The 141,270-nt window shown below is 50.2% G+C and overlaps 2 protein-coding genes, 1 long non-coding RNA gene and 2 pseudogenes across 10 annotated transcripts; 2 read left to right on the forward strand and 3 right to left on the reverse strand.

The window, feature by feature from the left end:
* Positions 1 to 9,166: 9,166 nt before the first annotated feature.
* On the forward strand, positions 9,167 to 9,558 carry LOC140642186 (large ribosomal subunit protein eL31-like; annotated as a pseudogene).
* A 14,862-nt stretch (positions 9,559 to 24,420) lies between these two features.
* On the forward strand, positions 24,421 to 64,305 carry KIAA0930 (KIAA0930 ortholog). Of its 7 annotated transcripts, XM_072843569.1 has the most exons (12): positions 32,184 to 32,257; positions 32,892 to 32,953; positions 47,979 to 48,130; positions 52,509 to 52,634; positions 52,741 to 52,818; positions 53,286 to 53,387; positions 54,270 to 54,410; positions 54,933 to 55,127; positions 57,843 to 58,005; positions 59,159 to 59,317; positions 59,871 to 60,627; positions 60,851 to 64,305. In XM_072843569.1, exons 1-11 carry the CDS (start codon positions 32,199 to 32,201, stop codon positions 59,909 to 59,911), a joined length of 1,278 nt encoding a protein of 425 aa, XP_072699670.1. In that variant the 5' UTR covers positions 32,184 to 32,198; the 3' UTR covers positions 59,912 to 60,627; positions 60,851 to 64,305. The 7 variants fall into 7 exon arrangements, with proteins under 7 accessions (XP_072699668.1, XP_072699674.1, XP_072699670.1 ...); XM_072843567.1 differs by lacking the exons at positions 32,184 to 32,257; positions 32,892 to 32,953 and adding an exon at positions 24,421 to 24,574; XM_072843573.1 differs by lacking the exons at positions 32,184 to 32,257; positions 32,892 to 32,953 and adding an exon at positions 26,281 to 27,978.
* LOC140642673 (uncharacterized) lies at positions 47,871 to 52,123 on the reverse strand. The gene is made up of 3 exons (XR_012039084.1): positions 51,418 to 52,123; positions 51,064 to 51,215; positions 47,871 to 49,811 (listed from the first exon to the last, which is right to left on the reverse strand). It is a non-coding gene; the product is annotated as an uncharacterized lncRNA (long non-coding RNA).
* Positions 64,306 to 67,075: 2,770 nt separating the features above from the next.
* Positions 67,076 to 87,552, reverse strand: NUP50 (nucleoporin 50). 2 transcript variants are annotated; one of them, XM_072843564.1, is made up of 8 exons: positions 87,203 to 87,552; positions 82,956 to 83,034; positions 80,542 to 80,625; positions 76,973 to 77,159; positions 75,097 to 75,738; positions 73,222 to 73,303; positions 71,534 to 71,652; positions 67,076 to 70,532 (listed from the first exon to the last, which is right to left on the reverse strand). In XM_072843564.1, the coding sequence occupies exons 2-8, from the start codon at positions 83,022 to 83,024 to the stop codon at positions 70,330 to 70,332; spliced, it is 1,386 nt and encodes a 461-aa protein (XP_072699665.1). In that variant the 5' UTR covers positions 83,025 to 83,034; positions 87,203 to 87,552; the 3' UTR covers positions 67,076 to 70,329. The 2 variants fall into 2 exon arrangements, with proteins under 2 accessions (XP_072699665.1, XP_072699666.1); XM_072843565.1 differs by lacking the exon at positions 87,203 to 87,552 and adding an exon at positions 85,252 to 85,314.
* Positions 87,553 to 108,561: 21,009 nt separating this feature from the next.
* Positions 108,562 to 109,337, reverse strand: LOC140642187 (MICOS complex subunit MIC19 pseudogene; annotated as a pseudogene).
* Positions 109,338 to 141,270: the final 31,933 nt, after the last annotated feature.

Below are 141,270 nucleotides of genomic sequence, written 5' to 3' on the forward strand. Positions count from 1 at the left end.
GAGCCCCATGCGGACTCGATCCCTGAGCCGAAGGCAGATGGTCCACCACTGAGCCATCCAGGTGCCCACTGCAGAAGGTTCTGTTGGTGCTATTCTGGAGGCCAGGTTGGCTGTCCATGGGGCATCACTCTGGGATTCCATTTATTGGTCAGGACGGGGGCCGGCATAAGAGGCGAGACACCTGAGGACACCTGTGACAGTGGCTGCTTGTAGGACAAGGTGCCTCACGATTCCTTCCTTCGAATGAATATGCATTCAGCAAGCGCTTACTAAGGGCCTATAACCATGTGCTGGGAGCACAGCATCCGACAATTGTGGGAGGAAACAGGCCCCGCGCTCAGGATGCTTTCTATTAGGAAAAGGAGACATTTGTCAAATAATCACACAAAACACATCAAACAAACATACAAACAAAGAAACCCCATAACAGGCTAGGGTGAGGCTAGAATCGGGGCTTGGACTCCTTCCAGGCTGATGGGAGAGGTGCCCCGAGGTAGTGGCACCCCGGCCAGGCTCTGGGGGATGAGGTTTGGCCGGCGGGGGGCTCCCGAGCCAGCGCGAGACAGCGTTGCACATCAGAACAGGAAACTCAGGACTGCACACCAGCTAGGGGTGCTGCGGCCCCTCCTGCCACCCTGGCCCCCCAGGCCGCGGGGGGCAAGAAAAGAATCTGCTAGAAGGCAGGAGACCCAGCTCCTGTCCATGGCCTCCAGAAGAGCCAAACACATGGGAAACCCCGGGTGGCAGGGAGCTTGCAGGCAGCCCTTGGGGGTCGGGAGGCCCAGAGGAGGGTGGAAAGATGAAAAGGGATCAGAAGGGGCATGTGGAGTTGGTCTGGTCCCTGCCCCTTCCAGGTCGGGTGGCTGGAGGCACTGCGGGCAGTGACAGCCTCAAGGGGTCCTCCTTCGCCTTTGAGCTCAGCCTGCGAACCTTGGATTCTAACGAATGACTCTAGCAGATGTGAACACTTAGAAAAAGTGATTTTTGTTATGGAAAATCTAAAACACATGCAGAAGTAGAAGGAATAGAGTAAGTGCCTAGTGCTCAGCCTCACCAATGAGCTTTGCCAATTTTGTTTCACCCATCCTCCTGACTTAAAGTTTTTTTTTTTTTTTTTATCACGGAAAATCATAAATACATACAAGAGTAGAGAATGACTCTCTAGTCCCGATGCCCCAACGTTGACAATTTTGGGCTCTTGCATCAATCTTCTTTTGTCTGTGCTGACACCCCTTGGCCCCTCCCCTGACATTATTATAAATCAAACCCTAATTTACAACTATTGAAGTTACCGAATACTGGATTATTCTAGGAGTCCTCGCCTGAGTAGGCAAATGTCTTCAGACAAATGTATTCTTTAGTGATATGGTAATCGAATGAATGATAAGACGTGAGCACATTCTATGACGGTCGCCTTCGGTAGGACGTGACGGTAACTTATATGTCACTGTCGGCGTGCTTTTTCATAAAATCAGTCTGCCTTAATCAATTACAGTCGATCTCCTTTTGATCTTCAAATTGGTAGAAACTTTGGCCAATGGGAGTCCCTTAAGTAAGCTCTTGCGTCCCCTTGACATGACCCCAATAATCCTTAACAGCTTCCTTGCCCCGTGCTCACCACACTGCTCCGGGCCCAGCAGGTGGCTCCCGCCCCCCACATGGGGAAATGGGTTCATCTATATAGAGAGAATCATCTTTAATGGTTGCTAGTGTAGTTATTTGAAATCATGAGTTTATGTTAATATTTCTAATGTAGTTTAACATTCTTACTTACGTGATTCAATTCTGTAATTGTTACTTTTGTTCTTACCTGCAAACCTGGATGCCTACCTAACCCGGGACCATATATATATATATACATTTAGTTGTTCCTTGTTTACGATATGATAAAAATGTTCCAAAATAACTCTGACAGTGTAAAAAACGAAAGGAAGGAAAGAAGGAAAAGTGCTGAATCAAGTTCAAGATTTTTTTTTAAGATTTTGTTTATTTATTTATGATAGAGAAAGAGAGAGAGAGGCAGAGACGCAGGCAGAGGGAGAAGCAGGCTCCATGCAGGGAGCCTGACGCGGGACTGGATGCCGGGACTCCAGGATCGCGCCCTGGGCCGAAGACAGGCGCCAAACCGCTGAGCCACCCAGGGATCCCCAAGTTCAAGATTTTCTAAGCAATTCCTTTTGTGGGAATAAAGGTAGCCTGCATCCCTTTGTTTTTTTAAAAAATTATTTGTTTTTTTAATAGAGAGAGCCAGAGCCAGTGCAAGCAGGGGAGGAACAGAATGGGAGGGAGAGGGACAAGCAGATCCCACAGTCTGTGTGGAACTCCATGAGGGACCGGATCCCACGATCCTGAGATCACGGCTTGAGCTGAAACCAAGAGTCGGACGCTCAACAGATGGAGCCACCCAGGTGTCCCAGTCTGCATCCTTTTGTAATGGCGCATTTTGTGCATCAAATCGGCTGGGCCACCGCAGCCAGATCCTTGGTCAAATTTTATTCTAGATGTTTCTGTGAAAATGGTTTTTTTTGGTTTTTTTGGACGAGATTATCATTTAAATTGGTAGAGTCTGAATAAAGCAGATTACACTCCCTGATGTGGGCGGGAATCAGCCGATCAGCTGAAGGCTTAAATAGAACCAAAGGCTGACCTGCCCTGAGCAAGAGGGAGTTCCGTCTCCAGAAGGCTCTTGCACTTGAACGGCAGCCTCTCCAGGCCTCCAGCCTGATGGCTCCCCTGCAAATTTGGGAACTTACCAAGTCTTCACAATCACAGGAGCCAATTTATTCAAATCTAGTCCCGCTCCCCCCCACCCCCATCCCCGGCCCACACACACCCCGCTGTGGCCAGGTTCATCTGGAAGGACCCTGATACACCTCCTAAGGATGCTCTATCTGAGGCCTTTGCTCCAGAGCAGAGGTTTTTTTCTTTTTTTTTTTTTATCCTCTCAGTTTTTTCCTTTTTGTTTCAAGATTTCCTCCATACTTTTCTTTTTTAAAAGATTTTATTTATTTATGAGAGACACAGAGAGAGAGAGGCAGAGACACAGGCAGAAGGAGAAGCAGGCTCCATGCAGGGAGCCCGATGTGGGACTCGATCCCGGGTCTCCAGGATCACACCCTGGGTTGAAGGCGGTGCTAAACTGCTGAGCCACCCGGGCTATCCCTTCTTTTTCTTTTTTTTCTTTTTTTTTTTTTTTTCAAAGCAGAGGTTTTCAACAGGGCTCAATTTTGTCCCCAGAAGACACGTGGCACTGTCTGGACACTGGCTTGGTTGTCACAGCAGGGGTGACGAGGAGGGGATGCTGCTGGCATCTGGTGGGTGGAGCTCAGAAATGTTTCTAAATGTCCTACAAGTCACAGGACAACTGCACACAGCGAAGGGCACTTCACCCCGAGTGCCCACAGCGCTGAAGTTGAGAAACTCTGCTCAACTCCGCCTTGCAGGTACCTGTCATCCTCTGGCTCCGTGTGGCTTGTAGTCCCATAGTGAAGAGTGAATTTGTTCCCTCTGGTTTTGGTTTGAGTGAATCATCTAATGGCTCAATTCCAGGTGGCTTCAGCATTGAGCCTTTTCCTGGGGGCGAAATACAGCAGGTGTTGGGGGGGGTCTGCTCTAGGGGTCCACGTGGGGAGGACGCAGAGTCAGGAGTGGGCAGCGTCCTATGGACACAGTGTCCGGTGCTGCCAGAGGCCACATGGCTCAGGCTGAGCAGTGTCTACTGGAGTCAGTGACCCAGGGGCCCGGGGGCTCCGGGACTGGGGGGCTTATGCCAGCACGAGAGGAGATGGTGGAAAGACAAGAAATGAAGGAGAGCTTTCACAAAGGATGGCCGTGGAAGGAGTGAGAAAGTGGGAGTGAGGGTGCTGGAGGGCGTGAGGAGCCAACAGTGCTGGCACCCAAGGGAGACCAGGTCATGGGGTCTGTGCTGGGGCGACGGCAGAAGGGCAGGCGGTGAGTGAGGGATGCAGGAACCGTGTGGGACGGGCTGGAATCGGGGGGCGAGGGAAGGTCTAAGCGTGCGGAGGCCCCCACGCGAGGGGTCACCCGTGTCTTCCAGCTTGCGGGTTCAAGGTCCGAGCTCGGAATGGCAAGGCAACCTCAGCTGCTAACCACCATGGAAACGGAGTAGAACCGTGATCCCAACTCCAGGAAAAACAAGCCACAGCCACGCACCGCCTGAGAAAAGATAAAGCAGGTGGGCTAGATAGCAGTGTCCCAAAGGTCTCTCTTTGTCCTAATCCACAGAACTCACTCATCTAAAGGTCACAATTCGGGGTGCCCGGCTGGCTCAGTCAGTGGAGCACGTGACTCTTGATCTCAGGGTCATGAGTTCAAGCCCCATGTGGAGTGTAGACGTTTCTAAAAAATAAAATAAAATAAATATTTTAAAAATAAAAGATTTTGTTTATTTATTCATGAGAGACACAGAGACACAGGCAAAGGGAGAAGCAGGCTCCCTGTGGGGAGTCTGATGCAGGACTCGATCCCAGGACCCCAGGGTCATACCCTGAGCCGAAGGCAGACACTCAACCCCTGAGCCACCCAAGCGTCCCAAAAAATAAAATCTTAAAAAAAAATAAGTGAGAAATAAAGTGCACAATTCGTGGCCTTCCTTTGCAGGGTGTACAATCCTCAGCACAGCCAGATGTCTTCCTCACGCCAGAAAGGAGTCCCATACCCACTAGCAGGCACTCTCTGCTCCTGCTCTCCCTGGCAACCACTAGTCTCGCTCCCGTTTCTAGGGATTGGCCTATTCTGGGAGTTTCATATCATCGGCATCACATAATATGAGGCTTTTTGTGGCTGTCCTCTCTCACTGAGCACGATGTTTTCAAGATTTATCCATGTCCCTTTCCTTTTATATTTATTTATTTGAGACAGAGAGAGAAAGAGAGAGAGCAAACGAGTGGGGTGAGGAGGGGGGAGAGAGAATCTCAAGCAGACTCTGAGCACAGGGGCCGACACAGGGCTCAATCTCACGACCCTGAGATCACGACCTGAGCTGCAATCAAGAGTCGGACACTCAACCGACTGAGCCACCCGGGTGCCCCAGGATCCATCAATGTCATAGCGTGTATCAGGACTCTGTCCTTTTATCTTATTCCAGTGTGTGGACAGCCCACATTGTCCTTATCCATTCATCCATTTTTTAAAAAGATTTTATTTATTTATTCATGAGACGCACAGAGAGAGAGGCAGAGACACAGGCAGAGGGAAAAGCAGGCTCCATGCACGGAGCCCGATGCGGGACTCCATCCCAGGACCCTGGGATCACACCCTGAGCTGAAAGCAGATGCTCACCCGCTGAGTCCCCCAGGCGCCCCATCCATCCATCCATCCATCCATCCATCCATCCATTGATGGACACTTGGGCTGTTCTCACTTTGGGACCATTACAGATCACGCTGCTGTGACCTTCCATGCATACATTTTTGCGTGGACAGGTGTGCGTCTCTCCGGGGTAGACCCCTGGGGTAGAACTGCTGGGACGTGGGGTAACCCTCTATTCGACCCTTCGAGGAGCTGCGGACTGTTTTCCACGGCAGCTGCACCATTCTCCGTTCCCCGCAGCAGGGTACGAGGGCTCCGCTCTCCCCACGTGTCACTGACACTTGTCCCGTGTCTGTCTTTCCTATTCCCGACACCCTAGTAGACATGAAACAGTATCTCATTACACAGAGAGGTTTTCAAAAATAAAAACTCTGGTGATTGCATTGTTTGCTTTGGAATATTTCAGTGGCTTCCTGTTAATCTCAGGAAAAAGTCCAGAATCCTCCCCTGACTCTCCAAGCCCAGCGCGCACAGGCCCTGCGGCCCAGGACACGGCTCCTGGGAGCCCCTCCTGCACCACCCTGGCCTCGCTGCTGAGTCCCGGCCCTCCTCCTCCTCGGGCCTGCTGTCCTCTGCCTGTGACAGCTCACGGGCTCCCGCCTGGCCCTTCCCCGTTTCCCTGGCCGACTCATCTTCTCCTTTGACAACCCGAGTTGACATGTCCTTCCTGGCACAGGGGACAGGTTCCCAACCCCCATCCACAGGCTCCCAGCATCCCAGGCTGCTGTTCTGCTGCCTTCAGAAGGCTGCATTGGAATCATCACTTGTTCATATCTCTGCTCCCCCCACCCCACCCCTGCCTGCAGCTGAAACCATTTTTATTGGGCTCCCCATGTCCCCAGAGCCCGGGATGGGGCCTTAAACGAAGAAAGTACAGAGTACAGAGAGCTGCTAGTGCAGGATGATGTCACCAGGAGCGGAGGTGCCTCCTAGGGGAAAATCCTCCCCGCCTCTCACCTGCTCCGGCCCTGCAGCCAGGCCTCCCTCAGCCTCTGGCCTCGCTAACCCCAGGTGCTGTTCAAAGAATGTTATACCTCCTATCCGGTCCTGACCGTGTCCTGTGGTAGGAGTTCTTATGATGCCCGTTTTAAAGGTGCTAGTGTTAGTGGTCCTGGGGCTGCTGTTAAAAAAAAAAAAATCACCTCAAATGGGTGGCTTCAAACAACAGAAATTTATTCTCTTGTGGTTCTGGGGCCAATATCTGAAATCCAGGTGTGGGCAGGGCCGTGCTCCCTCTGGAGGCTCCAGTAAGAGTCTGACGGTGGTCTTCTCTCTGTGTTCTCAAACATCCTTTCCTTCATGTGCATCAGAGGGACGCCAGCTCTCTGGTGTCTCCTTTTACGAGGACCCAAATCCTAAGGGATCTTGGCCTGCCCTTATGCCCTAGTGAGAGTCTGTTCCTCACCACTTCCAGGTTCTGGTGGTTGCTTGGCTGGCGGCCCCAGGCCTCCAACCTCTGCTCCGTGGTGGGCCGCGTGGCCTCCTTCCTGGCCTCTGAAATCCATCTTCTTCTCTCTTACAAGGAGACACGTGGTTGCATTTAGGGCTCACTCAGATCACCCCGTATAAACTCCTTCTCATTAATCCTCTTTGTCCACTGAGGTACTGTTCCCAGCTTCTGGAATCAGGACGTGGACATCTCTTTTGGGAGGCCACCCATCCTTCAGCCCGCCATGGGCCACGGTGCTGGGTGGCTGAGTAGGGCCAGGAGTTCTGCAGTGTGGCTCCTAAGCTCATGTCTCCCCGGGGCCCGCTTGCCTCCCAGGAGGCAAGGGACCAACCTCACCCAAGGGAAAGGGCCTATGGCTACTCTGGCCTGGGGGAAAGTGTGTCTGAGCTCAGAGCACCTGCCTCGCTCAGGCCTAGGAACCCCACATCTCGGAGCTAGGCACCCAGATGGATGAATGACCCCAGAGAGCATCACTACACGCCCCTCTCACCCCCGCCGTATGCAGTGCCCTGCTAGAGCTTTCCAGGACTGACCCATTGCGGGTTATTCGAGGCGTCTCTGTTTGTTGCCTGAGTCCTTGTCTCAAACGTAACCTCCCCAAGGGCAGTCTTGGCGTCCCTGAGTGGTGCCTGGCCCACAGGTGCTTGGAGAGCCCTGGTGCAAGTGGCTGACCCTCAGGCCATCTGGGGCAGTGGGTCCCACCATCCGCCCTTCCTAGGTGGGGACTCTTCCCTTGGGAACCCTGACAGGCCAGGAGCGGGCTCCCTCTGCAGGGCCCAGGCAAGCCGGGGGGGGGGGGGGGGGGGGGGGGGGGGGGGGGGGGGGGCGGGGAAGGCGACGGGGAGAAGGCTGGTGCTCTCCCCAGCAGAGATCATGGAGCCGGGACGCCCCACCCAGCTCCGGCTGCCGCAAAAAAGTACCACTGACGCTGAAACAACAGACATTCGTTGTCGTCGTCTCACAGGCCTGGAGGCCAGACGGCCTGTCCACCGTGGAGGACCCAGCTGGTTCCGCCCCCAGGGAGAGCTCTCTTCCTGGCCTGCCGATGGTGGTCTTCTCTCTGTGTTCTTGAACATCCTTTCCTTCTTGGGCATCAGAAGGACAGAAGCTCTCTGGTGTCTCTTCTTACCAGGACCCAAATCCTCAGGGGTCTTGGCCCACCCTTATGCCCCACTCTGACAGATTATCTCCTCAGAGGCCCCCTCCCCAAATACGGCCACACTAGAGGCCTAGGGATTTAGGATTTAGGACTTAGGGGCACAGTTGTTTAGCAGAGAAGCACTCCGTCCCTCCAAGAGGCTGGGCCAGGGCTGGGCAGCTCAGGGCTGCAGCTCAGAGCCCAGGGCCACGCGGCTGGGGGGCCGGCGAGCTGGAATTTGAATCCGAGGCTGCTGGAAGCCAACGCCTCCACGTGGGCAGCAGCTGCTGGCACTGCCCAGACTCACTCACTCACTCATTCATCCCTTCCTTCCTTCCCTCCTTCCTCACTAAGCCCACACACGGAACTCCTGCTTCCTTAAATCAGGGCCACAGGGTGCAGAGTCCTCGCCCAGGAAAAGACAGTAATGCTCCCTGCCCCCCCCCCAGGGATCATTACTCTGCCAACCCCCCCCTTCTCCAGGAGCTGCCAGCTAAGGGCACGGGCGTGTTCCCGTGTGTGGTTGGGGTAGAGGGGGTGCGGGAGGAGAGAGGCTCTTGGGCAAGGCCAGCCTCCGCCTTCCTCTGACAAGGCCCGAGCAGGTAAATCACAGACCCTGAGCTTGCTTGCTTATTTATTTATTTATTTATTAATTATTGGAGTTCAATTTGCCAACATATAGCATAACACCCAGTGCTCATCCCGCCAAGTGCCCCCCTCAGTACCTGTCACCCAGTCACCGCATCCCCCTGCCCAACTCCCCTTCCACTACCCCTTGTTTGTTTCCCAGAGTTAGGTGTGTCTCATGTTTTGTCACTCTCACTGGTATTCTCACTCATTTTCTCTCCTTTCCCCTTTATTCCCTTTCACTATTTTTTATAGACCCTGAGCTTATTAACAGCAGGGCTTATGGGCAGCCCCGGTGGCCCAGCGGTTTAGCGCCGCCTTCAGCCCGGGGCATGATCCTGGAGTCCCAGGATCGAGTCCCACATCGGGCTCCCTGCACGGAGCCTGCTTCTTCTCCCTCTGCCTGTGTCTCTGCCTCTCTCTCTGTGTGTTTCTCTCATGAATAAATAAATAAGAAATCTTAAAAAACAAAAACAGCAGGGCCCTAGGGTCTCCTCTGTGCTGGGCTTTCCCGTGGGCTCTGCAGGCTTTGTCTCATTACTGTTCCCGAGGTCGGGGCGGGGGCTAGCTCTGATACCACCAACCCATCTGACAAATGAAGAAATTCAAGCACAGCTTTCTAACTAGGGCCCGGCAGAATGGCTCCCGCAAAGAAGGGTGGCGAGAAGAAGAAGGGCCGTTCTGCCATCAACGAGGTAGTGACCAGAGAATACACCATCAACATTCACAAACGTATGCATGGAGTGGGTTTCAAGAAGCGTGCCCCTCGGATACTCAAAGAGATCCGGAAATTTGCCATGAAGGAGATGGGAACTCCAGATGTGCGCATTGACACCGGGTTCAACAAGCTGTCTGGGCCAAAGAAATAAGGAATGTTCCATACTGTATCCATGTGCGGTTGTCCAGAAAACGTAACGAGGATGAAGATTCACCAAACAAGCTCTACACGCTGGTTGCCTTCGTACCTGTCACCACTTTCAAAAATAAATTCAAGCACAGAGCAGTTCAGTAGCTCCCCTGAGGTCACACAGCTAGCCAGAGTTGGAGCTGGGGCTTGAGCCCAGGCCACAGCCCTTCAGTTTGTGTCATGCGTCACCTACACGGTGTGTGTGAGCCAGAGGCTAGCAGGGATCCTGGGCAGTGGGGCTCTGAGTGTTCTAGAGCGTTCCACCCCAGCCTTGCTAGAGCCGTGTTGCCTGCCAGGCCGGCCAGCCCTGTAGGGTCAAATCACACAGTGAAACAACAGATCATTACAGAGACAACGGGAAGCCTCCCTAACTTATACGTGGTGAGAAAATAATTTCCAAACATCTGTGAGTCCTTTATTATCACTCACGAATTGGAGGTGAGTCTCACAAACAATCCCCCACCCCAGCTGGACCCTCCTCTCAAGTAGGAGACAGCAGGCAGAGACGCATGGTGGCGGGGAGGGTGGCCTGGAGCTAATGCAAAGGCCAGGGGTTGGGAGCTGGAATGCCCTGTAGAGGTAGGGAAACTGAGGCAGGGATCAGCCTGTAGGTGAGGAGCACACGTGGTCAGGGACTACAGACAGAAGCTGGGACGGGATGGGAGCCAGGGAGCCCATTAGGGAGCATCGTAGCCACTCAGCCCCTAAGCAACAGAGGGGTGGGGGTGGGGGTGGGGAGGGCAGGACTTCCAGCACTGAGCACCCAGGAAGGCTGTGCAGGGCTCCCAGCTCCCAGATTTATTCTCCTGAATATTGCCAGAGTGGCCATCCTGGGTTCCTGGGTGACCCAGGTCCATCCCTGCCCCCGGAGGCTCACTGTCCACTCCCCTGGGAGCCTGGAGCAGTGATTGACAGTGTGGACAGGGCCCCGGGAGCTGGGGTGGGGCAGCCTGGGGGAGCAGCCTGGCCAGGAGGGCTTCCTGGAGGCAGTGGTACCTCAACCGAGTCTTTAAGGGGGAAGAGAGGTGACGAGGTGCACAGTGTGCTTGTGGTGCGGCAGGGACGGCAGGCCGAGGCCGGAGCCCCCCGGAGCCCCCCGCCGCCCCCCAGAGCAGGACTTAGCCTGGGGAAGGTCGGCCTCCTCCTCCTCTGGTGGCGGGCGCCCCCTGGCGGCGGCCCGGCTGGCAGGTCGGACCCGAGGCTCGCAGGTGCTTGCAGGGGGGCGGGGCGAGCGAGACTTGGGCTCGTCCTCCGCTTCCAGGAAGGGGCCCCGAGGGCGGGGGGTAGCCTGGCGGGTGGAAGACCGTGTCTGGCTGCGGGGCGGGGGGCAGGCTGGCCTCACAGTGGAAACAGCGAGCCCAGCCAGCAGGCCCTGCGGCCCCCACCCGGCATGTGCCGCCCCCCTTCTGCTGCTCTCTCCTGGGCTGTCCCATCAACGCCCACAGTCCCCCTGCCTCGGGCCCTGCCTGGGGGAAGGGCTGCGGGCGCCACCACTGCTGAGGGCGCGGGGCCTGCGAGCTCCGTCTGCTGCTCTTGCCCGTTGGGTGCCCGAGAAGGGAGAGGCGTCGGGCTTGAAGGGTTCGTCCGCCCCCCGGGGTTTGGGCAGCTCCCGCAGACTCGGGGGAGCCTCAAGGGCTCGGCACTCTGGGCAGATCCCGGGTGCAGGATGGAACCGGCTTCTAGAGCCTCCAGAGCTAAGCGATCTTGGTAATTAGCAGCTCGGAGGAGGGTCAGGCTGAGGGGCGAGGGAGTATCCGCAGGGAAGCACGCCCGCCTCCCCGCTAGAGGTGGGGCACGGGGAGGGGGGGGCAGGAGGGAAGAGACAAGAGGGGAGAGGCAGGGGCACGGGGGGGGGCGGGGACATGGGGGGAGGGGGAAGGGGGAGAGGCGGGAGCACGGGAGGGGGGAGGTAGGGGCACGGGGAGGGAGGGAAGAGAGGCAGGGGCATGGGGGTAGGGGAGGGGGAGGGGAGAGAGGCAGGGCAGGGGGGAGGGGGGAGGCAGGGCGGGGAGGGGAGAGAGGCAGGGAGGTGCTAATGTCCCGGGGTCAGGCTGTGGATATTTGCAATGGGCTGGGCTGACAGGGGCTGCAGACCTCCTGAAGCCGCTCCTGGGGGGAGACGGGGTGGGGGTGGGGCCTGAGGGCAGAGAGCTCCAGGCCAGCCAGACTCAACCACCCAGCGCAGGAAGAGTGTACAAAGGAGTCCTGGCCCAATTTCTGCGGCCCTCCTCACCCCTCCCCGGCCAGGTGGTCCCCTGGGCTCCTCTGTAGAACAGGACAGTGGCCCTACATCCCACGGTCTCTGCGGTCTCTGTCGTGAATTGACCCAGCTGTCCCTCTTCTCAGATTAAGCCCAAAGCCTGGTGTTTAAAGTTCTTCTTACCCACCCCTGGCAACTCTGGTGAAACCAAACGGAGAGGGGCTTTGTTGGGTCCCCTGACAAGGGTCTGCAGGTCCCATCTGCACCTGTCACACCTGCTCAAAACCCACCCCCCTCTCCCTTGCCCCCCTGGCCACAAACTCAGCCACCTGAGGAGCCAAGAGGCTGATGCCTGAGTGCAGAGAATCCAGGACAGTTGGGCCCAGGCAAGCCGGGGAGCCCGTGCTGGGGCCAGAGGGACCTGGGGCCCTCACTCCCACCACCTGCCTCTTGCCCACGCAGAAAGTGGCATGCAGCCAGTCACGCTTTTCTTTCTTTCTTTTTTAAATTTAAAAACGGATTTTTAAATTTTTTTCTTTCTTTCTTTCTTTCTTTCTTTCTTTCTTTCTTTCTTTCTTTCTTTCTTTCTTTCTTTCTTTCTTTCTTGAGCGTGCATGTACGTGTGAGTGAGCAAGAGGAGCAGAGGGAGAGGGAGACTCTCAAGCAGAGTCCACACTGCACATGGAGCCCGACATGGGCTGGATCCCATGACCCTGCGATCGTGACCTGAGGAGAAGCCAGATTGGATGCTCAACCGACTGAGCCGCCAGGCACCCCAGTTGGTCACAGTTTTCAAGAACAATCAGCAATATAGATTTTTTTAAAAACTGAAATCACCCCATTTTTAGGATTGGCAGCTAATTTACAGAGTTTTGAGAAATAATTAACATAGAATGAACCATATTTGTTTAAAATGTATGATTTGATGAGTTTTGACATATATATGGAGTTTGACATGTATGTTTATAGATCCTTAAACCCATCACTGTAATCAGGATAGTGATTTCCATCATCCCCCCAAGATTTCCTGGTGCTTCTTCTATAAGATTTGCTTGAGTTTTTTAGAATTTCTTTTAAAAAAAATATTATTTATTTATTCATGAGAGACACAAAGAGAGAGGCAGAGACACAGGCAGAGGGAGAAGCAGGCTCCATGCAGGGAGCCCGGTACAGGACTCAATCCCACGACTCTGGGATCACGCCCTGAGCCAAAGGCAGATGCTCAACCCCTGAGCCACCCAGGCATCCCTACATTTTTTAGAATTTCTTATAAATGGAACTATGTAATATGTTCTGACTATTTTCACTCAGTATAATTATTTTGGGTATGTAATATATATATACATGTAATATATATATACATATATATATGTAATTATAAGTATAATGACTTCATCCAAGTGGTTGCCAGTATTAATAGTTCATCCCTTTTTATTGCTGAGTGGTAGTCCATTGTAAGGATGTACAACTTGTTGATCGGTTCACTGGTGGGGGACACTGAGCTGTTTCCACTTTTTCTCTTTTAGCTATTCCCAATGCAGCTACTGCAAATTTCCCAGTACAAGTTTCTATATGACTGTGAACTGTTGTTTCTCTTGGGGGAAATCCTAGGAGGGAAACAGCTGGGTCATGTGGATGGCAAATGCTTAACTTTTAAGAAACTGCTGATGTGGGACCCCTACGTGGCTCAGTGGTTGAGCATCTGCCTTCGGCTCAGGGCATGATCCCAGGGTCCCAGGATCGAGTCCCACATCAGGCTCCTCGCAGGGAGCCTGCTTCTCCCTCTGCCTATGTCTCTGCCTCCCTTTCCGTGTCTCTCATTCTCTTGTGAACAAATGGATAAAATCTTAAAAAAAAAAAAAAAAGAGGGCAGCCCGGGTGGCTCTAGTGGTTTAGCACCGCCTTCAGCCTAGGGCCTGATCCTGGAGTCCCGGGATCGAGTCCCGCATCGGGCTCCCTGCATGGAGCCTGCTTCTCCCTCTGCCTGTATCTCTCTCTCCCTCTCTCTGTGTCTCTCATGAATAAGTAGATAAAAAATAAAATCTTTAAAAAAATATTAAAAAATAAAGAAAGAAACTGCCAAATGTGGATGCACATTTACTCCTAGCAGCAGAGTATGAGAGTCCCGGTTTTGCCCTATCCCCGCTGACGCTTGGAATAGTCCATCTTTTCAATTTGGACCATTCTGATGTGCCTGTAGTGATGTCTCCTATCTGATTCCCTAACGATGAATGACATCACACTTCTTCTCATGGGCTTGTCTGTCATCCCAATCTCTTCTTTGGTGAAAGATTTATTTAAAAAAGAAAGTGGGGTTGGGGGGATGCCTGGCTGACTCAGTTGGTGGAGCATGGGACTCTGGATCTCAGGGCTATGAGTTCAAGCTGTGTTGGGTGTAGGGATTACTTAAAAATAAAAATCTTAAAAAAAAAAAAGTTGGGTTTTTGTCTATGTTTTGTTTCCTTGTCAGAGTTCTTTCTGTGTTCTCGATTACACATTTTCAATGTGTGCCCCCACAGGGGTGAAAATTGCTCCTGGAGGAGGGGAAAATGCATCCTCTTTTCATGTGGAGGGCACAGGCATACATACAGGATGGAAACAGACATCTGTGGGATTAAACATTCATGGGGGCAATTAGGAGAAAAATGTTGAGCAGGGCTCCTCGGGGGACGAAAAAAAGCTGGGAAACACGGTTTCAGATGTAGGTCCTTTGTTAGATATACGTTTCACTAAGAGCAAAATGTAAAATTTGGACCAAGGCCAATGTATCAATCATTCCTTTTATAGACTGTGCTTTCTGGGCACAGCTTCCTGGGCCACCAAGATTTTTCCCCTTATGTGTTCTTGTTTCTCATTTTAATGATTCTATTTAGGTCTATGATCCATTTCATAGATGCAAAAAATTTGTTTTTGGTATGTAGTGGAGGTCAGAGTGAAAATTTGATTTTTGGGTTTTTGTTTTTGTTTTTTTTTGCACCTGGACATTGTTTGCTGAAAAAGCCTTTTCTTTCCCCCACTAAACCATATATGTGTGGGTCTATTTCTGGACTGTCAGTTCTGTTCCAATGAACTCAAGTATTTTTAACGTGCCGTGCGGACCAAAAAGAAACCCATCTTTGAGCCACCTGTTCTGGGTTCTGCCTGTCCCTGACTTTGTCTCCCCGGGATCTCCTGCCTCCAGGCCTCAGCACCAGCTCCAAGCTGGGCCCGAACCCTCTGCCCCGAGACGGCCTCCAGTCAGCACCTCCTCCTCCAGGAGGGCAGCCCCTGCTCTCCGTGGCGTTTGGTTCTGAGAGAGCTGGGTAAGGGAGGCAGGCACTGGATTGCACGCAGGGCCGGGCAGGTGTAGGTGAGGAATTGGACTTTCATTCCGTGGAGATGGAAAGGGGGGGCAGGACTGACAGGGTTTGGAGTGTCCCTCAGGCTGCTGAAGGGGAGAGCAGGGAGGCCCCGGGTCAGCACAGGGACCCTGGCAGCCACTCACCCTGCCTGCACCCCATCATCAAAGCCAACCCTCCCTTCGAGGGCAGCAGCAGAGAGAAGGAGGAGTAGGTCCGGATGGCCTCTCTCCGGGGCCTCGGGCAGGAGGAGTCAGGAAAGGTAGGGGTGAGGGAGGTGAGGTGTCCCGGTGGCCACGCTGGGCAATCTGTGCCTCGTAACGAACCCTGGGGCAACAGCATTTCCACGGCTGGCCCTGTCCTTGGGGGGCCATGTCCCTCTGTCACTGCCTCCCCTCTGGCCAGCAGGGGCTCCCAGGCTCCTGCGAGGACGGCGCAGACCTCACCCACACCCCGGTTCGCTCACTCATTCCCTGACTCAGTGTGTGTTATGAGCACCCGGCTGAGGATCAGGTGGAGGGGGTATAATGATGAGCAAACACATGTGTTTGCTCTCAGGGGTCGCAGGCTGGTTGGGGTAGAAGGAATCGTGCCCAGAGTGGGTTCCCCTGGACCAAGGTGGGTGCTCTGAACAACAGGAGTGGGTTCAGGGCAGAAACAGGGTTCCCAGAGGTCAGAGGAGATAGGAGTTGAACACGTTCAGGGATTCCTGGGCCCTGGGTGGTGTGGGGGTGGGAGGGAAGGACAGCTGGGCTGACCAAGAAGGATAGGGGAAGTTCCAGGTGGAAGGAAGCATGGACAGGGAGGTACGGCCTCTGGGAGGACATGGTCCTGGGAGAAGCAGAAAGGAGACCAGCAGGCAGGGGGCAGGAGGGGACATGGGGGGGGGGGGTGCCACTAGCTTTCTGCTGAGCAAGGGAAACCAGGGGGTGCTAAGTGGGGAAGTGACGCCTTCAGACTGCATATTGGGAGGATCACCGTGATCCTGGCTCAGAGCAGCTGGTGAAGGATGTTTGGGGGACAGGAAGAGAAATGTGAGTGCGACTGGGGTTTAGAAAGGGTTAATTTAATTTTTTTAAAAAAGATTTTTAAAAATGTATTTGAGAACAAGAGAGCAAGCGAGAGAGGAAGAGGACAAGCAGGGGGCGGGAGGGAGAGGGAGAAGCTGACTCCTGGCTCAGCAAGGAGCCCCGCATGGAACTCGATACCAGGACCCTGAGATCATGACCTGACCCGAAGGGCAGACGCTTCACTGATTGAGCCCTCCAAGGCGCCCCAAAGAAAGGTTTAATTTTATGACAGGGATGAGGATATTGTGGTGATGGAGAAAAACATCCATTTAAAAAATTTGATGCACAGAGGACACCCGGGTGGCTCAGCGGTTTGGCACCTGCCTTCAGCCCAGGGTGTGATCCTGGAGTCCTGGGATCGAGTCCCGCATCGGGCTCCGTACATGGAGCCTGCTTCTCCCTCTGCCTGGTCTCTGCCTCTTTCTCTCTGTGTCTCTCCTAAATAAATACATCTTTTTAAAAAAATCTGATGCACATATTGAAGTATTTAGGAGTGGACACTCATCACATCTGAAACTGACTTCCAGATACTCAGGAAAAAAGATAAAGGAAGAGAATAAGGTGAGTATCAACAATTCTTTATTTATTTATTTAAAGATTTTATTTATTTACTCACGAGAGACACAGAAGTACGTCTCTGGGCCTCGGTCCTCCCTCTGTGCAAGAGCAGCCTCCTCAGGCCCTACCACCTGCTTGCTCTCAGCTGACGGCCGGCACCTCATTTTCATCCCTGGCAAAGAGGGTCCTGAGTGCCACCAAAATTCGTCCCTTGGTGAAGTGAAGGCTCGCTCCGGGTGTGCTTCTGTCTCGGTCGCAGCCCGCAGATGAGCAAGGGACAAAACCCCTTTGAGTTGGCTTGAGCGGGAAGGGCAGTGATTTGGCCCCTGTACCTGAAAGCCTGGACATCACATTCCAAATCTCAGCCCCGCTCTCCCCCGTGTGGTCTCCAGGCTCCGCAGAGCCACCCCCTTCTGTCGGGGTGGCTACCAGCACCTGTCCCTGTAACGGTCCCGCCGCAAAGACAACCAGAGTCCCACATGGCCCCGGCTGGACCCGTCCCTGTGCCGTAGAGAGGCTTTGCTCTGACGGGCCAGCACTGGCTCAAGTGCTCACCGCAGGTGCCCTGGAATGGGGGCCGGGGGGGTCCCAGAGGAAAAATTCAGAAGATAGAGTGCATGCTTCCCCTGCAAAGGTAGCGGACCCTACTGCCCCCTGACCCACCCCACCCCCCTCCAGATATGTCTACCTGGGACCTGTGAAGGTGAGCGACCTTATTTAGAAAACATCTTTGCAGATGTAATTAAGTTAAGGCTCTTGAGATGAGAGCATCCTGTGGTTTAAGGTGGATGGAGTCCACGGTCACCTGTCCTCATAAGAGACAGTGGGGGGGGAGCCCCAGAGACAGAGAGGAGAGAGGCCATGTGACGACAGAAGCAGAGACGGGGATGTGGCCCCAAGCCACAGAGCACCAGGAGGTACGGGGGTTGGAGAGGCAGGAAGGGTCCCCCTCGAGAGCCTCTGGAGGGATCTCAGCCCTGCCAACACCTTGATTCCATACTTCTGGCCTCTAGGTAGGTATCAATAAATACATCCGTACGACAGAAGCGAGACCAAAATACGCAGATACAGTCGCAGCATTCTTCTCCACGCTCGTGGGCTCAAAGCCCAGCCATGCCGCACCCTGGCCCTGTGAATAAGCCACTTGGCGTCTCCGAGCCTCAGTTTACTATCCTATAAAACAGGGATGCTGTCAGGACAGGCCCCCCATTAATGTGTGGGTAAGACGAGCTGGATGCAATGAATTCCGCCCGGTGCCGGGCGTCTACAAGTCTGTTCTCCACCGCCCCCCACCCCGCAGCGGACAGTGAGCGGCCAGTGCTCTTTCTTCCACTGAGCATCACCTTCCTTTAGAAAAAAAAAAAAAAAAATTTATTTACTAGAAAGAGAGAGAGAGAGAGAGAGAGAGAGAAAGCATGAGCAAAGGGAGGAGTAGAGGGAGAGGGAGAAGCAGACTCCCTCCTGAGCAGGGAGCCTGATGCAGGACTTGATCCCAGGACCCCGGGGTCAGGGCCTGAGCCGAAGGCAGACCCTTCACCGACGGAGCCCCAGAGGCCCCTGAGCATCACCTTCTGTGTGCAGGCCTCACACTGGGCCTCAGAGGACAGAGCCATCTTCAGGCCTTTGGTGGCCAAGGCACCCTCGCTGTTGGAGGTTCTGCCCACATCATCTCAAACACGAATGTGCCTTTATCAAATGCCCCCCCGCCCCCCCAAAAGTCTGAAAGGATTTTTAGAGTTTTGCTTTTGAATTTACTCGGCTACCTGAATCTTTGACGACTGTGGATGGGTCCCCCAACCTCTCTGTCTCCTGCTGGCTCCTCTGCAAAAAAGGAATAATGATGTCCCCAAGGCACAGAATTCAACTTCCATGTTTGCAAAATCAAAAAACAGTGCCCAGCCCACGGTAGGTGTAGGTCCTGCATTCACGTTTGTTAAATAAGATAAAATATATCAGTATCTTTAATTTCTGATTTCCCATCGACCCCTCGGCATTCTCAGAGTCCTTGTGAGCGGAGAAAAATCTAACCCCCCCACCCTCTAGTGTTCTCAAATGTAGTGGAACTTTTATAAATATCATCAAACCAAACAGAAAGAAGAGGGGCGCCTGGGTGGCTCAGTCAGTTGAGTAACTGACTCTTGATTTCGGCTCAGGTCGTGATCTCGAGGTGGTGAGATCAAGTCCCAGGTCGGGCTCCGCTCTCAGTGTGGAGTCTGCTTGTCAATTCAATCTCCTCCCCCAATAAAGAAAGAAAGAAGGAAAATATTCAGAAAAATAGAGATGATGTGAGGTTATACGTCTCATAGGTATTTAATGAAGCATCTCTTAATTTGCATTTTGCCATTTTATTTTTGTGTTTCCGAATAGTACATAATGTTGGTTGTTAATATAGTTTCCATTGGCCCAAGGGGGCAGGGACCGTGTGTTCACACACGGGGGGAGCAGCTTCTGGGGAGCAGGAGCTCTGGGAGCAGGAACCCGGGGGAATCGGGAAGGGGGGACAGGGTCTCCAGCTCTGCCCCCTGACCCACCCCACCTGGAGAGGCCCAGGAGGGCATCTGGTTCTGCGCGTCCTTATGGACAGACAGGAGGCCCAGGGCGCTGCAGCAGAAGGGACTAGACTAAGTTCAAACTGTCGGTCCCAGGTCTCCCTCCAGATGGTGAAATTTCTTTCCCTATTTCGTCCCTGCCCGCACCGAGCACAGCCTGCCCCCTCGTCCCTGGGTGGCCTGCAATTGTGCAATTGTACTTCCCAGCAGCACCCCATGGCCTTGCACTTCCACGAAGTGGGTCTTCCTTCAAAGCTCATCACCCTGCGTCTGCTCTCCAGTGGGCCTTCCTTCCTGAAACCAGGAAAGGGATGCGTTGATGCTAGACGGTGTGTGTGTAGCTGTCCCCTGTTTTGTGAGGGTTCAAATCTCGCAGACATGCGGGGGGATTTTGAGCATTCCTCAGCCTCTCCAGGTTATGCTTGTCTGAGCTCACACATGAAGGCAACACGATACTTGTCCACAATCGGGAAGCTTCCTGCCTAAAGCAATTCCTCAAGAAATGTGAGGACGGTCCCCACCCCCAGTCCCATCAGGCATGTCCTCTTTCAAACTCTCTGAATCCTTTCTTCCTGCTACAGTGCTGCTGCCTAAAATAACTTTAAGGTTACCCCCTCCAGGGGAATTTTAGCAGGGATCTGTTTTAAAGAAGTGGAGTACTAAAGGTGGAATTTCTGACAACAGCGAGGATGAGAAAATATTTTGTGGGTGTCGGGTGGATGGTGGAAAGAAAGGGAGCGGTGAACCCCTCGAGTGGTGTGCCAACCTCCTAGGGGTGGTGTAGCAGGTGAGAAAAGCTGGGAAGAACCCCACTGTGGCCGGAGATGTTGCAATCTGGATCTGGGAGTGGTTGGGTTTAATTTTCCAGAGAAACAAAAGGCCTAGGACAAGGGATTGCAGCAAAAGGAAAACTGTGAGTGGTTAGGAGGGAGAAGTGGGCCGGGAAGCACATGACTGTGAGAGGTATCTCAACGGGTTCTCTGGAGTGAACCTGCCCCTTGCCAATCTTGTGCTTATCCATCCACGGGGTAGGGGGCTGTGCTGGCCTGACCTAGCCCCAGAGAAAAGATGAGCCATCGAGAGTCCAGCTACAGGTCCATGGAACATTTTTTTCCCCTGATTTTATTTATTTATTCATGAGAGATGCAGGGAGAGAGGCGGAGACACAGGCAAAGGGAGAAGCATGCTCCCTGCGGGGAGCCCGATGGGGGACTCAATCCCAGGACCCTGGGATCATGCCCTGAGCTGAAGGCAGACGCTCAAGCGCTGAGCCCCCCAGGTGTCCCAGGTTCATGGAACATTAAGGGCAGGAGGGAATATATCAGCCATCACCCTGGGCCCATCCACACACCACTACACAGTCAACAGAAGCTTCGAGAAAAGAAGGTTGGTGGTCAGGGGCTCTTGGCCGCATAAGAACCGGGAGAGCAGTCCTCTGGGAGCATTTGTTGTTAGCACCGATCGGCCCTCTGAACCAGCTCAGCCCCAAACACCAGAGCCAGAGACAAGAGTTGTGTTCACGCGCACGGAGCCAGGGACGAAGGAACGTGAGGCAACTGGTCTGTTAAAGCAAATGGGTTGTGGTTGATTTTTCTCCCTTTGCCAACCTCTGCCTTATTGATGCTCCAGCGCTAGACGTCTGCAAAAATGAACTCAGGAAAAGAGGTGCTTTGGTCATGGGCTTTCGGGATTCCCTGCATCTCGGGGTCGCTCATTGTTTTTCCATCGCTGCCATGACTAACGACGTAAGTGCCCCAAATAAAACCGCATAAGAGTCTTATTATCTTACAGTTCCATAGAAGTATGACGGGGGTCTCACTTTGGGCTAAAATCAACATGCAGGCAGGGCTGTCTGTGTTCCTTTTCTGGAGGTTCTATGGGGGGCAATCTGTTTCCTGGACTCTTCCAGCTTCTAGAAGCTTCCTGCATTCCTTGACTTGTCGCCCCTTCCTCCGCCTTCAAGGCTAGGAACAATGTATTTATCTGGTCTTTCTTCTGTCACGTGTCTTTCCGACTGTGGCCAGGAAATCCCCAATTTTAAGCACTTATGTGATTAGATTGAGCCCCTGTGGATCATCCATGAGAATCTCTCCATCTCAAAGTCCATGCCCTTAATCCCATCTGCAAAGTTCATTTTGCTATGTAACATATAGTCACAGGCTCCAGGGATTCGGGTTGGACATCGTTGGGAGACCTTATTTTGCCTACACACATTTTTTTTCTCCCTCAGTGGCCTCTCTGAAAGTGCAGTTCATTTTATTCGCAGAAAAGAACATTTTCATTGTCGTAGGAAATGAGGCTTAAACCAAACATTTTTCAAGGATTTTAAATCTTCTATTTTTAATTCTTATATTCTGAATATTTATATGCAGAAAAGTTTATAACTTGATTTTTTTGTACACTGACCATATAATCTGCACCCAGATCAAGAAACAGAACCTGCCCCATGCCCACTTCAAGTGCAAAATATAATGCTACCTTTGTTGACGTTAAAGAGTTCCCTATGTTGGGGATCTGAGTGGTTCATCACTGGGGGTGGGGGGCAAGTGATGTTCATTTTTTCATTCAACATTTTCTGGCACCTGTCCTGGGCTGGATAGCGGGGAGAATAGCACAAGTTGTTGCGACGGTGGTTCTATGGCACAGAGTCTGCGGAGGCGGCCGTGTGTGCGGGTGGAGATTCTGAAGCGGATGAGAACACAAATGCCCTGGCCAAGCCTAACCAGGAGGCCTCCCGGCAACACGGGCCTGAGCCTGGCAGAGACGAGAGGATTTCAGGCATGGGCAACAGCATGAGCAAAGGGCAGGCAGTGGGGGGCAGGCAGGGGGTTTTGAGGAGTTTGGGGAGACAGACAGGGACATGGCCATTGGACTGGCCAGTCTCCGAGCCCTCAGCAAGTCTCATTTCCCATTTCTGCCAGCCGGAAGCCCCGGTGTCCAGGCTCCAAACTGGAGGCCGGCGACCTCATTTTACAGGTGGGGACACAGGCTCAGAGGAGAGGGAGACAAGCCCATGACCAGCCACTTGCTTCATTACTTCCCCCCACGCCCACCCATCATGCCTAGTGCTGAGGGCACAGAGGGGCCAGACCTGGGCCCTGCTCTGAGATGCTCCACCCTAGTGCACAAAACTGGCGGTGAGGCCTGAAGCCAGGTCCAGACCACCCATTTCCTCCTCTGCGCTCTTCTCCTGCCCTGTGGCCCCAGCTCTCTCATCCATTCCTCTGCTCACCCCACATTCATTTACAGGATGTCCATTGCGCACTTGACTGTGTTCTAGATGCCAGGAACTCAGCTGCGTGTGCAGGAATCAGACCAGACACAATACACAGCTGTGCAGTGTGGGGTCAGAGGAGGGGAGTGCTGTGTGCTGAGGGAAAATTAAGCAGGATAGGTGAGGGAGGGCCGGGGGCAGGTGGGGGGGGGGGCTGCAGGTGAGATGGTCAGAAAGGCCCTGCGAGGAGGTAACACTGGGACCCGCGGGAAATCAGGGAACACGTTTTACAAGGATGGGGGAAAAGAGTACCGTAACCCTCGAACAAGACTCTAGGAGCCCCCGTATAACTTCTGACTCCCCCAAAACTTAACTACTAACAGCCTGCTCTTGGCTTGGAGCCTCATTCATGATGCAGACGATAAACACATATTTTGTGTTGTGTTTGTGTGTGTATCACATGCTGTATTCTTGGTAAGGTAAGCCAGAGGACAGAAAATGTTGTCAAGAAAATCATAAGGAAAATACATTTAGAGTACTGTACTGTATTTCTGGGAAAAAAACCCTGCAGATTGGTGGACCACCACAGTTCCTGCCGGGGATGTTCAAGGGTCAACGGTCCTGGGTGGGGGGGAGGGCTGGAGGCAGGACCTTTCCAGATGGGTCAGAGTTGAGCACCCACCCCCGCAGACACTGACTCTCCATTGCCACCTGCTCCAGAAGTGAACTAGCAGGTGTGGGTCCCAGGAAGGCCTCAGGCTGCTCCTCCCCCCGGGCCTGCCCCTATCAGCTGAGGTGGGCGCAGGAAGGGCGCCCGGCTGGACCTTCGCCTTCCTCAGGACCACATGCCCAGCCGACCTCATAGCTCCCTAACCCTGGGGCGCTCCTAGTAGCCCACACTCAGGGACACACCCCCGCTGCACCGCCGAGGACACTGAGGCTCAGAGCCTTTCTCAACACCCTGTCCTGCGCTGGGTCAAGGACCGCGCGCGGGAGGCAGGCTTTGCATCGCGCCCCCTCTGACACTTCTTTGCGGGGAGGGGGTGAGCTCTCCCTGGGATCTGCGGAGGATGTTCCGCGCGGAAACCGGCCCCTGCCCCCGGACCAGGAGTGTAGCAATGTGGGGAGCAGGTGACAACGTGTTCTCGTGCGGGACCGGAGGGGGCCGGGGGTGTGGGGGGGTGCAGGAGGGCAGAGGGGGCGGGGAATAGGCCCGGAAGGGGCGATGGGAGGGGCTCAGAGCCGCAGAGCCGCTGCACGGTGCTTGCGGGCGGGGATCGGTCTCGGGACGCTGCGGGGCTGGAGCCTCCAGGAGGTAGGGGCGGGGGCCACGGAGGGTCAGGAGGCACCGCGCGGGAGGCCGAGGCGGCGGCCCGACAGCCGTTTGAGGAAGAATGTGGCTGGTGTCGGAGGGGGGCGGAGCCAGAATGGCCCGGTCCGGTGGGGGTGGGGACGGGATCCCGCCCGCCCGACGCTGGAGGGGGAGGGGCGGGGCGGGGCCAGGCGCCTCGGGGCCGACAGGAGGCGGGGCGAGCAGCGTCGGGGGCGGGGCCCGGCGAGCAGGGGGCGGGGCGAGCAGCGTCGGGGGCGGGGCGAGCAGCGTCGGGGGCGGGGCCCGGCGAGCAGGGGGCGGGGCGAGCAGCGTCGGGGGCGGGGCCCCGCGGGCCGGAGCCGGGCGGGGCGGGGCCTGGGGCCGGTGGGCGGGGCCGGGGCCGGGGCCGGGGCCGGGGCGCGCCGGGCGGGGCGGGCGGTGGCCGGGAGGCGGCGGCGGCGGCGCGGAGCTGCGCTTCTCTCGCCGGGCTCGGCAGGCGGCGGCGGCGACGGACGGCGGCGGCGGCGGCGACGCGCACAAAGGCGGATTGTGGCTTCACTGGTGCTCGCGGCGGGCGGCGCCGGGGCGGGGGCGGGGGCGGGGGCGGGGGCGGCGGGGCGCGGGGGCCCCGGCGGGCGCGGCGCGGGCGATGAGCCGGGGCCCGGCATGGCTTCTGCGCGGCCGCCGGGCCGGGCCTGCGCCTCGGCGCCCGCGCCCGCGGGGCTCCGGGCCGGGCCGCCCGCCCTCCCCGCCGCTGCCGCCGCCTCCCCCGAGCCTGCGGGCGGCGCCGAGGCCGAGGAGCGCTCGCTGCAGCGCATGCTGCGCGCCATAGCGGAGGAGCGCGGCCGCCTGAGCCTGCGCCGGGAGGTCTGCGGCCTCGGTGAGTGGGGCGGGCCGGGCCGGGCCGGGCCGCCGGGGGGTCGCGCGCCCCGGGGTCCCTGCGCCGTCTCCCCGTCTCCGTCCCTGCGCGTCTCTCCGTGTGCGTCTCTGCGCGTCTCTCTGCGCGCGTCTGTCTCTGCGTGTCTCTGTGCGCGTCTCTCTCTCTGTCTCTGCGTGCCGTAGCCTCCTCCAGGCGCCCCCAGCTCTCCACGTACAGGTTTTTCCTGTGTCCCTGTGTCCTGGTCTCTGCTTTTGGTCCCAAGAGCGGCTCCGCACACTCATGTTCCTGGGGCTCTTCCTCGCTCCCGGGTCACTCGGCGTCTCCCTCTGTCTGTCCTTTCGAGCACGTCTGCTCATCCTTCACCTTCCCCGCCGTGTTGGTGCCAGGTCCCTCCCGGGGGCTTCAGTGCCGCGGCAGGGAGTGTGCTCGTGGGATCTGGGGAGACCCCGAGCCCGCGGCCGGGGTGGGGGCAGCCCCCCAGGGCGCCCTGGCCAGACCTCCCTGCAAGCGTGCGGTGGCCACGTCCCCGGCTTCCTGAAGCCTTTGTCTTCCCGCACCTCCCCGCATTGCCATTTCCTCCTCCCCGTTAGCTCCAACTGGGGACCTGTTGGGCCTTGGCCCCCTGAATCCACCCACTTAGCACCCGGAGCAAGGCCTGCTGCCTCCCGCCCAGCTGAGGCCCTAAGTCATACCTCTGCTGTGGGGTGAGGTGTGGTGGGGCGGGGTGGGGGTGCCTGGTATTGTTTGGAAAAGCCTGGGACTCTTAGGTGTGGGTGGGGTCTCCCTGCTTGGCTGGGTGTGAGGTAATGGCTGCGGATGCATCCTGCCCAGACTGAAGCCCAGGAGCCCCCTCCCCTGTAGTGTGGGTTTATCATTTTATCCATGGATGGAAGGACCCCTCCCTTCTTGGTGCGGGAATGATTTCATGCCACATTGTCAGCCGCCCCCCACCCCCGCCCCACCCTCACCCCAGTCTGAGCAGGGGATTTCTGAGGGGGTGACAGCATTGTGAAGGAGGGAATGTCAGCTTTAGAGATTCTACTTGTCCCCCCATCATTCACCGTTGGGGAGTCCCCAAGGGCCACCAGATCCCCCTCTGAGGTCACACAACAGCAGGGAAGTGAAGTGGCAGCCCTGGGGTTCCAGGCCCCTGAGCAGGCCACGCCCTGGAGAAAATAACTTTGAATTGTCCTTTTTGTAGGAGGTACACTAACCTTAGCCTAAGACCTTGTGCCCTCAGGGTGCAGATCCCAGCCCCGCCTGCCCCAGGAATTTCCTCCTGAGCAGGCATTGCAGTGAGGGGTGGGGGTGCCTGCCCAGTAAGGATGGACCAGGAAATGTGTTTCTCTGGTGCCTTTTTCTGAAAAGGTGTCAGGGCTTAGTTGTGAGCAGACATTGAAGGATCCTCATTAGTTCATTCAGCAAACGTTCACTGAGCACCTACTGTGTGCCAGGCCGTGTGCCAGCCTGGCAGGCACACCTGCCACCTGGCACAGGATGTCTGAAATGGGAGGGGTCTGAGGGACCATCTGCTCCAGGCCCCTGGGCCCTGCTTGCTCAGGAGCTCCAGGCAGCCCCTCCCCACTTCCCTGGCAGCGTGCTCTCACTGTGCTCTCACTGTTGTCTGATCTCTGAGCACCTTCTCTTCCCTGTTAGGCCCTGTCCCAAGGAGTCTGCAGGGCCATTCCCTAAGGACAGTAATGACCTGACGTTTGCAGAGCGCTTTCTATGTGCCAGGTGCTTTTACGTGTGCTCTGTTAATTTGATTCTGACTTTGCCAGAGAGGACTATCATCCCCATGTCACAGATAAGCTGGAGGTTCAGGGAGCAGAGAGACTTGCCCGGAGCTGGTCAGTGAAGAAGTGGCACAGCTGGCATGGACCCTTGGCCAGTCTGACCCCAGAGCCTGCCCTGTCCCTCCCCTGCCCCACAGATGTCCCCCACTAGGCCTCGCTGTGCCTGTTGTGCTGCATCTGGGGAAGAGAAATGCCCCGTAATTACCGTGTCCTCTCCTGGCTCCCACACAAGGTCTCCTGTCTTACCCCCCACCCCCGTCCCATATCCCCCTGACCTCAGCCCCTGCAGTGCTCTGATGCCCTGTGTTTTGGGCCTCTCATCTTCTCTTCCTGGAAAGCCACCCCTACTACTCTGCTCCACACACATACCTACCTACAGGTGTCCCTTCAAGCCTCAGCTCCAGTGCTGCTACTTCCTGTCCCGCTACCTGGGCTCTTTGCACCCGGTGCATGTCTGCTGGTTGGTCAGGCTGGTCCTGGCATCGTGATGGTCTGTGTGACTGTCTCCCCGGTCAGCAAGTGAGCCCCTCCAGGGCATGGCCAGTCCATGTCTCCCCAGTGCCCAGCACAGTGCCTGTGCAAAGCAGGTGCCCAGGGACCACTTAGCAGACAAATGGGAGAATTTCTGGACTAGTAAATTAAGGGCAAGGGTGTCAATGGAGAGTGAAATCTCAGCCTCTTAGCGGGGCTCACTTGGTCCATCTTGCATTTATCAGGTGAGAAATGTGACCTTATGCCAAAGTAGAGTTAGGGCCCAGTGGTTGGCCCGAGACCCAGAAAAAGCCAGAGCTTTTACATGGGCAGCGGATCCCTTCACCCTTTCTTCTCTGCTTGACAGCTGTGACAACCTGTTAGATTTAGGAATTTAAATCTCTCAGATTGTCGCTGTCATGTAATTAAAGCTGAGGTCATTCAGAAGCATGCCATGTTCTCTGAGGTTGTTTTGAAGGTGTCAGGGAGCCTCTGCTGGAGACGCTTGACCCCAGACACACTGTTGTCACTTCTGAGTCACAGTGTCTAAGATGGGAGAGAGCGACTGGTCCCCCCACACAGGGATTGTCACTCGGCTGTCACGATGAAAGGCACCTTGTAGATCCGAACCTGGCTGTTGAGGCTTTTCTTCAGCAGCGTCTGTGCTGGAAGCATTTTTTGATTGCCAGGGTTGGGGGTGGGGGAAGGAGGGTCGGGCCTCATCCTGCCTTATGGCAGCTGAGTAGGGGAGAGCCGCCAGGTGCACAGGTGACAGCCCAAGTGAAGACCCTGCTGGAAGCAGCCAGGGCCGTGGCAGCTCCGAGCACCATTTGGGGGTTTTATGTGCAAGAGACTGCTTGCGATCCCAGGGAACAGGTGAACCAAGCTGGCTGGCTGAGCTAGCTCTTTGGGGCTCCAGGTTCTCTGAGCTGGGGAGAGTCAGGAGGTCCACTGCCTAGATGTTGTGTGATGCACACATCTGGACCAAAAGTAGATGTAGCCTGACACTTCCTCCCAGGGCTTGGGCTTTCTCATGGGCCCGGATATCAGCTGAAGCTTGCCGAGCAGAAAGACCTCCTATCAGGCCACCGACATTCAGCGACGCCGTGTGGACTTGACCTGGCCCGGAGACCTGATGTGAGTCACGGACAGGCAGGCGCTGGGGGTGTGGGGCCTCCATCATGCCGATGGGCCCTGCGTAGGCTGCACACTTTGTGGAGCTGCCGTTGCCTGGACTCTGGCCGCCTTCTAGGTGGCCTGGGGCATTCTCACTCTGCCTGCAGAGCTGTGGGGCCATAGGAGGGTTTTGTTCACTCTTTGCTTTTATTCTTGAATTAGGCCTGTAAAGTAGGTATTGTTACCTGATGAGCAAATGCAAGTGTAGAGGCGAAGTGACCCGTCCCCAGTCACATGGCTGGGAAGTGGCAGGATATATTTAAGCCTAAGTGCTTAGCAGAGGTGGATGCCACCCACACCTGTCCTCGGGGTGCTGGAAGCTCGGTCATCACAGGCATGCAGAGCTACCTGGCACAGGTGGATTGAGGAAGGGCCCAAGTTGTGGTCTGAGAAGCTCCCTAAGGGGCGCAGAGGAGGGAGCCACCACAGGGATCCGGGGGATTGTGCATGCAGCGTGTGGCCTCTGAGGGGGCCATGGCAGGGCAGGGCTTGCCTGGGCAGAGGACAAGAGGCTGGGCCGGCCAGAAGGGAAGCTGCGTGGCGGTTGAGGCTGCAGAAGTGGCTGGCTCCTTGGCTTGGCCTCGGGGAGTTTTGTCGCTGTTGACTTGTGGGGTGGCTTGCATCAGACCCGGCACGCCTGATGTGCCAGGCGCACGGGAACCACAGCAATGCCTATAGACGGAGCTTCCATTGGCACCCCATTTTGCAGATGAGAAAAGCAAGCTTCAGAAAGCAAATGGATTCACCCAAGGGCACGTAGAGCTCCAGCTGAGACCTGCTGGATGCCGGTAACCATCCTGCAGGGAGTTCATGGAATGAGCCAGAAGGAATGAAGGGGGCAACTGCCTTCCAGTGAGCCTCTCTTCCTGGCTCAACACCTGCCTGTGTCAGGCACCGATACCAGTCTGTGAGCTGGAAACAGGACTGCACCTTGGCCTGGCCCTCCACCATGTTGCTGGGTGCAGTGCAGCTGGGCATCACTGGGGGTGAGGTGGGTGGTGGGGATTTTAGTGGGAGACGTGGCTGGGAGGGAAGACTGGAGCATCTGTGAGGTGGAGATGACAAAGTCCTTAGGGTTATGGGAATTGTGCAAGAAGTGACAGCTTCACGGGGCAGCACGAGGAAGGAGCACATGAGACTCGGCAGGTACAGGCCCGATCCTTGCTGTGGCTCCTATTATGAAGGGCGCAGAGCATCTGGCCCGGGGCCCACACATGGAATTGGGGTTGCATGCACGTTCTGGGGCACAGCCTGCTTTGCACTCTCTGCGGACAGTTTCCCGGGGTTCCCTCCAACCCAACTATGGCAAAGTTGAGCTGCTTTTGGGCCCGTGCCTCGGAGAGGAAGTGTGACTGTTTGGAGTGGAGCGGTGCCTCTTTCGGTTCCTGGGCCTATTTTTAAGGTCTGTGGGTTCCGGCCTCTGTTGCCCCTGGGACTGGAGCAGCCTGCGAGGCTTTGGTGTGGCTCTCCTGAGGGCAGGGCTCTGTGTCCTTTGAGGGAAACCCCAGGATGAGAGATCTGGGGTCACAACTGCAGGGATGTCTCTGCAAGGCCAGAGTGCACCGGGTCGTGTGGCTCCCCCGGGCCTGCACAGGAGGCTGCTGGCCCCACTGTGTCCCCTCCTTGTGGTGTTTGCTGGCCTTCTATATGCTTTTCTCCTACACTGAGCTGGGAAGGCTCAGGGATCCCGGCTGAGCCGTGAGGCCCTGCAGGAGAAGGCCCACACGGGGTCCTCGTTAAAAGTCAGCCTCAGAGGGGATCCCTGGGTGGCTCAGTGGTTTAGCACCTGCCTTTGGCCCAGGGCGCGATCCTGGAGTCTCCGGATCGAGTCCTGCATTGGGCTCCCGGCGTGGAGCCTGCTTCTCCCTCTGTGTCTCTGCCTCTCTCTCTCTCTATCATGAATAAATAAATAAAATCTTAAAAAAAAAAAAAAAGTCAGCCTCAGGGGCAGCCTGGGTGGCTCAGCGGTTTGGTGCCCACCTTCAGCCCAGGGTGTGATCCTGGAGTCCCGGGATCGATCGGGCTCCCTGCATGGAGCCTGCTTCTCCCTCTGCCTGTGTCTCTGCCTCTCTCTCTCTCTCTCTGTGTCTCTCATGAATAAGTAAAATCTTAAAAAACAAATCAGCCTTAGAATCCCCAAACCAAATTTTGTCCTAATTAAAAATGTTCCATGCACATTATAGAAACTGGAAAATTTAAGAGAGTGGGAAAAAATAACTCACAATTCCAATCACGGAGAGACAACTATTAACTTTGCAAGGTCTTATTTTCCAGTCTTTTGAAAGAATGCTTGATGTTCTGTCCATAAAGTTTCTTAGTCACACTTTCTTACTTAAAACTCCTAACGTGCTCTCTGTGCTGTTCAAACTCTAAACGTCATTTAAATGACGACGAGAGAGTGGAGCAGATGTGCCATCATTTCCTGAACTGGTCTTACATCTCGAGGGCGACTTGGGTCTCATTCTGCAGCCCAGCAACTGGCTGGGTCCCCCTGTTGGGGTTCAGGCAGCAGCATGTCTTCTGGGTCACAGCCCATCCTGGGGGAGCTGGGATGGACAGGAAGGCTCCAGAAGTCCACCAGCCTCACCCCGTGGCTGCACAGACAGCTGGGTGAGGCTCAGAGAGGACGCGGACACAGGTGGGTCACAAGGGCCAGAGTGAATGCCTGACTGGGCCCTCCCCGAACAGCCCTGCATGGGTGACAGCTGGAGGCCACCAGTGGGAGGGCCGGGGCGTGTGGAGGGGAGAGGGCTCAAGCACCCCCCTCCCAGGGTCCTGTTGGCCACAGATGGGGGCTGGGACGTTGCTGTTGGACCTGCAGATGCAGGGTTGGCGCATCCAGAGTTGAGCCCCTGAGGGTGGGGGCCGAGGTCAGAGGCACCCAGCCTGGTGAGGAGCCCTTGCCTGGGCCAGACTGGGCAGCAGAAGCCTTGGCTCAGTCTGAGGGGGACCCCTCCTTTGGAAAAGGGAATCCTGTGTCTCATGTGACCTGACACAAGCACCCAGCTAGCTTGTGTTTTTAAAATATCTGTTCTTTACCTCCCCCGAATGACCAGTGAATACAGGAATGTCTGTTGACAAAAGGAGGAAGAGGGGGCTTGGTTTTTGAACTCTTTGTCTTATAGGTTGAGTTGGTTGTTACTGTTTATCTTTGTTTTTTTAAAAGTTTCTATTTATTTATTTATAAAGATTTTATTACTTTATTCATGAGAGAGAGAGAGAGAGAGAGGGGCAGAGACACAGGCAGAGAGAGGGGCAGGCTCCATGCAGGGAGCCCGATCTGGGACTCCATCCCGGATCTCCAGGATCACGCCCTGGGCCAAAGGTAGGCACTAAATCTCTGAGCCATCCAGGGATCCCCCTATCTATTTATTTTAAAGATCTTATTTATTGATTCATGAGAGACACAGAGAGAGGCTGAGGTCCCACAGGCAGAGGGAGAAGCAGGCTCCCTGCGGGGATCCCGATGCGGGACTCGATCCTGGGACCCTGAGACCATGACCTGAGCTGAAGGCAGACGCTTCACCCACTGAGCCACCCGGGGGTCCCCTTGTTACTGTTTATCTTTAAGGCAAAACTCCTTTGCTTTTGGAGGTGCTTTGACTTTTGAAAAAGGCTTTTTATACTAATGATTCTTAAGACAGAGAGAGCGGGGAAAGCCGAGTCCTCTGAGGAAGAGCGTGTTCCCTCGCTAAGTAGGGAGGGCCCCCCCCTTGCCTGGGTTTGCCCTCCAGCCTGTGTGCTGGGGAGCCTCCCCTCTCTGGCCGTGTCCTGAGCCCTTGAAAGAATCGGCGCCCCTACCTTTGCTCCTGACGGCTCCAATGCACGTTTCTGCCCCAGTCCTGTGACGCTGCATAGGGCCCCACCGTCCTCTCCCTCACCCCCGGGCTCCCCTCCAGGGCCGATGCTGTGCCAGCTCAGGGTGGGCTGAGTCATGAGGGCAGCCTGCCCTGGGGGTCATGCAGGTGATGGGTCACTGGACAGGCATCCACGTGCTGAAGAGGTGATCATTTTGGGGGGTGGCCCTTAAGTGGGGCAGTCCTCACGGAGGGTCCTGCCAGCAGACACAGCGGGGGAGAGGGCAGAGAAGGTTCAGAATCTAATTTTCCCCGCTTGCTGCGCTGCTTTGGGGAAATCACTGCAGCTCTCTGTGTGTCTGCTCTCCTGGCAGGGTAAGACCGATGACTGGTCCGCCTCCACGCAGGGCAGGGGAGCGTGTCACGGAGGCTGCCCGGGACAGGTGACAGGGCCCGGGGTCGAATCCAGGGGGCCTGTGGGGGTGACCGCGGGCAAGGCCCTTCCCTCTGGCTCTGTTTCCTCCTGTATAAAATGAGGGAAGGCAGGTGGACCTGGAGCACAGCTGTCAGCGTGGTGCTGGGACGCGTTCGCCAGTCCACACTGTGCTGCCTAAACCGAACCACTGGTGCCAAGCAGGGCCGATGACCCCACAGCCACTCGTGTGTGTCAGCCCAGGATGACAAGCAAAACATGAAGAGACAGAAATAGGAAGAATCGTACATCCCACCCCCCACGAGGGGGAACCGAGAACCGTCATCCCACCACCCTGAGCTGCAGCCTCACGTCCGGGCTGCAGCCTTCACGGCCACCAAGCCCCCAGTCCCCCACCTCCTCGGGTGACGCCAGGACGGTGCCACCTGCCCAATTCCAGATTCCTCCTACCTGGGGGCGAGGGGGGGCAGGTGGGGAGTGGTCGTGGTCCTGAGCGATTGCTGTGCTCCCTGCGGCAGGGCTCGGGGATGCGGTCCTCCCTGGCGGGAGGCGCTGCACCCAGGAGCCTTCCCTGGAGGCCTGTGAGGTCGGGTGGCCCTGAGCAAGGTGGGAGCCAGAGCAGCCGCGTTGCATCCTTTCCGTAGGGACCCTGTGGCCAAGGAGGTGTTTGCCCCATTGATGGATGGACCCAGTGAGGCCCAGAGAGGTGAGGCACTTTGTGTAGAGTCCCAGGGCTGGCATTCTGGTTTTGGGGCCCAGTCCTCAGGGATGCGAGGCTGTGGCCTCAGGCACGCCCGTCTCCCCAGGGAGAGGCATTTAGCACCTCCTCCCCAAGTGGCCTCCCCTCGGTCTGGCACCAGCAGCAGCAGCAGCACCCTGGCGCCTGCTTTCCATGGTGAAGGAGGGGAGCCGGGAGAGGAGAGGGGGATCAGGAAGCGGGGACATCTGCGGGAGTGGGCCCCTCTGCGGAGGCAGCTGCGTTGCACGGGGCTGTGACCCCACCACGAGGGAAGGAGAGCGGGCCCCCGGGGGCTGGGGTGGGGGTGTTGGTGTTCCTGGTTTCCAGAGGGGGCACGGTTGTCTGAGGCGCCCCCGTGAACCCCTGCTCCGTGCAGCGTGTCAGCGGCTACGTCTTGGCACCTCAGCGGCCTTGGTGAGCTCTGCGAGCCTGTGGGGGCAGGGGCGGGGGCCAGCTGTGGGGAGGACAGACAGTCCCTCCTGCCCCAGTGCATGGTGTTGGGGGTGGCCTGTCAGGCTGCGTATCCAGTTCCCAGCTCTGAGCCTGGCCCAGTGAGCAAGGAGTGAAGCGAGCGAGTGGATGCCCTCATGTGTCCTCCAGTCCTCTTGCCAGGTCGTAGTGTCCACACGGACTTTGTGGTCGGAGCGGGTGGGCCGTGAGCATCTATCTGGAGGGGCTGACCTAGGCCACTAGGGCCTGCTGACCTGCCTCGGCCTGTGTAGCATATTGGGGTGAGGCAGGAGGAGGGGGAACCCTGTGCGGTGACCAAGAGAAGGCCAGCCCAGGCAGCAGGGGAGGGGTGGGGCGAGCTGGGAGCCAGGGTGGCCAGTCCCAGCTCGGTCTGGGATGGGGCATCTGGTGTGGGTGTCTGTGGGACCCTGGGAGGTTCCTCAGAAGAACCGCAGCTCGTCTTACAGGCCTTGTTTTAATGTGTCAGCAAAGCAGTGAGTCAGGAGTTTGAATAAGGCCACAGCCCCCGGGAGTTGGGGCTTGGTGTGGAGCTCCTCCTTGGGCCCCTGTCCCACCCCCCGCCCCAGGCTGGGTCGAAGCTGGAGGGGTCTGCAGGTAGCGGGGTGGGGTGTTGAGTAGTGTCGGCTGTGGGGCCCCAGGGGCGCTGCAGGCATCGCCGTTTGGGAGAGTCCAGAGGATGGCTTCTGGAAACTTAGGGCCAAGGACCACTCTGGAAGATGCCCCGTCCCACAAGGACAACATCGAGGTCAGGGTCTGTCACTGCACCCCAGGAGCTCACACAGAGCGGCTCTGGGAGCCGGTGCTGATCCACCCTGGCATGGATTGCAGTCCCAAGGCCTTCGTGGTTCTCCTGGGTAAGCTGAGTCAGGGTGCTCGGTTCCCTCCCTGGGAAGCGGGTTAGTAGGGAGATCCCAGCTGTGACCCGAGGGTTGTAAAAGCACTTGAAGGATTTCACAACACTGTGCGCATGAAGGGAGGGAGGAGTCAAGTCTTTGCGTGGGAGGCTTCGGGTGAGGCTCAAAGCACCAGGGTGTTCTCTGAGCTGAAGACCAGAGGCTTGTCATCGTCAAGCATTTATTTGTTTGACCTTTGCCTCCCTGCTGTCATGGGTCCTGCCCCACGCTGGGTACTAAGTCACCCTGCCAGCACGATGTCCTGTCTTGATGGGGAGGGACACTTAGGTGTTTGGAACCAGCGTGCTGAGGCTGCGGCATGGGGCTGGGAGCCATGGGGTTAGGGAGCTATGGGGCCAAGGAGCCTTCGGGTTAGGGAGCTATGGGGCCAGGGGCCATGGGGTTAGAGGGCTGGGGAGCCATGGGGTTAAGGAGCCGTGGGGCCAGGGAGCCGGGGAGCCATGGGGTTAGGGAGCCAGGGGGTGAGGGAGCCATGGGGCCAGGGAGCTGTGGGGCTGAGGAATGGTGGGGCTGGGGAGCTGAGGGGTTAGGGAGCCATGGGGTTAGGGAGCTGTGGGGCTGGGCAGCCGTGGGGCTATGAGCACAGCCTGGAAGGCAGCAGGAATGGCTCTGCTGCAGACTTGCAGGTTGACATCAGACTAGTGACTCAAGGCGTGAGCCTCAAGTTCCTCATCAGCTGAGTGAAAACTGGCTTTACCACACAGCATGTTCGGGAAGGTGGAATGAGGTTAAGTAGCACCGGGTGGGTGGGATCAAGTGTTTGGGAGCAGGTGGCAAGGGGGTCAGGCATGGTGTAGGGGTGGTTGGGGGGGAGGTGACAGCTGAGGTGACACACAGGTAGGGTTGAGATGGGCACGGCAGAGACCTGACAGTGGGGGGGAGTGGCAGGCTGAGGGTGCACAGGTGTCTGGTCAGGGAAGAAAGGCCGGGGAACCACACTGCAGACTTTGGGGGCTCTCCGGGGGGCCTGGCTCATCTGGTGAAGGAACCCCGACCTTCAAGAAGACAGGGAAGCAGGCAGGGCCACGGGCTTCTCCTGATCCAGCCACCTCGCCTCACTGAGCCCACATGCTTCCCTTAAGCTGGAGCAGAGCCGTGGCCAGGCCCTGGGAGTGCCCCCTCGGGGACCCGTCTGACCAGTCCTTCCCATCTGAGAGCCTCATCAGGAAGCCAGGGCGCCCCGGGCAGCTGCCTTGTCTTCTGTGCCCCACAGAAGGGTCTTGAGCCAGCGAGGAGCCCTGAGAGGCACGAGGTGGTGAAAGGCCTATTGAGAGCCCCACAGAAGCCTATTCATTGTGCCCTGGCTGCGGGGGTGTGGGGAGTGTCCCGGGGCCAAGGCTGCCTGGGACTCTCCCCAGAGAGGCCAGTTGACCCCCCCACCTTTGGGAGGGGGGCCAGGCGGGGCAGAGGCCACTGCTGAGCCTGGCGTGCTCTTGGGAGGCACCTGCCCGCAGCAGAGAGACCCCCTCTCAGCTCCTCCCCGCCAGACCCTTCAGGGGTCCCCAGGCCTTGGAGGATAAACATGAAACCTCCAACCGTGAGGCCGTCCCGTGAGGTGGGATCCCCTCCAGCTCTGGCTCCCACTGGGCATCCTGGGCCCTGGGCCTTCCCCTAGCCCGGCCACACCGGGCGTCAACCCCCAGCGAGCGGGGCCCTGGAGGCTCTTCCCCTGCCTTCGCCCACTTAACCCATAGGTTTGGGCCCTTACATAAGATCCCCTCCTCAGTGAGGGGGCTTTGCTCGTGCTCCTGCCCAGGGCAGCTCCCCTCGTGTGGACTCGGGGTATGCAGCCTGCACCCCTGGGTGAGTCGGTGATGAATCGGCCCCCCTGACGCTCCAGGGCGGGGGGGCAGGAGCCATCCCACCCCAGCACAGAGCACCCAGCCTCTGAGAGTGGCCCTCGGTCAACGTTTGCTCCCAGTCAGGTGAGGTGTGCACGGGAGGGTGCGAGCACTGGCGACCTTGGGCAGCGGCATCCTCCCTGGTACACACAACACAGCCTGCTGCACGGGGTGTCCACGTGGGGAACGGACGGATTCGCACAGTGCCGGGCACACCGTGCACACCGTTAGTGGTGTCAGAGTTCACGGGGCGTCTGTAGATTTGCTGTAGAGAAAATTTCCTGTTTTTCAGGAAGAGTCATTCCAGTGCCCTGAACACTCACCGCTGTGGGCATTTGCTTTACTTCTTCCACTCTTAGGCCTTGTTTTTTACAGCAATTTCTTTGACATATTTCTGTTCAATTTTGTGGCCTGCTTTTTGGTTTCATTTTTTAAAACTTGCTAGCATACGCGTTTGTCCAAGTAACTGCACTGTTACTAGAAATATTTTCGTGGGCAGTCCGGGTGGCTCAGCGGTTTAGCGCCACCTTCAGCCCCAGGTGTGATCCTGGAGACCAGGGATCGAGTCCCGCGTCGGGCTCCCTGCATGGAGCCTGCTTCTCCCTCTGCCTGTGCCTCTGCCTTTCTCTCTCTGTCTCATGAATAAATAAATTTTTTAAAATCTTAGAAATATTTTTGTGGGGAAAAATACATATTTGGGTTCCTTTTTGAATACGGCAATGTGCTCAAGGGCATCGAATCCACAGGTTGTGAGAAGGGACGCCCGGGTGGCTCAGCAGTTGAGCGCCAGCCTTCAGCCCAGGTCATGATCCTGGAGACCTGGGATCGAGTCCTACATCGGGCTCCCTGCATGGAGCCTGCTTCTCCCTCTGCCTGTGTCTCTGCCTCTCTCTCTCTCTCTCTCTCTCTCTCCCTCTCTCTCTGTCTCTCATGAATGAATAAATAAAATCTTTTAAAAAAAACAAAGGTTGTGAGAAGAGTCATCGCGACAAAGTCTCCTGTCAATGCAGCCTCTGTCGGGAGGCTGTGGGGACACCTTGGTGGCGTGAATGAGGCTTGCTAACCTGGGTGCCCGCTCAAGGCGCACACTGTGCAAAAGGCTTCCCAGGTATTGGCTCATTAACACTCCCAGCGACCTGGAGAGATGGTTTCATTCTTAACTACCCTTTTGCAAATGGGAAACAGGTCCCAGGGTGCCTGGGGCTTGCCCAGCACCCGTGGGAACTGCTGGAGCCGGGATGGGCCCAGCGCCTGCTCCCCCCAGCCAGCGCGCTCATGCCCAGCTGCTCCCTTTAGCACCCAGATCCTCCAGCGCTGTTCTGCACCCTGGTCCACCTTCCTCCCTGGCACAGGTAGGGCCCTTTCAGTTCTTGGTGGACAACCGCAGAGTAGCCCATCCTGCCAGGGATTTCTGATTTCTCTGGCTACTCCCCCGGGAATGGGACCATCTCAGTATTTTGCAAACACTGCTGTAATGATTACAGAATTTTTTGGGGAAAAAAAAAACCCTCGGGGGTGGAGTTGCTGGGTGGCAGGCGTGAGCTTGTGTGGGTCTCATTGCCTGCTGTCTCCCTGGAGATCTTACCGGATCCCCTTCCCACCGCCAGAGAAGTCCTGTTTCTCCACATCCTTTTCTGCCTGGGAGTGTGGTCGGGGGTTCTGATTTTTTTTGCACATCTGACAGGTGAAAGGTGGAATTTGGTGGTTTTCATAGAACATTCCTCCGGCTGTGTGAAGCTGAGCCTGTTTTAATGTTTGCAGAGCTGTGTCTCCCTTTGCTTTCTGTTTGATCTTATTTTGTATGCATTATATGAGGCTTGTTGATTGATTGATTGATTTGAGGCTTGTTATTTATTAGGGAAATCAGACCTCAGTTAAGAGTCCCAGTAGTTTTTCTGACGTACTGTTTGTTTTTTTTTTCTTTGTTTATGATGCATGTGGAATTTTTTTACATTTTGTTTTTATGTGGTTTTGATTCATCTTTTCCTTGAAAGCTTTTGTGTTCGCCTCTTGAGAGAATAAAAAAAATTCTCTCACAGTTTTTTTTTGCCCTCTATGATATTTTAACATTAAACGTTTTGATCTTTTGGAATGTATGTTGGCATGAGCAGGAACCCAGGCGTAGTCTTTTCCCATCGCTTAGTCACTTGTCCCGAGACGAGTGGCTGGAGAATTGTCTTCATCCTGCTGATTTGAAGTGCCACCCTTCTATATGCTAAATTACAGCGTGTCTTCTATTTTGGTACTTTCCATGCTCGTCCACTGATCTGTGTGTTTATGCACCAGTACCGCCGTGGCTTCATCAGTCACTGGGTTCATGTCACTTACTTGCTCAGTTGGCCAATATTTATTGCTTCCTCTAGGCCAGACACTAATGTAGGGCCTGAGTATACAGCAGTGAACAAAATGATCAAAGTGGGAAAAGATTCATACCTTCATGGAGCATACATTCTCATGGGGTGTCTCTGTTTAAGCCCGATCAGCTTTAGTAGGCCAGGTGTTGGCAAACCATGGCCCCAGGCCAATACTGGGCGGCTGCCTGTTTTTGTAAATAAACTTGGGTTGGAACCTAGCCATGCTCATTTCTTTACGCATTGCTCTGGGTGATTTTGTAGTTGAGACAGGACCATATGGTCTGCAGAACCTAAAATATTTTCTGTCTGGACCTTTACCGGAAGAAGTGTGTTGGCTCCTGTCCTAAGAAAAGGCTGAAAGCAAACAAAATAAACAGGTAAAACATAGATGATATGTAGTGACAGGTGCAGGAAGTGGGATAGGGAGTGCAGGGGCGGGGTTTGCAATTTTTTTTTTATGATTTTATTTATTCATGAGAGACACACAGAGGCAGAGACATAGGCAGTGGGAGAGGCTGGCTCCCTGCAGGGAGGCGGATGCGGAACTTGATCCCAGGATCACGGGATCATGCCCTGGGCTGAAAGGTGGTCTCAACCACTCAGCCACTCAGGCGTCCTGGGATTTGCAATTTTAAATAGAGTGGTTTGGAAAGGCCTCCAAGGGAAGGTAGATACTTCAGTAAAGAGCTGGAGGTACGGAAGTCAGCCTCGGAAGTCAGCTTCACGTAGGATTTTGAGCAGGGACGTGATAGGTACTGATTGGAACATGAGGACCGGTTAGAAAGCTGGGCCAGGAAGGCAGGCGGGAGATGGTGGCTTGGCTCTGGATGGAAGAGCAGTTGCTAAGAGCTGGTTGGATTGTCGGTTTGTTAGAAGAGAGAGTCAATCAAATGATACAAAGATAAAGTCACAGTTCTCCAGGGGGAAGAAAAAGCAGTGGTAGAAATTAAGAAATGTGTACAGAAACGAATCTGTCCAAGAACATGATCAAGAGTTTCTCTTGGAGTCAGCTTCCAGTCGAGATGGTAGCTGGAAGGTGATGAGGGTCAAGGGGTGCTTTTTGGTTTGTTTTTTTTAGCGTTGGGTGTTTGCTGGGAGTCTTTGGGTGACAGGTCTGTGCTCCCTCCTTCGGTTCTGCGCGAGGCAGGCCAGAAGTCTCCCACAGCCCTGGGGTTTAGGTCCACACCAAGGGGTGGCAGGTGGTTTGGGCTGGTGGTGGCGGGAGGTTTTAGCTTTCTGTTGTGTTTTTTAAAATACTGATAGGAACCCTGCCCCCACATCGTTCTTTCTGAATTGTCCTGGCTCTTCTCCCTTAATTCTGAAACATATTCTTGGCATTTTGTATTGGCTCATGTTAAATGATCAAATTAGTGGAACTACTCCTTCTATGATTTGGATATTCTAGCTAAGGACTCAGCAAACCTTTAGTCAGTCAAGTCTTCTCCTTTTCTTTCTTAAAAATTCTGAACAGAATATTTCTTCCCATTATACTTTCTAACTGGAATATTGGCTTATCTCAAAGCTGTTGGTTTCTGGATGTGCTGGTGACTTTGTACTTATGACTTCTGTTGTTTTCATTTGAGTTTTTTTGATTTTCCAAGTCAGGTATGATATCATCTGTAAATATGTTAATTTTTACCTTATCCTCACAATTTTTACTCTTAATATCTTCATTATCTAAGTACAATGTGTCTAGTACCTTTAGAACAATGCTAATTGTAGTGAATTGTGATAATATTTAACCTTTTTTTTTTCTACATGAGCTGTAGATCCTGTTTAAGGCAGTACCCTTTATTCTTATTTTATGGAGAATTTTGTTTTGTTTTAAATCAAGAAGAGGTACTGAATTTTACTGAATGTTTTATCAGCATCATGGAAATGATCGTGTGCTATTTCTCTTTTGCTCTGTAAATATTTAGTGAATATATGAATAGATTTCCTAATATTGGACCATTTTTGTATTCCTGAATTAAATCCTGCTTGGACATGGGATATACTTTTAGTGGATTGCTGGGTTCTTTTTAGCATTGTATTTAAGATTTTTATGTTGCTACCCGTGAGTGAGATTAGTCTGTACTTTCCTCCTATGTGTGTGTATGCAGTGCTCTATTTTTGGAATCAACATTATGCTTCCTTGTTAAAAAGATTTCGCAAATCTCTTAGGCTTTAAAAATGTGTGAGTAGCATTGGAGCTGCTTCTTGAGGATCTCATAGACCTGCCCTCTCAAAAACATCTCTTGGCCTATTAGTCCAAAGTACCATTTTTAGAAATGGGTCTTGGGCAGTTTTCCCTATTGTAATACATGGTCCTAATTTTTAATAGCTATAAACTGTTTGTTTGTTTGTTCTTAAGTAGGCTCCCCGTGTGGAGAGGAGACCACCGTGGGGCTTGAACTCAAGGATGCTGAGATCAAAACCTGAGCTGGGATCAAGAGTGAGATGCTTAACAGACTAAGCTCCCCCCTCCCTGCCCCCCCCCCCCCCCCCCCCGTGCCCCTGTAAACTATTTTAATTAGGGTATGACCGTAACTTTGCTTAACTGTGTGCTTTAATCATCTCAAAGAGGACTGGGGTGGTCCTCCCAAATCTAATTCATGATTTTTCAAAGGTCTGGTTAATGGAAAATTATTTGCTCCAGGCAGAGAAGGCGGCTGGTCCTCATGGCCCCTTTGGAGCTGAATACCAGTTTTTCTGATACAGCCCACCCTCATTATTCATGGACTCTGTGTTTGCAAATTCACCTGCTTGCTAAAATTTATTTGTAGCCTCAAATTATGGCGCTTTCATGATTCATTGCAGACATGCACCAAGTGGTGAAAAATTTGAGGGGCTCAGTGAGTGTACATTCCCCCGAGGTCAAACAAGGTGACGCTCTGCCTTGTTTCAGCTCATTACTGTATACAAGTGTCTGTTGGGGACTAGTTAACGCCTATATTTTGCATTTTTGTGCTTTGTGTTGGTGATTTTGCTGTTTAGAATGGCCCCAAGTTGGGGCACCTGGGTGGCCCAGGGGCTTAAGCATCTGTCTTGGGCTCAGGCCATGATCCTGGGGTCCTGGGATTGAGTTTGGGCTCCCTGCTCAGTGGGGAGTCTGCTTCTCCCTCTCCCTCTGCCTACCGCTCCCCCTGCTTGTGTTCTCTCTCTGTCAAATGAATAAATAAAATCTTAAAAAATAAAATAAATAAAATAAGTTTCATTCAGGCACAAGCTATAGTGCTGGCCTTGTGTTAACACACCAGCTGTATATTAGATAAGGTGTCATGAGACAAACACACGTAAAACAAGCTTATGTGCTGATTGGTTGATGGAGAAGTTATGTCCAGAGGCTTTGCAGGAACCTACCCTGGTACTCCCCTAGGAGCACTGGTGTCACACTGCTGATCCCATGTCTGTGGCTACTTTACAGAACATAACCACCACGTATCATGAGAAGGGACCGTACTGCTGCTGCCTTAGGACCCCAGGGCGGTGGCGGGGACGGTGGGCCCCAAGGCGTAGAGCTGTCCGTGGTGTTCCCCAGGTGAGCGGCTCAGCATGGGTCGGGGGGCGCCTCTGCCCCAAAGGTCCATCCCCTGGATTCACGGGTCCTGCAGACCTGTTGCCATGGCAGCCCAATGGCAGGGAGACAGGGACAGAGGTTAGGGAGCTCTGTGCCGGAGCTGCAGCTGCCTGGGCTTGTGACCGCGGCATCTCTTGCTGGGCAGGCCTCGGCAAGGGCCACATGGCAGACAGAGACACACAAAGCAGCAGTGCAGAGGGTCCCCACGAACCCACGCGTGGATAGAACTTTACTGCCCACAAAGGCTGTTCCTGTCGGCCTCTCACCCAGTCCTCACCATCAATTCAGAGGGTGGCAGGTTAGACCCATCTTACGGACGGGTAAGTCACTGAGATTCAGAAAGGTTGCGTGCAGTGGCTGCCTGGCTGGTGCAGAGCAGTCGGGACCTGAACCCAGGTGTGTCTGACTGCAGATCGGCCACTGCTTTGTCCTTCCAGGAGCCTGAATCCTCACCTGGTCTCGACCCTTGACCCTCGCTTTGGATTTGGAATGGGAGGTGTTTCTGAGGACAGGGAGTCCCTTCAGGATCCCCCTCACTCTCTCTTTAATCAGCTTGACGACATAGATTGGACATTCAGGGGACGAGGGGGAGGTATCGTCTGTTCACAGTACTGAGAAGAAGAGAAGAGAATAAGAGAAGAGAAGAGAATAAGAAAAGAGACGAGAACCGATGCCCGGGTGGCTCAGCGGTTTAGCGCCGCCTTCAGCCCAGGGCCTGATCCTGGAGATCTGGGATCAGGTCCTGTGTCCGGCTCCCTGCATGGGGCCTGCTTCTCCCTCTGCCTGCACCTCTGCCTCTCTCTCTGTGTCTCTGTGTCTCTCATGAATAAATAAATTAAAAAAAAGAGAGAGAGAAGAGAGGGAAGCTGTTCCCTTGCTGGCTTGGCGGCTGCTGTCACCCGGGTGTGTCTGTTCCTGGTGTTCCTACGTGGTCCAGGCTGGGTGTCCCCATGTCTGTGTGCATCTGGCCCAAGCTCTCTCTTCCCCGCAGCATCAGCTTACACACAGCCCGCGGGTCCGCTGGTGGGCTTCCTAGGCATCTTTCTAGAAGAGGGATGAAGACTTGGCTTAGCAAACACAGCGTAACTTACTGGATTGAACGTCAGCACAGAGTATTACTTTCTTTTTACCCCTTCCTTATTATTGTTGATGTCAACGTTCCCTGCCCTCATTTTTTTTTTTTTTAAGATTTTTAAATTCATTCATGAGAGACACAGAGAGGGAGGCAGAGACACAGGCAGAGGGAGAAGCAGACAACCTGCGGGGAGCCCGATGTGGGACTCGATCCCAGGACCCTAGGATCACGCCCAGAGCCGAAGGCAGACGCTCGACTGCTGAGCCACCCAGGTGCCCCATCCTTGCCCTCATATAAAACCATAGGGAAGAGATTTGTGCACAAGGCTTTTATTTTTGTTTTTGCTTTTGTTTTTATTTCTCATGCATAAAATAGATTCATAGAAGTAGGAGGATGTCCTTTGGCTTCTCACCAAGGATAGGCTGGCTCTTGTTCTCCAGCAATAAGTGAGAGTTGCCGTGCGGCGTGCCCTAGCCAGCTGTGGCTGTTACAGCTTTTTATCACTGTTAGTTATTAGAGCATAATTCATGTAAGACAAAGTGCGTCCTTGCGAACACTTGGGTGACTCGTGCTGGCTGAGACCACCGGCACAGGAAACAGGATGGGTGCAGGTGACCACCGGTTCGCCTTTCGTCACTGGGGGCAGAAGCCCTCTACGTAGGCTTCTGTGGCTTCAGCAGGTTTGGAGATCTGTCCGTAGTACGTCTGTCTCAGTAGTTAGGTTTTACTGCTAGTAATCGTCTACTGAGTGGCTGTGGCACGTTGGCTCCCTCCTCCTGGTTTCTGGTTTGGGGCTATCATGAATAAAGCTTCTAGAAGTATCCGTGCGCCACCGTTTACAGAGACACATGCTTCGTTTCTCCCAGGCAAGTACCTAGGAGTGGCTGCATCATTGGCAAATGTATATTTATAGGAATCTGCCCATTTTTCCTAAGCAGGATTTTTGCCAATACCAAAGTTGCCCTCTCCAAAACAACAGCTTGCTCTTTGAAACCAATTTTTGACTACTAGTGAGATGAGTGTTTTCGCACATTTTTGTAAACGAGTCACATTTCCTTTTTGGTACTTTACCCATTTGTCTGTTAGGGTCTTTCGGCATTTCCTTGCGTCACTGGCTGTGATCTGAGTTCTTGATACGTTACAGACACCTGTTACTTAACAGACACCTGTTACTTTCTCTCTCCTGGTTTTACGCTCCCTTGGATCTCAGTTATGCTTCTCTTGGGCATGAGGGCACTTTTAAATGTTCAGGAGGGCAGCTCTTGACCTTTGTGATTTCCCTGCCTGCTTTGGACTTTGAGGATCCTTGGTGTGGAGTGGTGTGCCGGCCTGTTCCACCATGGTGATGCCTCCTGCTTCTGGTGGCTGACCCGGGGTTGTCTTTTGTCTTGAACACCTTTCCTGCCTCGGGATGGGGCCTTCCTCACCTTGTCCTAGAGTAATGTGTGCGGGGTTTCCCAGACAGAGTGGTATTCCACAGTGGGTGGTGGGTCTCTAAGCCCCTTTTACTGCTCAGAGCTCCCTAACTCAATGCACCAGGTGCCTGGTGGCAGCAGGTGCTGTGCAGGCTGGGGGAGGGTCGGCCCTGGTTGGACGTCCTCTCCTCTTCCCTCCCATCACATGGGTAGGCCCCCCCACCCCACGCAGCTCCCTGCAGTGCCACCGTGGAGTCAGGGCCCCAGAGAGCCCGGTGAGGGGGCGCTGATGCGGAGGGCTTCTTGGCGAGATCTTTCTTAAGTCAGAGCCTGTGGCTGACGCTAGGTGGCCTGGGCTTCAGGTGGATGGCCCTGGTGGGGCCACCTCGCTGCTATGGGCACCTGGGCAAGCTGCCTCCCTGAGCCGGTTCCATCGGGATGAGCCATGTGCATTTAGCCGGCATTTATGGAGTGCCTGCTGTGTGCCTGGCACTTTCGTGGGCTTTGAGGTCTGGCGGTGGCCAAGACGCAGTCCTGGCTCCTGGGACGCTTTCATGCTGTGCAGCACAGGCAGCAGAGAGCCCTGAAAACACCAGGGGCGAGAAGGTTGTGACAGCAGTAAAACCAGGTGCCGTGACAGACGCCTGGGGCCACGTTCAGTACGGGGTCAGGAGACGTTCCTCGAAGAGGTGACTTTTCAGCTGTGACTGGGAAGCTGTGCGGAGCTGCTTGGGCAGGGGTCCCAGGGCAAGAAGTGTAGGCTGCAGTGCAGTAGGTACAAACGCGCCGGGGAGGGGGCGGCAGGTGCTTGGGTCAGCGCACAGGCCGGGGACCGGTGACCTGGGTGGAGCAGGGACAGGGCTGGCGAGACCTGGGTGGAGCGTTTGCGAGAACTGGGTTTTCTTCTGAATTCCATGGAAAGGTTCTAAGGGAGTGGGGGAGGGCAGGAAAAGGTCCTTAAATAAAGATCCCGGGGCTGTGGTGTGGAAGGTGGGCTGCGGGGTGGGAGTGGAAGGGCTGCTCAGGTGTCCCCACGAAGGGGCACTGGCTTGGGCCCGGGCTGGCAGTGCGGGTGGGGAGGACTTGGCGTGTGGCCCCCCCAGACTTGCTGACAGCCACCCGGCTACTGGGAGATCTGCTGGGGAGCGGTTGTGGAACCAGCCCAGGCCTGGCACCAGCCCCTCTCAGATCTTGTGTGGGTGTCACCCAGAGAGGGTGGGGGACCCTGGGAGGGTGGCCTGGGTCAGGGTCCTGGGCCTGGACATTTTCCTCAGGGACCCGGGTGGATGAACTGTGGGGAAATCCTTCTTAGCACCGTAAAGCAGGGAAATGGGACCTCGAGTGGCCCCTGCTGGGCGCGAAGGATAATAGAGAGCAGTCCGGTGCATATCTTGTGCCACGTCCAGAACTTCACTCCTGAACCCAGGCCCCTTGTTCCCAGGCCGGGAGGCCGTCTCGTCCACTGCACTCCAGGCCAGGGCAGCTGCTCACAGGCAGTTTGTGCTGAGCATCTGGCCCCTTCGTGTCGCCAGGTTGCCGAGCCTGAGTGCGGGGTCTGTCGGGTCTGAGGGCCTCAGCAGGCTCTAACACTGCGAACTTGAGCGCGTCCTTGAACCTCTTGGGGGTCGGTGTGCTCTGTGCAGGAGGCAGTGTGACAGGGCTCCGAGACAGCTGAAGGCAACAACCCGCGTGGCACTCTTGCCCGGGCCGACAGGTGGCAGGCATGTCAACGCATCACCTCCGATGCTCTGCTCATCCTCATCCACGCTGACTGGGCGCCCAGCCAGCACTAGGTTACTAGGGGGTTGCTTCTGTTAGCACAACGAAAGGGATTGCTTGCGGGAGGCAGGGCCTGGCCCCCAGGACGGACACTGATAGCGAACCTCTGTGTCCCTGGGGCAGGTGGCAGGGTGGCCTCTGCTCATCGTAGCCAGAGTTGCTTCTGGGGAGCTTTTCAGGACTCACAGGGCGCCTTTGCTCACTTTGCGGGGGATCCGTCTGTAGCGTGGGCATCGTCTGTCACCCAATGATGTGAGATGACAGGCAGGGGCCTTGGTTCTGCCTGGGACCTGGGAGCCTCGGGCCGGATCAGAAGACCCCCCTCTGTCCTCCTCCCCCTGGGAGCCAAGCAGGGCAAGGGGGTGTGGTGGCCACAGGCCCGGCTGAGGGCAGGGCAGTTTGTTGGAGGTGTGGCTGAGATGAGCAAAGCCTGGGGTTCTCTGTGAGCGACAGTCTTCCAGAGCTGATGGCTGAGCCCCCAGGAGGCAAGTCGGGGGACCTGACGGTCCTGGTTGGGCCACTGACCTGCCCGTGACATGTGGCTGTCAGGTTCCCCGTCTCTAAGTGCGAGGATTAGGCCCTGGCACCCAAGTAGGAGGACCAGGTCACAGTGGTCAAGTATTTTCCGGAGAAGAGAGGGAGAAATCAGCAACAGTGTAACACTTAAAAAATAAATTAATTAATTTAAAACAAAAACAAAAACAAAACAGTGTAACATTTTGAGTTTATAAAGCCATAGCTCTGTCCCCAGTCTTGAAATTTCGTGGGCTCTGCCCAGAAAGGGAGGAAGCCCTTGTTTGTTGACCTGGAGAGCGGGGTGCAGGCTCTGCCCGCCAGTTCCCTGGGGGGCTGTGAGGAGCCTGGGGACCAGAGAGGCCACACTGCTTGCCTGCGGGCACCCAGCAAGGGGCGGGGCTGGAGCAGAAGCCAGGTCTTTGCCACCCAAGCCTGCGGGCTTTCCTTCCTCCTGTGGGGAGAGGTTAGGACAGAGATTTACTGATCCTGAAGACAGTGTTTGTACTAAGGAGGCCCCACGAAGATCGAAGATTGGGGAGAACAAATCTGGCTGATGAAAGGCAGGGGTGAGGGAGGGGGGGCGCCCTCCCCGCTTCCTGCAGTGGCAGCCGGGCTGCTTGGCACTGGCGCGGCTGTTCCTTTAAGTGGGGTTCTCCGTGGGAACTGCCGCAGCCGGGGGTGGGGGTGGGGGTGGGGGATGCTGGCCGAGGGTGGTGCCAGCCTCCAGCTCCCAGCCCAGACAGCGGTGACGCCGCCTCTCGCCCCGGCTCTCCTTCCCCAGAAGCTGCTGATTCATCCACGCCCGAGTCGCCGGGACTCTCGGCTCTGCTGGTGCAGGCGTTGGGCCTGCTGGGCTGTGTCCTTGAGCCCTGTCCCCTGGCTGGCCGTGGGGGCGGGGGGAGGATGGGGTGGGGGCTCTGAACATGCCAGAGCCCCAGCAGACCTCTAACCAGACCTGCGGGTGGGGGGTGGGGGAGGGGAGGGCCGAGCGTGGCCAAGGTCACAGGGGGGGGCGGGGAGCAGGTGACCCGTCCTCCTCTCTCACTTCTCTCTGGCCTCCCTCGGCAGGGTGCTTTAAGGATGACCGCATCGTCTTCTGGACTTGGATGTTCTCTACCTACTTCATGGAGAAATGGGCGCCGCGGCAGGATGACATGCTCTTCTACGTGCGCCGGAAGCTGGCCTACCCGGGCGGCGAGGGCAGCGTGGACGGGAGGAAGGTGAGCAGCCCCCTCCGGCCCCAGCCAGGCGGCCGTGCAGGGTCTGCCCCTAGCCGGCCAGGTGGCCACCCCGCAGTCCTCGTGCACGTCCCAAGGGGAGAATGATGTTCACTGCGCACCTACTGGGCACCAGGAGCCGTGTGGAGACGGTGGCACATGCCAGCCGGGGGTGGGGCATGTACGTTCCTCTTGATCCTCCCCAGGACCTTGAGAGGCTGCGACGACATCACTGTTGTCTCCTTGAGGAGACAGGGCCAGAGGGAGGTGCGTTGGCCAGCCCCCTCCTAATAGTATATTGACGGAGCCCAGAGTGCAGGGTCCTCCGGGCCACGGGCAGGACGCTCGGGGTCAGAGATGAGGAGGAGCCCGGCAGTTCCGAGCCCTTAACCGTGCAGCAGACGCAGTGCTGCAGCTCCACGGGGCAGGTGGGGAGGCCAGGCCCTCGGGGAGGAAGTGACTCACCTGAGCTGTTTTGACCAGTACGTTTCAGTGTGTGGAGGAGTTAATGAAACAACCTTCCCGAGTTTCCTTCTGTTTTTCAGAAAAGCTATTAGTTTGTAAAATGTTCAAGCAACTTGTATGCCAGACAGGGAAACGCGTTGTTTCCCTTTAATCACAGAAGTGGGAACGCTGTGCAGGCAGGTCTGGAGCTCGCAGCCACCTGAGGTCCAAGTCCAGTGCCCTCCGACCCCTGGGTCGCGGCTTGTGAGCTGTGGCCTGTGCCTCAAGTGCGTGGAGCCCTTGCCCTGCTGTATCGCTGTTCTCTGAGCTTGACACGGAGGGCCTAAGTGTTCTGCAAATGGACAGGCCTGGTGCCTGCTGCACAGGAGACACGCTGACTTGCATGCTGGCAGCCAGAGAGCTCCCTGGCTGGCCTGGAGGACACACGGAAGACCCAGGGTTGGCCTGGGTCCTTGGGCATTGAGCTGGTGCTGGGGGACTGTGTGTGGTCACTGGGACCCTAAAGTGCATCGCAGAGCCAGTACGGGAGGGTAGATCCAGCGACGGGAAGGGAGAGATGTGGTCACCAGAGGCCACTTGGGTGAGGTGAGTCTTTAAGGAAGAAAGGGCTTTCCTAGCCGAAGGGACCATGGCCCAGACTGTGGGCCTGAAGCCGTGTAAAAGCCCCATGCCCTGTGCATTCAGGTGGCTGGTGGTGGTACCGTGTGGCCCGGGTGTAGAAAAGAGGGGAGCGGAAACAAGGCAGGCATGGGCCACATCACGTGGATGCTGAAGGTCAGGCCTCGGAGTTTGGATTGATCCCTGAAGCTCTGATAACGTGAGGAAGGAAGGGGAGGTGGCCACCGTTCCATTTAGCAAGCCCTCGGGTGGTCGGTGGAGGAAGGACTGGAGGGGTTAGAGCAGAAGCGAGGCGGCGGGGTGTAGGGGAGTGGTCTGCGCGTGGCACGCAAGGCCGAGGAAGCAGGCTTGCAAGGCCGAGGAAGCAGGCTCGGGTGACTGAGTATGGGCCAGAGGGAAGGCCCGAGCTCGCAGCCGGGTCTCTGACGGGCTGTCACAGGGGGACAGAGTTCAGTGCTGGGCGGGCTGAGACCTAGGTGCCTGTGGGACGGCCAGACGGCGACGTCCTCCACAGTGGAGCTGCTGTCTGAAACTCCGCAGATGAGCCAGGGCCAGAGGCAGAGCTTCAGGACCCTTGTACCCAGGATGGTGCCTGGGGCTCCTGAGGAAGGAGACCAGAGTGTGACAGAGGTCTAGGACAGAACTCTGAGCTAGCCTCACCCTGGAGGGACCAGCAGGAGACACAGCAGCTGGCCCGTTGAGGGTGCCAGGAAGAGGGGGCAGGGCGGGGGTGCCAGGAGGAGGTCCCACGATGTGGGACCTGAGGAGCCAAGTCTGGCAGGATGAGAACGGGGACAGGCCATGGGACCTGTGACTAGAGACTGTGGAGGCTTGGGCGGAGCAGCCTCGGCAGTGGGAAGAGACCCAGGCTGCACTCAGTATAGGCAGGGGGTGCCCTCTGGGAGGGATGAAGACAAGGCCCCACTTGGTGGAATTGGCCAGGGGCAGGTATTGGTGGAGAGATCCCTGAGCTGAGCACCTGGGGAGGCCGGCCCGGAGCTCCTCAGTCCCTGGTCACCATGCCCGCCCTGTCTGGGGTGCAGCTGGGAGTGACCGTGCCCTCCCTGTCTGGGGGTGCAGCTGGGAGTGACCGTGCCCTCCCTGTCTGGGGGTGCAGCTGGGAGTGACCGTGCCCTCCCTGTCTGGGGGTGCAGCTGGGAGTGACCGTGCCCTCCCTGTCTGGGGGTGCAGCTGGGAGTGACCGTGCCCTCCCTGTCTGGGGGTGCAGCTGGGAGTGACCGTGCCCTCCCTGTCTGGGGGTGCAGCTGGGAGTGACCGTGCCCTCCCTGTCTGGGGGTGCAGCTGGGAGTGACCGTGCCCGCCCTGTCTGGGGGTGCAGCTGGGAGTGACCGTGCCCGCCCTGTCTGGGGGTGCAGCTGGGAGTGACCGTGCCCGCCCTGTCTGGGGGTGCAGCTGGGAGTGACCGTGCCCTCCCTGTCTGGGGGTGCAGCTGGGAGTGACCGTGCCCACCCTGTCTGGGGGTGCAGCTGGGAGTGACCGTGCCTTCCCTGTCTGGGGGTGCAGCTGGGAGTGACCGTGCCCACCCTGTCTGGGGATGCAGCTGGGAGTGACCGTGCCCTCCCTGTCTGGGGGTGCAGCTGGGAGACCAGCTTTTCCAACTTTCTCTCCCTCGACTTGCCAGGTGACTCCAGCCAATCAGCCCTTCTCTGGGGTTCAACCTGTCCTGGGAGGGGGCTGGGCAGGTGCTCAGTGAGGTTGAGGTCCTCCCATTGCACACACCCGGGAGACCAGATGTGTGGGATGGTGTGACCACAAGCATCTCCCCACAGAAGGTGGTGGGCACCTAGGGGGCCTCACCGCCAGTGACCCCCACTGTGGGCGCTCTCTCCTACCTCGGCACGGCCCCGGGGCACAGGCTCCTACTGCTACAGCTCGGCTGCCAGAAGACTGGAACTGGGAGCCCTTCTGCCCAGGGGCAGTCGGGGAGGGGGTGCAGGGCTGTGGCTTCTGTCCTGCAGCCTGTACCATGCTGACCTGTCCACATCTGCTGGAGATGACATTGCAGACATTGGGTTCTTTTTTTTGGTGGGGGGGGCAAATTTTTGATCTTTTCCCAAAGGCAGCCTGCTGAGACCAGGGGCTCTAATAAGGATCTGAGACTCAGCTGGACCTTGAGTTTTGGCGCCAGGAGAGCCGGACCCACCCCCGCCCCGGTTAGGGATGGTCTTAGCCCAGCCCAGCCTTACATTCTCTAGGAGGCAGGAGAAGGGAGAGGCCAGGTGAGCAGGTGGGAAGAGAGATTCCCTGGATCCAGAACTGAGCAATTTGGAGCAGGAGTCCTGGGACTGTGTACAGACTTCTGGAAGGTTCCAGGGTGTTGAGGCCAGTCAGGAGAGCCTGAGTCCACAGGAGCATGTGGCAGCCCAGCTATTCACACGCTAGAATGTTCCACTGAACACGGCAGTGAGCTCTGTGCAGACTCCCCTCCTGCAGGAGTGACTCGGGCAGGCCCTGTCCTTGGGGAGCCTGCCCTGTCCTCGGGGAGCCTGCCTTGTTCTGGGGAGCCTGTTGTCTGTGCGGACAGACAGACAGCATAGCCCGTGACACACAGGAGCTCAGTGATGGTCGTGGGGGAGACCCCACAGAGGAAGCTGGGACGCAGGCCTCATACCCTAGGACAGTGGGAGGGCCCCGGGGTGGCAGGACATCCCCGCTGGGGGCGGTGCAGGGCGCCCTGTGATGCGGCCCCTCTGGGAGGACTGTGGGGGTCTGTGTGTCCGGGGGCGGGGGCCGGGCAGCCATGTGGGGAGAGCCCACAGGCCTGATGGGTGCAGGGTACGCAGGCAGGGACACGTCGGGACTGAGGGGACAGCCTTCCGCAGCCTCTGTGCCCAGAGCAGGTGCGGGGGTGGGGGCTGTGGCGCCTGCGCACTGCGGGCTCTCTGCGGCAAGCCAGGGCCGCTTCCGCCCCCTCCCCTGCCCTCCCCTCCCCTGCCCTCCCCTCCCCTGCCTTCCCCTACCCAGCCTGCAGCGCTGGTACCGGTCACCATAGCAACCACGGGGCTTTCTGCGCTGGGCCCCACAGGTGGATGGGCCCCCTGCCTCTGCCTCTGGGTAGGCGGGGTGAAAGGAAGCGGGGTGGGGGGTGTGGGGTGTGGGGGGGTGGGACTGGGGCGGAGGCGGGATCCCCAGGGCCTGCTACAGCCGAGGGACCACCTTGGGGCGCAGCCAGGGATGGAGAGGTGAGGCTGGGGCATGTCTGTGAGCGCCTGCTCATCCTGGAGGAGTGGGGTGGGTCGGGTGCTGGGACTCACCTGTGCCCACGCTGGCCTCCCAGATGGCCGAGGCCGAACCCGAGGTGGAGGTGGAGGTGTACCGGCGGGACTCCAAGAAGCTGCCGGGCCTCGGTGACCCTGACATTGACTGGGAGGAGAGCGTCTGCCTGAATCTCATCCTGCAGAAGGTACAGGGGCGAGGGGGTGGGGGGCAGGGCTCCGGGAGGAGGGCTGTGGGGGGGTCGAGGGACAGCAGACCTCTCCATGCTCCCCCTCCTGTGTGCTCTCTTCCAGCTGGATTACATGGTGACATGTGCCGTGTGCACGCGCACTGATGGCGGGGACATCCACATCCATAAGAAGAAATCCCAGGTAAGCGTGGGTCCTCCTTCCCGCTAGCTCAGCCCAGAAATGCCACCTGTGTGGCTGCTCAGAGTTTTGGTGGGGGAGACAATTGCCCCCTCCCCTCCTGCTTCCTCCACTCCCTCCTCCTCCTCCTCCTCCCTCCCTCCTCCTCCCATCCCTTCCTGCCTCTTCCCCCCCTCCCCTTCCTGCCTCTTCCTCCTCCTCCTTCCCCCTCCTCCTCCCCACCCTCCTCCTCCTCACTTCCCTGCCTTGAGGTGCCAGTCTGAGCAGAAGCCCATCTTACTCGTGGGGTCCTGTGTCGCCTGCAAGGAGCACTGAACCAGGTCATCCCAAGCAGCTCCTTGCTGAGCGGTTCCCTGAGGCTCTGGCCTGGCTCTGAGCAGTGGGAGCACCGTGACCTGTCCCTAGAGTCGCTGTGGGCCTGGGTGCAGGGTAGGGCCTCATTCAGTCTTTCCAATCTATCTTCCTTTCAGCAAGTGTTTGCGTCCCCCAGTAAACACCCCATGGACAGCAAGGGGGAAGAGTCCAAGATCAGCTACCCTAACATCTTCTTCATGATCGACAGCTTTGAGGAGGTGAGCAGCTCGTGCCCAGCTGTGTGTTCCCGAGGCCCTTCCTCGGGGGTGCGAGAACCTGGCCCCCCTCTGGCCTCACACCCTTGCAGACTGGCGAGGGCTGGGGGGAATGGGGTGCTCCCAACTCCTACTCTCATGTCTCCCACTCTTCCTGGCGCTGGGCTGGGGCCAGTGGTGTTCCCTAGCTCTGAGCCTGTTTTCTCATCTGTAAAACGAGCGTCATGATCATGTGTCCTACTTACCCATCCGGGTCGAAGATCACATGAGCTCGTGAACAGGAGAGTGTGTCATAAATTCCTATAAAAAGTGCTGCCTGGGCAGGAGGAGTCATTAGTATGGCCATTAAACTCCAAACAAGTGCCTCCACGCCGTGGGATGCTGGGGTGTCGGGGGTGGGGCTGTGGAAGTTTCTTGGCCAAGCTTCTGTTTTCAGGCTGGGAAAACGGGACTCACGGCAGAAAGTGACTCACCCCAGCAACGTGGGGCACCCTCCCCCCACCCCCCTGCCAGCTCTTGCCCCCGCTGCTCTCTGAGATCCCCCTAGTGGTGCTTGTCCCCACCTAGAGGCTGTCACGACCCCAGGGAAGACTCACAAACAAGGGAGCCTGTGTTTCAGGGTCTCCTCTCGATTTGATGGTGCCTCGAAGCACGTTAGGCTCAGGGGACCGAGTGCCATCCCCAGGCTGGCACAGCCCGATCATGGCAGAGCCGAGATTTGAACCCAAATCTGCGGGACCTTGTGTTTGGGTCTGAACGCCAGGCTCTGGAGTGGTGACTCGGTGACCCTGGCAGGTGGCAGGACATGGAGCCTGGGAGCCCGGCTGCCATTTGGGTGCTGGGCTGCTGACACTTTCCCCGTGTCCCCCTTGTTCCCCTTCCCAGGTGTTCAGTGACATGACGGTGGGGGAAGGAGAGATGGTCTGTGTGGAGCTGGTGGCCAGTGACAAAACCAACATGTTCCAGGGGGTCATTTTTCAGGGCTCCATCCGCTACGAGGCACTGAAGAAGGTGTACGACAACCGAGTAAGCGCAAAGCTGGGCCCCCCACGGCCCCTCTGTCCTTGCCCAGCTCCGTGCTGCAACCGCCCGTCCCCAGATCACCTGCAGCCCCTGGGCCTGCCCTACATGTGATCTCACTCATCTGGGCACACCTGACCTGAGGGACAGGAGGCCCCAGCCCGAGCAAGCACCCCCGAAACTGACCCTGGCGGTGGGAAGGGGGAGGAACCGCTCTCCTGCACCCAGCACCCTCCTGACCCTGGCCCCTCCCAGGAGAGGACGGGTGGGGGTGGCCTTGGGCTCCTCGGGGCCAGGCTCTGTCCCCAGCCTGCTGCTGGGCCTGGAGGCAGGGATCATGGGGCAGTGGGAGGAGGGTCCTCCGGAGCCCTAGGCATCCCAGCACTACCCTGCCTCCTGGGGGTGCCCCTGCCCTGGTCAATGAGGTCCGCTCCCCCTGAGGGACGTGGGCAGCCCTAGCGACTCGTGTACCCAGGCAGAGGCCATCCCTACGTGTGCTGACCTGGGCCATGTGGCACCTGCCCGCAGGTGAGTGTGGCCGCCCGCATGGCACAGAAGATGTCGTTCGGCTTCTACAAGTACAACAACATGGAGTTTGTGCGCATGAAGGGGCCGCAGGGCAAGGGACACGCTGAGATGGCAGTCAGCCGTGTGTCTACTGGTGACACGTCCCCCTGCGGGACTGAAGAGGATTCCAGCCCGGCCTCACCCATGCATGAGCGGGTAAGGGCTGCGCAGCTCGGGGAGGGGCCTCTGTCCCTCGGATCCGCCTCCCACCGCCTCCCTGATCCTTACAGTCCCCCCCGTGAGGTAGGTGTTGTCATCCCCACCCTCTGGGGAGAGGCTAAGGTTCAGAGAGGGCAGTGACTTGCCCAAGGTCACACAGCAGGTCTGCGAGGGCCGGGGCTCTTTCTGCCTCCCAGAGCTGCCGCTGCAGCTGCACGGAGCCCAAGGGGAGCCCAGCTGCACGGAGCCCAAGGGGAGCCCGCGCTGGTCCTGGCACCTTCCTCGGGGGGCCTGCAGGCCGAGCACGGTGCGCACACGACCGGCCTTCCCTGGGCAGTGCCCCGGGGATGACGAGCTAGCCTCCCCTCCTGCCCTGTGAGGTCAGCGAGAGGACACGAGGTCCTTCCTGGCTCTTCCCTCTGCCCGGCCCACTGGTTTACAAGGTGTCCCCGCGGCAGCCCCGTGGGGAGACTAGGGCGTTCCTGTGTGCAGACCTGGAAACCCAGGCTGCCCGGGTTCAGTGGCGCTGCCCCAGGTCCCACGGCTGTCGTGTGACAGCCCCAAGCCTCTGAGCTCTGCTCTTTCTAGGCCACCATCCTTCCCCGGGGTGGGATGCTGAGGTCAGTGGCAGTTTTATTCCCAGGGGAAGAAGTGTCTAGCCCGCTGGCTGCTTTGCCCTGCTTGGCTCGGCCCAGGGGCTGCTCAGACCTGGGGGTCTCAGGAGGGGACAGGTGAGCGGGGACGCCGGGGGCAGGGAAGCAGCCTTGGCCAGGCCGTCCGTCCACAGGAAAGGGCCTGGGGGTGAGGCCGTGCGGGTGGGAGTCTGGGTGCTGCCGCTTGTGTGACCTGGGACAGGCGTCAGCCTGTGTTCTCCAGAGACGGGGAGCACCGTGTTGGGAGGCCCGGGGGGCTGCTAGCACCCAGCACCTGGCGTGGGTGTGCCCCTCAGGGTGCTTCCCTGGCCACTCGCCCCCCTGGGCTGTGATGGGCCGGGGAGAGGCTATGAACGATGTAGCGCGCACGCAGCAGTGCTGATGTGCCCCAGGCGAGGCAGCAGGTGTGTGTTAGACTCAGTTGTGTAAAACTGTGAGCCCCGCCTCCCCACAGGTCCTCCCATAGCACGCTCCTTCCTCTTCTTTATGTCCTTTGTGGTTTTGTTCCTTCTGCAACGAATGCGATTGAGTAAAAGCGATCAGTGCAACCTTTTTGCAGAGACGTGGGCGAGGGTTCCGAGCAGGGGCCTCTCTCTTCCAAGTCGTGTCTGCTTATAGATTTCCAAGGAGGGGAGTCTCCTTCTCCTCCCTGGCCTCAGTTGCTCACCGAGGCCCCGCAAAATGTGCATGTGGAAGTCCCGGTGAAGATGTGGCCTGGGCTCCAGGCTGGAGGGAACGATGTCTGCAGAACGATGGCAGACACATGAGCAGCCCTGCCTGGGCTGGCTCTTCCCATCTGCCCTGCGGGGGTGATCATCCCGCCCTCCCTGGGTGGAGTTGGGGGTGAAGGAGCCGGCGCCCTGCTCAGGGCACAGGGAGGCCCGGGGTCAGGGGAAGGGACCCGCTGGGGTCACGCAGCTGCCAGTGTCGGGGCCTGGCCTCCTGGGGGCTACTCGGGCCCTCGCCACCACCCCCCCTCCATGTTTACTGTCGCTTGTCCCCCCTTTTCCAGAGGGGTCACGTGTCACCAGCTCATGACAAATGCAGACTCTGTGTGTATTGTGGTTTCTGGTGTTTTGTTTTTTTTCTATCTTCTAAAAACCTTCCCTGGCTTGTGGGAGGACCGTCAGGAGCCCAGCGGCCGCCGGGACTCTGGTGGATGTCGGAAGCCGTGACGAGGAGGCTGACGGGGCTCGTGAAGTCCAGTCCCAGCTCGCCTTGTCCTCAGATTCTTGTTTGCATGGGGAGGAGGGAGGAGAGGGGCCAAGTTCCCTCCGCCTGGAACGCCCTTCCCCCCCTTCTTCACCTGGCGAACTCCTACTCGTCCTTCAAGACCCAGCTCAAGCGGCATCTCCTCCAGGAAGCCTTCCCTGATTTCCCAGGCTGTGGACCCCTTTGGCTCTGTGCTCCCCTGTACCCCGTGCTTCCCTTTCTCTGTTTTGGCCACCGGCCTTCAGTCTGTGCTTGTCACTCTGCGCGTCTGTCGCCCCACAGCAGACTGTGAGCTCCTTGAGGGCAGGGTGCGGTGTCGTGTGCCTGTCTGTCCCTCGTGCTGCTCCTGCCTGACCCTGCGTGGCTGTGCAGAACCTTTGGTGAACAGTGTGGTTACGAGAGAGGAGGGGCCGCTTCGCCATTGCACTTCCCTGAGAGGGTGCTGGGTGGGCAGGGGCATCTCAGCCACGGGGGGAGCCTGGGTGAGGAGCATGGCGGGGGAGGCAGAGGACCTGGGCCGAATCCTGGTTTTGCCCCCTCCTGTGGGTGACGACCTTGGGCAGGTCAAGTTTGCGGTCCCAGCTGTGGTTCCTTCCCTGTCGGTCAGATGGGCTTCCCACCAGTTCCCATCTGGTGTGGTGGTTGGGAGGCTTCCGTGGATGCGGGGGCCATGGTGGGGCTGCAGCTGGGGCCCCCGGAGGGCACCTGCTGGCGAGCCCATCACCCCTGCCCCAGGCTGGCACCGGCCCCTGCTGGCCCCCAGCCCCAGGGAGGCTGCCCCCAGTGGGTGGCATCGGGGTCCCGGCGTAGGCGGGCTGTGCTGGTGACTATGGCTACTTGTCCACAGGTGACCTCCTTCAGCACACCGCCCACCCCGGAGCGCAACAACCGGCCCGCCTTCTTCTCCCCTTCCCTCAAGAGGAAGGTGCCCCGCAACCGGATCGCCGAGATGAAGAAGTCTCACTCGGCCAACGACAGCGAGGAGTTCTTCCGCGAGGACAACGGTGGGGGTGAGCCACCGGGTGCCTGGTGCCTGCAGGGCCTGAGGGTGGAGCCGTGGTCGGGCAGACAGACATCCTGGCCTCGAGGGGCTCCGATCTGTAACCTCGGCTATCAGCATAGGAGGCTTGCATATGTCTCCCGGCCTTGACGGTCCGACCGCTCCACACAGAGGGTTCCAGAAATCCTCGCCTGGTGGGAGATGAGCTCTCTGGTTCATTGCTGCCTTTCAGGACATGAGGCTGCTGCTTGGGCTCCTGCTGGGTGCCCTCCGGCTGGCGGTCCCTGGGGCCTCTCGGCCTGGAGCCGGGGTTGGGGGTCCCAAGCTAGCCCACACCTGCCCTGCAGGCCCTCCCAGCAAACCCGCCGCTCCTCCCTGCATGGTGCCCGCCCTGCAGCTGGTGAGGTGGTGAGGGTGGGAGGCACCTGCATCTGAGCGGCAGGAAGCCGTGGGGGAGGGAGGCATCTAAGCAAGGGAGTGACAAAATCAGATCCGGGCATGTAAATACCACTCAGCTGTCCCTGTGGAGAAGGGACTGTAGGAGGGGGGCTGCCGGCAGAGACAAGGTGTGGGCACTGGGCTCTGGGTGCCACGTGTGTGTGCCACGGGGCTGAGGGGACGGCGACAACACGGACAGGCCCTGGCCGGAGCTGGGACTGTGGCCTGGAACGGAGGACACACCTGTCCTTCATCTGAGCACCGGGGCCCAGAGACAGACGGCCCTGGCCCTGACTTGCTCTTCTGTGTGCTTGGGCGAGTGCCTTCCCCACCGGGGCTCCATTCCAGACCAGTAGGAAGGGGCTGAGAACCCCCAGCCTGCCTCCCTGGCCGACCCGTAAGAGGGGGTCATGGTGACAGGTCCTCCCTGCCTTGCCCCGGGCCCTGCTCACTGTGGTGCCCAATGAGAGACGGGGTCACAGGGAGCAGAGAAGTAACTGTGGCAACAACCAGGCCCCACGGAAGAGACCCTCCAGGGCAAGGAAGAGGGGGCAGGGACAGCTGGAGGGGCAGGGCCGGATAGGCAGGAGGGAGGGGGGGTCACAGGCCGGCGACGGGGCAGGGGTGTGGAGGGGCTGCCAGCAGAGGGCCCATGGGGGGTCTGGGGTGGGAGGTGTTCTCGGTCCTCCCAGGAGAGCACCCTGACCCGGCCCCCTCCCCTGCAGCGGATCTGCACAACGCCACCAACCTGCGCTCTCGGTCCCTGTCTGGCACGGGGCGGTCACTCGTCGGGTCCTGGCTGAAGCTGAACAGAGCAGATGGAAATTTCCTTCTCTATGCACACTTGACCTACGTCACTTTGCCGCTGCATCGGATTTTAACAGGTAATGTGGGTGAGGGAGACGAGCCCCTTTCGCCCGGCTGGAGCCTGGCAGACACCCGCGGAGGGCTCTTGGTCCCCACGTTCAGGACCAAGGATGAGGCTCTGGGGAACCAGGGCCCCATCTCGCAGCTCGAGGGGCCCACCTGTCCACGTGAGGGGCTGCAGACCCCTGGCTCGGGCTGGGGGCGTGGAGGCGAAGCTCTCGGGGTTCTCACTGACCCGGGTGTGCACGCAGTGCCAGGCAGCGGCTCCGGAGTCAGGCCAGCCCGCCCTGGAGCCCCACTTCCCCTGGCTTTGGCTGGGCTCTGCAGTGGCCCCGGGGCCACCCCCCGTCTGCAGGTGGGGGTGACAGCAGCGGCAGGGCCTCCCCGTCCGCAGGTGGGGGGACAGCAGCGGAAGGGGTGCCCCGTCCGCAGGTGGGGGTGACAGCAGTGGCAGGGCCGCCCCGTCCACAGGTGGGGGTGACAACGGCGTCAGGGCTTGGTAGAGACACGGGCAGTACTAGGCCCCGTGGGAGCCAGGCCCTCACCTCCACTGCCCTCCCGCCGCCCTAGACATCCTGGAAGTGCGGCAGAAGCCCATCCTGATGACCTAGCCGTGTGCAGAGCCTGCGCAGAGCCCCAGCCCTGCCCGGCCCTGGCGTGCTGCCAAGTGCCTACCCGTCCACCGCTACCGGCGTCTTCTGTGACAGCCCCGCGCCGGAGCCGGAGCCGGAGCCAGGCGGGGCTGCTCCCCTCCCGGGCCAGGGCCGACCCCAGGAACACCAGCCCAAACTGAAGTGCCTCTCTGTCCTCCCCCGCCGGCTCCGCTCCTGCCCACCGCCCGCACCACCCCCCCCGGGCTCCTGTCCCGAGAGCCCCCCGCACCCAGAGGGGCCCCGAGACGCCCAGAGGCTGGAATATGGAGGAGCAGCGGGCGTCCGGGCTGGGCCCAGGCCCACCCGCCTTGCAGACCCGCATGGCTGCGACGCCCCGTGTCCGATTGTCAACCCTTCCCCGAGGCAAGCTGGCTGGAGACTTGGCGACGCTGAACCGAGACCTTCAGCGCCCGCGTCGGTCCCATGAGTCCGCCCTCCCTTGTTTACCACTTGGTTACAAACGGGGCGCCGCGGGGAGACGGAGGGTTGGCCCTGGGCTGGGAATACCTCACCCCCGCCCGGTTCCAGAAGGGCCTCGAGCTGGGCAGACCGGCCCCGATCCCGCCAGAATGGCCTTTGCTTCCAGCCAAAGAGCACCACCGACACACAGCAACCCAGAGACAGCCCGCTCTGCGCCCCGGCGGCCTGAGCCCGGAACTCGGACCCTGCGGCGGGTGGGACGGCTTGGCGGCCACCTGGGACAGGTGGCAGGCGGGGGGGGGGACCCGGCCTCCGCGGGGGAAGATTCGAGGTAGAACTGCCGTCCTCGGCGCGGGGGCTCTGGGGAGGGGACAGGGGTTCCCAGGAGCTGGCTTCCTTTGACTCGGGGGCGCTGGTCCCATTTCTCAGACCAGCTCGCTGAGGCAGAGGCGCTGACCTCCAGGGGCTTCGTTTCAGCCGCAGGGTCCCGCCTGTGACAGAGGACACGTCGTGCTCAGAACCACGAGCCTTCCCGAGAGTGAGAGTGGAGCAGCCCCCCTGCCCCCTGGGAATAAACTGTCAGCTGGGCCTCTGTTGCTACGTTGTTTTGTCGGAAGTCCCACGACTGTCTGAGGGTCTTGTGGTGCACGGAGGTCCTCTCCGCAGGGGACAGGGATTGGAGGGGCTCGCTCTCCCTTCTGTTTTATCCTGCGCGCTCCGAGGGTTTGCGCCAGGCTCTGGGGTCGGGGGCTACTTTGGGGCTTTCTCTAGATTTTGTACGCTGTTATTAAAGCAAGCTATTGCATTTCATTCTGCCTCAGTTGGCCCACCTGTAAAATGGGGCTGATACCACCTACCTCACGACGTTTCCAGGGCTCCAGTGCATGACTGGGTCAGGCAGCCGTTGAGCATAGCTCAGGCCGGGGACGGCCTCTGTGGCTGCATCCCCGGCCCCATCACCCATGTGGCGGGGCTGGGCTGGAGCGTTCTCACGTCCTCTGGCAGCCCCAGCTCGTGCTCGGCTGTACCCCAGCTGTCTGCACAAGGTCATCTTCCAGAGCAGTGTTTTAGGACCGCGCCGAGTCCGACCTCCCTGCAAAGCGCTGGAGCAGAGCCTCAGGTCCCTGAGCATGGCCCCGTGTCCAAGGGTGTCCTCCAGGGCAGCCCAGGGCTGGCGCCCGGCCTGCGTCCAGGGTGGCTAAAATACAGCTGCTGCTTCAGGCATTCTTTCTCTCTGGTCATCTGGGGTCTGAAGACTCTGGAACTCAGGTCTTGGGAGAAATACGGTCCCGGTGTATCTTCCACGGAAGGATGAGGCAGTTGAAACACAGAAGGATGGCGGCCCTCCCTCTGTTCCCAGAGGCTGAGGAGCATGAGAGGGTCCCCCTCGCGCCCCGGGCACGTCACACCCCTCCTCTGTCAAATGACAAGTCACAGGGTAACAGGGCCGGTTGCAGTCTCGTGCGCATGTGCTTTGCAGGTCTTAGAAACGTGTGCAACGGTGGTATTTGAGGGATGAGCCCCGGTTGTAACAGGTGCACACGATGGCGCGGCTGCGGGGCACGCACAGGCAGCAGTGGCGCGCCGGCTCTGCGCTCCCCACGGATGCTGTCCTCCTCCCCGAGCGACCGAGCGACCGACGGCAGGAATCCTGCCTGGGGGGCCACGACCCTGCTGCCCTGCGGTGGAGTCCACCCTTCTCGGTCTTTCTCTCCCGGAGGGCACTCCTGAGACTGAATAGCAAACGTGCTTTTCTGAGAGGTACCTGGTCACTAGGCGGTGAGCTGTCCCCTCCCCCTCCCAGGTTTATTGTTCTAGAGTGACTAGAGTGACAAAGGACGTCAGTAACTAAGAGAAAAACAGCGCCCCGGGCTCCTGGTGGGTCCTGCCTTTGCTACACCATTCTCTTCTCATCGGGCCATCTTCAGTTTTTCTGGAAACGTGCCTGTCTCTCGTGTAATGCAGGGATGGCCAAAGCACGCGCACATTTCTTCAGTGGGAACTGGAATCCAAGTACAATTTTTCTGTCAAGAAACTGCGGTGTCACTTTTTAGGACACAAATAAGAAAGCAAGCTCCCTTTTTACGAAAAACATCACGGTCCCAGCGTCTGATGGGTGGTGTGTGGCCTCTCGTCCACCTCCCAGCGCCTGCAGGCTGATGGGGCATCTGGTCTCATGCACCAATGTCTTGCGGGGACTTCCAGTTGCCTATAGAGACATTGGAGGCCCAGTAGCTCAGAAGAATGGCATCTATGTATCAGTGACAGGGAAGGAGTCAACAGGGAACGAAATACCCCGCCACCCAGTCGACCTGGAGATGGCCGGGCTTTCTTTTTTTTTTTTTTTTAAAGATTTTATTTATTTATTCATAAGAGACACAGAGAAAGAGGCAGACACGGGCAGAGGGAGAAGCAGGCTCCATGCAGGAGTCCGATGTGGGACTCGATCCCAGGACCCACCCCAGGACCATGACCTGAGCCAAAGGAGCCACCTGGGCGGCCCATGGCTGGGCTTTCCAGAGAGTCCCACTCTGCAAGGACTGTGAACAGATCATCAGATCAGGCGTCCATTCTCCACGGAGACGCGGTCAGCGACGCGAAGGCCTGTGCCTGGTGGGAGGGCTTTTTTAAAGAATTGAGCTAGAAGCAAACTGGAAGTTGCTGTTTGAATCACACAGTGTCAGTCAGTAGACTTGAAAAGTCCAGTAAGAACCTTCCTTCCCACTAAGACATCTCAGGAGGCAGGCCGCGTGCGGTTGGTAAGTTCGAACGACTGCCTTGGAGGAATGCATCTGACCCCGTCACCTCGTGGAGGCATGAAGTCGTCAGCCAAGATCCCATAGAGATGTCACATGTGCAAGAGGCCAGGGTTTCCAGGAGCCCGGGTGGGTCTCGCTCTGGCACGCACGCTGGTCGGTTTTGAGATTGAGCTACAGTGTAGTTTCATATCCAGTCTCTAAAGCCAAGTATCGGTTGACATGACACGGATTTCTTCTGTTCGGGCTGCTTCTCACTTTGTAACCAGAAAGCAGGATTGTCTAAAGACACCTCACCACCCCGACAGGACGCAGGCTCCCGGAGGGCAGCGAGCCCGTGCGGCCTTTAGAGGTGGTGGCAGCAGCTCCTGCGGGAGGGGAGGCACGGGCTTCTAGGTCCCAGGACCAGGGGGTGCACCCACGGCCCTTTCCCTAAGCCTCTGCCTCGAAGGGCCTGGAGAACCCCTTGGATGCCCACCCACAGGAGCCAAGTCACCGGACACCGAGTGGGCCCGGTGTTGGATTTGGGGCTCCATCGCCGGTAACCCCCCCCCACCCCCACCCCGCAGCAGAGGAAGCCGCAGATGTGCAGAGAGAGTTTGTGTTTACAGTTTTCTACCGTCCCCAACGCAAGCAGGCACCTTGATTTTTGCGGCCCCAGGCCTTGAGCTCAGGAGAGGAGAGGTCACGGTGGCACTCCAACCCCGCCGAGCAGCTGGAAGCATCCGGTCAGAAGGCCGGGCGGGTGAGGTGTACATAGCGCTCGCTCACGGGTTCCAAGTGGACTCTCCGTGGGAGAACAATCAAACCTGCAAAGAAAGCCTGTTGAGATTTTTCACGACTTTGAGGCTTAACTAAAGTGATTTCTACAAAATATATTTTAGCAGAAACACCACGATGGCATAACTGAACACGTCATGATCTAATTGTCGGTGGTATTTGCATAAACACAAGCAGCTTCTGGGTTCACCGTCTTCCACGTACAGAAACCATTTCTGAGCAGCGTTCGGTTGGCTGTGAGCTGTGCTTTATGGTTTTGCATTTCTGTTGAAAGTTGATTTGCATGTTGGATATTAAATTTATTTTTCCTCCGTGTTTTCCTCTAATGAATCTGTACTTTGTTTTTTCTTTACTGGGTATTTCAGAGCAAATACAGATGTTACAGCAATGCATAAATGTGGTGATTGAACCTTAATTTGCCCCCAAAGATTTCTTCTTCGACTGTTTTTAGAGCTTTTCACACGAGTTCCTTTCTAGAAATGCTGGAGATGGACAGAAACCGCCCCAGGCCCTGGCTCCAGCCACACTAGGAGTCAGGCACGGGGTCGGGGGCCCAAGGCCCAGGGTTTGGTCTGAGGCAGTATTTGCAAAATCCGATCAATATGGACGCATTTCAGGGTTAGCTCCCAGTCCTTGTAAAGCAGTACATGCCTCCTGGTCACACTGTCAGATTTCCCAAGCTTTTTTTGGAAAACCTCTAAAAAGGCCTCATGGCAATGGGAAAATGCCTAGGATCAGAGTCAGGAGTCCTGAGATCAAGTGTAGACAGATGGTTTTGAGACTAGCTAATCCAGCTGATGCGGCTTGCACACATGCACGTTCTTCTAGCTGACTCCACTTTCCCGAGGCAGATGCAGGCCCGTCGCAGCCTCCAGGGCTCGGCAGTGGGCTCGCCCTTCCCACAAGCAAACCAACTCTTAAAAGTTGCGTCTCAGGTGAGGAGCCCGTGTCCGGCCTCTGCTGTGTGGCAGGAAGTGCCAGGAAGTGAAAGCACAGAAGGGGGGGTCTGAGAGGAACATTTATGCAAATTGAGAAATATGGTGAGAATCATCCCATTGATGACACCTCTTCCATTAGAGGTCATTGCATTAGAAGCATCCGAACCAGAAGTTTCTGAAGCGGCATCACCAGGGGCAGACCGCATGAGGGCGTGGTTAGCGAGTGGGCAATCTGGTAGGTTAAAAAAAAGACATCCTTGTTGCCTATCCAGGTCAGACCCCCTTCTCATTAAAGAGGTAGGAGGAGGCCCCTTTAAAACAGTTGCCTGAAAAGTTTTTAATAAAGCTATTTGTTATGAAAGCTGTCCTGGAAGCTGCTGCAAGAACCTCATCCTGTGAGCGGCCTTCTGAAGGCTAACGTTGCTCTTTCGGTCCTTCTTTTCCATCCCAGATGAACTTTTAGGAACTACCGTCACGCCCCAGCTTTAGAAAAACATGTTGACTGGAAGAGAAAACCTTTGGGAATTTTATATTGGGAGGAGGGGAAGATGTGAAATAAACTAATCCGTACACTATCCTCGTTCATTGTATATATACACGCTGAATGGACAAACATGCTCTACTTTGTGCTTGACTGTTAAGATGACAGGAGGACAGCTGGGAAATTCATACGAGAAGGGAAGATGTTTGTTTTGGGGGATGATTCAACAAAAGACGTCCTTTCTTTTGCTCACAGCTTCCCTGAGCCCCTCCTGACTTGGCCTCCACATAAGTCAACAAGTTTAACAAGATATTTCTTTTCCTATGTGTGGATTAAGGGTCTTTCATCTTGGAATCTGACTTTAATAAAACAATTAGATTATGCTGCATTTGAAAGAACCATGGTTTTTTAGTGAACTTCAATGATTCTATTTTGAATAAACCATTTTGCTCGGAAGATTTTTAGACCATTCCAGAAGTCAGTCAAGTTTAGTCCTTTCAGGGGCACACACATCTTCTGGATGGCGCGCTGGGGATAGCCTGGAAGGGTCCACACCTCCCTGGGCACACGGGACCTGGGCTGGGTTTTTACAGCCATAAAGTCAAATCACCACCTTCCCTCCTGGGTGCAGAGTTTGAGGGGAGACACGCGTATACAAAGGCTGGCACAGTGGTTGGCAACACTGAGAGTCACGGCTGTTCCCCTCCTGGAAATGTGCCAGGGGGCATCACCACGGAGCATGGACATGGCCCAGGGAAGGGGGGAGGTTCCTCAGACTCGAGCATTTATCAGAACCCCCAGTTGAAACCTAGACAGCCAGGGATGAAAATATTCTGGAATTAGTGGTGGCTGCACAAGTCTGTGACTATAATAAACAATGAAATTTTCGATCAAAATCAAACCACACCAGGCCCCCACCCTCAGATTACATTTCTAGCAAGTTCTGCACTTGGAGAAGCCTGTTCTCACTGGACCACCCTGCTGAGTACCTACCATAGGGCAGGTGTGTTTTCAGGACGAGCACCCTCTTGTGTCACTTAGATACTTCCGTCAGCTTGGGAACACCACTTCAATGAGTACATTCATGTTCACGGTATCTTGCCAGGAGACACCTGATGCAGCCAGGTGCTGAGTAACTCAGCACTCAACTCCAAAGGAGCATCATAATTATATTAAATATATTGTTTAATCTCTTAATGCCTTACTAGTGATTTTCTGAATCACTGACAATGTAAAGTTCTATAATAACCTCCATGTAGTTTTTTCTTGATCCTCTTGATCCTTAGTTTTCAAGTGTCCGTAAGAGATGTTTAACTGAGACAGACCTGGACACAGATCCCAAAATCCACTTACGTATCTGTAGGAAACACACTGACCTGCCCCAGCACCGTGCTTTGGAAAACACACATCGGAGCCGGTCTGGGAGGCTGGCCAGAGGACCAGACGAGAGCACCAGGGGCAGGGCGCCTGGCACAGTGCCCACCACAGCAGCCCGTGACACCTCTGCCATTCCAATTCTGATTCGTAGGGACAGGAGTCCCCCACGACAGAGTCCTGAATGGCTCTGAAGGGGCCTTACCCCCACGTGCAGGGGCCGACAGTCAGTAGGTCTGTCTGCACGGCCAAGCAGATCCTCTGCTACCTGGGGGTTTCTGGGCTTCTGCGCGGTTCTTCTCCCTCCGGCCTGCTCGACTTGTATCGACACCAGGAATGTCACAGAGGAACACAAAAGTGTCAAACACCGTGATTTTGTTTACTTTCCATTTTATTCACATTTCATGGATTATTACACTTCCTCAAAAACTAATACAAACTGAGATTACATTGTCTGACAATTCAAGTATTTTAGTTTTAGAAAACAATTTCCTATGTAAAATAGAAAGCAAACAACTTATCTGATTGCTAAGAAGTTTTACATCTGTAACGATTGCGTCTGCGTCAAGCAGAGTCTGTAGTCCTAACCATGATTGCCTCTGGCCAAGAACGTCCCGGTGCCGAGAGCGGGACTGGACGGGCTCCTCGCGGTCCCCTACCAGAACCGCGGGACACGCCAGTTTCTACTACAGATTCTCACTTCCAGAATGAGAACGATTACCCAAGGGTTTGGGAGCGAGCCATTCGGTTTGCAAAGCCTTCAAAACGCACTGTGCTTGCATTCTGACTTCAGACATCGAAGAACTGACTGATGCTCAGAAGCAGACATGTTTCACTCTTAAAATGAAACCAAAAAGGCTTTCTCAGTGAGAACTTGTTCTGCACTCGGATAGTAAGATGGGATTTTCTCCCCCTACCCCAGAACAGGTACATTCTTTTTGGCATGCAGCATATCAAAAATATGATTTAGAACTGAAATTGTAAAACTATAATCCTTTTTAAGAAAATCGGCTCATAAATGGTCAGACTTGTCCTTCCATGGAAAACAGAATCTAAAACTGCTTTAAAAACTGGACACACATTTTCCAGCCTATAATTCTAAAAACGAAAAGACCGCATGATGCTCATTTTTGTGCTTCCTGGGGGAGCGCTCGAAAGGAGAAAGACACACGTGTTTGTAAAAGGCCACTGGGATGCTCGGTATTTGTCAAGATGGGACACAACTGATTCAGGATTAAAGGTTAAAAACACCTCCCTTCAGGCCATACAGATGACATACATACTCCAGAGATCCTCCAACTAAACACAAAAATTTCAGTCCACATTAAACATTTTAAAGCCTAATTTCCAAGATTTTGTTAAAAATAAATCTAACTAGACCCGTAGGGTGGAATTTAGCAACTAAATACAGTGGAGGCCGAGGGACCCCTTCCCCCAAGTACATACATAATTAAGATGGAGACCAGCAGGTTCCTAAAGCAGAAGTGACATGAAGGAGATAATCACATTGGGAGTTATGGCACACGCATCACATGTGTCCCTGTAATTGTCACTTTAACAGTGAGTCTTAGCAGCAACAAGTTGCTGGGAATGTCAAGAAAAGAGAAAGCCACACATACCCACTAATTAAAAAAAAATACATGAACTATTTTTCCAGAGGGGTTGAGAGGTGCCCCAGTCCTGATGCATCTGGGCCACGTTTGGCAAACGTCCCACTGGCCACACAGAGGCTGCCCTTGCCCCCTCCCCCAAGTGTGGCACGCTCCCCCGACTGGTGCCCGGAGTGGCCTACCAGTTCCTGGGCCCAGAAACCGCGCCCTGCCTCTCCTCTCCTCCTAGCAGCTGGATGAACCTTCCTCGAGGCCACGTGGGCCGCGACCGCTGTAACAGTACCGACCACTGCTTACTAGAAATCACCTGTAACAAACATTCAAGAATATTCTCGATTCTAAAAAGAAAATGCAACAGTAATTGCCACTCCCTCCCTAATTCTCCCAACGTGGGAGTCTGACCACAGCCCACAGGAGTGTACGCACACATCTCTCTGCATTTATCTAGAGTCACACTCTGGGCCAGATTCTCTCACCAGAAATCAGAAAACAGAAGTGCAAGAATCTCATGATAAATTGTTGGCCAACTACCACACCTCAAGCATTTGAGTTAACATATTGGATCATAAAGTAGTTCCCTGCCCCCTTATAAATCTCTAAAAATTCTAGTTTCTTTAAAAAAAAAAAAAAAAAAAAAAAAAGCAACAGTACTATTTAAAATTACTTTGACTCTTTTCTAAGCCAGAAGACGACATTGCATACTGAAGACCAGAAGATACAAGTGCGAGCCCTAAGGCACGAACCCTGAGGCTTTAGACAAGATCATCTGGTACCAGCATTAAATGATTAATGAGGAATGAAAGTGGACATTTAAGGAATAAAATCTGCATCTAATTCATGTGCCCAGAATTTTCAAAGAACCTGACAGCTACAGAGAAGTGACACGGGTCTTCCCACGTGTAACCACGGCTCCCTTCCAAACAGACAGACTGAGCATCTTACTTGTAAAAAAAGTAAGTGGAAACTTCAGGTATCAAATGTAGAATATACTTCTGTCTAAAGTTAAAGGCAACATCAACACGCACAATTTCAATTCCATTACCTTATTGCAGGTTTCCTGGCTAATTCACATGGCTCATGTGTCGTCCAAGCTCCTAGTACTTTTAGGGAATAAGCAGCTCTTAGATCCGTAGGGTAAGGGTTCATCAGGTACAAAGAGCTGAGTCGTATTCTTCTTCCGTACTACGCTCTAACTCGGACTTCACTTTCATTTTTACAAGAGTTTGCTGTCCATGGTCTATGAACTAGAAGCTACCAAAGTTGTGCTTTGAAACCTCATTCCTGGCAATCCCCCATCTGGTCACCTTGTCCGTAGGGGGACACAGAACTAACAGCACCTCATGAATCAAACTATGAAGCCAATCAACAAGCTACTAATTTCCTTTTAAAATGAACAAGCAGATCCTCCATCAGGTAAAGCAGCCCAAGGGCTCAACGGCCCGGATCTGCAAATAAAAAGCAAAAGCCTCTGCCGCTGAGGAGGACCATCTGGTGCTAGTGGTTCAGCTCTAAGAACACCACGAGAAAGCAAAGGAAAAATCCCTCTGTCACAGCGTGGTAGCATGATTTGTTTGGAAAGAGCGCTGTTCTCCCCAGTCAGCCAAGCCCACCGGAGAGAAGGCACCCGGCGAGCTCCCTCCCGGCCCCAGGGGCTGCTGGAAACCGCGCCGGCAGCAGACCCAGAGACCTGGGGGTCGAGCAGCCTTGGGAAGTCTAATCGATACCCTGATTTCAGCCTATTAAGAAATCACTTGTGGTCAGTTTAATAAATGAACATTAAAAATCTTCCAAAAAATTTCATTCAAACATATTTTACACATTAGACAGTTCTTAAGAAGGGAGAATACAGGTTCTTGACACTTAACATTTAAAGGTTTTATTGGCCATATTAATCTTCCTCACACAGTTTTCAGTTATCTCTAAGTTCTCAGAATGTCAAAGTAAGAAGAGAAGAAGAGCTGACTACGTCTAAGGGGCTGGGGCGGGGGGGGGGGGGGGTCCTGCGGGCTGAGTGCGCTCAGGCATCCTTTTTCTCCAGTAAAATTTTGTGCAACTCGTCCGCATCCTCGCCCGTTTTTACCCGGATTAACATGGTGACTGGGGCGGCGGCATTCTTCTCATCGATGGGCGGATTTGGAACGCACACGATGAGGACGTTGTTCTTCCCTGTCCGGGTACATGGCATGTTGGGTGGAATCAGGACATTCAGCAGTATGTTGCCTACATCCAAACAAAGGGGAAAGTACATGAGAATCACGTAAACCGCACGAAAGGTCCACGACCGCAGCTTCACGTGCTCCACATAAAATCCAGAAACCTACGCTGAATGGACCCAGGACCAGAGCCATCAGCAGGGTGGTGAAGAGGGGGATGGGTGCCCTGCCGCACACGCCAGCACTATGTCCCTCAGAGAGGGCCAAGGCCTCACCCTGGAGCCACCGTCCTCTCCCACCCTCCCGTGTGCCGTCGCAGCAGCCAGCCCTGTCTGAGGTGTCCATTCTCGCAGTAAAGGAGGAACACGTTAGCACGACCTGGAGCCTCACCAGGTCATTGGAACAAATGCAGAGTGGTTAGTGACAAAACCTCTCTGTTGCAGAGCCAGCATGGCTGACTGGGTAAGAGCGCCATCACGGTGACAGCATCACCCACGAGTCAAGCCCACAGGTAAGAAAAGCGCTGCCCAGAAGTTTCTGCAACCCTGCCAGCAGGACCTAGTGTCACCCATCACTTCCTCTTCAACCCACCCTGGCCCCCAGCCCCAGCTCCTCCAGGCACCCCGACCCTGCTTCCAGTGGGTTGTTCTCAGGGTGAGGCTGGGGCGAAGGGGAGCCCGCAATGTGTTCATGGTCATTTCCTACACAAAGCAGATTCCTTTAAATGGTTAATTCCCCTTCTGTGTTTATTAAACCATCCAATTTACCTATAGCTTCCTAGTCACATTTCTAACACAAAGTAAAACAAAAACCTGGTTACAAAGTAAAACAAAAACCATCCTGGTTACTTCTTTTAACACATCTACATTTTCTTACACACTGTTACGCTGGCACTCAATTAAGTCGTAAATAATCAGTAAATACAGGATGGATTTGATCTGAATGACTGCTATTCTATCCCCCAAAGCACATCAATATCTGAAAATCCCAATGACCAGAATCAGCAAGGGCTTTTACATACCATGTAGTTAGCGTTATCTTGTGCCACCTGAGAAACAAGATACCCACCTAAATTGGTGTCCGCCCGCACTAACAGTTGTGTCTTCTGATTCGCTGTAGGTTTTAAATGCAAAGTACCCACACCTTTCTCTTTAAATTCGTTGTCTTTCTTGTAAAAGAGTTTACACCTACGGAGAAAAAGAAGAGAGGCCATCAGATACTCAACAGACAAGTTTTCTAAGAATCGCTGTTCACATTGAGAGGAAATCTTTGATTCAGACTGAGTCTGGGTACAAACCAGAAGAAGAAAGTCTGGTTATATATTCTAGGACCCCTGCCTATTTCTCCCAACTTAAAAAAAAAAAACACTTTCTGAAGCCACCTATTCTCAATTCAGTCACAACCACAGCTGAACACCCTAACCTTTCTGATGTGCCCCTTTGGCCCTGAGCTCAAGAGGCTGACCTGAACAAACACAGGACCCTCTGCCCCGTATCTCTCTTCCCCTTTTTCCTATTTATTTTTGAATTTTCTTTAGGACTCCTCCAATTTTTGATCTACCAAAATACTGAAAATTTTGGAAAACTCTCATGGGCAAGGCCTGACAATAATATTATCAAAAATCTCCCCAGCTGTGTCGCGCATCCCCTTAGGTTGTTAATACACCAAGTAAAACCACTGTCTGCTCCTTTAATTTATTCTAATTAGGAAAAAAATCTTAAGTCAGAGTCACTCCTTTATGTCACCTGCATAATTAAATTTAAAGAGCAAAAGGAGGGCAGCCCGGGTGGCTCAGCAGTTTATCACCACCTTCAGCCCAGGGTGTGATCCTGGGCTGAAGGTGGTGAACCCGGGGTTGAGTCCCACGTCGGGCTCCCTGCATGGAGCCTGCTTCTCCCTCTGCCTGTGTCTCTGCCTCTCTCTCTCTGTCTCCCTCATGAATAAAATCTTAAAAAAAAAAAACAAAAAAAAAACAAAAAAAACAAAAACAACACCAAAGGAACTGTTGGATTCCTAGAAGTTCTCAGAAAGAATTACACTTGGGAATTCCATAGGCTATGGTGATTGTTATGAACACTGCTGACTCTGAAATTTCTGTATTTAGGAAAATACATTCAGGGAAGCTTCTAAAATGACACAATTGACTCTTTAAATACGTTTGTTAAAAAGTACTAATTTCATTTCAATGGGATGAGATAATTCAAAATTTCTCCTTAGCTTTCTTCTGAAAGCGACAGCTCTCATATAAGAACAAGAATAAACACAGAACCAAAACCACTCTCATCACGGGGTTGTGGGGGGGACAAAGGGCCTATCAGTATGCAGAACTTTTTGGCTGAGAAAACCCACAAAAGCCAAACAGACCTCCAAGAGGGAGATGATGCCTCCCGAGGAGGAGCAGTAAAAGTAAAAAAGCAAAGGTGAAGCCAACGACGAGGAGACTTTGTACAGGAAGGAGATGGGGTTGGATGGTCAAAGAAAAGCCTGTCTCTAAAGGACTGTAGAAGCCAAGAAAAAACAGAAATACTAGAAAAGAGTAGAAATGCCTAGCAGAAAACTTCTAGAATCTGTTTGTTTTCAAATGAAGGGTCAAGATTTCTCCCTCGGTCCTATCCCAAGAGCAGGCACAGGCTGATCCCTGGAGCCCCTGGGACAGGATGCTCAGCAATTTCTGTGGGGATGAGGTCACCCTGGAAGCCACCTTCCCCATCTCTGAACACACGCTCACCACGTAAGTCCCCAGGACTCTTACTCACTTTTTGGAGTAAAAAGCATCTTCTTCTTTTACTTCAGTAACTACTACTTTAGGTGGCTCATCATTCTCTTCTTCATCTCCGCCTTTTATAAAAACGACACTAATTCAGTAAAATTCAAATCAACATCTTTAAAATGCTAACAAAAGAAGTCATCCATCCCCCAACGCCTCAACCTAAATTTTCCCTATAAGCAGGTACAGAAATTGAACACACACACATCTAATGGGGGTGGGAGGAAGGGGGCTCACTGGATTTTATTTTGTGAAAAATCAAAATGACTTTTAATGGGAACATACTTCTCTCTCCTACATGTTAATTTGTAGAAAGCCCTGGAATAAAATATTGTCGATGCTCATGATTCAGTGCACAAATTTTAACAGAAAAATCAACACCCACATATACTCAAGATCTCCCACAGAAAATGAAAATCTCAGGCTTCTAATACCTTTGTCCCCAAATTCTCACATGACCCTGTGTGTGTCATACTAAGGAATGATCAGTATCAGCAATGGCCAAACAAGAGGAAGACAATAAAACTGTTAATGGGGCAGGTTGTCAGAGAAACCAGCCCCAAGAGTGAGCAAACTGCCTCTGCGTGGCCCCACCTTGAGAGGCTCGGTACTGGGTGCCCTCCCTGACGGAGTCCCAGCCCCAGCCCGAGCCCCAGCCCAGGGGAGATCCAAGACATTGATGCAAACTAGCCTCCAGAGAGACGGTCTCAGGACACACACTAGATCAAACAGCAAATCTCAGAAAAACAATTCTGGTGCTTGAACAGGCCAAAGTGAGGAGATTTAAATTCTGAGGCGGCAGTGGCGAGGCTCTCCAGGGCGGGCGAGACTTTCACAAGCTCACAAGTCTCTCGCGCGCGGGGAGCGGCCCGGCCACAAGACAAGCAGTGAGGGCATTACTGCGGCATCAGGCATTGCATGGGGCCCAAGCGTCCTCCCACATCCCTCCCATGGGCAGCTCTGCTGTTCCTGGGACCGCCCTAGGAGCAGGGGGACTCTTCATCGGTCTTATTTAGGGTAGAGGAATAAAAGGGGAGATCTTTATTCTAGGCTTTGTGCTGGAGGACCCTGGCCTGAGGATATGCTCGAAGGAGTGGAAGTTTCGCTCCCAGGAGAAAAACATGATATTCAGTGGCAAACAGGCAACCTCAGTTTTCTTTTGGCCTCAAGTATCAAAAAGGGAACACCTCCCGTGAGACACACTTTTTAAACTTACAACTAAGTGTCTTCGTGCACAGTATTTGTTCACAACCACCATGGGAAGAGCAGAGATAAGGAGTAAGAACAGGGGTGAAGGGCCTGTGACTCAGTCTTGGTCTGGGGCACTGATGCCCCCCAAGGCAGACACTTCTGGAAAGGTGGCTGTGGTCCAGACACATGGAGGGAAACCCCGTCCATTTGTTCCCCAGAGATGCACAAAGTCTACCTTTTTTATTCACAGTACAGTACTACTTTGCCATGAGACTTCACCTAGATTCAATCTCCCCAATACAAGACACACCATGGACACTGATGACCACCTCTTCCAGTAAAACACAATTTTCAAACACTATTAACTCAATGTTATGTGCAAAACCATGCATCTAATACTTTTCAAAGTCGCTGTGCCAGATACTGTTATATCCTTCATTTTTATTTTGATATTCTTAATCCTTACAGTAACCCTACAAAACAGGTCTTACTCCGTTTTACAAGAGGCAAATAATAGACTCAAAAGCAGGTGATCAACTTTGTCCGAGATCACATCCAGGAAACGTCGGAGTCACAGCGTGAATCCAGATCCACCTGAATCACAAATCTACGTTCGTGCCGCTAAACACGAAACTCAGATCTGAAACAGACTTAGGAGGATAAACTTTATTACCTTTGCATTCGCTACTGCCGCCTTCAGGTTGTACCTCCAATGTTTTCGTGTAAAATGGTGAAGACATTGATTTATTCTGGGTAAGATCTCTGCCAAATAAACTGGAGTTTCCAGAAGAAAACGAAAATCCAGTTAGTGGGCCAGAGTTTAAGGACCCCAAGACAGAACTATCGATCTTCTTGCCAAAGTTAAACGAGGCACTTGCTGCTCCTACAGAAAGGTCTGTCTTCTTTTCAGATGCGTCCTCTGCCTTGTGGCCAGGAAAGAGAAATGTTGACTCTTGCTGCAGTTTTGTTGACCCGAATAGGGAAGGGGACTGTGTTGCAAGTGGCATTTTGTTAGTTTCACTTTCAGAACTCCTGCCGCCACCGCCCCCGTGCTGCTGTTCGATTCCCGCTAGGTATTTCTCATAGTCTTTAAAGATAGGCGTCAAGTCGCACAGTGGGTTTGTGTTCACGTGCTTCACGATCCAGTCCCGAACAGAACAGTTCAAGGCAGCCAGCTGCTTGTGATAGGCATTGCGGGGGCAGGCTGCACTAGAGGTAAGGCCAGAGGAGGAGGGCTGCTGACTGTCACCATTAGTTTTGGGAGTTAAAATCTTTTTATCAACCAAGGAGGTAGGACCATTTGCAGCAATAGATCCTATAGGAAATTAAAGTTTGAAGAGTTTACTGAAAAGTTGATTGGATTTTATCAAACGGATTTTTATGCTGCTCTGTCTTCGTATTTTCTTTTATGGTATCCTAGTTTTGTAACAGTTCAAGAAGTAGGGTGCACATCTAATATTTAGGAACCGGTGATCACAAAAACCAAACTTTCTACAAGAACATGGTCTATGATGTGCTTACATTAACTTCTACAATTTTAAAATAATCTTTTCTTTGAAAAGGATGTCTGCTTACCCCAGAACTGTCACAATAGTTGCCATAAAACTTAATCCCCAAGGCTGCAGGGATAAACATGTATTAACGTAGTTAAAATCTTAACAGATCAGGGCAACCGGGTGGCTTAGTTGGTTAAGCATATTCCTTGGACTGAGGTTATGATACCAGAGTCCTGGGATTGAGCCCCGGGACTGAGCCCCTCAATGCCTCCCTGCTCAGCGGGGAGTGTGCTTCTCTGACCCTCCCCCCCCTCGTGCTCTCTTTCTCTCTTAATAAGCTAAACAAAACAAAATAAAACAAAAACAAAAACAAAAAAACTTAAAGTGCTGGTTTAGTCACACTAAACATTCTGCCTCATTAAAACAAAACAGTAGACATCTAGAATAACTAGCTAAGTACAATCCAACTAGCCAGGATCACTTCTGCTAACTGAAGGTTGTAGCCCAAGATTCCGTTCTCTGTTGCTAATCCCAAGAGTTCTTGAGCAATTCTCTCAAAACAGCATCAGGCAGTCAATACATCCTGAGTAAAATAAATCTAGACTGGAGGACCCATAAGTTCCTAGTAGCCATGTGCCACACAAAGTCCTTGGGACACACAGGATGAATGAGAATATGGGAAGGCAGGTCTTTACTGAGGGTCCACTAAGAGCTTCCTCTTCTCCTCTGACCCCTTAGGTCAATTCTGAGGGTCATTCTCATTTCACAGTTGAAGCCTGGAGGCTCAGAGGCTAAGGGACTTTACCAGGGTCACAGAGCCAGTGACTGGCAGAGCTGAGGACAGAACCTGGGTCTATTTTGGCTTTAAAGCCTGTGCTGTACTCTCTCGACAAACAGCCAACATCTCTCTAATTTCCATCCCTTTCATTATTACCCTGTTTCTGCTTATGTAGTCCCAGGACCCAGGATAAAGTATGAGAAAACATCTCTGCAAAGTTATTTTTCAGAGTGTCTTTACACATATGTGACCGGAGTGGGGGAGCACCTACTCACCAAAGGCTGCCTTGCTCTCTGTTGCTGTCCTTGCACTGGAGAAGGGAGAGGCGCTAGTTATGCTGCTTCCATTAGACAGTCCTTCCAAAGGCTTTCCTCCAGCGCCATTACCAAATCCAGAAAACCCTCCTCCTCCAGAAGGTACAACCAAACCTTTAAAACCTTTAAAGGCCCCTCCACTATCAGACTGAAACACAAAGAAAGGACACACATTAGATGACTAAATTTCATACTAAGTGAGTGACAATACCATGTTGGCTGAGTAATACCCAGAACCCTCAGGCGACCATCATTGGAGGGAAACGAGCAGCATGTTGCAGAGACAGGACATGAGACCGACTTTATTCTTAATGATAGCTCTGTAATCCAAAGCTGCCTTCCTGAAACAGCCATGAAGGATAGTGATTTACAGCGCGAACTTGTTTTTAGAAATATATTTAAGATACAGAAGATAAAAAAAGGTAATGAAATATATTTGTGCACACAGCCTCAGAACTATAACTAAAAACATTCTAAGACAAATAAATCCCAAATAAAACATTTTTGTGCACTACTCAAAGACCATTAGCCTAAGTAAGGAAGCTGGTAGAAACGTCAAGTCAGGTTCAATGAAGGTATCTCACCCACTTTCCTATGACTTCCTAAAGCATTTCTGTAGCTGATGGCCTACGGTAACGTGAGCAGTTGACTCTCAAATCTAGACCTTCCCTTGGTGGAGAAACACAGAAGCAACATTTTACTCTCAATTTTCCTGCTACTTCCATAGCAAGGTCCTTCTAATAGACCCTTCCCACTGTCGCCAGTTTGTTCATATCTCCTGATGTTCTGGAAATAGCTAGCACTCCTTATGAGTTTCTAAACCTGTTCTCTGCCCCTGCAAACTCTCAGAGAAACGTTCCTCAGTTTACACTGCTCTGCTAGAGTTACCTTACTTTTTTCATTCAAAAATTGTGGCTACACCTCAGTGGGCATGATCTGCTTCCCAGATTCAAGATGCAAAGGAGGCTCTAGGACATATTCTCAAAAACACATCATGGAATACATGCTTCCAAATTTCCAAGGGAGTGCACAAACCTTAGGTTTTCACACAAATGAATTATAATCATGATCTAGAATGATTAGATCATGATCTAAAACATTTTCTTGGGGGATCCCTGGGTGGCTCAGCAGTTTAGTGCCTGCCTCTGGCCCAGGGTGTGATCCTGGAGTCCCAGGATCAAGTCCCATATCCGGCTCCCAGTGCGGAGCCTGCTTCTCCCTCTGCCTGTGTCTCTGCCTCTCTCTCTGTGTCTCTCATGAATGGATAAATAAAATCTTTAAAAATAATAATAATAAAAAAATAAGACATTTTCTGAATGGGTCGGTTAGCCTAATATTATTGCATAGTTTTCAAACACCAAAAGTTTCAATCACATCCATAGGAACTTCGGATGTTTACTGACCATGGATACAATTGTGGCAATAAAATTAGGCCAAAAATGCAAAATCTTCACTTGTATGAATTTTAATGTGTATGATGAATATAGCTTAAGCCTGACACTCTAATTTGATTTTTGATGACTCAATATCCCAAACACACCAAACTGATAGCTACCATTTTATAACAGTATTCCACGGACAAAGTGAAAAGTTGCAAGTGGCTCCTCAGAGCCTTTTATTCTGCATGAGATTTAAAAACCACAGGATATTTATAGTTATTTTAGAAATTGCTGACAGTAAATTGGCTCTAGAATCATCACAAAAATTTAAGAACCACTGGTTTAAAAAAAAAAAAAAAGGTATAGGAGTCATTTAGAAAAATGAGAGTAAAAGTGAACAAAGAGCTGTCCACTTGGGCTCCACGGAACTGACACGTTCCTGTGCCTGCCAGTCTCCCACACTTCTTTTTCTCCAGGGCACTCAGAGAAAAATAAGAACTATATACTCAACGTGTCTCTTCCATCATTAGGATGCAAGATCCACCAGGCATGGATATTTTACTTACTCCTGTTTTTACACACCACTGTATCTCCAGGACTTGGGAGATCTGTTGAGTGAATGCACAAATGCATGACAGGTGAGCCTTAACAACATGGGGGCCAGGTGCACCAACCTCCCTCCCTCATCAAATAACAACAAAAAAATACCACTTCTCAATGGACCCAGGAAATTCACACCCATGTTGTTCAATAGTCAACTGTGTATGGGAAAAGCCACATTTCAGCAGATGATGTTAACATTTATTATACATGTTCTAAAAGTTACAGCTGAAATGACACGTGGATTTCAACTACCCATTTGCATTTCCTTTAACAGCCATGGGATGGGGTCCTCCAACCTGCTTCTCTTGGACCAAGTCTGGATTTGGTCTGTACGGTTTCTACTTCTTCAGTCATTCATCCAAGGCGGGGCCATCTGCACTTGAGGTGGCCTTCCTTGGGCTTCTCAGTCTACATCACGAGCTGCCACTCTCAGCTACCCCCTGGTTTCAACCTCCTGCATGGTGACAACTCCCAGAGCTACATCCTGCTGTCACCCCTCCTCCTGCTCCAAGAAACCACCCACACATGTGGTCGTCTTCTACAGAACTTGAGTGTACCCCAGTCCCTCAAAATACGTTTCCCCAAGTAAGCCAATCACTTCCCCCCTAATTAAGCTGTCCTTCCCTGATGCATCTTCACCAGGAGAGAGCCATCAAACTTCGCCAGGCTCAATACCTACATCTAACTTGTCAGCAGTCCTTCAAGAATGAAATCAGACCAGAGGAAACTTGGAATAAAAAAACTGAACAGCGGGCAGCCCCGGTGGCACAGCGGTTTAGCGCCGCCTGCAGCCCAGGGTATGATCTGGAGACCCTGGATCGAGTCCCACGTCGGGCTCTCTGCATGGAGCCTGCTTGTGTCTCTGCCTCTCTCTCTCTCCCTGCATCTCTATGAATAAATAGATAAAATCTTAAAAAAAACCTGAACAGCTGCCACCCGGGATGCTCAAACCAGCTTCTCCAGCCTGACAACAGGTGTCTAGGCCACCAAGTCAGCACTCAGGTGTGTGCAATGTATGTGAGGGCTGAGGACTGCACTGTGGGGAAGAGTTGTTAACTCTGGAGTGGTGGGTGAATGTGGACCACACCATTTCAATTCAAGTGGCACAACTCATCTTTTACCCTTGTGAACCTGGGAAGAAAACATTGTAACAGACTCTATTAGGAAAAAATCTACACATGAAATGCTTCTGTTACAGATTAAGGACTTCCTGCCCACACCCAGGGAGCAGACCAGACTACCAAAACACCTTGCTTTCCTACTTCCTTACTCCACCCGCCACCCACTCTTCTTCACACTGTTTTCTCCTCCTCTTACTGCCACTCAGCTTGAATTTGTATAGATCAATGGTTTATTTCTGCACCTGGTAAGGTGTGCATCTCATACTTAATTGTTTACTATCTCCCATGGTCCATCTCAAGGATTTTCACAAGCGGAGTAAGCATTTTAAAAAGCATTTATCGATCTGACCGGTCCCAGGGGTAGAAATGCTCTGCAATCAGAAATCAAATTAGCGTTTAATACCAAAAGCGGTAAGAAAACACTCACTTCAAATCCAACATTTCTACGCTTTGCTTTCTTTATGGCTCTATTCTTCAAGACTTCCTCACTGGCCACTGAGAATGTTCCCACCTGCAGATGTACAAATTAAATAGCAGTAAGATGAGGCTCAAAAGAAGAAACACTAAACAAAAAAGTCTGACCAAATTTATTTTCATGTCTGCTGGTTAATACTGGTAACAAATTATGGAGAGGGCGCGGTTACAATAAAGTTCACGTCTGTTATCTATCTTGTGAATCCCAAAGCTACTCAGGCGAATCAGAAATCTCCCAGATCAATACAAACCCAGCTTTGACTCACAATCCAGAGAGGAGTGATTCAAACACAGGAAAGTTTTGACAGGATTAAGACTGTCAAAAGTTTGGTAGAGGGGCACCTGGGGGCACTCAATCAGATGAGCCTCAGATTCTTGATTTCAGCTCAGGTCCTGTGTGATCTCAGGGTCCTGAGATCAAGCCCTGCGTTGGGTTTCCTGCTCAGTGTGGAGTCTGCCTGAGATTCTCTCCCTCTCCTTTTGACCCCCCCGACTCCCCATTTACTCTAAAAGTCAATAAACAAAATCTTTAAAAAAAAAATTGGTAGAAAACTGTTCAGGATCAGTTCTTCAAATTTCAAATATATTCAAAAATATGGATAAAACTTAGAACAAAAATCCAATTTTAAGAAGCAAAATCTATTTCTCAAAAGCCAAAAGTTACCTTAAAGATCATGGACAGAGGGGATCCCTGGGTGGTGCAGCGGTTTGGCACCTGCCTTTGGCCCAGGGCGCATCCTGGAGACCCGGGATTGAATCCCACATCAGGCTCCCGGTGCATGGAGCCTGCTTCTCCCTCTGCCTATATCTTTGCCTCTCTCTCTCTCTCTGTATGACTATCATAAATAAATAAAAATTTAAAAAAAAAAAAAAAAAAAAAAAAAAAAGATCATGGACAGCTGGTAATAGAGCCAGTTCTGAAACCCAGATGCCCAAATCTAGGATCTTACAGTTTTCAAAAACAAATTTTATTTTTATCACATATGCACATGATTTTTCAGAGAAACCTTGCCCATCTGTCCATCATCCCAAAGACCACTGGTGTACCCAGGATTCTAAGTGACCCTGTTGGAAAGCTACTGCTTTTCCCAGTAGCTAAAAGTACTATGTCCACAATCAGGAATTTGCTAAAGATCTTTGACTTTATTTCAATCCTTCTTTTACCCTATAGAGCTGGCATAAAATACTTTCTATAAGAAGCTGTCTCTGTAGCTATTTCAGATAACGTTAAACTTTAAGAAGGGACTTACAGAAGGGACTCTCTGGCTACACTTGTCCTGAATTCAATGTAAGGTCCTTTCAGACTCATTAGAATTTATCTAAATGGAAGTCCTTTCGTTCCTGAAATATGTTAATGTCCAAGCAAATCATCATATGGTAATCTTGAATCTTACTAGATCCAGAATGTTTGCGCTTTGCATGAGACCTGGAAAAAACAGCTACCAAAGAGCTGGTTAAAAAGCACCAAGTCAGTTAGAAATGTTAAAAACCTTGTCAAAATATTAACATAGTTGTGATTTTGGTTTTCCTAAACATATTAATTTGCATATTTATAAAGGAAAAAAATGTTTATACTACAAGATTGATTCAGAAAGGAAAATGGTTTAAGAATAAGCTTGGAAACACACTTTTGCAGATTTCTTCTTCTTCTTTTAACTTTGTGCTATTCTATTAACTTGAAAGGCTAACTTGGTTACAGATTTCTTTAGTGAACTGGCCAGGGAGCATCAAACTACTGATGAGGCACTACAAATGCAGCTGTGTTCTACTCTTTGTAAGAAAAAAATTAAAATATTTCCTCAGGGAAGACCATTTTTATTTTGTTAGGAAAGAAACTAGGTCAATCTAAATTCTATTCCAATTAATCTAAATGTTGGGGGGTTGGATGGGGGGCCCTCAGATCTGTGCAAACATGGAATAAGACAGGCCTCCAAGAGGCATTAGAGTACAAGAAAAGACCTTAATCTGAAATCTCAAATTATGAATATGGCAGACTGAGATGGCATGGGGTGGTGTACCATTTCTCAAGTTTGGGCACTGGCGCCATGCTAAGTTCATGACTAGATCACTGATTCACTCTTCAGTCTTGGTTAAAACTATAGGTTTAGAATGCAGCAAGTACATGAAATTCAGAAAGGTGCTTCTACAAAGGAGAATATTTCAGGGATAGGCACTACTGAAAAAAGACACTCAAATGTAATTAATAAATTTCTATACTAAATACAGGTCATAAGAAACCAGACTATTTTCTATTCAGGCTGTTTTTTAAAAGACTTTTTAATTTTACTACAAAATCTTCCTGAGGAATCCCCAAAACAAATTTAAATTTAGAAGCAGCAGGAAATCATTCTCAGAGAAACATCTTACCTCTTCTGCTTCATCTTCTTGATCCCAATTCCTATCTGTCAATTCCTTCTCAGCAATTCTTTTGGCCATATTTTCAAATCTAAGTTAAAAGTAAAAAGAAGTGAAAAGTGCTTTTCTAGACCAAGATATAAGAATTTACAAAGAATATTTTTAAAAGATTTATATGATAGAGAAAGATGGTGTGAGCAAGCACAAGCAAGAATGGCAGAGGAGAGAGGGAAGGGGGGAGAGAGGAAGAGAGGAGGGGAGGAGGAGGGAGAGGGGGAGAGGGAGAGAGGGGGAGGGAGGGGAAAGGAGGGGGAGAGAGAGGGAGGGGGGAGAGGGGGAGAGAGAGAGAGAGAGAGAGAGAGAGAGAGAGAGAGAGAATATGAATGAGAATATCCAAAGCAGACTCTGTACTGAGCATGGAGCCTAATGCAGGGCTTGATCCCCTGAGGTCATGACGTGAGAGGAAACCAAGAATTGGACAGCTTAGCTGACTGTGCCACCCAGGCACCCCAAGAATTTACAAAAATTTTTAAAAAATTCATTCTAGCATGAAACGAGATTTAAAAAAAAAATTCCTGATATCAGGGGAAGTGCCTTAATGAAAACTTTACAACAGTGTTATTAGGCTCCCAGTGTTACATATACAATAAAGAATTATGGAAGTAGGCAATGCAGGTCTTCTAAGGAACTGGCACTCTTTCTGAACAACGCTAAACCAGCTCCATTTAAAAGAAGTTAAAACACTTTTAAAAATGTGAAATCTTAAGTACTGTATACGTAATCAACAAGTGCTAAATTTACTCTATGCAAATTACAATTATAGTCTTGCTACAGGCAAAACTTAAAATGCTCTTAAAGATGATCCAATAAAGAAGTTCATTCTTAGATAAGAATTTTAATAAGGCACTGGAAATACTTTCACAGCACGAGTACTCTGCTTTATTGAGTACGTAAATTTCCCAAGACTGAACATTTAGTTACCCCAAATTGTATACTGCTAAGCTAGAACATCATGTAAAAGTTTAAAATGTAATTAATATACATGTGTTAACACTGAAAACTTATAAAAGAATAAGCCATCAGCTTAACTCCTCTAAAGCCACCATGTCCCAGGGAAGAGGAGGAGACAGGGACCAACTGTTCTCTCTGTAGATACACGCACCTAACCAGAGAGGGTGCTAGTACCCAGCCCTTATAACTTGCAGTGTTTTCTGATCCTAACATATATTCTTTGCTCTAAACAGCAAAAATAGCACAACAACCAATAGAGAGCTCCACTGTAAGTGCTGTGCTGGCTTGTTCTCTAACTCACCAGCTGAATGGACCAAAAAACCCTCCATTTCCCACTTTGTCCTGGGCAAGTGGGAAGTTCATTCAGAGTTCCTGAAACCTGTGTAGACTCCTGATGGTCTTTACCCACTCTCTTGTCTCAACACCACAAACCACCAGAGTCAGTTCCTAGAATTTTATGATTACTAAGATACACTTTCACACACTGCCTATTTCCCTTTAGTATCTATGAAATAAAATTCAGACATTGACATTCCAAAGTCCTTCAATATCTGACCTCCTGTAAGCGTAACTACATTGGGCATTTCAGCTTTTAATAATATCCTAATAATGTCTGAACTTTTCTATTCAAGGATGTACATGGTTTTTTCCCTGATTATAAAATAAATGGCTTTCAAGTCCACGATGCTAACACAAAGTAGGAAGGATACTCAGCCATTATCTGCAAATCCCTCTTTTTAAGGTCTCCCCCTCAAATACCTGGTCAGATTTTGCCATTAATCTTGGTCATTCAGATACAAGCAAGCAAAACCCTTTCAGACCCATTTCCTTACTGAACTTCCACTGTTGAGAGGCCTGGTCTCTGCGCGGACTCTTTCCCTAGTCAGTAACTAACACCTCCACCAGGGGGCAGAAGAGACGAGAAGTTGAAGGAGTCCTTTTTGCTAAGAGTTAAGGCAAAAAGGGGGTGGAGCTGAAAGTGCAAACTGTAATGAAACTGTCACATCTAGTCAGGCCCACAAATGAAAGATAACCAGGGGAGTACAACCACCAAAACCAAACAGCTGCTCCCCCAGACTACTGGCCACCTAACCGCAGGGCAGGGATCTCCCTTTTGCTTCCGGGTCTACTCCCATTGCCCCAAATCTGCGGCTCAGCTCACAGCAGGTGCTCCAGCAAGTGGCTGGTTGATCTGGGGCCCTACTTATTTTAGAGAATACTACAAGATGCTGGCATCTCGGTTTTGCCATTTTCTTGCTAAACCTCTGGCAAGTCATTTAAAACTGCTATGACTCACTTTCTTCATCTGTAGAAGACGAAGGCGTTGGGAAAATTAAGGAAGATAAATTGAAAACTTAGTTCAGAACACTGCCTGGAACAGAGGAAGGGCTTAATAAACATTATTACAGACACAAGTTTTGTTAGAAGCAAAGGCTACAAAATACTACTTTTCCCCAATAATGTATGAAGCACAGGGTAGAAAAAGAGAATTATGAGCCAGGCTTTAAAATATATTTTAGTGGGCAGCCCCGGTGGCTCAGCAGTTTAGCGCTGCCTGCAGCCCAGGGTGTGATCCTGGAGACCAGGGATCAAGTCCCACAGCAGGCTTCCTGCGGGGAGCCTGCTTCTCCCTCTGTGTCTCTGCCTCTCTCTTTGCTCTCTCTGAATGAATAAATAAATAAACCTTAAAAAAAATAAAATAAAATAAAATATATTTTAGCAAATCTGTATTCTATTTCAAAGTAGGATGCTCCAGATAATATTTTTTATGAAAAAAGAGGAGGAGAAAAAAATCTCTGGGAAGTACTCAGAACAAAGCCCAGCACCAAAGAGTCTTCAGTTTTGGCTACAGTTAAGCATTTAGGGGTGCCTGGCTAGCTGACTGGTGGAGCATGCAGCTCTCCACCTCGAGGTTGTGAGGTCCAGCTCCGCCGTGGGTGTCCAGATTACTTAAAAACAAAATTGTAAAAAAAAAAAAAAAAAAAAAAAAAAAGGATTTGAAAAAAAAATTAGGGCTTGTGGTTAAAGAGGCACCAAATTTTAAAATGATTCCTAGGTATGAAGTACTGATAAGAAATTGAGAGTACTCGTAATTGGAGAAAACTATTATTTGTGCCTGATAGTGTTCCGTGGTCTCTGCCACCAGGTGCTGCCTCCACCTCGGGGTTGAACTTCAGACATCAGTTTACCCTGAGACGAGAACAGGTATGACCATACTTGACGGAGAGAGAAAAAGAGAAAAGGTGGGGGGGGGGGGGGGGGAGGCGCGGAGCCCGGAGACTGGAAGGCTGCGGAAGGCGAAGTCTCAAAACTGCTTAACGGGGCAGAGGACAGGGGTGACCGGCAGCCCGGGACTGCGGAGGGAAGCAAGGCCCCGGCGTAGGCAGCGGGTCCCTGCCCGGAGACCGCCGAGGGGAAGCCCCAGGGGGGACCCGACCCGGCGGCCGGGGCCCAGGCCAGCTCCGCACCACGGTCACCGCACGGTCACCGCACCGGGCCGACCCCAACCCGGCCCCGGCCCCGGCCCCGACCCCGGGTCCCTCCTCCCCAGGTCTCACTCCCCCCACCCAGACCCCAGCTCCCCGTCCCAGATCCCTCCTTCCCCAGGCCCCATCCCGGGTCCCTCCCCCCCACCCCAGGTCCCTCCTCCCCAGGTACCCCCCCCCCCCCCGCCCCGACCCCAGGTCCCTCCTCCCCGGGTCCCATCTCCCCCCACCCCCCACCCTAGGTCCCTCCTCCCCAGGTCCCTCCTCCCTAGGTCCCCCCCCCCACCCTAGGTCCCTCCTCCCCGGGTCCCTCCTCCCCAAGTCCCCCTCCCCCCGACCCCAGGTCCCTCCCCCCCAGGTCCCCCACCCCACCCCAGGTCCCTCCTCCCCAAGTCCCCCCTCCCCCCGACCCCAGGTCCCTCCCCCCCAGGTCCCCCACCCCACCCCAGGTCCCTCCTCCCCAAGTCCCCCCTCCGCCCGACCCTAAGTCCCTCCTCCCCGGGTCCCTCCTCCCTAGGTCCCCCCTCCCCCCCACTCTAGGTCCCTCCTCCCCGGGTCCCTCCTCCCTAGGTCCCCCCCCAGGTCCCTCCTCCCCGGGTCCCTCCTCCCCAAGTCCCCCCACCCCAGGTCCCTCCCCCCAGGTACCCCCGGCCTCCCCAGGTCCCTCCTCCCCAGGCCCCATCCCGAGCCGGAACCCGGCCTCCTCCGCGGGCTCGCCGCCCCCGCCCCCCGCCCCCCGCTCACGCCGCCGCCGCCTCTCACCTGCCGGGCGCCCGCCGGGGGCCCTCTCCGGGTGCGGGCGCGGTGCAAGCCGGCTGCGGGACGACGAGCAGGTGCGGGCGCCGCTGCGGGACACGAGCAGGTGCGGGCGCCGGCGCGGGCCTCGGGGATGAGGCGGCCGCCGGCCGGGGTGAGCGCGCCTGGCCGCGCCGGGGTTCTCCGAGAGCTTGGTGGTCAGCAAGCCCCGGGCCGCAAGCACCATGTCCTCCAGGGGCCGCGCCTCTCTGTGCCCGGCGGCGGGGGGAGGGCAGTCCGCTCAGCCAGAGGCCGCCGGAGGAGCCGCGGCCGGCGGGCTCCGGGCCGCCATCTTACAAGTCCGCTCTACCCCGCCCGACCCGACGCTATAAAAAGGGAGGAAAGAAACGCCCGCGTCCAGCCACTGCGCAGGCGCGCCGGCCGCGGCCCGCGGGACCTCCCTCCGCCGGCCGTGGAGCGACACGCGGCGCAGGCGCTCTGCGGCCTGGAAAAAAACCGTCGCCGGGAGGAGCGCGCCCGTCTCGCGCATGCGCGCGCATGCGTGCATTCCCCCGCCCCGCCCCCGCCGGGGGAGCCGGCGCCCGCGGCGGGAGGCTACGCGCGGTGGTCACGTGTCGGCGGCGCGCCGCGTCTCGCTACGGCCGGGCCCGGCGGGTGTGCGACGCGCTCGGGGCGGCACGGGAGCGCGGCCGGGGCTCGGGGCGTTCGCGGCGCGGCGCTGAGCAGAGAGACAGGCGGCGGCCGGGAAACGTGAGTGACCTCGGGGCGCTCGGCGCCGCCACCGTGTTTCCCCGCGGCTCGCCTGCCCGCCGACGCCGGAGGACCGGCCCCGGCCGCGGAGCGGGAGACACGGACCCCCGGCCCGCCCGCGTGCGCTTGCGGCCGCCGTGGGCGCCCCGTGGGCGGGGGTCGCGCCCCAGGGCAGCACCCACCCGCAGGTCCGCCCGCGCGCCGCCCCCGCGGAACTAACGCCCTGGGCCTCGTGCTCTCGCGGGAACACTGGGGCGCATCCCCGCACGTGCGGGGCACGCGGGGTGACGCGGGGCGTGCACCTGCCCGGGCCATCGCGAGCTAGTTAGGACGCCTGCCTCGGAGGGGGTGCGGGGGCGGATATTTAGGGTCGGAACTTCTCAAGGTCTGTGCATCCTTGCAGGTGGAAAACCAGCTTGCCCACAACCATCTCCTGTGTTCAGGAGCCCTGCCCGGAAACGCCCACCCTTGGATCGGTGTGTCCACGACCCCTATCCTGCTGGATTGCACACATTAAGGGTTAAAAGCAGGTGGCGCTCGCGCTGGACGTTTAAAAATAAAGCCAGATTTATTGCCTGCTGTGATGGTGACTTCACACCAAGACAAGAATCCAGAAGGTAGATGTGGCCAGATGTTTGGATTTTTTTCGTTTGTTTGGTTTTTTTTTCTCTTCCTGAGGCTAGAAAGGAAAAAGAAATACCCAGCCGGGGAACTGTATTAGATGTTTGTCTTTCGCACAGTCTTTGTGGATTGGACTGAATCATGCCAACTGTGTGTGTGTGACTAGTAACCGTGTGTTCTTGCACGATCTTTTTTTTTCTTAATGTTTTATTTATTTATTCATGAAACAGAGAGAGAGAGAGGCAGAGGCACAGGCAGAGGGAGAAGCAGGCTCTGTGCAGGGAGCCTGATGTGGGACTCGTTCCCAGGACTCCAGGATCAGGCCCTGGGCCGAAGGCAGGCGCTAAACCTCTGAGCCACCCAGGGATCCCCTCTTGCACGATCTTTAGTGGTGTGCTCTTTAGTGTTTTTGTTTTTACCAGTAAAAAGAGAACTTGGAGTAGAGCTTCCTCTGGATCGTGCATGACTTGCCAGAGCATCCGTCTGGTTAGTGCCAGGGCCCAGGTCTCAGTTTCAGCCCAGGGTCCCTTTCCACAACCACTGAATGCCTGCTGTTAGGGGGTGGGAGGCTCTACATTTGTTTGGTGCCCAGTAACACGTGGCCTCTGGTCTCTTCCTTCTGTCCCAGGTCAGCTTTCCCATACCTCACAGTGACTGTTCTAAACTCTCATCACAGGGGCAGCCCAGGTGGCTCAGTGGTTTAGTGCCTGCCTTCATCCCAGGGTGTGACCCTGGAGACCCTGGGTGGAGTCCCACTATGGCTCCCTGCATGGACCCTGCTTCTCCCTCTGCCTGTGCCTCTCTGCCTCTCTGTCTCCTCTCTGAGTATTCTCATGAATAAATAATAAAATTAAAAAAATAATAATAAACTCTCATCATGGGATCCCTGGGTGGCTCAGCGGTTTAGCACCTGCCTTCTGCCCAGGGCGCAATCCTGGGGTCCTGGGATCGAGTCCCGCATCGGACTCCTTGCGTGGAGCCTGCTTCTCCCTCTCTGCCTGTGTTTCTGCCTCTCTATCATGAATGAATGAATGAATGAATGAATGAATAAATAAATAAATAAATAAATAAATAAATAAATAAATAAATAAAATCTTCAATAAATAAACAAACTCATCACTTAAACCTTTCCAGCCACCTACCTGCCTGTGTACCTCCCAGCCCCCAGTCTCACCTCTGCTTCACCATCCTTAGTACATTACAGGCACCCAGCTCCTTACCAGTGAATGAACCCGTCTTCTCCATTGAGAAAAATATTATCCCAGACTTTTCCTGAGCTCCCTCCTGATCAATAGCTTGTGAATTTCTATATTTGGTTCTGCCTGTGTGAAACTCATTCATTCCAGTATGTTTTTTAGTGCCTTCTTATAAATTGAACAGTTTTTTAAACACCAAAGTACAAGTACTAGATAACTTGCTTTATAATACGTAGGTTGTTAACCACATAAGGGACACAGATAGCTTAGGTAAGTAGTGGTAGCCTTTCACATATATACAGTTGACCCTTGAACAACACAGACTTGAACCGTGTGAGGTTTTTTCCAATAAATATAGTATTGTATTTTTCTTGACATTTTCTTTTCTCTGGTTCACTTTATTGTAAGAGTACAGTGTACGATGCATATCACATACAGGATACGTTTTAATTGACTTGATGTTTTCCGTAAGCCTTCCAATTAACAGTAGGCTACGAGTAGATAAGTTTTGGGGGAGTCAAAAGTTATACTTGGATTTTTGACTGCTGGGGAGGGGCAGTGTTGGTGACCCTAACTCCCGGGTTGTTCAAGGATCAACTGTATTTATCATTGTAACATAGCTGGTTAAAATCACAACTTTAGTAATACAAAATCTCTTACAGTAATACAATATTTGTCTTGTGAGGCTAAGCGAAGTAGTACATTTACTTCTTAATTACATATTGTAGCATGAGGTGATTGATGCCTTTCTAACGCAAATAAAAGATGTGTACAATAGCACTTTAGCTGAATTGCATGTTATGTGGTGGAATTCAGTGCTTATGGAAATGACCGCTTTAAACTGGCTATAACTCAGGCAGTTTGCGTGCGGAGCTCCCTACCTCCATTGAAGTTGGCTACATGTTTAGTGACGCTCCTTATAAAATTTACGAAATGGTTCTCCAAAGATGTGAGACAGTATTTCTGAACTCTGCCTTTCAAAAATCCCTTTCACTTTGCTTAATCTCTGAGTACTTTTATAGTTGCCCAAGCTGGATCATTTTCTCCTTTATGTTCGGTAAATAAATACTCAGACATACTGGTTTACCTACTTTACTGATTTCAAGATGAGATCATGGCAACATAATCTTGCCTTTTTCCTGCTAGAGTTCCGCCAACTGACCGGAACCGCCATTGGGTCAGCTTTGCTGCTGTGATCTAGTCATAATTTCTTGGATAATTCAAGCCTCGTTGAACCTGGTGAAGTAAATTGCAAGATAAAATCTGTCGAGTTCCAGCTGTGTCCTGGCCTTTGGTTCAGGTAGGCTTCAACTTGGAGATTGGCATCATTCTTTATTAGGACTTACCAGAGGGCATAGGACATTGGGAAGCCTACAGGACTGCTTGCTCCTAACGTTAAGGAATTGAAACAGGACAGGTTCTACCCATCAGCCCAGAAGTGGGGCTGCAGGCATGGAATAGGACTGCCAGAGATCCCAACTTACAGAAGCCACCACTTCCTTGGGATCTGGAGTGACCTCTTTAAAAGTCTAGAAATGCACCTGGGCTTTCCGCTTTATTTTGGGTCATTTGTTGAAGAGAATGTGTGCACTATCCGAGAGTATCTTTTATCTAAAGAAAAAGGAAAAAAAGGTTGAAATAAAAGGGTAGATAGCAGGCAGTGCTGAAAAGAATCACCTGCTTCTCTTCTCATCCCATTCTCCCATTCTCCATGAGGATGGCTTTGAGTATTGATAAAATGACAGCCATGGTCAAGAGGAGGTAGGTACCGAAGGCAGCAGAATGAGGAATTTGGGGTCATTATCACCAGGCCACAGAGCATGGAATTTTCACACATAGTTGTGCCTCAAAACTCAAGAGTTCTTAGAAGATACACGTTTCCCCAGACTAGTCAGATCCGAAATCCAGGGTATGATGTGTCTACAAGTACCACCCAGGAGTCTTGTTTTCTCACATTCTGCTTCATGCCTCAGCTTGAACCTCGTGGAAAGTCCTCCTCCGTTAGTTATTGGGAAGACGGGTTATCCGACCGGAGAGAGGAAAAGGGGGATGAATGAATGATCCAGTACGGTGATAAAGAACATAAGCTCTGGAACCAAGTGCCTGGAGTTTGGTTCTTGAACATGTCACTTGCCAGCTGGATGGCTTTGGACAAGCCATTGAACTCTTTGAGCTCAGTTTCATCTATGAATTGAAGGTAAAGGGCAGCCTGGGTGGCTCAGCGGTTTAGCGCCACCTTCAGCCGGGGGCGTGATCCTGGGGACCAGGATTGAGTCCCATGTCAGGCTCCCTGCATGGAGCCTGCTTCTCCCTCTGCCTGTGTCTGCCTCTCTCTTTCTCTCTGTGTCTCTCATGAATAAATAAATAAAATCTTTAAAAATAAAAATAAATTGAAGGTAAAAATAGTACCTTCATTAGGTTGTAAGGATTAAATGAGAGCATGCTCATAGAGCACATAGTCAGGGCTTAATAAATGGACTGTTGTTAATTAAGACCGGAACCCCTGGGTGCCTGGGTGGCTCAGTCTGTTAAGCGTCTGCCCTCTTCCCGTCATGATCCTAGGATCCTGGGGTTGAGTCCTGTGTCTGCCCAGAGGGGAGCCTGCTTCTCCCTCTTCCTCTGCCTGCCACTCTGCCTATTGTGTTCTCTCTCTCTGTCAAATAAATAAAATCTTAAAAAAAAAAAAAAAAAGACAGTAACTCCTGTTCCTAAGTTCCTTGAAGCTTTTGCCCCTCCCCACCACAAACACTGAAAGGTTGTAAATTATTTTTTTCTAATGGGATTCATGTTTTAAAAGATTTTACCTATGAAATTATAATTCAGTTTTCCTTTATTAATCAAAGACATAACATTCAGACGTTTTGGCTTCTACACCATAACTAAAATAATTGCACCAAGTTCTTAAAATTCCTCTAAAAGTAAAGAACTGTGATGTTTTAGCTGGAGTAGTTTTATTGTTAGATTTATGATTTCCAGTAGGCTTTTGAAATGCCCTTGGGTCAGAGACTCCCTATTATTCTCCTTTACGGGTTCTAGACTAGACCTTCCTCAATATCAACACATTTGGCTTCATAACAAAAAAATTAATTATTAAACTGAGATTTAGCTGGGTTCTCTCAACACTGAGCAATGCCTGACATATTTTGGCCTGGAGGTTCCACTGCATTAGGCACTCCCAGCATTTCACATCTGTGTTTTTGTATTTTTCATATTCCAGACATCAGTACAAAAGGATTAAAATAAACTGAATTTTCTAGAGCTGTTACTTCTTTTCTCTTGAGACTCTACAGTCACTGAGAAAAACAGCAGCATATAGTATGTTTAAAAAACTGCTCAGGGTGCCTGGGTGGCTCAGTGGTAGAGTGTCTGCATTTGGCTCGGTGTGATCCCAGAATTCGGGATCAGGTCCCGCATTGGGCTCCTTGGCATGGAGCCTGCTTCTCCTGCCTGTGTCTCTGCCTCTCTGTCTCTCTGTCTCTCTCTTTCTCATGAATAAATAAAATAAAATCTCGTTTAATGAAATCTTTAAAAAAAAAAACTCAAAATACTGTGAATAATGTGAAGTAGCATATCGTATCATTTTTCTGGGAATGAAATTAGCTGACAAGATTTAAATCATGGAAGAAAAACCATCAGGAGATGTCAGGGCCCAATGGGGGCAGAGGCAAAAATTGTCTTGGGTTCCAAAGCCAGAGGTCCCTGTGGGCAGAAGCCATAAAGGACACCTTCACAGCATTGAAGCTGAGTGGCCACAGTGGATTTTGTGTAAATGGAAAGGGGGGCAGGGCTGCCGATGGAATGGTGACGTGATTAAGGTGTATGGGTCTTTGAGATGAAGCTGGAGAGACGGCACAAGAGCAGATCCCCTAAATCTTTGGAGAGACCCAACGGTTCTTCCATTCTCTTCCATGTCTAAAAGGTTTACTGCATGCAGGTACTTTTCTAGGTGCTGCGGAGGACAGTGTCTGACCTGCCTTTGAGGACTCTTACTAGTACTGTAATGCAAATGTGGTGTTTGTGAGATTTGTCCTAACGCAGCCCACAATCTTCCTGCACCTGGTCCCTGCTTGCCACTTTACCCTTTGATCCTTCATTTGCTTTTGTGTCTGGACCTCTCATATTCTTAGCCTCCTTTCTGCCTATCCACCCCTTCCCTGCCACCCCTGCCACATACTTCTTTCTCCAGGTCTGTGGCTTTTGGGGACTCTTTAGCAAAGTGCAAATGCCCATTCACAGTGTAACTGCCTGTGATCTTAGGTTGCATTACTTGGAGTATAACGTTTAAAACAACGTAGGTGGTATTTTCCTACCCTGAGGTGGCACAAGAAGAGGCAGCATAGAGGGTAGAGGTTAAGAACGCAGGGCTCTGAAGACAGGCTGCCTACTTTTCAATAGCATCTTTCATTTCCTAGCTTTGTAGCCTTGAGCAAGATATTTAATTTCTATGCCTCTTTCCTCATTTCCAGAATGGGAGATAATAGTGGTAATTTATCTAATGGGGTTGTCAGGATTAAATTGAAGTTACATGACTGAAGTGCTGAGACTAGAGCCTGGCAAATAAAAACTCCATAAAAGTTTGTTCTCATTGGCAGTTCTGGGAAGCACTCTCTGAAGTAGCACACAGACACAGTGTGGCCGACTTGGAGGGTGTGACTATAAGGGCAAAGGGACAGCTCTGCTATCTAAGTGAAGGCCCAGGGACTCGGGGCTGCTAAGGGCAAAGAAAAAACTCAAGAGGATATAAAATTTTTTTTTTCAGATTCTAGGCAAGCCTCCTTGTGTGTTTACTATCTGTCCTAGTCCTACGGCTTTGAAGTGAGGGACTTTGTCAAACCCTGGAGGAAGTGAAAGGAAGTCAGAGCTGAGAGGGTATAATTCATGATCACACCAGAGTCTGAATTCCAGTCTGGCCTCACCATGTGTGACCTGCAGCTGTACTCCCATCTTTTGAAGCTCAGTTTATTTACCTGTAAAATGGAAATATTTTGATTGAAAGAGATGACAGGGATGGTTCATGGTGGGAGACAGTTCATGATGTGGAGAAAAAAACAAAAGAATTAAACTTCCTTTTTTTTTAAGGTTTTATTTATTCATGAGAGACAGAGAGGCAGAGACATAGGCAGAGGGAGAAGCAGGCTCTCCGCAGGAAGCCTGATGTGGGACTCGATCTAAAATCCAGGGGTCACGCTCTGGGCCAAAGGCAGATGCTCAACTGTTGAGCCACCTAGATGTTCCAGAATTAAACTTCCTTAACTCCCTACAGCCCATTGACAAGTTTTTGAAACAGGCAGAGTGACCTTCCTGTAGAAACTCTGCTGCCTTGGGCAGCCTGGGTGGCTCAGTGGTTTAGTGCCACCTTCAGCCCAGGGCCTGATCCTGAAGACCCAAGATCGAGTCCCACGACAGGCTCCCTACATGGAGCCTGCTTCTCCCTCTGCCTGTGTCTCTGCCTCTCTCTCTCTCTCTCTCTCTCTCTCTCTCTCTCTGTCTCTCATGAATAAATAGATAAAGTCTTAAAAAAAAAAACTCCACTGCCTCAATGTTAATACTTTGGTAAGAGCAAGAGGCAATCTCAGCCCAACCCCCAGGATCCTGTGAATCTACTTTAACATATAAAAATTCCTTTGGAAACGTCCTTTATTTCTACCTCCCAAGAAACATGTTGGCAATCATCCTCCAAGCATCACTGAAGGATCCCATTCCTTGGGTTTTATTATATATGTTAGCAATCATCCTCCAAGCATATGACCCACCGATACACATCTGAAGGGTCTCACGACTCAGGTTTTATTAGATGGTAATAAATGACCTTTTCCTAACAACAGCTAGCCCGTCAAAGTCCTGGAAACCTTGCTTCTAAAATTCCTCAGAGACTTACGCTATCCCTAACCCCCTCCCAACTTGGAAGCATATAATGAGCCACTCCTCCCGACCCCGGTACAGCTCTTTCTGCCCATGGGTCCTGTCCTGGTGCTTTAATAAAGCCACCTTTTTGCCCCAAAGCCATCTCAAGAATTCTTTCTTGACTGTTTGTTCCCAAACCCCAACATTTTGACATCAGAGCAGAAGGGTACCACCAGCATCCCGAGACTTGGCCCTCAACTTAGCAGGTGTAAACTTCTGTTAGTAACTTGCCCAAAGATGATTTTGGTGACAGACTGACACTAATATATCTCAGTGCTGTCGTAGGTTGAATGGCGGCCTCAAAAGATGTGTCTGTGTCCTCTTTTCCAAATAAAGTAACATTAACAAATTCCTGGGATTAAGACTTGCTATGTTTGGGTGGCCATTGTTCAACCTACTATGATGGACCCAGGAGACAGAATGTGTCCCCCTACTGGTATTTGTTTCTTTCTCATTTGTGTCTATGTTTCTAATACATCCTATGGATTAATATTCAAAAATACACAAGGAGATATAGAGAATAATGTGCTATTTCTTGATCTCAAAGGGGGTTATGTAGATATATTTTCTTTCTGATAATTCTTTTAGCTGTGTCCTTATAATTTGTACATTTTCTCTGTATATCAAGCATTGATTTAAAAACTTTATCTGCTGAAAACTATATACCTTTCCATCTCTGAATTTTCTCTTATTTCCTCACTTGAATGTGTCCCCCCTTCTTTGCTTATTCCAAACTCCCCTTTATCTGTCAAAGCCCATCTCACCTTCTGTCTTTTGAGTGCCCCAGCTTTAATATATATATATATTTTTAAAAAGACATATACATATATATATATATTAGAAAGAGCATGCATGGGGAGTGGAGGGAGAAGGAGACAGAGGATCTCAAGCAGACTCCTACGGAGCATGGAACCCAATGCAGGGCTTCCAGCTCGATCCCACAACTCTGAGATCATGACCTGAGTTGAAATCAAGAGTCAGACACCCAACCAGCTGAGCCACCCAGGCGCTTCCTGAGTGCCCCAGCTTTGGATCGGCTCCTGCTCAGAATCCCAGGGCACTGTCAGTGACATACTCCATGGCATCTTCATCCACTGTGTGTTGGCATTTAAAGTGAGAGTGTGTATGTTGTGGGGAGGATATGAACATATGAATAGTCTTCCTGTGTACACTTAAGATCCTAGACCAGTACTTTCCAACTTGTGGTCTTGTGCCCTCCAGAGGTCTTAAAGATGTGATACTGGGTTTAATCCACTTAAGACAATCAGGGACATTGCTGGGGTTGTGGAAATGAGTGAGGCAGGTCCCTGTTGATGGGGATGCAGTCACATAGCCACAGAATTGCAATATGATATGCCAAGTGCTACAACAGAGACATACCCAGGGCGTCTCTGTGTGTAGGAGCGCATACTTCAGCACTTGCTCTACTCCAGAAAGTCTACCTCTAACCACAAATGCACACCCCACACAAGTCTTCATAGGTTAACGTAAATGCCAAATTTCCTTCCTGGTTATAGACTCAGTATGGTAGTTCCAGATGTTGCTTGCTGATGAGATCTGACTGGCACACTGTCTTTGGTTTTTATAAGTGAAGAATTTATAAGTTAATAAGGGTAGTTCGGCAGATGAAATCTTTCAAAACCTGGGAGTCCACTGGGGGGAAAGTGAACAAATGGCGTAAAACGAATCGGTCCTCCAGCAGGCGATGTCCTAGACTCACTTGTGTTCCATCTGTGTTTACTTACTGTGTCTTGCTTGTTTTAGGCTGATGTGTTCCTCTCCCCGCTCCACTCAAACATCAAATTAGTAACCTCCACAACTCAAGATGTGGCTACATTTGGATATAGCATCTTTAAAGAAGCAATTAAAACGAAGTCATTAAAAAAACAAAACAAAACAAAAAACGAGGTCATTAGAGTGGGCCCTAATCCAGTATGAATGTCATCTTTACAAGAAGGAAGTGGACACAGGTGTGTGTGAAGCAGGACAACCAGGTGAGGATACAGGGAGAAGGCAGCCATCTACAAGCCACGGGGAGAGGCCTCAGAGGAAACTAATCTTTCTGACACCTTGATTTCAGATTTCTTACCTCCAGAGTGAGAAAATAAATTTCTGTTGCTAAGATATCCAGTCTGTAGTATTTTGTTCTGAGAGCTCTAGTAAATGAATATGTTGATTGGTGTCTTCTCACATTGAAAGGTAGGTTCTTGGGTTTTGCCAATTGGGGAAGTTCACGTCTTGTCCCCAGTGCATCTGTTCAGTCTCCTCTCCCAATGCTCCCTGTCATGTCATATCGTCTAGCCTCTCAGTGTTCAGCTACAGCTGCCTTTTAAAATGTCAGCCCTTCAGCCTGAGTGGCTCAGCGGTTCAGTGCTGCTTCAGCCCAGGGCGTGATCCTGGAGACCCGGGATCGACTCCCACGTTGGGCTCCCTGCATGGAGCCTGCTTCTCACTCTGCCTGTGTCTCTGCCCCTCTCTCTCTCTCTCTCTCTCTCTCTCTCTCATGAATAAATAAAATCTTAAATAAATAAATAAGTCAGCCCTTGATGGGGGTTCTCTCTTCCTGGGTTGCTATTTCTTCTCCTGGCCAGACATCATTGAAAACCTTGCTCAGGGGGATCCCTGGGTGGCTCAGTGGTTTGGCACCTGCCTTTGGCCCAGGGTGAGATCCTGGGGTCCCGGGATCGAGTCCCGCATCAGGCTCCAGGCGTGGAGCCTGCTTCTCCTTCTGCCTGAGTCTCTCTCTCTCTCTCTCTGTGTGTCTATCATAAATAAATAAATAAATCTTTAAAAAAAAAAGAAAGAAAGAAAAAGAAAACCTTGCTCAAATGTATGCTTTGCCAGGGCGCCTGGGTGGCTCAGGGAGTTAAAGTGTCTGCCTTCGGCTCAGGTCATGATCCCGGGGTCCTGAGATTGAGCCTCCCATTGGGAATCTCTGCTCAACAGGAATTCTGCTTCTCCCCATCCCCCTCCTCTTGCTTGTGCGCGCGCTCTCTCTCTCTGAAATAAATAAAATCTTTTTTTAAAAATGTGTGCTTTGTGGGCCCTTTCAGAATTCCCAGGCTGAGTTAGAAGCACTGATCACGTAGTATTCTCATGAGATGTCCCTTCTTGGTAGATGACATGCTTCTGAATCGTAGGGCTTTGTCAGATCCTCTCTCCAGAGATAAACATGGTATATAGAAGTCTGCTCAGGCTGCCATAACAAAACAGGCAAGGTGGCTTCAACAACAGACATTTATTTTCTCACTGTTTTGGTGGTGGAAAGTCCCAGATTGAGCTCTAGCAGGGTCCGTTCCTGGCCAGTAGAGAGCTGCCTTCTCACTGAGTCCTCATGATCTTTCCTCTGTCGGTAGTGTTTGCTGAGGGAGAGAGAGCAAGAGAAAAGGGAAAGAGATGCCTTTCTTGTCTCTTCTGATAAGATACTCATCCCATTATATCAGGGCCCCACCCTTATGATCTCATCCAGCCTAATTTCTTATAAGGCACTATCTCTAAACACTGACTTTGAGGATTAGGGCTTCAACATAATGAATTTGGGGCTCAGGGCACAATTCAGTCTATAATATGTGGTCAATTGGGGCTTACATTGATTTTGGGGGAAAAAGGTTCAAAGTGGTGTTAGCAAACACTGGTTAGTCTCTGTCTAGACATTAGCTATAGACAATTCTATTTGAATAAAAAGTAGATACAGGATATTGAAAACCATGAGCACATATAGGATAAGGTAACCTGGGATTATATATATATATATATATATACACACACATAATTATATGTACAGAGTATTTGCACGGAGCTGTATTAGGCAAGAATACTATAATCACTGTAATTGGAATCTTTTCCAGAAGAACATGTTGTATCTCAGATATCCATAATAGCACCCAGTAAGCCACTCAATCTATGATTTAGCCTAATGATTTCCATAATTGTTTTGAGACTCTTTTTGCCAGCAAAACTCACATTGTCATAAACCACCAAATGCAAAATAAATATTTAATATTTACTGTTGAATAGACTTCATATAGAAAAAAACATCTCAGAGCATGTTATGAAGACAGAGACTAAAGGTGGAGAAGGTATTGGGTAAAATTCCCCATTATGGAGACTACTGAAATTGTGATTTAGCATTTCACTTTGAGTTTTCTTATAGTAGAAACCAAAAGTGTGAGAAAGGAGTAATGGAGAAACGAGCAGTTAAGAAGCTAAAATAATCTATGATACATAAAGCTATGTCCTGAGAAGTTAGGGAATCTGGGAATAGAGAGGTTTGTTTGTTTTTTAAATATTTTATTTATTTATTCACGAGAGAGACAGAGAGAGAGAGCCAGAGACACAAGCAGAGAGAGAAGCAGAGGGCTCCATGCAGGAAGCCCATTGTGGGACTTGATCCTGGGACTCTGGGATCACACCCTGAGCCAAAGGCAGACCTCAACCACTGAACCAGGCGTCCCTAGGATAGAGAATTAATCTGAGTTGCGATCTACACAGATTCTAGCTGGAGATAAAATCTTGACAGTGCTGTAGTTTGGTGATTATGATTTTCAGATGAAATGTACAATCTCATTGAAATATAGTGTAAAGTTTGAGGATGTTGGAGGTGATGGGCATATCACTTTCACAAAAGAAAACTGAAGAGGGCATTAGGGGTCAGTATGCTAGTTTTTATCTACAACTTTGATCATAACCCTCAAGTGGTACCAGATAGGTCTGTGAAGTGACAACTGACTAGACAAAATGAATAAGATCATTGTACATTATGAACCATGAACCCTGATACTGCACCCTAAAAACTATTTATAGAACAATATAGGTCTCTGGTAGGAAACCTCACATATTTTCCAGGCTCCAAGTGGATGGAAGCACTTTTGGAATGGTGGGCTACAGACCTCCAAAAATCAACTAACCTTATATTAAAAAAAAAAAAAAAAGACCAAAGTACATGAAACAAAAAGTGACAGAATTGAGGAGAGAAGCAGATGATTTAATGATAATAGCTGCAGACTTCAACATACCACTGTCAATAATGAACAGAAAACCTTGGTAGATGCCCAAGGAAACAGATGACTTAACACTCTAAGCCAGCTAGACCTACCTGGCATCTTTAGACTACTTCACCCAATGACAACAGAATGCACAGTCTTCTCAAGTGCACATGGAACATTATCCAGGATAGACCATATGTTAGGTCATAAAGCCTACAAAAGTTAAAACGATTGAAATCATACAGAGTATGTTCTCAAACCAGTGGAACAAGATGAGAGATCAATAAAGGGAGGAAATTTGGGGAATTTAAAAATATGAGATTTAAACAGCACACTCATAAATAATGAATAGTCAAAGAAACCCAGAGAAACTAGGAAATAGAAATGAAAGAAAATGAAGACAATATACCAGAACTTAAGGAAAGCAGCAAATGGCATGTGTAGAACAAAGTTTATATTAGAAAGATCTCAAATCAATGAACAAAATTTCTACTCCAAGAAACTTGAAAAAAAATGGTAGTAAATGAAATAGAGAAAAGAATATAATGAGAAAACCAAAAATCAATTTTTTTGAAAAGATAAAATTAACAAAAGTTTAGCTTCACAGACCAAGAAGAAAAGAGAACACTCAAACTGTTAAATCAGAAATGAAAGAAGAAACATCACAACAGACTTGAAACAATTTTAAAAAGGGCTCTAAGGAGTATTATGAATAACTATACACTAAGAAATTATATAACCTAGATCAAATGGACAAATATTTAGGTATATAAATGTTTATAATTGTTATATCTTGTTTTGAACCTTTTATTAATATATAATGTCCTTAAAATATATATAGGTAATGTCCTTCATTGTCTTTTGTATTCTTTTTTGATTTAAAATCTATTTTCTTTGATATTCGGAGAGCCACCGCTGTTTTCTTCTGGTTACTATTTGCATGGAATATCTTTTCCCACCCTCTCACTTTCAGTCTATTTGTGTGTTTGGATCTAAAGCATCTCTCGTGGACAGCATATAGTTGGATCACATACATTTTTACTCATTGTGCCAAACTTGGTCTTTTGATTGGAGTGTTTATTTCATTTACAGTTAAAGTAATTACTGATAAGAAGGACTCCGATCGTTTTCCTATTTGTTTTCTGTACATCTTATAGCTTTTTTATCGCTTGATTCCATCACTGCCTTCTTTTGTGTTTAGTTGATTTTTTGTAGTGAAATGTTTAAATTGATTTCTTGTTTCCTTTTGTGTGTATTCCAAGGCTATTTTCTTTGTGGTTACTATGGAGATTACACTTGACATCCTAAAGTTATAACACTCTAATTTGAATTTATACCAGCTTAACTTCAATCACATACAAAAGCTTTGCTTCTTTACGGCTCTGTCCTCACCCATTTTGGTTGTTGATGTCCGCCAAATTACATCTTTATGCATTATGTGCCCAAACATAAACTAATAATTCTTGTTAATGCATTCCTTTCTTAAGTTATGTAGAAAAGATTTAGAGTTATAAACCAAAGTTACAATAATATTAGCTTTTAGACTAATAATTCTTTAAATGTTATGTCTCTTAAATCACAAAGAAAACAAAAAATGCATTTACAAACCATTGCTATAATACTTAGCTTTTAAACAATTGCCCATGTATTTATCTTTATTGAGATATTTATTTCTCCATACAGCTTTGAGTTACTGTCTGGTGTCCTGTGATTCACCTCACAGGACTCTATTGAGCATTTCTTTCAGGACAGGTCTAGTGGTAATGAACTCCCTCAAATTTTATTTATCTGGGAATGTCTTAATTCCTCCCTCACTTTTGAAGGATATAGGATTCCTGGTTGACAGTTTTTTTTTCCTTTAGCATTTTGAATATATGGGGCCCCTGTCTTATGACCTCCAAAGTTTATGATAATAAATCTGCTGATAATCTTATTGAGAATCCCTTGTATATGATGATTTGCTTCTTTTGTTACTTGTAAGATTTACTCTTTATCTTTCAAAAGTTGAATTATATTGTGTTGGTGTGGGTGTCTTTGAATTCATCTTACTTGGACTTTACTGAGCTTCTTGAATGTTTATATTGATGTCTTTCATTAGGTTTAGGAAGTGTTCAGCCACTATTTTTGCAAATATGCTCTCTACCCCTTTCTTCTATTTTGAGACTCCCACAACACGTATGTTGACTCTTTGATGGTGTCCTACTGATCCATTATGTTCTGCTCATTTTTTTCAATCTTTTTTTCTTTCTGTTTCTGAGATTTGACCATTTCCACTGTCCTAGCTTCAAGTTCAGGAATGCTTTCTTCCGCTTGTTCAAGTCTGTCTTTGGATTGTTGTAGTGAATTTTTCATTTCATGGATTTTTAAAAAGATTTAAAGTAATCCCTCACCCAACATGGGGCTTGAACTTACAATCCCAAGATCAAGAGTTGCATGCTCCTCTGACTAAGCCAGCCAGATGCCCCACGAATTTTCTACTTCAATTTTCATACTTTTCAGTTCTAGATTTCTTTTTGGTTTCTTTCTAGGGTTACTGTTCCTTTTTTTCATATTTCCATTTCGTTCCTACATTATTTTCTTGAGTTTCTTCAAATCTTCCTTCAGTTCTTTGAGCATCTTAAAGACTATTGTTTTAAAGTCTTTGTCTAGTAGATCTACTATCAGGTCTTTTTCAGGACAGTTTCTGTTTTGTTTTTTCCCTTTCAATGGGTTCTACTTTCCTCTTCTTTGCATATCTTGTGGTTTTTGTTGCTGTCGAAAATTGGACATTTGGGACACCTGGGTGGCTCAGTGGTTGAGTGTCTGCCTTTGGCTCAGGTCATGATCCCAGGGTCCCAGGGTCGAGTCCCACATCGGGCTCTCTGCAGGGAGCCTACCTCTCCTTCTGCCTATGTCTCTGCCTCTCTCTGTGTGTCTCTCATGAATGAATAAATAAAATGTTAAAAAAGAAAGAAAGAAAACTGGACATTTGAATCCAATAATGTGGTAATGCTGGAAATCAGATTTTCCCTCTTTCCCAGGGTTTGGTGTTTTTTGTTATTTTGTTATTTTTATTTTTTTAAGATTTATTTATTTATTTATGAGAGAGAGAGAGAGAGAGAGGCAGGCAGAGACACAGGCAGAGGGATAAGCAGGCTCCATGCCAGGAGCCTGACGTGGGATTTGATTCCGGGGTCCAGGATTGTGCCCTGGGCCAAAGGCAGGCGCCAAACCGCTGAGCCACCCAGGGATCCCCTTGTTATTTTTTTAAATTGTAGGCTGTCTCTGTGCTGAAGATTATTAACGTGAGGTGTAAATTTAAGTTCTTCTCAGGTCTTTTTCAAACCTTTCCCTGGGCATGCATGGATCATTTTCTAATGTTTTCCTTATATGCAAGTGTTTTTGAATGTCCTAGTCTTTAATGTCTGGCTCTCAAATGGAGTAAAAAGAAGAAGGTGGGAGAGGAGTAAGTGGCACTGGCCCTTTAGATCCTCAGAAGTCCCTTCAACCTGAGGGAGATGGAGTTGCAACAGCAATGGCAGCCTACTTCTGCACCTCTGATTAGAAGCAGCAGTGACCAGAGCTCAGATTACCACCATTTGGATTTGGAAGACAGGGTCTTTTTTACTCTCCCTAGCTTTCATCAACTGTGTACAAGCTGCTGTAGGTACCAACTGTGTCAAGCCTCATTTATAAAATCTTTTTCTTTTTGTAATTCCAGCTTGATACATATTGTGTTTCATATGTTCATGAGTCTTTTTCTGCTCTCTGTGTTCTGATTCACAGTATATTATCTCTGTACCAGTAACTTAATTATAATAACTTCTTAGTAAGTCTTGATAACTAGCAAAGTAAGTCTCCTTATGTTATTCAAAGCATTCTTAGTTATACTTGGCCCTCTGCACTTATACTACATTTTGGAATCAGTGTAAAAGTTCTTCAAAAAGCCTTGCTGAGATTCTGTGTGAAATTGCATTTAATACTAACATTTAATATTAGTTTAAGGAGATTTCCCATCTCTAAAATATCAAGTTTTCTCATCCATTTGTTACTCAAAAAAATTTTATGATTTTACACATCTTTTGTTTGATTTGCCCCTAGATACCTGAAATACTTTGTAGCTATTGTAAAATGGTACCTCTTTAAAAATTAGCTTCCAACTATATGTTGTGGGCATATAGACAAATAATTAACTTTTGGATATTCATCTTGTATTCTTCAATTGTATCGAATTCTCTCCTACCAATGGCCTGTGCTTAATCCTCTTTGATTTTCTTTTTTTTTTAAATTTTTATTCATTTATGATAGTCACAGAGAGAGAGAGAGAGAGGCAGAGACATAGGCAGAGGGAGAAGCAGGCTCCATGTACCAGGAGCCCGACGTGGGATTCGATCCCGGGTCTCCAGGATTGCACCCTGGGCCAAAGGCAGGTGCTAAACCGCTGCGCCACCCAGGGATCCCAATCCTTTTTGATTTTCAATATTGGAGTCTTCTGCAGATAATGACTGTTTGGTTTTTTCATTTCCAATATACAGTGTGTGTGTGTGTGTGTGTGTGTGTGTGTGTGTGTGTCTGTGTCAGTGTCGGTGTTTTGTCTTTAACAGCATTGGTCAAGATAGGATAGAGTGTAATGGTGGAAAGGAAGTGTAAAAATATTATTACTCAGTTCTGAATTATAGTTTCTGAGTTCTTCTTTGACCTATGAATTATTTGGAGTTTATTTTTACAAAATAGTAACTGTATAGACTTTTTTGCTTATTTTTCATTACTGATTTCTATTTTTATGATAGTGAGTTCAGGAATTGGTCATTATTGGTTTTTTGTATTTATTAAATCTTGCATTATAGCTTAGTGTATGATCAATATTCATAAATGTTCAATCTGTCCTTGGAAAGATGGTGTATTCTCCAACTTTGTGAATTTGTCAATCTCTTCTTATAATTCTGTCAATTTTGGGTTTATATGTTTGAGATTATGTAGTTAGGTTAAAAAGAGGTTCAGAAATGTACCTTTGTGAGAAAAATGTTCCTTTTATTATAGCCTCTTATCTCTCTCTCTCTTTTTTTTTAAAAGACTTATTTATTCAGAGAGAGAGAGAGAGAGGCAGAGAGAGAAGCGGACTCCATGCAGGGAGCCCAACGTGGGACTCGATCCCTGGTCTACCAGGATCACTGCAGACGGCGCTAAACCGCTGCACCACCAGGGCTGCCCTAGCCTCTTATCTCTAATGATACTTTCTGCCTTTTAGTTTTTCCTGATACTAAAATAACTACACCAGCTTTCTTTTGGGTAATATTTGCCTAATAAACCGTTTTCCCTCCCTCTGGTCTCAATCTTTCAGGTGCTTCAGTTTGGGTGTGTTTCTCATAAATATCATTAAGGTACATTTTTCTTATTTCCACCTCATCTGTGATCTCTGCCTTCCAGTGGTAACTACTCTGTGTGCAGTTAAGGTAACTATGGATATGTATGTGTTCATTTGTGTGACCTACTTTGTACTTTGTACTTATTTTTTTTTTATTTATTTGATTTAAAAGCTCTTTTTAAAAAATATTTATTTGAGAGAGAGAGTGAGAGAGAGAACATGAGTGGTGTTGGGGAGGGACAGAAGCATAGGGAGAAGCAGACTCCCCACCAAGCAGAAAGCCTGATTCGAGGCTTGATCCTAGGACCCAAAGATCATGACTTGAGCCCAAGGAAGACGGTTAATTGACTGAATCACCCGGGAAACTCCCCCCCCCCCAAATTCTTATCTTTGGTTGGATTGATTGAGTTTTCATTATATCCCTTCCTCCACTTCCACCTTATCTTAAAGGTTTGAGGTTTTATTCTCCCTCCATATTTAACATTCATTTTGACTTATCTGAAATTAATTACTATCTCTCATTTAGTCTTGAATAATATCAAAACCTTAAAATGCTTTAATCCAAACATCCCTCCTATCTTTTTTTAAAAGATTTTATTTATTTATTTATTCATGAGAGGCACAGAGAGAGAAGCAGAGACATAGGCAGAGGGAGAAGCAGACTCCCTGCAGAGAGTGCAATGTGGGACTCCATTCCTGGACTCTGGGATCACGACCTGAGCCTAAGGCAGATGCTTCACCGACTGAGCCACCCAGGCGCCCTGTGCTATTGTTTTTAAATAGTCAGCTCTGATTTAGTTGCCACATAGTTACCAATTACTTTGTTCAACAGTTTTTCTTACATTTCTCTCTTCCAAATTTTTTTTTCTGAAATAAATCCTGTAGTATTTCTTTCAGTGAAAATCTTTATATAGTGGTATTCTTTTAGTCTCTTAAGGAAAAAAATAAACCCTCTTCTCTCCCTCATCATTGTACTGACATTTAGCTGGAAAGGGAATTCCAGATGGACCTTTATTATCTCTCAACAGAAAAATCCAATTATATCCCTTTATAGAGAGATTACGGTGTGCCACAGCCAGTTAGTTAGCGGAAGAACTGAGCTCAAGCCCATGCCCATGTAGAACTACAACTTAGCTCTTAGCCAAATCCTTTGTATTTGGATTCACCAAATAATACATAATTTGAATAATAACAAACTGTATCTATGTCATGATAACACATAGGCAACATTTAAAATAAAATATCCAATCCAGCTCAGTAAGTGTTTTTAGGAACTTCTCATATGCTAAGCAGTGTGGGGGCACCAAAGTATCGGTTCTTTGGTAGAGAGAAGTGCAGTCCCGTTAGAGAAGTAGGAAGTGTCCAGTAGCTTTTATTGCATTGTGCTTTAGCATCCTGGCCAGTGTTCTGGGCTTCCCGGTACTTGCAAGTAGAAAACACATAAGATCCTCTTTTTTTTCCCCGTTGGAAAGTATTATATTTAGTGAAGTGAAGATGTCAGTATTCATAATAGAGAAGAGGTTGCATAAGCCAAGACTGCCTTCATGTTGATAAAAAAAAAAAAAAGCCTTATTTCACTTGTAGTCATAAACACTACTCCAGTGAAAAAGGGACACTTTTCTCTCCTTTTTGCCTTCTTGGTTGCACAATCATCATCAGTTAAAATGAAGTAGCTCTTATATAGTCAAGGAGAAAAGAAAAAGAGAAATCCAACATACACAGCCTAGACAATTTCATCCAGCACCACTGGGCCGAGATTGGCCTCCCCCTTACACCTGCCACTACTCCAATTACCTTAGCCCCGATCCTGACCCCTGGCTTTGCTGGATTGAAGGTTCGCTTGACCATGGAGCTTGGTGAGAAGAGAACGTTGAATAGAAAGTTAAAAAGAGGCACCGGGCAGCCCCAGTGGTGCAGTGGTTTAGCGCTGCCTGCAGCCCAGGGCGTGATCCTGGAGTCCCGGGATCGAGTCCCGCGTTGGGCTCTCTGCATGGAGCCTGTTTCTCTCTCTGCCTGTGTCTCTGCCTCTCTCTCTCTGCATCTCTGTGAATAAATAAATAAAATCTCAAAAAAAAAAAAAAAAAAAAAAAAAGAGAGGCGCCTGGGTGGCTAGGTCAATGAAACCTCTTCCTTTGACTCAGGTCATGATCCCTGGAACTCAGCAGGAAGTCTGCTTCTCCCTCTCCTCTGCCTGCCACTATCCCTGCCTGTGCTCTCTCTCTTCTCTCTCTCTCTCATTCTCTCTGACAAAAAAAAAAAAAAAAAGAAAGAAAGAAAGAAAGAAAATTAAAAAGGTGGAGAGGACTGCCTCTCCCTTTTCATCATCATAGATGGGGTTGACTAACACTGTGGTGTGTCCTTGCTGGCTGATAGCCAATCTAAGGCCTCAGCTTTTCAAACAGCAGCAGCTCATCAAACTGGAATATGCCCCTATGGGTCTGCTTCCTGGTGCTTCTCTCTAATCATCTTATTCTGAAAGGGGTTCCTTTCTTCCTAGTGGGAAACAAAAAAAAGTCCTGCCTCTGGAATTAACATGGAGGAGGTCTTGCTTGTTCTAGAAGTTGACTACACTCGCCTCTCAAGCATGCTCTGGTTGGCCTGACTGGCACAGCACATGTGCTGGCCAGCCAAAGTGGAGCCGCGGAGGGCTGGTTGGGTGTTCTGGAGAACTCGGGCTAGCAGATCAGCAGAGAGAAGATGCAGCTCATCTTGCTTGAACTTTGCTTCCACCTCTCCAGCAGCTTCCCGATATTGCTCAGTGGTGACTTTGTAGGATTCTGAGTTGCTCTCCTTTGCTTCAGCCAACAGCTCTTTGCAGAACAAGTCCTGCATTTCTCTTCCATTTGCTTCTCCAGGTGCTTGGCCTTGGCCTTCGCCAGGTGCTTGGCCTCTTCACTTGATACCCTCTCCCGAGGAATAGCCCTGCTTAATTGCTCAGTGGCAAAAGCCCTCCCTGCACTCAGCCCTTCACCTCACTTTAGTTGTTTCAAGATTTCAGGCTCTTTCTTGGCTTCCTCCAATGCCAGCTCCCTCAGCTATTCTTCTTGAAGATTCTTCATCAGAAACAGTCATCATAAGCTGCAGGGTACTGCTAAGACTTCGAACCAGATGGGGGGGTTTCCCTCATACAATTGATCACATGTTCCAAAACTCAGATGCCCCTGCACCATGGTGGTGTTCTTATTCTTACCCGCTTCAAAGGTGACCTGGTGGGTGCTTGCGGTCCTGCCCGTGGCTCCTGCTTCTGCCCCTGCAGAGACCATGAGCACTTCAGGCACCTTGTGCACACACACGCCTGGAAATGCCTGGATGCTTCCCTTACACAGCAGGAGCAAGGCCATGACTCCTCAAAAGGCTCTCTTTGGGTCATCAATGTCCTTTTATAATGATAGCCCTCTGTAGTGCATATGCAGACTGGGTGGGGAACACCCAGAAAGTAAGCCTGAGACAACGATGTGCACACAGCTTCATAGTTTATTTTGAAAGCGAGTGATTCCAGAGAGTGCAGAAGAGGAGAGCTGATGCAAGTGTGCATGCTCAAGTTGATCACTGGGTCTCTGTATTATTCAGGGTTCTCCAGAGAAGCAAACAGAATGAAGAGATTTATTTTAAATAATTGGCTTATGTCATTATGGAAGTCCCAAAATCTGCAATGTGGGCTGGCAGGCTCGAGACCCTGGAGAGCCCATGGTAGAGATGAAGTCCAAAGGCAGTCTGTTGGAGAATTCCTTCTTGCTCCAGAAGGCCAGTCTTTGTTCTGTTTGGAACTTCAACTGATTGGATGAGGTCTACCCACATTATGGATGGCACCTTCATAAAATTCACTGTTTTAATGTAAATCTCATCCAAGACACTGTCCATCATAGGCTCGATCCCCTGGTGCCTACTAGAAGTGTGTAGAGTGTGCCTCAGACAGTACAACTCTGGACAGAGGGAGCATTTGTTTGCTGGTGCTCCCCATCCTATGGCCAAGACTTGTCCTGTGGGATGTTAACTTACATCTCTTGGTTGTGGATGCGTGAATACTGGACAGGTTCTCACACGTGTCCCACAGCGCGGTGTCAGGGCAAGCCTGGAGCAGAAGGCCAGAGATACCTGGGGCAGCAGCTCAGCCGGGAGCATCCGGCTGCACCTGTAGGGATGGGTCCGCCACAGCTGTGGCTGGAGTAAAAGGTGGGACGAGAGGATAGGAGGCAGGGTGTAAGAGACGCCTAATTCCTGCTAAGTCCCTCACTCCCTGAACGCCCTACTTCTCCACTTTCTGCAAGAGGGTCTTAGACTTACCGTTTTACCCACACATTGAAGAAAGCATTTACCTTCCCATCACCCTCTGGGAGTCCTTACTGTCTTCTCTATGTCCTAATGACCCTCCTCTGTCCATTGCTGTCACTGTGTCCTATAATCCTTAGGACCACACCGTCCTGCAATCCCCAGCTGCCACGAGGCCTTTGAGGGCAAGGACCTGCCCCTGGGCTCCATTTTCCCATGTCCTTGGTTCTTATTAATTGCCTAATAAGTGTGGTTGGAGCAGATGGAACAGGTTTTTCCTTCTGATTCTACTAATATTCTCTCACTGCCGGGGCGTTCTCACAGGGCATTTATTGCTCTGTGGCTGTGCCTTAGCTCAGCCCCTTAACCACTGTGGCCCCATTTTCTCATACATGACACAAGAGAAATGTTATTACACAAAGGTTTGTTGCTGGGTGAAATGAAGTGGTCGGTGTAAAAGCCCTGTAAAGCAAAGCACGGGCTCAGGCTGTGACTGTGACCATGGCCATGGCCGAGGGGGCCAGTTGGCCCCTGAATGAAATCTGCTCTCTGCATCTTCCGCAGGACTCAATGTGCCATGGGGCCTGGGTGGGAAATGACACTTCCCATCTCCTTTGTTGCTGGCATGGCCTGGTGGTCAATGCAGGGATGTGTGCAGACACTGTGGTACAACTTCTAGATTGTCCCCGACATGGAAGATGAGCCCTAGCCCCGAAGTGGCACTCCTTGCCCTTCTTACAAGCTGCAGTGTGAGTGTGCTTGCCACCCACACTTGATCCTGGGAGGAAGACAATACGCTCGGGGCGATGAGATGGAACGGGGCTGGGACACCATCCTGGATCTGGGGACTGTTAGGTGACCGGGTAATAAGTAGGAGGAATCGGGGGCTATGTTATACAGGTAGGTGGACTATCCTTGCTTTTCCTGCATTCATGTAGAATAATTCTAGACAAAAACGTTGGTTCCATATCAAACCATGTGCTTCGTGAAGCCTTGGGCAGAGGAGGTAGAGCTGATATAATGAAATCTTTGCTCTCCTGGCTGCAGCCTTGGTCAGGTCTCTGTGCGGCTCAGCATTTATTAACCAGAGTCTACCTGTAAGTTGGAGCTGAAGCAATTTTCCTTGAGAGCAAAAGCCCCAGGGCTCTTAGACCAAGCTAAGCTCAATTCCAGTGTTATTATAACGGAGGAGCGAAGTTCCTGAATCTTTCTGAGTCCCCAATGATGATAATGATTATTTAACATCTGTTTAACGAGGGCACTGCTGTCTACCACCCAAGTGTTCCCAGGTCACCTGTCACTGAGACTAAAGGGTCTAGCATATGCCTGGGCATTTCGTACAATTCACAGATACTAATTTCTGCCTTTTGTCTTCCTTGCTCAGAAAATATTTGGGGAAGGCTTTATTGAAAAATTGTTCTTGAATTACCTTATGATCCCACTTTCTCAGACAGTACTTGAGGCTCCCTTCAAAATGGATGTGATTTATAAATAAAGGTTGCCAAATGCTTTTGCAGTCCTTTTAGGGCATGTTATTTCTGATCCTAAGATACGTGTGTGGCGGGGTGGGAGGGACGCAGGGTAGATTTAATCCATTATGAAAGAGAAGGTGCTAAAAGATGCACAGTCTGGGAGAACTGGGCTCTGGAAGGGAGCTCAGGGCCCCTGTGGCAGCTTCCAGAGTCAGGTATCTCTCCTGTGGAATCTCCTTCCTGCCCCCCCTCATCTTCCCCTGCACCCCCAGCTCCCATCCAACAGTAATGGAGAGTTATAGCTTCTTCTCTCTGCTTTGCACCGTGCATGGATGTTGCAGGCTGGCAGCAGCAAAGCTCTGAGAACCACTTGTAGTGCACAGGGACCTTCACTCATTCACCACCTGCAGGGCGGCCCTAGACTGATTTGGGTGTCTTCCAGTCCTTGCCCTCCACCCCGCCCTAAGCCTCTTACAATATTGCTTGGACCTAGGGAACTAATTCCTTCAAATCTGGTTTTGTGCCTGGTACCTGATGTTCAATGAGCATTCCATGTATTTGAACCCAATCCTGTGACCTGGTCAACTCATGTTATATCCTTGCCCTTCCTTCCATTGCCTTCTCTGCGACATGAGTGACTTTGAACAAGATGCTCTAAGCTGCCTTGCAGCTCTAAAGTTCTAATACTCAACACGGAATGCCACTTTCCCATAGCTTCTACTCTCCAGCTACTCCTTCCACCCACATTCCTCATCTCAGCCCAAAGACAACTGTCAGCATGGCCTAGGGCTCGGGGATACATATCTAGACTTAGCGGAAACTGAGATCACTCCCGTTTCTTTCTTTTACATACAAGACTATAATCATGATCCTTAACACTTGACTACTTGTTGATGAGCTGGAGGTCCCCAAGACTGCTCTCAGGTTCAAAATTTGCTTGAGTCACAGAACTCAGAAAAATGCTTGTGCTCATGGTCACAGTTTGTTACCGTGAAAGGATACAGATTAAAATTGGCTGAGGTGGGGGCACCTGGGTGGCTCTGTTGGTTGGGTAGACCACTTTTTTTTTTTTTTTTTTTTGCTTTTTCTTGTAAGTACAATCTTAACATTTATTTTTTTTAATTTATTTTTTATTGGTGTTCAATTTACTAACATACAGAGTAACCCCCAGTGCCCGTCACCCATTCACTCCCACCCCCCGCCCTCCTCCCCTTCTACCACCCCTAGTTCGTTTCCCAGAGTTAGCAGTCTTTACGTTCCGTCTCCCTTTCTGATATTTCCCACACATTTCTTCTCCCTTCCCTTATATTCCCTTTCACTATTATTTATATTCCCCAAATGAATGAGAACATATAATGTTTGTCCTTCTCTGATTGACTTATTTCACTCAGCATAATACCCTCCAGTTCCATCCACATTGAAGCAAATGGTGGGTATTTGTCATTTCTAATGGCTGAGGAATATTCCATTGTATACATAAACCACATCTTCTTTATCCACTCATCTTTCGATGGACACTGAGGCTCCTTCCACAGTTTGGCTATTGTGGCCATTGCTGCTCTAAACATCGGGGTGCAGGTGTCCCGGCGTTTCATTGCATCTGTATCTTTGGGGTAAATCCCCAACAGTGCAATTGCTGGGTCGTAGGGCAGGTCTATTTTTAACTCTTTGAGGAACCTCCACACAGTTTTCCAGAGTGGCTGCACCAGTTCACATTCCCACCAACAGTGTAAGAGGGTTCCCTTTTCTCTGCATCCTCTCCAACATTTGTGGTTTCCTGCCTTGTTAATTTTCCCCATTCTCACTGGTGTGAGGTGGTATCTCATTGTGGTTTTGATTTGTATTTCCCTGATGGCAAGTGATGCAGAGCATTTTCTCATGTGCGTGTTGGCCATGTCTATGTCTTCCTCTGTGAGATTTCTCTTCATGTCTTTTGCCCATTTCATGATTGGATTGTTTGTTTCTTTGGTGTTGAGTTTAAGAAGTTCTTTATAGATCTTGGAAACTAGCCCTTTATCTGATATGTCATTTGCAAATATCTTCTCCCATTCTGTAGGTTGTCTTTTAGTTTTGTTGACTGTATCCTTTGCTGTGCAAAAGCTTCTTATCTTGATGAAGTCCCAATAGTTCATTTTTGCTTTTGTTTCTTTTGCCTTCGTGGATGTATCTTGCAAGAAGTTACTGTGGCCAAGTTCAAAAAGGGTGTTGCCTGTGTTCTTCTCTAGGATTTTGATGGAATCTTGTCTCACATTTAGATCTTTCATCCATTTTGAGTTTATCTTTGTGTATGGTGCAAGAGAGTGGTCTAGTTTCATTCTTCTGCATGTGGATGTCCAATTTTCCCAGCACCATTTATTGAAGAGACTGTCTTTCTTCCAATGGATAGTCTTTCCTCCTTTATCGAATATTAGTTGACCATAAAGTTCAGGGTCCACTTCTGGGTTCTCTATTCTGTTCCATTGATCTATGTGGGTAGACTACTCTTGATTCTGGCTCAGGCCATGACCTCAGAGTCCTGGAATCCAGCACCACATTGGGCTCTTCATTCAGTGGGGAGTCTACTTGAGGATTCTCTCCCTCTCCCTCTGCCCCTCCTCTAAAATACATAAGTCTTTTAAAAAACCAAAATTGGCAAAGGTAATAGGTGTTGCAGACATCCCAGAGAGACCAAGTGTGGAGCTTCCAGTTGCCCTCTCTCAGTGGAACCCTGTGGATGGTCCCTATTCTCCCAGCAAGGGTGGTGGAGGGAAGTGGGTGGATCTGACAGACATTTAATCTGATTTAAGGAGGTAGAATTGGTAAAATTTCAGGATTGCAGGAAAGGAAAGTCAAGGATAACCCCCATTTTTCTAATTATGATGAAGGGAACATCAGAGGGGCCTGGATCCGGGGAGGAGATGAAGACAGTGAGTTCAGTTTTGAACATACTGGTGTGAGGTGCCTGCGACACCTCCCTGGAGCGGATAAATTGCCTAGAGGTGGAATTCAGGGTGAGAAGGCATGTTCTTGAGGAGCTCCAATGGCTCCAATCCCTGGAGGCTGGTGGGAGATGGGATGCAGGCAGAGAGCTAGGAGAAGGCATCTAGTGTCCCAAGAAAGGGCATGGTCAGGGGTCTTGAACCTGCAGAGGGATTGCCTTAGACAAAAATTATACAACATCAATTGGGCCTAGCAAAATAATTGGTCATGGGTGACGCTAAAAACAAACAAACATTTTGGAAAAGGGAAGGTTGACTTTAGTGCTTTGGAATGGAGTGTGAGATGAGCAGAGAAGCTGCAGAAAGCTGGCTCCGGCCACTTTACGGAGGAGGTTCAGCTGGGAACAGATGTGCAGAGTTTGGGAAATAGCTGGAGGGACAGTGTAGGGCAGGAGTGGGTTTTTTTTGTATGTTTGTTCTTAAAAGTGGAGGAGCCCTGAGCATGTTCACATGCATCAGGGAAGAATCTAAGGGGAGACTGAAGAGAAAGGGGGAGCGAGACTAGAATGTGGTTCTTGAAAAGGTGAGGGCTGGAGGGGGAGCCCAGGAGAGCAGAGCAGGAAGGAGGGGGGAGGATGCTCACAGGCCCAGAAGAGTTCGGGTGGTACCCCCCCACCCCAAGCCATGAGAGGGAGCCGTGGGAGCCACTTTTCTGTTCAGTTCAACGCAGCAAACTCCTGCTGACTTGTGCCAGATGCTGTACTATGTGCCGTGATACGAGTGCGAATGGATCTAAGGCTCCTGGGAGTCCTGAGAGGAGCGGGGGAGACAGGCCCCCATGACCAGAGCTAACCTTTGTGGAGCTTGGGCTTGGGGCCCGGTGGCATTTCACTCCCACAGGAACCCCGGGGGGTGGGCAGCGGTGTGCTTCTATTTTAACAGACCAAGGGATGGAGGTGCAGAGAAACTGAATTAGCCCCTGAGCCTAACGGAAACTGTGGGTCTGGAGCGCGAGCCCAGGAAAACCACCGTGCAGGCCATGGTCCTCATGACAACGTCACGCACGAGCTCCTGTTCATAATCCAGGTCCCAGGAGAATGACTGGCCAAGATGCCATGCGCCTGCCTGGCTGTCACCACTTTTCTGGGGCAATCCTGGTTTAGTGTCATCCTCATCTTTTCCACAAGGGCAGTTCACTCACTTTCCTTCTGGCATCTCTTCCACTCCCGCTTACCCTTTATAATCCAGCCTGTTAGCCCTCTGCCTCTTCTCTGCAAAGCTGGTCTCTCTGTTTTATTTAATCCTTCTTGGTTTTCAGTGACAGTTATTTTCTGCATCCCAAACTAGGGCACAAAGGGTTTGTTTTAATTTAGCCATCTGTCTGGGAAATCTTAACAAAAGGCTCACAAAGAAGATGGTATGAGATTTTCATCTCCAGCCTGACCCTCTTCCCTGAACTCCAGTTGTATGCACAGCAGCAGTAGTTGGATGCCCAACAGATGCCTCAAACTTCCCAGCTCGAAGGCCCAAAGCCTGTTCTCCATCATTGACCCTACCTGCCTTGTCTGCTCTCCCCTGCAGTCCTCCCCTCTTAGCTACTGCTATCTCCATAGTGCCCGAGGTGTCTCCATAATGGTAACTCCGGGTGCATGGGATAAAACCTCCCTCCCCTTCTCTCTGACCCCTTGGATAATGGGCCCATGCATCCCATTGCATGTCTCCTCAAATTATGCATGTCCACAATCCAACCATGTGATGGTTAATTTTATGCCACTTTGGCTGATGGTACCCAGACATTTGGTCAAACACTAGTCTAGATGTTGCTGTGAAGGTGTTCTGTTTTGTTTTGTTTTTTTAAAGATGAGATTAACATTTAAATCAGTAGACTTTGAATAAAGCAGATTACTCTTCATAATGTGGTGGGCTTCATTTAATCAATTGAATGCCTTAAAAGGAAAAAACCTCAAAACCCCGACCTCCCCCAGGGAAGAGGGAATCCTACCTGCAACTTGCCTTTGGACTTGAGCTGGGTCTCTAGCCTGCTGGCTTTCTCTGCGGATTTGGGACTCCCCAGTTTCCATAATCATATAAACCATTTGCTTAACATAAATCTCTCTGGAGAAAGAAAGAATACTCACGACAGTCACAGTCCTCATTTCTGTGACTGTTCATGTGGTCGTACCTGGTGTTTACAACTACCTTTTGCTACTACCTAGTCCATATTCCCTGTACCCTCAGCAAGCACCTTAGCTTGTCATGGTTTCCTATCTGGTGATGATCCAAACCTTATTCCGGAATGATCTGGGCCATCATTAGTAGTCCTGCCTGAGTTGGGTTGTAGTCGATGACTCTAACTTAGTTTGTAGTGAGACTAAGAGACGCTCTAAGGGACCTCCTGTGTTCCAGACACACTCCTCCTCATCTCCATGGTGGGTAGTAGTCCAATTTCCCCTTGGTAGTCAGGATCAGTCACCCCAGCTGGCACAGTAACTTTCTTCTTTTTGCTGGTTGATTCAGAGGCACAAGGAGCCCAAAGTGGCCGGGTGGCAGTCCTGACCTCTAGTTCACTAAAACCTTCATTGTGTCTCCTGGAGGAAGCATTCCTCCCGCCTTCCCACTCTATGACCTCTAGGCCAGCAGAACATGGGTCGCATTATAGGGAACAAAAATGTTTGCTAGTGGAACCTAGGGGTGATAGGGAGTGCTGTGTATGTCGGACCTTGAAGGATGCCTAAGAGCTGGCTGGCTGGAGACATGGCAGCAGAATGGCGTTCTACACAGAGGGGACTGCAGACATAAACGCATGGGGAGCTCCGAGGGGGCATATTCTGTCCATTTCCGTAGACAGTGAGGTGAGGACGAGCAGGCTGGGACGTGTGGTGAAGTCTCATAAGCTTTCTGTATGAAAATTCCACTTTATTACTAATTCAGAAAGCTTCACCTGGCTAGTTATTCAGAACTGACTCCCAATTTATTCAGATACAAGTGTTTTTTTTGGAAGCCCAGTGTTCTCTTTTTTTTGCTTTCCCCACCAACGTCTTCCCTTTGTGTTAATTTACATGGAATTAATCAAGTGGGGCTTTGGACATTTTTCTTATATACACACATCTATTTAAGACATGAACCAAATGACCCATTGATGCTACAAGATTAGTCAATGGATTATAGCATTTTAAAAAATAAACTTTAAATTTTGCAGTAATTTTAGATCTATACAAAATTTACAAGGATGATACAGAGAATTCATTTATGCCTTTCGCCCACTTCCCCCAACCTTACATAACCATGGTACATTTGTCAAAACGAGGATCAACATCAGTAGAGTATGGTTAATTATACTCCAGACTTTGTCCAGATTGCCCCTATTTCCACGCAAATGCCCCCTTTCTGTTCCAGGATCCAGTCCAGGATACCACGTTGGGCTGTTTTCCTTTCAGTTGTGGTAGTTTCTCAAATCTTTTCTTGTTTGTCATGAAGTAAGTAATTTTAAGGAGAATTTGAGAAACTACTGCCTGCTTCTCTCTATGCCTGTGTTTCTGCCTCTCTCTGTGTGTCTCTCATGAATAAATAAATAAAATTCTAAATAAAGAGAGAGAAGAGATAAACCTTCCTTTCGAAAGAATTCCAAATAATGTATAAAGATTCCCCACCCCCCACAGAGAGGTGGAGCTTAATTTCTTGCGCTGCACCCTTGAGGTTGTGCTGGACTGGAACATCCAGATGACACCACCTTAGCCAAGTAGTTAACTGTTAACATCATTCGTACTAAGTCATGTTGAAATCCCATACTCCTGATCTGATGTGAGGAACTCCAGTCTGAACGTGATTCTAAATTGAGGGACATCTTAGTATAGTTTTAAAAAATCTTAGTATAGGGATGCCTAGGTGGCTCAGTGGTTGAGCGTCTGCCTTTGGCCCAGGGTGTGATCCTGGGGACCCAGGATTGAGTCCCACATGGGGCTCTCTGCATGGAGCCTGCTTCTCCCTCTGCCTGTGTCTCTGCCTCTCTCTGTGTGTCTCTCATAAATAAATAAATAAAATTTAAAAAAATCTTAGTATAGTTTTGAACAGACTAAGCATTAAGTCTAATTATATTAAATGTTTAAATATGACAGAGTAGACAGCAATATATAGATTGTATTGATTGGTTTTTGGCCTTGTGAAAAAGAGAATTATCTATTTATATTAATATGTATTATAGTTGCCTTATTTTATTTTTAGAAAGATTTTATGTATTTGAGAGAGAGAGAGAGAGACAGAGAGAGGGAGAGCGCGCGTGCGTGCATGAGTTGGGGGAGGGGAGGGGTAAAGGGAAAGGGAGAAGCAGACTCCCTGCTGAGCAGGGAGCCCAATGTGGGGCTGGATCCCAGGACCCTGAGTTCATGACCTGAGCCCGAAGGGAGTTGCTTAACGAATTGAGCCACCCAGGTGCCCCCTGTAATTGCCTTATTTTATTTTATTTTATTTTATTTTATTTTAAGGATTTTATTTATTTATTCATGAGAGGCACAGAGAGAGAGAGGCAGAGACATAGGCAGAGAGAGAAGCAGGTTCCAAGCAGGGAGCCTGACTTGGGACCTGACCCTGGGCCTCCAGGATCACGCCCCGGGCCGAAGGCAGGCACCAAACCACTGAGCCATCCAGGGATCCCCTAATTGCCTTATTTTAAAGATGATATTTAAACAGCAGAAGCTGTTGCATGCTTAGTATATGAAAGCATATTCAGGAGTATAGTGTTCTGAATATGTCCCTTAGCTCATTTTCAAATTTTGTTTTTCAGCTATATAATGATTTTTCCTTTGCCTATTCAAGCATTAAAAAAGGTGTGTTAGAATCTCCCAAATGTGCTGGGCAGTTGGTGAATTTCTCCTGGTAATCCTCTTAGATTTTGTTATGTATTTAGAAACTTTGCTATTAAATGCACACAAATTTAGATTTGTTCTATCTTCCTAATTATTCAGCTTGTCAAATTAACTAGTGATTGTGACTATCTTTATCTGTAGAAAAATTTTTGTTTGTATTGTGATAAAAGATACATAACATAAAATTTACCTTTTTGACCACTTTTGAGTGCAAGTTCACTGATGTAGTATGTTGTTCTGTGACTATGACTATCATCCATCTCTGGAACTCTTCATTTCCTAAACTGAAACTCTGTACTCACTAAAATAATAGTTCCCCACTCTCCCCTAGCTCCTGGAAACCATTGTTCTACTTTGTCTCTCTGAATTTGACTACTCTGGGTGCCTCGGATAGTGGGATCATATGATACTTGCCCCTTTGTGTCTGACGTATTTCACTTAGCATCATGTCTTCAAGGTTAATCCATGTTGTGCATGTATCAAAATTTCCTTCCTTTTTAAAGGCTGAAGTGTGTTTACTTATATATTTATTTAAATATAAAATATATGCTATTTATTTTAAAAATATGTATGTAAAAACACTTTTTACTTACCTGTTCATTTACTGATGGACAGTTCATTTACTGAGTGGCTCCCACCTTTGGACTATTATAATAGGTGTGAAGTGCCATCTCACAGTGGTTTTTGTAGTAATCTTTTTAATGAAAGTTCTATTTTTTCTGAAATGAACATACTAGCTTTCTTTTGGTGAGGCTTTGCCTGGTGTATATTTTTCCATACTTTATTTTCAACTCTTCTATAACCTGATGTTTTAGGTGAGTTTCTTGGAAGCAGTAAATTATTCATTTTTTTCTACTCATAGCCAATCTGACAACCTGTCTGTCTTTTAAGTAGACTGTTTAGTCCACTTATGTTTATTGTTGTATTGGCATAATGAGAGTTAATTATGGCATACTGTTTTGTATTTTCTATTTGTCCTGATTTTTAAATTAAAACTTTTCTCTTTTCTTGAATTCTTTGAGAATTTGTTTATTTATTTTTCATTACATAATGAATGCTGTTGTCAAGTTGTGAACTTGGTTTTTATACTTTTAATAATTAGCTTTGAAACTAGCACTTGAAATAAGTACACTTAACTTTATGAAATCTAAATTTAATATCTTACCATCCTTCCAAATAATATAAGGGCATTATAACATTGTAACTCCAGTCCTCTCCTTTCTAGCTCACAGGCTATTGTTGTTGAGTATTTTAACTTAACCTCCCTCACCCCCAATATTAGTCCCTATTGTAGGGTATATTCTTTACTCATTATTCTTTCTGTTTCCTTCTATGTGTAGGGAGATTCACTAGCATAATATGTCTAGCCTTTCTCTGCCTGACCTGAACTAATGGGTAATTTTGGAAGGAAAAAGCTAGGCATGTGTAGCCTTGTCTTTTTTTGGAAGTGAGTTCCTCTCAGGAGGAAGACCAAAGATCCTTCTCCTCCACACTGTAAGTTTTACAAAGGTAGGTTCCCATGTACTTGACAGTAGGGAGGGCCAGGGTGTGGCTGGGGAAATCTAGAGCTGCCTAAAAGCTGGCTGGGTAAGTTCTAAATCTGGGGTTCAGTATTATGAAATGTAATTGCCTAATATGTAATTGTAGATATAAGCTACATTTTCCAATATTAGTGTTTGTCAGTACTTACAGCAATACTCTGCATTTCTCTCTGACTTAAATTTTCTTGTTCACTGCCATTCACAATTCATGTATGGAAAAGGAATGCTTTTTTACTGGGATCGCTAAAACCCTAACAAATTTCTAGTTCTTGCTTTATTTATTTTTTTATTGTGATGAACATTTTCTTTTCTCTTTCTTTCTTTCTTTCTTTCTTTCTTTCTTTCTTTCTTTCTTTCTTCTTTCTTTCTTTCTTTCTTTCTTTCTTTCTTTCTTTCTTTCTTTTCTTTCTTTCTTTCTTTCTTTCTTTCTTTCTTCTTTCTTTCTTTCTTTCTTCTTTCTTTCTTTCTTTCTTTCTTTTTTTTTTAATTTGAATTCCAGTTAGTTAACATACAGGGTTATATTAGTTTCAGGTGTACAATATAGTAATTCAACACTTCCATACATCACCCAGAGCTCATCATGACAAATGCACTCCTGAATCCCCATCACTCTATTATTGTTTTATATAGTAATTACACTGTTAAGACTTTCCTTAAGTTGCCATTTTATTTGCTCACCTTTTTACTCTTGCACCTTAGATTTTTCCTTTAGTGATAACTGTCCTTAAAGTTATCCTTTATTTGCTCCTTTCAACAGGATATATTTCTGGTAACTTTTCAATTTTGTTTGACTAAATTTTCTCCTTGTTCTTGAAATACATATGTATAATCCTGTTAATTTTCTCAAAGATTGTACTCTACTGGTTTCTTGCTTTTATTATTGCTGTTCAGAAGCCAGTTGTCCAGTTAATTATTGTCCCTTTATAAATATTCTCTGTTTTCATACTGGCTTCCTTTAAGACCACTTTGTCTTTTATATTGTACACAATGACATTTCAAAGTATGGACATTTACAAAGTAATTTAGATTAGAATTCACTGGGAATCCTCAATCTGAGAATTTGCTTTAATTAAATTAGGAAAATTCTCAACTATAATTTCTCTCTTTCTTATCATTTGTTTCCTCTACCATCATCAGGATCCTCTTCCTTCTCCATTTATATTTTCCATCTTTATTTCTATCTGTATTGTAATCTCAGTAATTTCTTTAAGTCTGTCTTTCAGTTCACTAATTCTTTCTTCATCAGTGTCTAATATCTATTTAAAATATTGATATAGTTCTTAAAAGTTTGTTTGTTTGTTTGTTTGTTTATCTGAGCAATAACACACACATGTGGGTTGGGGGAGGAGCAGAGGGAGAGAATTCTAACCAGACTCTGCTAAGCATGGAACTCAACATGGGGCTCTAGTCCATAACCCCAAGACCATGACTCAAGCTGAAATCAAGTGTTGGAAGTTAACCAAATGAGGCACCCAGATGCCCCATAAAATACTGATAAAGTTTTTAATTTCAGATTTTATGCTTTTTATTTCTGTAAGTTTAATTGACTCTTTTGCAACCTTGCTTGGTCTTTTTCTTTATGGGTTCTTATTTTTTTACTTATATTTTTCAGTTCTCTCTTTTTAATCTAAATATGTTGGATATACTTATATTCTGTTCTGTATCTTATAATTTTCAAAATCTGGAGCTTTTGCTAGTCTGCTATATATGGTCTGCCCACTCTCACTCGTGGAGGCTTATTTCCTCACCTGCACATGTGTGTAAGTTTTGGTTGAAATTTAAGATCCTTGAAACTTTGTAACTGGAAATTCTTTGAGGACCTGCTTTGGGGTAAAGATTTTAATCTGCTTCTGTCAGGCTCCTGGGTACACTACCAACCTGGGAACACTTTTTTTTTTTTAAGATTTTATTTATTTATTCATGAGAGACACTGAAAGAGAGGCAGAGACACAGGCAGAGGGAGGAGAAGCAGGCTCCATGCAGGGAGCCTGATGTGGGACTCGATCCCAGGAATCCGGGATCACTCCTTGAGCCAAAGGCAGATGCTTAGCTACTGAGCCACCCAGGACCACTTTGGATCAAATTCTCAGTTTGAGGTTTTGCTGGCCATGTAGGTGGTGTTAATAGAAGCCACAAGCCTATGTGAGCACTGGCTGGTGGCTAAAAATCTTCAGGGAGGTCCCACCACCACCACCACCCTGAGTTGAAGCTGAGGTAGACTTATTTCCTTACTGACTCCTTTGTAGGGCAGATGTTTTTCTAGTTTACCCTTTCAGGGGTTTCTATGGAAATACCCACCTTGTATGCACCCAACATTTGTCTACTAATAGGGAAGCTCCTGTTTCCTACAGCTGACAGAGGATACCAGGTGACCACTGGCCTCAGGCTTCAGGGCTGGTTTTCCTTCCACTATTCCTGCTCCTGCTTTGTTTTCAACACCTGAGAATTTCCTTTTCTTTCTTGCAAATCCAATCATGCATTTGAGAGGGTAGCTTTGATATTCAATCTAGAACTTTAGGTATTTGTAGTGGGACAGTGTCAGGACAGCAGCTTTGTACAGGACCAGAAACCTTGTATAGGGCTCCTCCATTCTCTTTGCTGCAAGGAGCAGTCTCCTCTTTTGTCATAACTGAACCTTCTTTTATAACCACACCCTTTACTCCAACAAACAACTATTCCCTTCCACACAGTGCATACATCAAGGAAGTTGAGGGGGAAAAAAAGAAACAATATTTGGTCCTCCTCTTTACTAACTTAGGATATAAGCACTTCAAGAGTGGAAACTTCCTTAGGAACTAGTAAATAGCGGCTCTTAATTACGGGTTCTTTCTCATTTGTTTCCCCAGATCTGTGTGGTATATTGGATGTTTACTACTCAATTGTGCTTTAGATGGACTATGGGGATGAGATGGCTATTTAAAGGCATTCTTTCTTGACTCCATGTGTATATTAGACAGGCTTTGGTTGAAGACAAACTTCACACATCTTAAGAAATTTTGCTTACAGTGGGATATTCTTGGAATTGCATGACTATATGTGGATTTAACCAGCACAAGATAATCTGAAGAAGCCTCTGATATTATTTAATTGGTCCACAGTGCCTCTCTCATCATGTGTATATTTCACTCACCCAGCACCAATCACACAAAAAAAGGGAGACAGAAAGTCATATTTCTTGGCCTCTGAGAAGTTGCCTTTTGACTGCCCCCTTTCAGCCAGAATGGGCTGATAAGCACATCAGGCTCCCTGGCCAGGTAGGAAGTCCAGTGTAGCAGGGTGGTGATAGAGCGTTTGACATGTTTTATTCTCCTAAGAGAACACCTACTCCTCATTCCGGGCAATTTCCAGAAATAGTTACCTTCCCTTGTTTCCTTAAGTAATAACAGAGCATAAAGAGTAGGAGGCAGCCCAGCAGCTTTGGGCATTTTGCTGCACTGTCCTTATGGAAAGCACAGAGCCAGGTTTACTTAATTGCTCCCACCCAAAGCATGATGCTTATTTCAAGAGAGCAAGTGTTTCCTCATGTGCCTTCCTTCCTTGGGCAGTGCATAGAACATCCCCAAGATGATGGGGGAACCCAAGGGGTCCTATGAACAACAGGCCCCACAATTATTTAGGGAATTAGGGTTGGAGATGAGGTAAAAGTTTCCAAGACTTTGCAAATCGTTCTCGCAAGCCTACAAAGGACAGTTGAAGAGCTTCAAAATGAGAAAGTATAAAATAGGGCAGCCCGGGTGGCTCAGAGGTTTAGCGCCGCCTTCAGCCCAGGGTGTGATCCTGGAGACCCTGGATCAAGTCCCACCCTGGATCGAGTCCCACCCTGGATCGAGTCCCACCCCGAATGGAGTCCGTCAGGCTCCCTGCATGGAGCCTGCTTCTCCCTCTGCCTGTGTCTCTGCCTCTCTCTCTCTCTGTCTCTCATGAATAAATAAAATCTTTAAAAAAAAAAAGAGAGAGAAAGTATAAAATAGTCAAGAACAAGATCAGAGTGGATGGGAATTATCATGGCAGCGAATGATCTTTTTTTCATGCTCGGACTCCTTTAAAGAGGCCCATTGCCTTTGTCAGTACCAAGAATTCCAAGCAAAAAAGTGCTCGGTTGTCAATTATGTTAAGATTTTTAAAAAACTGGTTCCTGGGCTTTGAGTTAAAAAAATGCCAAGCAGAATTATGATTTTTGTCCCATCTTTCGTTCCTAAAGATCTAAGACCATTTAGACCTCCTCACAAACAGCAAGTCTCACAATAACATCTTCATTAACGGAATCCATGGCCAGACAGTGGTTAGGCAGTTTGTTACCTTCCGCTAATTCAAATGAAGGTCTTTAATAAAGCCTCTTCTTAGCGTGCCTCTAATCCCTGGTTGTCATTTCTTCCATTCTTTCCAAGTGTCTGCGTGTTGAAAGAGCTCTGGAGCTGCCATTCCAAACTACAGCACTTAATTGCGTGCCTTGTGTCTGTTAGGAAGCACAGTGCCCTGTGGGATGTGGCAACATTGAGGTAGCTCGCAGTCTAATTTCAAGCAACTAGATGTCAGGGGAGTCGAGGGCACCCCATTTTTAGACTGTGAATTTGAAGGTAGGCCTCATTGCTAGGTTCCTCCATCCCACAGCTGGAAAAAGTCTTAGCACACCACAGCAGCTTTCCTTCACTTGCTTGGGCAGTGGAAGATGGTGAGATTGCAGGCAGCTTCTGGGGAAGCCGTTCTTCCTGGGCAGAAAGGAATTTTATTTGAACTGGACCTTGAAATAGGAGTAAACATCACCAACTATGGACAAGGTGTTTTCAGGGGCTTCCACTCCTTCCTATGGAGAGTCCCTTATAACAAACCAACCTTCCTTTCACGAGGGTTTGGAAGAACTAAATAAAATATCCGAACACCCCTTGCAGAGCAATGGGGAGGAACCGAGGCAGCCAGGATAGGGCCTCTGCTTTGCCCCTGAGGGCACTGCTGATTCATGGCATGCAGCCCAGAGCTCTCGGCAGTCTCAAGGTGCTGAGGACACAGACATTGGAGTCCCCTGCTACCAAAGCACTCAGGACATGCTAATAGATTGTGAACGAGTACCAGGTTTGGAATTCTGGTTTTATCATTTGACAGTGAATGAGAAATAAAACTACACAGGAGAGTCAAGTATTGGTCAGCAGACCGTGCCTTCTCTCTGGACAGCCAAATATACCCTTTGTGGGAAATTATGTTCTAATCAGAAGGTTCTCCAAAAGCAGGGAATCAGACTGTGGGAATAGGGCTGTGTGTTTCCAACACAATGCACCCAGCCTGACATGAGGGCTGGCCCCTTTGTGATGGGGCCACTGGAGCCCGGAGTGGGGCTCCCTGGCCCTGGCCCAGGCACTGTTGATTTGGCTCTTCCTTTTTCTCCCTTTACCGTGATCACCATTCCTTTAGTTAGCACCGAATCCCTTCAATCAGGGTAAAATACTATTGATTTGGTTGCTGATTACTAATTCACACTCTCCTTCCAGTCCCATCTCTCTAAGACTCAGGGGTGTTGCTGGAGCTGGCTCAAACCAGCTCAGGAGAACTGATAATGTATATCTCTTCCCTACTCTGCATCCAGTTATGTTGAGTGGGTGGCTTGAATTGCCTGCCCGTGGTGGGAGTATTTTCACCATGGAAATTGGCAAACCCCACAAAGCAGGACTTTTCCCCCCAGAGAGCCGGTTGTTAACATTTACCAGCACGCCCACTGCCCAGATGTCTTCATTGGAGTTTGTGTGTGGGGGGGTGGGTATTCCTAACTTCTGGAGTGCACCTTTATAGAAATTCCCCAATTCATCCTGCAAATCATTAATGTTACCATTGTCAAGAGTTTGAGGATAAATCTCAGAAAGCAACCTTGTTTCTCTTCTCTCCATGTTTTTGGGGGAACATTCCATTTTTGAACCATGTGCCCCCACAAAGGCCAGACTGTGAAGGGTGTTGAACAGAAGTCTCAGAAGATTGAAGGAGGAAAATGAGCCAAGAAGCCAGCATCCCATCCATCTGTAGGGTAAGAGAGGCCTCAACTGGGTTGGATTAATGCTCGTGGTGTACACTCGTGTACTGGCTAGATTACTATTTTATTTGAAAGAAATAGTTCCATTCCACCTGGAGGAAACATTCTCTCAGAACGCCACTGTGTATCCATTCTCCTGACACTTCTCTTCCCAGTGGTCAACAGTTTTCAAGACCCTTGAATCCCAGGAGAGGGATCCTTTCAGGAACAGAGCCTTGGGTTTGTTATACCAAAACTAAGTCATGACAACCATCTAGAGGACAGGAAGTTGGTGGCTACCAAGTGACAACTGTCAGAGAAGTGGTTTCACTGTATCTATTTAAACACAGATATCTTTTAGACTATTCCCTTTATATAGGTCGGAAGTCTATTTTGAGCTACTTGAGATTTTTTCCCTATGAAGCCCGATAATGACTGTGTCCTCCACAATGTTTTGTTTGCCTTAGAGTGAAGCCCAAAGCACGGTCCTGATTGCCTTGTAAATAGGATGTTTCTCAAGCAATTACCTCAGAAACCACCCGTGGGCTGTGGTTGATCTGAAACAATCTGCCTTTGGAGACAGAGTCTGTCAACGCTTCCCATTAAGTCATGAAGACCAAACTCAAGAGTGATGTTGAATACTTATTCAATATTTACACAGGGCGATTTGATGAAAGCAAAGAAAACTGAGAAAAATAAACAGCCATCAACACAGAAGAACTTTATGAAATCCTCCGATGTGAGCTTAAGCTTCTTGTATCTACAGTACCGTGGCAGTGTATAAATCAGCACCCTCCTAGGGGTGCCTGGGTGGTTCAGTCAGTTGAGTATCCAACTCTTGGTATTGGCTCAGGTCATGATCTTGGGGTCATGAAATCAAGCCCCATGTCTCCCTCTTCTTCTCCCTCTGCCCCTCCTCACCTCAAATAAATAAATAAATAAATCTAAAAAAAAAATCAGTATCCTCCTAAAAGGCCAGACCCTCCAAAGAAACAGGCTTTTTTTAAAAAAATGAAGATGCAGAGCTAAAATATTCATATACTTTCTTTTAAAATAATACCTCATGGTGAAGTGCTCTAACCTTTTCCAAAGAGCCTCCATATGTGAAATTCTTATAACGACACTATGAGATGGTGAGGTGGGCAGATTTATGTATTACTCTCTTCTCTTACCTACAGACGATAGCACTGAGGTTCTCAGGGTGGTGTATGGCCGCAGTGGCCCAGTCACAGAGTCACAACAAGAATTCAGGTTCGAGGTTCCTGGCCTAGCATTTATCTTACTGATCTTGACACTCATGGCAAGTGTGCATCAGTGCCTGGGCCAGGGTGAATTTATGTTCATGGGTGATATGTACTCAGAAGTAGGTGTTTTTAAGCTGGTGGTAGAAGCAGCAATAAGGGGAGATAGGCATGGATGGGCCTGGGGCACTGGCGTTGAAGCTGGTGTGGTAACTGGTCTCAGCAGTAGTACCAGGGGACCCACATCCTGGAATTCACACCCCTGTGCGGTCCTCTCCCACACAGACCCTGTGATTCATTTTAACCCATGTGGTGGATCACTAAGGAGGCTGCACCAATTCTGGGTTTAAACTATGTAATAAGTCCAGTTATTCTGAAGAGACCACATGAAGAGGCCACACTGAGGAAGAAGCCCTGGGGTGACATGGAGAGAGAGTGAGTGAGCACAGAGCCCACCCAGCATTCCAGTTGTACCGGTGGCCAAGGCACCAGACATGTGAGTAAAGCCATCTTGGATGTGCAAGCCCCCGCTACATCTGACTCCAGCTGCATGAGAGACCCCAAAAGGGACCAGCAGGAGAACTCTAAGTCACACCTAAATCATGAGAAACAATGAGAGAGTTTCTTAAGCCAATGAGTTTTGAGGTGGTTGTTATGCAGCAAGAGATACACAAAACAGCTGGGAAAGATTTCATTCAATCATTCATTTGTTCATTCATTCATTCAACACTTCCTAATCATCTACTGTGCTCCCATCACTTCCTCTTCTTGTGACCATCTAGCAACCTTCCAGTCATTTGCCTTCATGCACTCATTGATGATTTTAGCACCTGGCTGTCTGTCTTCCTGTCTGCCTGCTGGAATTTTGATGGGGATGACCCTGAATCTGTAGATGGGGATTATTGCCACTGTAGCAATATTAAGTCTTCCAATCCATGAACATGGGATGTCTTTCCATTTATTTAGTTCTTCTCTAATTTCTTCCAACAATGTTTCATAGTTTCCAGTGTACAACTCTTCTAGTTCTTTTGTTAAATTCATTTCTGTATATCTTATTCCTTTTTAATTTTTTTTAAAGATTTTATTTATTTATTTGACAGAGAGAGAGAAATATTGAACACAGACAGGGGGAGTGGCAGGATGTGGGATTTGATACCAGAAGCTGGAATCATGACCTAAGCCAAAGACAGATGCTTAACCAACTGAGCCACCCACATGCTGTCTGTCTTATTCCTATTGATGCTATTGTAAATGAATTATCTTCATTCTCAGGGCTTTTGCTGGGTGTGTATAGAGCTACATCATGTTTCTCCACACTGAGTTTCCTGTATCTTTGCTGAACTTGCTCATCAGTTCTAGTAACTCTTGTGAGTTCCTTAGGATTTTCTTTTTTTTCTTTTTTCTCTTTTTTCTTTTTTTAAAATTTTATTTACTTATGATAGTGATACAGAGAGAGAGAGAGAGGCAGAGACATAGGCAGAGGGAGAAGCAGGCTCCATGCACCAGAAGCCCGATGTGGGATTTGATCCCGGGTCTCAAGGATCACACCCTGGGCCAAAGGCAGGCGCCAAACTGCTGCGCCACCCAGGGATCCCTCCTTAGGATTTTCTATCTACAAATTCATGTTATCTGTGACTAGAGATAGTTTTACCTTTTATTTTCATCTCTAATATAGATGCCTTCTATTCCTTTTCTTCTCACCTAATATCCCTCCCTAGGACCTCCAGTAAAATGTGGAAAGGAGGGAAAAAGAACAGTCTTGTTCTTGATCCTCGGGAGGAAGCATTCAACATTTCATCATTAATTATGATGTAACTATGGATTTTTCATAAGTACTCTTTATAATGTCGAGGAAGCCTCCCTGCAGGGAGCCTGCTTATGTCTCATAGGGAACTCTGCCTATGTCTCTGCCTCTCTCTGTGTGTCTCTCATGAATACATAAATAAAATTTTTTCTCAAAAATAGAACAAGAAAGCTAAACAGTTAATTTCAGTAAAGTCCAAATGAGACTAGTGAAGTTGTATGCATGTTTGAAAGAAGACACTGAGTTCCATCAAGGATGGTCTAGCTCCCTACACTACCACCACAATCCCTCTCACTGAATCACCATAGTGTCCCAGGGCTTCAGACCCTGAGATTGTAAAAGGTTCCACCTCCTCCATGCCCATCTCTGATTACTGGTAGGTGGCTCTTCCATAGCCTCAGGTCTGAATGACCTGGCCCTCACGATCTACAAGTTCCCACTCAATGTGCTGCTGAGTATCTTTTCTGCAGGAAGGAAATACATCTCAAAGTGATAACAACTTCTTAAGTAGCTTTATTAAAATCAGAACTCGATTCTGGACATAGTGGATGGCTATGGTCTCCAGCCTCAAGTCTATATTCTCATTAGGAATATTCAGAAAGCAACAGTAGAAGTATGAGTTTAGCATGATGGAAAACAACAGCACGAGCTGTGTGCTGGGTGGGTCGTGATAAACCTGGGAGAGATAGGTCTTGGAATTCTGAAGCACGAGCTGTGTGCTGGGTGGGTCGTGATAAACCTGGGAGAGATAGGTCTTGGAATTCTGAGAACAGAGAGGGGCCTCTGGGCCGAGCCTGCTCAGGAAGGCTGCCCCTCAGAAGAAGTCAATTTCATATGGCCCTGGTACCAGAGAGTAGCAGCATGCCCAGGCCGTTGGTCAGTAGGGCTGACCTCCCTTAAGCTCCACCACCAGCCTGGCACAGTTATGGTGAGACTCAATGAATGGGATGACTAGTGCTTTCCCTCCCCCAAGCCGATTCCTTTCTATCTCTTACCATTGCTTGATGAGTCCGTGTATGAATTAATAGCTGTTCCTTCATTCTCAGTAGCTCTACCTGCTGCTGAGAATTATGACACAGCTAAAAATGAACGATTTTTGAGATGCACTAATTGTGTCTCCAGGGAAGTGCCCAAGATACTCAGATTTTCCTCTCTCTTCCTTCTTATTGCCTTCCCCTAGCGAGTGAGTTTGCTCTAATCACTTTTGAAGGAAGCAAGCTACACTGAAATCCCAACACCTTTGGGATTTGTAAGCATAAGAGCTAAAAGTCGGGTTGGATCTGTTAGCACAGTGGTTTTGCAATGGCTTCTGGAATGAGCTGTGCCAAGGCCCTGTCCATTTTCTGTCTGAGATGCCAGGACAGGAGATGCTCACTGCACGTGGATGCGAGTGGTAAAATAAGGCAGGTGCCAGGATTGGCATGCACTTTCCGACTCTTGATGCGGAGCTTTGGCCCTTTCAACCCAAAAGTAAGAGGGTGAGGTGGTAGAAACAGCCAACAAACACTCAGAGGGCACCGTCTGTGGCATGTGGTTGGCTCGCTTCTGTAGCAGGACCTCACTGCATCAGAATCTTTGGACTTCGTACCAGATGAGTGTCCACATTTAATATTTTGAGTTGATAGTTAAGGATAAAAGACCTTGGGTGGGAACTTAAGAGGATAAGATTTCTCCTATTTATGAATAAATAGAATTAGACTGGATTTGCTGAGGTCTGTGGCCAACACAGCTGGTTCCCTCTCCTTCCCTCAGTCCGCATCCCTCACTTTGAGAGCTACTTAACACAAGCACCAGAGACTCTTGTCCTGAGGACTTTTTTTCTGGCTCTGAGGCCATACTGGATGGGCCTGGACATGGGACAAGCCAAACCAGAAGTGTAGGAGGGTTAATGCTCCAGAAGCAGCCGTCAACTGATGCTGGATGGGGAAGAGGTAGGAAAGCATAGCTGGACTGAGCTCCAGGTAGCCTGTGGCTAACTTGCTAGATAACACTCTGTACTGGTCCTTCCATTCTCTGCCTCACATCCCAGCCCATCCCATTAGAATTCCCAGGAATTATGGGTTGAATTGTGCCCCATACCCTGAAGGATATGTTGAAATCCTGAATCTCGATACCTGTGACTCCAACCTGATTTGTATATAGTGTCTTTGCAGATGGGAAAAGAGGGATCCAGGGATCAAGTCAAGACGAGGTCATCCTGGATTAGGGTGTTTTCGTAAGAAGAAGAGAAGAGACACAGAGAGACACACAGGGAGAAGGCCCTATAAAGGTGGACAGAGAGATTGGAGCCAGAGACCAGCAAAGATCACCAGAAACCACTAGAAGTTAAAAGGAAGACATGGAACAGATTCTCCCCCAGAGCCTTCGGAGAGAGCACAGCCCAGCTGACAACCTGATTTCAGATGTTTAACCTGCAGAACCCTGAGAGAATCCATTTCTTTCGTTAGAAGCCACCTAGGTTGTGGCGATTTGTTACGAAGCCCTAGGACATGAATACAGCTCCCAAGTAAACTCGGGCACTAGAATCCTTATTTCAGGGCCTGCTTCTCAGGGTTACTAAACTAAGACAAGGAACACAGGAAAAAAACTGGTCCTTGAGCACTGACTCTTGAATATCTTACTGAACAAGGCATGCCCTTGAATAGAAAGAGGCTCTTCTCATTAACAGATGAAAAGAAACGGAATTGTCTCCATCAGGGGAACAAATGGTAGAAAAATCACATATATTGGTTGTGGGAGAAATGCGCATGGTGTAAATAAGACAAAGGTGGGAACCAATGTGAGAAATGGTTTCCTTTTCGTCCAGTGGTGCCAAAAAATGTATCAGCAACCCTCTGCTGTTTGAATTTCTTTGCAACAGTGCAGCTGGGCAGTCAGTGCTGCTGCTTCTTTTGCGGACACGAGACTGGAAAACACAGCATTATCCTCTCTCATGTTACCTCCTGGGGTCACCCAGGGTGGCTGTGACTGCGGAGCATTTAGTTGAGGTCTAACAGCTCCTCAGCATTGAAATTTTGAGGGCAACGCTAAAATGCCGTCACTGTGAGGGTCTAAAGCTAGATGTCACCCTGAATTTATAAGGACAGTTTCAGGGACTTCTTGCACGGCCCTTGGCCCCTCAACCCACGGAGGCATGAAGAAAGAGATCCAAGGAGGAAGGGGGAGGATTGCTGGGGCTTCCCTGGGAGAGAGAACCTAGGACCCACGCAGAGAGCTGCCGGTGTGCAGAGAGAGGGAGTGCTGTCCTGCGCCTACTTTGAGACCTAGGAAGAGAGAAGACCACAGCCAGCGCTGGCGAGGATGTGCAGCAGCCCCAGCTCTCTCGTTCACGGCTGGTGGGTGCGCAGCCCACGGAGCGGCCTCCTGGGGAGACACCTGGGCAGTCTCCGACAAAGCTAAACGTACTTTTACCATATGATCCAACAATAGGTTCTTGCATCAAGGAGTGGAGGACTGTGTGTACACAAAAATCTGCACACGGGTGTTTATAGCCGCTTTACTCATAATCACGAACACTTGGAAGCAGCCAAGATGTTCTTCGGGGAGTGGATAAACAAACAGGTGCATCCAGGCAATGGAATGCCCACTTTCCCCGCTCTCCGAAAGGACGGTGTTCTGATGAAAACTTGTGGAAGCCAAAATGGTGTGAAGCAGTGAAGCAATCACCATTAATTTAGAAGGAAAAATTTCGAACAGTCCCAGACCCCCAAAATAACCTTTCTTGGGCATTCCTGATAACCTAGGACGCATCTGGCTAACAGATGCACAAAATAACTCGGGACGCAGCACTGATGCTCACGGGCACGGTTCAACGCTCTGGCAGCTTGATGCTGAGATGCTGAGTGCGGTCCCAGGGTGGGAGCTTGGCGGCCCCATTCCTGTGGCTCAGGGCGCACACTGGCCTCAATAAACAAAGAACCCTATTCCACCCCCCCCTTTTTTTTAATAAAAAGCAACAGTCATCTTCAGCTTTCTTTAGGTTAGCAAAAACAGCTACTAATGTAGGCCTTTCGTAAAAGCAACGTGGTGTAACTCAAACTTCTGAAAAATGGAAGATGCCTGCATTCTTCAGCGCTGCAAGAAACGAGCTACAAAGCCACGGGAAGACACAGAGGAACCTTAAACACGTATCACCAGGTGAAAGAAGCCAGCCTGAAGAGACCACGTACCTACTGCACGATTCCAATTCCGCAGCATTCTGGAAAAGCCAAACTGTGGGGACCCTACAGAGATCCGTGGTTGCCAAGGGTTGGAGGAGGGAGACGTGATTTTTAGGGCAGTGAGACTACTCTGTGTGATCGTGTGATAATGGTAGATGCATGTCATTATGCTTTCGTAATGGACAAACCCATAGAGGTACAACACCAAGACTGAACCCTAATGTCACCTGTGGACTTGGGATAATAATGACGTGTCAGTGTAGGTTCATTAATAGTAAAGAATGTGCCGCTCTGGTGCAGGATGGTGACAGTGGGGGACACTGTGTGTGGGGAGGCTCTGTGCTTTCTGTTCAGTTTTACTGTGAACCTGAAACGGCTTTAAAAACATAAAATCTGTTTGGAAAGTGCGTCTGTGTGGCAGGCACGGAGCTAGGCCATGCAGGCAGGCCAAGGAGCGCAGGGAGCGTGGTCAACAGCCTCCAAAAGTCAGTATCTTGGAGAGACACCTTGCCAAGGTCATGCCCTTCCCAGGGCAGCCCACGTTCGGTGACCACAAAGGTCTGATAATGGGGGAAAGCATAGGCCCCTGTGCTCCTCCCTGGAATCCAGCTGGCCGTGGCCTGATTGGGCCTGTGTGGTGCTACCTCTTCTGTCCTGTTCTGTTCCTGCCCCGCTCCTCCCTTTCACAGTGTGGATCTTTTCTTTTATTAAAAAAAAAAAAAAATTGTTTATCTCTCTGAAAGAGAGAGAGATAGAGAGCCTGAGTGGGAGGGTCAGTAGGAAAGGGAGAGAGAATCCAAAGCAGACTCCTCCCTGAGCATGGAGCCCAATACGGGGCTTGATCCCAAGACCCTGAGATCGTGACTTAAGCCAAAGGCAGATGCTTTTTTGACTGAGCCCCCCAGGTGCCTCTCACATTGTGGATCCTTAAGAAACATGTGACACCCCAAATTCCATCTCAGTGTCTGCTTCCAGAGAACCCACACTGGACACCGTTCTGCACGACCCAGCCTGGATTCAACCTCTTTCGTAAAGCCTTCCCAGCCCACGATTATTCACAACCTACTTCATGGTGCAGCCCGCTATTTATGCCAAGAATTTATCTAGTAAAGGATCCCCCCTGCCCTGTTCAGTCTTCCCGCTGTTGTATTAAGGAGCAATATTTCTCTTACATTTTTGGGAGAGAATTTTTTCCCTTTTTTTTTTTTTAAGTGTTTCATTTTGAAATTCTTAAAATATAGAAAAGATCACCAACAGTAACAAGAGAAATGCTGTTGGCTCACAACCCTTTTGGGAGCTTCCCGGGTATAATCTGAAACTGGCCCCCTGTATTCAGAAGGCCAGGAAGACAGAAAAAAAGAGGCAAGTCATTCTGGGTTGGCAGGTGGCAGTTTTGATAAGCAAAAGGACCTTATATCTTAGGCTTGTCTTGGGCGGCTGCAAGTTGAGTCGATCCCTGCCGGCCAAATCTAAAGTCTATAAAGAGAGAGACCTTAACTGGGTTCAGTCATGTACACTGTGCAGGTGTTCTCCACACCACATCACTACCTCAAGGCCATGTCCTTGGAGCAGCCTCTGGGAGGGGGAAGGTCAAGAACCCACATTCCAAGGTCGGGGGGTGGGTGCGTGATCACCTGGGGCCAGCTCCCTGGTTCACTGGCAGTCACACCTTCTCGATGACCTTCCCCAATAGACACCCACATACTCAGCAGCCAGTGTAGATATTCTATCCTGTTCCCAATCTCTTCACTGAATTTTTAAAAAAGATTTTATTTATTTATTCATGGGAGACACAGAGAGAGAGAGAGAGAGAGAGGCAGAGACACAGGCAGAGGGAGAAGCAGGCCCCATGCAGGGAGCCTGATGTGGGACTTGATCCTGGGACTCCAGGATCACGCCCTGGGCTGAAGGCAGGCGCTAAACTGCTGAGCGACCCAGGGATCCCCTCTTTTATGAATTTTTAAAAAAGATTTTATTTATTAATTTGAGAAAGAGAGCACGAGCAGGGGGAGGGGCAGGGAGGGAGAGGGAGAAGCAGACTCCCCACTGAGCAGGGAGCCCGAGGTGGGGCTCAATCCCAGAACCCCAGGATCATGACCTGAGCCAAAGGCAGATGCTTGACCACCTGAGCTCCCCAGGTGCCCCTCTCTGATGAATTTTTAAGGACATAAAACATTAGGGATATAACTGAAGCTCCTCCCTTTCCCCTTCCCTCGTCTGCCCACGATGTATTTCCATGCGTGTTTTGGTAGCTCTACTGCACATGAAGGTATCATACACAATCTATGCCATTGATTACACGTTTTAAGTTGTGCAAAAATGGTGCCACACTGTATCCATTGTTCTGGAACTTGCTTTCCTCACTCAGCTTGCTTAGAGGACTTGGCCACATGGATCCGTGCAGATGTGGTTCATTTGTTTAAACGGCTGTCTAGAATCCCTTCACGCCGTGGATGACACCTCAGAGACTCAGGTCTTTCTTCATGCAAATATGCTGCAGTGAACGTCCTTTTCATGTCTCCTTGGAGCACGGGCACGTTTCTGGTGGCATCGCTTGGTTGCAGGGCGCACGGCCCTCCAGCTATGTTAGCGATGCCACAGTGCATTGAACCAGTCTCGTGCCCGCACCAAATGGTAGCCCACATTCTCTGGTGTTTTCAGACTTAATTGTTACTCTGATTGGTGTCAAACCTTTGCAAATCCCTGGATTATCGATGGGGTTGAGCCTCTCTTATATTTATGGCCATTTGAGTTTCCTCTACTGGGACTGCTTTTTCATATTCTTTTCTCACTTTCTACTGGGTTCCTGGGTTCTTTCTTTTCTTTCTTTGTCTTTTTAACCTCTTGCATTTTAATGCAGTTTTTCACATACATTTTGTCTCCCTGCCTGGATGTTGTGTTCAAGAGAGCAAAGACTAAGGCTTCAACATCAATCATGCCTTAGGTGCCAGAGGTGCTCAGCCGCTACCTAGGGATTGGGCTGGACCTTTAAGATTGGGACACAAAAGGTTTTAGGTGACCAGCCCCCTGGTGTTTTGCAACCTGTCCAATGGTTGGTTGCGTTTCCTGCATAGTTGAGCTGTTGACTTACGTAGTGATTGGTTCCAGGATGGAACCTGCAGACCACAAGCCAAGCAGACATGCTGTCAGGAAGGCCTCAGAGAAGTCACCCTTGCCCACCAAGTTATTAAACAGAGTGGTCTGAGCCAATCGATTTCCACAGTGGCAGAGCTTGAGGGCAGTGTCCGTCTTCCTCACTCAGTGATGTGCAGGGCTTCTAGCTCCAGGATGAGCTGTGGAGCTTTCACAGCATCTCTTTAGAAGTATCTCTGTGGGACCTGGCACCAAGAGGGTACCCACACCAAGTACCCAGGAAATGCTCATATCCACCAAGAGACCAAAGTCAGTATACTGGGCACAGACTATGGCTTGAACCCTTGTACCATCAAGCAGAACATACAGAGTAGTAGGAGACCAGAGCTGGAGGGACTCTCAGAAGCTGGGTGACATACTGTGTAGATGCTGCCTTTGGCCCAGAAGGACTAAATACTTTGTCAAAACCCACCAGTGCAGGTTAATGGGAGGATTATGTGTGCACATGAGTGCATGTGTGCGTGCATGTGTTTCTGTGTGTGATCAAACTACACAGCAAAATATGTTGAAAGAAGTTTTGAATGGTATCTGATTTAAATATATGTTTTTTCAAGAGTTTGATAAAATGACAAAATTTCATCAACAGCTGTGCAATGTCCAGCGACTATTCACCGATGTTCTGCTCTGTGCCTGGCACTGCCCTGGGTGCTGTGGGTGCAGTGGGGACCAAGCTGGAGAGGGTTCCCACCTTCATGGAGTTTCCACTCCAGTCAAGGGAGAGCCCCAGTCAACCGGTAAATAAATAAATGAACACGCTTATGTCAGACAGTGGTAGGTGCTGTAAAGGTAACAAGATGGGATCCACGTTCAGTTCTTTCATTCCCCAGACAAACATGTATTGTGCTCCGGCTGTATGCCAGACATGGCACTGGGCCCTGGGGAAATGGTGGGAACAAGACATACGTGTCCCTGAACCCAGAGATTTGACTGTGGTCGGGAGGGATGCAGTAATACGTGAAGAGATGCAACAACTCCAGGTGACTAGCTGCTGTGAAGGAAGTCAGTGGGTGGTAGGATGGAGCAACAGAAGGGGGGCAACATGACAATGCTTCAAGTAGCAAGTGCAAAGACCCTGAGGTAGGAAAGAGCATGATCAAGGAGAAGAAAGGGAGCCAGTGTGGCTACAATCTGGTGAGCCAGGGAAAGAGGGGAGACAGGAGCCGGAAGCTGGGGAGGAGCCACATCTCTGCCCTGCCGATGTGATGGAGGAGGGAAAAGCAAGGGCCACATCCATCCTTAGGCTGTCTCCTCGCCTTTTCCCCTTTTGCTGGCTGGTGACACAGGAGAACATTTAGTCTCTCTACTGGTTGGGTGTGTGGCCCCTGGAACCCCTGCCCCCGCCCCCTGCAACCACCTGCCTTACTGTAAAAGGATTTTTTTTTTCTGTAAAAGAATTTTTAAAGACAGTTTCTGAGTGTTTGATGGTCTTGAGGACCGACCACAGTTTGAGTCCTGAGTGATGGTTCTGGCACACACTCAGCCCATCTATGAAACACACGCTATTTATTCCACAATGCTGAGTGGGTCCCAGGGGGCTATTTTTCCTCCATTGTGTAAATCCATGCTTAGAGAAGTTTAGCACACAGATTATGCACTCAGCCAGCCGAAATGATTCTCTGTTGCTATTACAGTCAATGGTGAAAATCACACACACCACTTTGTAAAGTAAATGATTTTTTCACCTGATAGATCATAATAGCTCTCTAGAGTTGTTAAGGTCTAAACAGTCCATTGAGAGCTTGTAGAGGTAGGAGGAGGGGGTTCGGGGTAGAAGAGGAGGGTTGGGGGGCAGGGAATAGGGAGTCTCATCATGCTATGCCTTCCAGAAACCCGGCACAGCAGATATGGGTGCCCACTTTTACTGGAACTCCAATCTGTCCTTAATGGGTTCATAACTATCACGGAGTCCTTTTCTGTATTTCCAACACAAGTTTCTGTTTGGCTGACACTCAACTCCCTACCCTTGCTCTGCAAACCCTTTGTAATGTGTATAACGAGCAGAGGGAGGGCCATATAAGCGTCAACTGTATCATAAGCTCACAGGCAGGTCTCACTCTGCTCTGAGGTCTAACCCAATACCCGCCTCTCGAGGAAATATACCCACCTCCCAATGGTCCCCTTTAAAGAATCCTGATGACAGTGGCAGCCACTACCCCCTGAGCACTCTCTGCGGGCCACGCACCGCCCTGTTCTAAATCCTTCATCTGTGTCAATCAGTCTAACATAATGGTGTGCCAAGCCAGTTAATGTCATTCTTGTTATTCAGATCAGGAACTGAAGCAGGACGGGCTAAGTGACCCACGCCAGTCCCACGAGTAGCCACAGAGTAGGTGCTGGAGACTTAATGAATAAATGCAGATGAACGAATGGGCCCTCCAAGCTTTTAGGATGGGACAGAGCTAGAAGTCTCGCGTGTTTGCACGAAGCCATTCTAGGCCATCCTCCTCTCGGTCCTCGCCCCCACTCCCACCTGCTGCAGCTCGGGGACAGATCGGTGATCCCAGGCAGGAAATTAATGACTTGCTGCATGTGACTCAGCCAGTTGCCTACAGCAGACCAGAGAGTCCACAAGGGACTTTCTCAAGGAGTGACCTATGAACCAACCATTGGGAGAAGCCCAGGAATCTGCATTTTGACAAACTCCATAGGTGATTTTTTTTTAAATTTTTTATTGGTGTTCAATTTACTAACATACAGTCCATAGGTGATTTTTTAAAAACGACTTTGTGTATTTATTCATGAGAGATACAGAGAGAGAGAGAGAGAGAGAGAGAGAGAGAGGAAGAGACACAGACAGAGGGAGAAGCAGGCTCTGTGCCGGGAGCCCGATATGGGACTCGATTCTGGGACTCCAGGATCACACCCTGGGCTGAAGGTAGGCACCAAACCGCTGAGCCACCCGGGCATCCCTCTGTAGGTGATTCTTATGCAGAAGATGGAGCTTGCGTCTATTAAGACAAGAAAAAAAAAAAATGAAAGTGGAGATAGTATTCTGGTGAAGACAGTTTTGGATAAATTTTGGGTAATATGACCCCCCTTTTTATCCTGATAAAATATACATAACATAAATTTTAACATTGTGACCATTTTTCCCTAAGAAAATTCATGCAGCTGTTTTATTGCTAATAACAGAATTTGCATGGTGGTATCATATAGATGCACTCTTGATATATATAAGATTTTGAGATTCTTAAAATCTCTATTAGTAGGATTCTTGCATTATTTATGTCCTTTTTTTGTTACTTAAAGTTGTTATTGAAGTAGAATAAACATACAGTGTGATACTCATTTCGGGTATACAATATAGCAATTCAACACCTCTACACAATACTCAGGGCTCATCACAGTAAGTGTGCTCTTAATCCCCTTTATCTATTTCATGCATCCCCCCACCTCTCTTACATTTTAACAAACATTTTCAAGTGCACGATTCAGTAGCATTAAGGACATTCCCATTGCTGTACAACCATCACCACCATCCATCACTTTTTCATCTTCCCAAACCAAAACCCTGTCCCTATGGAACATCTTCCCATTCACCCTCCTCCAGCCCCTGCTAACTGCTCTTCTACTTTCCATCTCTATTAATTTGCCTATTTTAGGGACCTCGGTTAAGTGTAGTCACACCAAATATGTCCTTTTGTATCTGGCTTATTACCCATAGCAGATGTAGTCAAAGTCCTTCCATGTTGTAGCACGTCAGGATTTTGTTTCTTTTTAGGGCTGAATAATATTTCATTGTAGGTATAGACCATCTGTTGTTTATTCATTCATTTGGTGATGGACAGTCAGGATCTTTCCGTCTTTTGATTATTATGAACAATGCTGCTGTGAACGTGGGTTATAAGTATCTGTTCAG

This window comes from Canis lupus, chromosome 11 (assembly GCF_048164855.1).
Source record: "Canis lupus baileyi chromosome 11, mCanLup2.hap1, whole genome shotgun sequence".
In the NCBI taxonomy this organism is placed as follows: Eukaryota; Metazoa; Chordata; class Mammalia; order Carnivora; family Canidae; genus Canis; species Canis lupus.

Bases quoted from the DNA above. Each gene is read 5' to 3' on its own strand.
- KIAA0930 (XM_072843566.1), top strand. From the start codon at position 51,911: ATGCGGCCCCTCTGGGAGGACTGTGGGGGTCTGTGTGTCCGGGGGCGG. The intron at 52,286-52,508 runs GTAGGCGGGGTG...CTGGCCTCCCAG, and splicing joins CCCCCTGCCTCTGCCTCTGG to ATGGCCGAGGCCGAACCCGA. The intron at 58,006-59,158 runs GTGAGCCACCGG...CCTCCCCTGCAG, and splicing joins CCGCGAGGACAACGGTGGGG to CGGATCTGCACAACGCCACC.
- NUP50 (XM_072843564.1), bottom strand. From the start codon at position 83,024: ATGGCCAAAAGAATTGCTGAGAAGGAATTGACAGATAGGAATTGGGAT. The intron at 77,160-80,541 runs GTGAGTGTTTTC...TTTGTGTTTCAG, and splicing joins GTAGAAATGTTGGATTTGAA to TCTGATAGTGGAGGGGCCTT. The intron at 70,533-71,533 runs GTGGGTATCTTG...GTTTGGATGTAG, and splicing joins GCGGGCGGACACCAATTTAG to GCAACATACTGCTGAATGTC.